At 40.7% G+C, this 131,394-nt stretch overlaps 9 protein-coding genes across 19 annotated transcripts; 4 read left to right on the plus strand and 5 right to left on the minus strand.

Annotated features, from left to right (window-relative positions):
• Positions 1-598: 598 nt before the first annotated feature.
• Positions 599-6,854, plus strand: cdk1 (cyclin dependent kinase 1). The gene is made up of 8 exons (XM_056394796.1): positions 599-680; positions 1,330-1,372; positions 1,588-1,744; positions 3,040-3,163; positions 3,839-4,009; positions 4,116-4,279; positions 5,646-5,787; positions 6,589-6,854. Exons 2-8 carry the CDS (start codon positions 1,336-1,338, stop codon positions 6,703-6,705), a joined length of 912 nt encoding a protein of 303 aa, XP_056250771.1. The 5' UTR covers positions 599-680; positions 1,330-1,335; the 3' UTR covers positions 6,706-6,854.
• A 2,696-nt stretch (positions 6,855-9,550) lies between these two features.
• On the plus strand, positions 9,551-25,924 carry LOC130181049 (uncharacterized). 5 transcript variants are annotated; one of them, XM_056394791.1, is made up of 9 exons: positions 9,551-9,667; positions 11,289-11,344; positions 11,459-11,557; positions 11,759-11,857; positions 21,346-21,444; positions 21,646-21,744; positions 23,029-23,047; positions 23,394-23,523; positions 23,613-25,924. In XM_056394791.1, the coding sequence occupies exons 2-9, from the start codon at positions 11,301-11,303 to the stop codon at positions 24,002-24,004; spliced, it is 981 nt and encodes a 326-aa protein (XP_056250766.1). In that variant the 5' UTR covers positions 9,551-9,667; positions 11,289-11,300; the 3' UTR covers positions 24,005-25,924. The 5 variants fall into 5 exon arrangements, with proteins under 5 accessions (XP_056250766.1, XP_056250768.1, XP_056250767.1 ...); XM_056394793.1 differs by lacking the exons at positions 9,551-9,667; positions 11,289-11,344; positions 11,459-11,557; positions 11,759-11,857 and adding exons at positions 17,994-18,076; positions 20,188-20,243; positions 20,358-20,438; positions 21,044-21,121; XM_056394792.1 differs by lacking the exons at positions 9,551-9,667; positions 11,289-11,344; positions 11,459-11,557; positions 11,759-11,857 and adding exons at positions 18,895-19,049; positions 20,188-20,243; positions 20,358-20,438; positions 21,044-21,121.
• A 1,518-nt stretch (positions 25,925-27,442) lies between these two features.
• On the minus strand, positions 27,443-39,883 carry ctu2 (cytosolic thiouridylase subunit 2 homolog (S. pombe)). The gene is made up of 16 exons (XM_056394788.1): positions 39,694-39,883; positions 38,983-39,057; positions 37,390-37,468; positions 37,189-37,248; positions 35,925-35,985; positions 35,695-35,804; positions 34,643-34,884; positions 33,693-33,828; positions 33,439-33,570; positions 32,613-32,704; positions 32,294-32,391; positions 30,771-30,869; positions 30,386-30,494; positions 29,501-29,567; positions 29,218-29,276; positions 27,443-28,114 (listed from the first exon to the last, which is right to left on the minus strand). Exons 1-16 carry the CDS (start codon positions 39,747-39,749, stop codon positions 28,054-28,056), a joined length of 1,536 nt encoding a protein of 511 aa, XP_056250763.1. The 5' UTR covers positions 39,750-39,883; the 3' UTR covers positions 27,443-28,053.
• A 1,074-nt stretch (positions 39,884-40,957) lies between these two features.
• LOC130181051 (E3 ubiquitin-protein ligase RNF166) lies at positions 40,958-57,366 on the plus strand. 3 transcript variants are annotated; one of them, XR_008829516.1, is made up of 7 exons: positions 40,969-43,167; positions 45,707-45,863; positions 46,112-46,224; positions 46,566-46,680; positions 47,938-48,045; positions 50,393-56,452; positions 56,509-57,366. XR_008829516.1 is itself a non-coding variant. In XM_056394799.1 (6 exons), exons 1-6 carry the CDS (start codon positions 42,971-42,973, stop codon positions 50,456-50,458), a joined length of 741 nt encoding a protein of 246 aa, XP_056250774.1. In that variant the 5' UTR covers positions 40,958-42,970; the 3' UTR covers positions 50,459-57,366. The 3 variants fall into 3 exon arrangements, 2 of the variants coding, with proteins under 2 accessions (XP_056250774.1, XP_056250772.1); XM_056394799.1 differs by having other exon boundaries at positions 40,958-43,167; positions 46,581-46,680; positions 50,393-57,366; XM_056394797.1 differs by having other exon boundaries at positions 50,393-57,366.
• A 6,410-nt stretch (positions 57,367-63,776) lies between these two features.
• On the minus strand, positions 63,777-71,783 carry LOC130181132 (protein snail homolog Sna-like). Its single transcript, XM_056394950.1, has 3 exons — positions 71,554-71,783; positions 66,900-67,574; positions 63,777-65,217 (listed from the first exon to the last, which is right to left on the minus strand). The coding sequence occupies exons 1-3, from the start codon at positions 71,630-71,632 to the stop codon at positions 65,039-65,041; spliced, it is 933 nt and encodes a 310-aa protein (XP_056250925.1). The 5' UTR covers positions 71,633-71,783; the 3' UTR covers positions 63,777-65,038.
• A 1,212-nt stretch (positions 71,784-72,995) lies between these two features.
• LOC130181130 (steroid 17-alpha-hydroxylase/17,20 lyase) lies at positions 72,996-81,968 on the minus strand. Its single transcript, XM_056394949.1, has 8 exons — positions 81,447-81,968; positions 81,207-81,345; positions 79,235-79,470; positions 78,224-78,310; positions 77,607-77,825; positions 76,303-76,472; positions 76,070-76,173; positions 72,996-75,412 (listed from the first exon to the last, which is right to left on the minus strand). Exons 1-8 carry the CDS (start codon positions 81,816-81,818, stop codon positions 75,132-75,134), a joined length of 1,608 nt encoding a protein of 535 aa, XP_056250924.1. The 5' UTR covers positions 81,819-81,968; the 3' UTR covers positions 72,996-75,131.
• A 1,183-nt stretch (positions 81,969-83,151) lies between these two features.
• Positions 83,152-84,997, plus strand: borcs7 (BLOC-1 related complex subunit 7). Its single transcript, XM_056394951.1, has 5 exons — positions 83,152-83,315; positions 83,882-83,944; positions 84,415-84,458; positions 84,558-84,578; positions 84,703-84,997. The coding sequence occupies exons 1-5, from the start codon at positions 83,184-83,186 to the stop codon at positions 84,752-84,754; spliced, it is 312 nt and encodes a 103-aa protein (XP_056250926.1). The 5' UTR covers positions 83,152-83,183; the 3' UTR covers positions 84,755-84,997.
• A 4,634-nt stretch (positions 84,998-89,631) lies between these two features.
• nt5c2a (5'-nucleotidase, cytosolic IIa) lies at positions 89,632-108,374 on the minus strand. 5 transcript variants are annotated; one of them, XR_008829528.1, is made up of 20 exons: positions 108,207-108,374; positions 107,549-107,670; positions 104,249-104,287; positions 102,866-102,939; positions 100,702-100,819; positions 100,494-100,589; positions 99,618-99,709; positions 98,356-98,413; positions 98,103-98,196; positions 97,962-98,015; positions 97,763-97,846; positions 97,563-97,604; positions 96,238-96,345; positions 96,023-96,089; positions 95,121-95,291; positions 94,678-94,729; positions 93,837-93,897; positions 93,162-93,338; positions 92,580-93,076; positions 89,632-90,858 (listed from the first exon to the last, which is right to left on the minus strand). XR_008829528.1 is itself a non-coding variant. In XM_056394945.1 (19 exons), exons 2-19 carry the CDS (start codon positions 107,647-107,649, stop codon positions 92,816-92,818), a joined length of 1,749 nt encoding a protein of 582 aa, XP_056250920.1. In that variant the 5' UTR covers positions 107,650-107,670; positions 108,207-108,374; the 3' UTR covers positions 89,632-92,815. The 5 variants fall into 5 exon arrangements, 4 of the variants coding, with proteins under 4 accessions (XP_056250920.1, XP_056250921.1, XP_056250922.1 ...); XM_056394945.1 differs by having other exon boundaries at positions 89,632-93,076; XM_056394946.1 differs by having other exon boundaries at positions 89,632-93,076; positions 108,068-108,207.
• Positions 108,375-111,337: 2,963 nt separating this feature from the next.
• Positions 111,338-119,436, minus strand: wbp1la (WW domain binding protein 1-like a). Its single transcript, XM_056396172.1, has 4 exons — positions 119,232-119,436; positions 117,480-117,582; positions 116,379-116,540; positions 111,338-114,050 (listed from the first exon to the last, which is right to left on the minus strand). Exons 1-4 carry the CDS (start codon positions 119,292-119,294, stop codon positions 113,572-113,574), a joined length of 807 nt encoding a protein of 268 aa, XP_056252147.1. The 5' UTR covers positions 119,295-119,436; the 3' UTR covers positions 111,338-113,571.
• Positions 119,437-131,394: the final 11,958 nt, after the last annotated feature.

Raw genomic sequence — 131,394 nt, forward strand, 5'->3', positions numbered from 1 at the left:
CTGGCTAATACTGCACTGGTGAGTAAAAGCAGCACTACATCAAGACAAAACAACTATTATTTTGTTGTAGCCATAAACAAAAACTTAGGTTACAAGTCTCTGCCATAGCCTCCTAGTGGCTGTAGTTCCCCCAAAATAATAAAGTTTTGATTTTACCTAAATCAATGAGGTGTCTCAGTTTTCTAGTAAAGTAGATATATGTGTATTTGGATATGAGGAAAGAAAAAACACTGTTATGGTGACAGAAGTTCAACCTCTGGGACAAGCCTAGGCATAGGCTAACCCTGGGTAAGGGCATCATTTTAATAAAGATAAATACACAACTGTAGATGTATACATACATCTGTGTCATGCCTGACATAATTATTTCTACAGTTACAACTATACTGACAGAATTAACGCACATAAAACGCACAATAGATTGGAGAGAGGAAGGTGGCCCCTGCCTGAAAGACGAAACTCTGGGCAGAAATGTAATCAATTTACGTCGGCGCGTTCTCTCCCGCTCAACTCATGTGACCGCGTCCTCTTCCCTGATTGGCGGTTTTGAAATACACAGATCGAGCTCATTGGGTAGTTTTGAACCGCTGCAGAACTGTGGTGAATTCAAAAGAGTGTGTGAACATTCCAGCGGCAGTCTGTACAGAGAGAGTACACACCGCAGCGAGCCAGGCAGTCAGGTAATTATTATTATATTTTACACTGGTCAAAACAGGAGCTGAACAATCTATCAGGATAGTTGAAGACGTGGACAGAAATTATGTGGACAGAAGTTGGTCACAACTTCGGCTAGAAAGTAAATGGAAGATAGGCTGGGCGATTTAGCATTAGCTAAGCTAACGTTGGTGACCTTATCTTGTTCAGCTAGCTTGAAGAAAACGGTAAACGTTAACCGTAACTTATTTATATCATGGCCGTCGCATCAGTAACATTACTTAACAAATAGCGAATACAAAAAAAAAAAAAAACATATATATAATAAAATATTATTCAGACAACATAACTCCAACGTTAATGTGCTAACAGTTTGAATAACTGACCGAGTCTTTGTATGGTAAAAAGTCTATGATTCTCTCCTGTAAATTGTTGGAATAACAGTTAACACAATGATGTGCCGGTTTCACGCTGTTGATAATGTTTCTGCAAATTACGTCAGCCTCTCTCAGCCTTGTTTCACGCAAAAGCTCATTTTACACTGCAAGTAAAACAGTCACCATAACCCAGTGTCAGTAAAATTCGAGTATGTTATGAGATGGTAAGTGTTGGCTGAACCTACTGGGAACTAATGATAGTTGCTGAAGTATGACAACAAGTTGTTTTTTCTTTCAGGCAATAATGGAGGACTACTTGAAAATAGAGAAAATTGGAGAAGGTTGGTCTAAATGTTTTTTTTTTTTTATTTGTCCAAATTATTCAAAGTGCTATAAATGTTGTGCTGCTGAAATTTACATTGACAAATGTTTTCAGCATTCTTCCATTACCCTTTTACATATTTTAATCAACAATGTCATGATTGTAAAGTTTATTCAGTGTCAGTTTTGCTCTGCTGCATTTGATCAGAATTACATTGGTAACTTGTTCTTGCAGGCACCTATGGCGTGGTGTATAAGGGCAGACACAAGGTCACAGGACAGGTTGTGGCCATGAAGAAGATCCGTCTGGAGAGTGAGGAGGAGGGTGTTCCCAGCACTGCTGTCAGGGAAGTCTGTCTGCTTCAAGAGCTGAAGCATCCCAACGTTGTACGGTATGCTCACTTTGTGTAGAGTAGATGGTGTATCTGCAAATTCTGTCAGGTTAAAAGAATTTAAAGATCAAATAAATTTTCCATTCTATGAAATGCCAGTGGTATCTGAAGACACTTGTAGAAAACAGCTGTGGCTGATTGTCTGCCACTGTTGTTGTTGTAACCTATGTTGGTTGTGAGTGGTATGTCACTGACAGTTGTTGGTATGCCGCTGCTGTTTTACTGTCTTATGTGCTAATAAATAGTATGTCACTCATGTTCCACTGTCAAATACCACTTCACACAGACCAGTGCAACTGCCACTAGAACAACAGTGGCAATCCCTCAACCCCATTTGGATCTGTGTTTCTCAAAATAATGCCACCATGTTGGTTACAAATCACAAAAACACCTCACCATGAGAAGCATCATGTATTGTCATCTGGTAAAATGTTACTATGTCAGCAAGGTGTTGACTCAACTCTTAGTATAAGTGGAGTTTAGGGCTGCCCCCTAAAAGTTGAAATGAGTGAAAGTTGACTCTCATTTCCAGTTCACTCATGGCACTATTTTTATTTTTATTTTTTTATTTTTTAGCTCCCTCACAGTACACAGCAATGCAGGATCAATAGTGTGGCAGGCTGTAAACTAAACAAACCAAGTCTCAATTACTTGACCACAAAACTAATTATGATAGAAGTAGAGACGGGTGATGAAAATGTAGAGTAGTACAATGCCTGACAGCGTGAGCCAGAGGAGCGGAATCATCTCTGTTGACTCCTCAGGTACTTTCAGCTGCAGCTAATAATTTAAAAATAAAAAAATTCAGTGAAAATGCACAAATGACTATTCCAACTGAAATTGCAATATCTGCCAAAATAACCCTTTATAATGATTTTTTAATATAATATTTTTATTTTTTCATTTTTTTGGCCTGTCGTGTAGCTCTAATAATAATTTTGAGTGAGTTTAAAAATGAAAAATATAAATAAGAAAAAGAATGAAGCAACAAGCCGCAAGACCCTGACCAATTAATACTAGTGCATCCTCTGTCTTGGCTGTGAAAATATAGAATATAGAATTATGCTATTCACGTGACAAAATAATTCACCCAGATTTTGTTGTTGGATATGTTTGATCACCCAGCACAGTGTGTTGCCAGATGATGATTTCATTCATGGCAGCTGCCTACAGTACATCCAGTCAAACCATTCACATACAGTATGTGAGCAAACACGAATAAGAGTCACAATTTATGGGAAAAAATTTTAATACAGTGAACTAAGCCAGAATATGTGTGTTTGTGTATATCCCAGACTCCTTGATGTCCTGATGCAGGAGTCTCGTCTCTACCTCATCTTTGAGTTCCTGTCCATGGACCTGAAGAAGTACCTGGACTCTATCCCCTCTGGCCAGTACATGGAACCTATGCTGGTCAAGGTAATTGTGTGTTTGTGATGAATAAACTGTCAGTGCAGTTCACCTGAGGGATCTTCAGACTATTTATGTGCAGCAGTAGTGGGACAGTTTTGTTATTGCAACATGGTGACCTAAAATGCTAACATCAGTCACGTGCTTTAAATTTCTGACCTCATTAATTGCTTTGTAACAGTTTTTCTCATTGCTGTCTAACTGGTTATATAGCCAAGCTGACTATAGTCAGTCATTTTAAAACCCATAGGGGCTTTACATTCAAGTTACAGGGGGGAAGTTCTCTGTTTTGCTAATAACGCTTGTCCAGATTTTCTTTTCATCTGGACGGAGGGAACAAACCATTAGCATCACAGTTAGAGAACGTTAAAGTGATAGTTCAGGTTATTTTACATGGTGTTGTGTGAAGTACTTGTCCATAGTAAGTGTATTACCTGCAGATGATTTGGGTTTGGAGAATCAAGAAAGAGCACCGGGAACAGAAGCTGAGTGATATGCTGCTGTGGACAGGGGGAACGGAAAATGTGTTTTAATCATTGGGGAACACTGCTCAGGGTTCAAACAGTTTGGGAACCACTGGTCTTCAAACAGATTAATGTATGATCTGTCCATTCAGTTTCATGGCTGTAAATATATGTCCATCTCCATGTTCTCTCTCCTCCCCTCACCCTCATCACCTTTTAGAGCTACCTTTACCAGATCTTGGAGGGCATTTATTTCTGTCACTGTCGTCGAGTCCTCCACCGGGACCTGAAACCCCAGAACCTCCTGATCGACAACAAGGGAGTTATCAAACTGGCAGACTTTGGCCTTGCTCGGGCCTTTGGTGTCCCTGTCAGGGTCTATACCCATGAGGTAATTATCTATTCACACACCGCTGCATAAGGGGATATTTGGTTAACAACATCAACAAACAGAAAGCCTCTAAAATGACACACACAACCCATGTGTGTGTTCTCAGGTTGTAACTCTTTGGTACCGGGCTCCAGAGGTCCTTCTGGGTTCACCCAGATATTCAACCCCTGTTGACGTGTGGAGCACTGGAACTATCTTTGCTGAACTTGCCACCAAGAAGCCTCTGTTCCATGGAGACTCTGAGATAGACCAGCTCTTCAGGATCTTCAGGTAGACCCACCAGACCACATCTATGTCTGTTTAGTAAAACCCTTATCAGCTGTTCAACACAGATGTGAATTCAAACATGTAATGTAGTTGCTGAAGTCAGCAGTAAGTCATTCATAGTATTATACTGTTTCTACATCTGCCACAATATTTACAGCCACTACATTTTCTTCTATTTGAGTGAAGCTGCTGCTGCCAGAGTTGAGTTTTTTATTTATGCATTTAAAGCAACATTATATGTTGTTATATGGATGTTCAGGTTGGGTAAACGTGGCTTACACAAGACACACACCTTTAGATTCACTATGTTAACAAACTAGGGCTCCCATGGGTCCTTGATATCCTTGAAAGTTTTTGAAAATTGACATAAATAGATGGTTCTATTCATGTCATTTAAGTTTTTTCTTTTTACCTAATGTTAGTAAATAGGATTAGTGTTGCCGTCTACATGTGTGCAAGAGACCACACAGTCTGCCATCACTGTAACATAAAAAGTGTTCACATTCAAGTGAGCTTCTGTAAACTGCTCGTTCTCATCATAAAAATTCTTAGGCCGGGAACATACTGAATGCGTGGAGGCTGCGGAATGTCTTGATTTTGATCTCGGCGTGCATGTTAACCGACATGCGTCTCACAACCTGTCAACCTCATATTGACATCATAACAGCAACATTACATAAAACTTACTCCGTCCACTATAGTTGTCTATGTCTAGACAGAAGCTGAATATGATCACACATGAAAAAGTATGAATATATTTTCTTTAACCATTTCAGCAGCTTCATGTGGAGAGAGACATTTTACTGATGTTTTCTGTCAAAAATAAATCAGAAATTAATGTACAGTGAAAAGAATTCCAACAACCTGCAAACTCCTATGTCAGCTGCAATGCAGGCAGTGTGTTCCCAGTGTTAGTTTTGTAACAAGAATTAAACTTGATCTGTCTATTAGCAGATAAATCTATGTTGTTCATTTTTTTGTTCTGTCACCTCGCTATCTCTCTATCTATATATCTATTCCTCACTCTTCTTTTCAACAAGTTGGGAAGCCGACAGCAGAGCCTAACTTTGTTTTTGAACTTCAATAAACATCAAGAAATGTCTGGCCATCATCCTAATATTAATAATAATGATATTATTTGAATGAAATGGTACATAAGTTGTATTTGCTGCAGCATTTGACTTATCATTAACATTAAGCCCTGCAAGCCCCTCCCTAAAAGTTCCTGAAGTAGAATAAAGTACTGTCGCTGGAGCAGGTACAGGTGGGTTTAGTACCTGGTTCCCCCAGTTAAACTTAGGTTTACTTCCTGAGGTTCTTGTAGCTGTCCTTCTCTATTTGAATACTTCTGTCTGTTTGTTCTTTCCAGGACTCTGGGAACCCCAAACAATGATGTGTGGCCTGAGGTAGAGAGTCTACCTGACTACAAAAACACTTTCCCCAAATGGAAGTCTGGGAACCTGTCATCAATGGTGAAAAACCTGGATAAGAATGGCCTGGACCTCCTGGCAGTAAGGACTACTTTGTGATGTCTTAAACGTCAGGCCTTTATTGTTTGTCTGCGCAGTAACAAACATGTAGTTACCTTGTGAGCTTAACACTGGTCCTCCAGGGTTTCTCCTCTTTCAACCAGCCCCATAGTCTCAAACCCCAAAACTTTAAGTGCAATCACCACATCGTTTGATACTGTGCAGCACACCACTACAGTTGTGTGGCTAGTCCATCACTCAGTCAAAACATTGAGTAAATAAGTAAGTAAATTAATTAATCAAAGAGTTCACCACTGACATCAAAATGAAATGTCTCTTTATCATTTCTTGATCAAATGTCTGCCACAGTTTTTCTCAGCATGCCCTGAGAGACTGTGGCACACTTTTAGATATCCAGTTTACTAAGAATGAAACAAATAAAATCATTAAATCAATAAATTTGAGACGCTGAAACCATAAAATATTTTTGGTAATTTTACTTGCAAAAACAACTAAAACATTCATTGATAATCAGAATAGTCACTGATTAGTTTCCTGTTTATAGACTAATTGATGATCGGACTAATGGTTTAAGCCCTGAAACTGTGAAATACAGGAATGTTCATTTTGTTAATTAGTTTTTTAAAGCACTTTGTTAATCAATACCTAACAACTATTGTTGGTCAAGTGAACTAGCAGGGGAGGTTGCAATTAAACAGCTAACCTTTCCTATATAATCATGAGACAAACACGTCAGTTTTTTTCAACATGTAGAGGCTGAGATCTTATTGGCCGTCCTCGCTGTGAAGACATTAAACTGACTCCTCTTCTTCTCTGCTGTAGAAAATGCTGATCTACAATCCCCCGAAGAGGATCTCAGCGCGGGAAGCCATGACTCACCCGTACTTTGATGACTTGGACAAATCCACCTTGCCCGCTGCCAGCATCAACAAGATCTGAAACGCATACTGACTTTACATACAAACACACCCATTGTGAATTATCATTCTGTAAATACTTGTGTGTGAAAATTGTTGTAGACCTTTAGTAATGTTTTGTCTTTCAACAACGTCTTTTCAATAAAACTGCACTTTCTGTGATTCTCAAAACTTTAATCTTCTCGCTTCATCTAAAAACTTTTTCTCAACATTACCCTGAAGCAGGAACAAGGTTTAAATGTCTCAGTTACTAAAATGGTTTACAGCTTAAAGAGTACATGACATGTCGGAGCATTTGAGTTCTTTATGATCCAGGATCTCATAGTGGTAGATCAGTCCATGGTACAAATGTAGACTGGATCCATTCAGTGTAGGTCGGAGACTCGGAAAATACAAACTCCACAAACATTTTCAGCTACAGGTTTGAAAAACTAAACATTTTAATATAGTCCACATGGATTTCCCTCCACTTCGATTTCACAGCCTTGATGACTGACTATAGATGCTATAAGTTTGTGACCTAAAACCTAGATACTCTCTCAGAGAGAAACCTGAGTCTGTTAATGAGCACAGCATCATAATGTCATATTTTACCTCATGAATGAATGAATGGGTTGAAAGTGATTATTTAATGCAGTTATGCTCGTTCAAAGAAGAGGACTCACCTCGGCTTTGAAGCAATAATAGCTGAGTTCAGGACAGTTGACACGAGTACAGATGTCATCAATCTTCCACATTTTTTTTTATTCTACTTCTAAATATCACTTTAAATAGCATTTCCCATGAGCCTCAGCATTTTATCCTCGCATACCAAATACTCCACTCCTTATCTATTCATGTTGACTGGCTTGTAATGAATAAAGTTGATTCTTCCATGTGAACATGTTCATAGCTGAAAGAGTAAACTGATCAGCTGACCAGGATCAGTGACGCTGACGATCCCAGGGAGAGTCTGACTGAACTGAAGTGGCTTCATGTTAAACTACCAATACAGTGTTAAACTACTTTAGTGCAAGTTAAAGCTCTATTCAAAATCTTACTGACAATTTTATTTCTTTCTGTTTTATTGAGAACCATAGACTGAATAAAAAACAAGGGCCACCATGTTGTCAGGAGGTGAAAAGAAAAGAAATCTAAGGAATAAAAAAAATGTTGTCATTAAACATGACAGATGTAATTTCATGTAAGTCTAATGTAAGCTTTTGTCTGGCCTGAATATTTTTTAGAACAACATATGTTTGGGTGAGTAAACCTGTTTTGTAAAACATAAAAACAACTGATCAACAAAAGGAGCCTTTGTTTTCGTATTTTTATTTAGTCAGTGAGTCTGGACGTGATAAACACAGCAAACATTTCAAACTAAATGAATCTTTCTTTTAAACCTTCAAACACAGACCTCAGATCAGACCTTGGTCTCTGCTGAAGAATCTTCTGCCTCATCTTTATCTAACATCTCCATGGTTAGGACACTGACAGGTTCACACATGACTGACAGTGGAGGAGTTGGCTGTGATTGGTTTTTCTCCTGTGGTGAACACAGTGTACAGTCTATCACATTTTCCAAAACAGAATAAAGTTCATTTAACTGACTAAAATGAGCACTATAGTTTTCCATAGTTTTCATTTCCAGCAGAAAGCTGTAAAACAGTTCAGATCAGAGTTTGTTACTGTAAAAGAAGTGATGTTCTTATTGGCCATATATGTCATTCTTTAGTTTTCTTGTCTTTTCCTCTCCTGACAGCATGGTGGGCCTTCTTTTGTATTCTCAAGTCTATGGTTCTCAATAAAACAGAAAATACAATCAGAAATAAAATTGTTTATAAGAGTTGCTCTTGTAGGTATTTCATGTGTGACTTTTCCCTCCACACACCTTAACCCATCACCCTCCATGTTTTCATAAAACATTTCTGAGATTTAATTTCATGTGTCAAAAGTCTAATGTAAACTTGTGTCTGGTCTGAACATTGTTTGGGGGAGTAAACAGTGTGAATAGAAGTAGCAAAATAGTCATGTTTGTCACATATAGTAACATATTCAGGGGAACTCTCATCATTTCTAAATTCGAGTTTAAATTACATTAAATTAAAGTTTGACACTCTGCCCCTGAAGTCACGGGCAGCTCATGTTGACCTCGAGCGTCTCCTCTATACAGAAGGTGACGCAATTTCATACCACTGGCACTGCCTGTTATTCGTCAGTGGTATGAAGCACAGACAGTTGAGTATGTATAAATAATGGTATATATGCAATTGTCTCTGGTTAAGTCGCGCTACGGGAAGAAGACTGTGTCCCACGTGACTGCAGTCCTTTAATACCCCCGCCCCTGAAGTCAGCGGTGTTGTGTAAAAAAGTGATTGTCAGCCAAAATGTGATTGCTGTCCGCGGAAGCGCGCACGGCCGCTTAAAGCTGTATCACACAGTTTGCATTTACAGTTTAAAGCTGCTTTTACCTCAATCAACAGTCGTGACGTTTAAATACACACAACTTTATGTATATGGCAATAGCAGACATGTCTTTGTGAATCTTTAATGTTTATTATTCATTAGTCGAAAGCAATTTTATTGCCTCTGTTGACAAATTAAAGTCACTTTTTCTCTTAGATGTAAAGACTTTGTCCATTTCATATGTCACTTTTTTTTTTTGTAGAAAGTGTTCAGAGTGTGATTAGATATGTTAGGCAAGAATGTGGCCATTTTATACTTGCCCCGATGAAGGCCTAATGGCGGAAACTTGTATGTTTTTATTGTTGTAATGAAGCCAGGAGAAAATAAAGGCTTTTTAAATCATGAAAAGTGTTCGCTTCCTCAAAATGATGGAGGTAAAAGCTGCTGCAGATGGATGTAAACTGTGCGATACAGCTTTAAGCGGCCGCGCGCTACCGCGCGCGCTACCGCGGACAGCATTCACATTTGGCAGAGTCACTTTCCAGGAACCCTGTAGCTCAGTCAGGCAAACGAGCTGCAGCAGGAAAACGACTGGAGAGGCAAGTGTTTGTTTCAGTGCAGTTGTCTTGTTAAATACAAAGAGCCACTATTTTTGAATCACTTTAAAGTAGAAATGTTTCTCTTTTCACTCAGTCGGCGTTGTCACATCCTGGACTGCAGTTGTTCTTGTATGACGCAGTAGCTACTGACCAACTTCCTCAAAGAAAGGGTCACTTCTCATGTTGAAAGATTTCTACTGACCTGTAGAATAAACAGCTGGTAGAATATCATAAGTCTGCAACTCCAACAAAAGGAGACGTTGTCATTTTTTTAAGGCAGTGATGGAGTTTGGTCGTGGTGAAAAATGAAAGGAATTTTTCTTTATTTCTAAAATTTCAAACCTGGACTTAAGATAAAGCTGTGGTGCTCGGGTGAATCCTCTGGCTCATCTTTATCTGACGTAGCTCTGTTTCAAGTAAACAGTACTTGTACTTGTACTTGTACTTGTACTTGTACTTGAAATGTAGTGGAGTCAAAAGTACAATAATTGTCTTTCAGTGTAGTGGAACAAAAGTCATAAGTTTCCAAAAAAGTGTATATTCAAGTGAAATACATATTCTCAAGCAATATGATTAAGTACATGAACTCAAGTAAATGTACTTCATCACTGTCCACCCCTGAATGTAACATGTAGGGCAGGCATGTCCAAAGTCCGGCCCGGGGGCCCGCCAGCACTGTTGACCACAGTATAAAATACACGCCTACAAAAAAAGCTATTTGACATTTCACCAGAAGGTGGCAGTAGACCTGTGGCCGCACTCTCGCCGCCGTGACCCTTGTGTGACCCTTTGAGCCCATTTCTGACATGGCGACTGTAACTAAAAAAAGAAAAGTTGACAGCGAGGGCCGCCAGCTCCCTCTTGTCGACTTCTATCTCCAGCTGGATGAAGGCAGGTTCCAAGAGATTCGAACATTTGCTAAGAAATTGCTGAGCTTGTTTGGCTCCACATATTTGTGCGAGGAGACATTCCCGGTTATGAACATTAAACAAGAGCCGCGTGAGGACGAGACTAAGTGACTCTCACCTGCGTGACGTCATGCGCATCAAAAACCACTGTTTTTGAGCCAGACCTGGACTAGGCCTACATACTGCAGTCCAGATCTCAGTATCACCCTTCACATTAGTGCAGGCAAGATATGTGTTTAGTCCTCTGAGGTGGATAAATTCTAAAATCTCTGTGATTTTTTTGTGATGATCAAAACCACAGTTTTGAATATGCATGAGCCACTGTTTTAAATTTAGAAGTTTACAGTGAGCATTTAATAGTGAATAATATGTAATGTTTCAAATGAACCTAGATATGTTTCAGCTTCCCAAAAGTTTTTTTTCCAGACAGACTTTTTCTTCACTTTATGTGGTCTTCAAATATGAAAGGCAGAGTGATTTTGGCAACAAAAAAAAATGAAGTATGCCATTTGCAATAAAAATTTCATAAAATAGTTAATTTGTATTTAATGTTAATGGTTCAAAGAATGTCAGGTTGAGTGGTCAGCCCCCACACATTTTCACCTGACCAAATCTGGCCCTCTTTGCAAAAGGTTTGGACACCCCTGATGTAGGCTAATTTGTCTGCAATGCCACATGTCTGTCTTTTTATCTCTTTTCATGGTTGTGAACAGTGAAAAGACAAGATGCAACCATTGCCAGGAAACAGGACGACCTTTCCCCATCCAAGGTCAGGCTGTAAAATGTTCTGACTGTCCTCAGCATTATACCTTTCTTGTTTCTGGATTTCATACTGTAGACTGCAGTTTCTGTTTCAAGTGATATGATGCCATATGCTCTGCAGGGAGAAATCTACTCACATGTTAGCTCCTCCCTCGGCTCCTGTTTGCCCTCTGCCGGACTCTGGCTACCAGAGCGACTTTGGCTCTGATAGCGGCCTGAGGTAATAAGACAGTAGAAGTAAAATGATCCTTCAGGTTCAACCACTGAATTCTCTTTCAAGAAAACAGTTGGAACATAGTTTATTTTACGTTGTCAAAGCTATTCTATTGTACTGTAGCAATAACTGATGACACATCAAAGGTTGATTATTCAAATGATTCAACTCCATATACTCAGTATTTTCTTTGTGTTTTTTTTGAAGTGATATTCGCTCCACATGTAGCTCCACTCAGACCATAACAGAGAGTGACAGGTCCCGGGATACACCTCCATTTTTTCAAGACAAACCCAGACGTGTAAGGTAAGCTGACAGCTAAGGAGGATACATTATTTGTATGTTATCATACTGTATGTTTATTTATTCTAGAAATGTGACATGTTCATTTGTTTGTTCACAGGCAGAACAATTGTAGTTAGTTGGTTACATTTCAGATCATTATTATTATGACAGCTATAATTTTCTTTCATTTAATTGTCATAATCTGAGTTCAGTGTTAAAAGTCAAATTCATTTACCAGTAAATATACATTAAATTAAGGGACAGACCATTTTTGAAGTTATCCAAAGAGTCTGAATTTAAGAGAAAGCATGTGACCACAACAGCAGTAATCAGGTGACGGTTCCCTGTGTTAGTCAGTATCTGCTGCTGCTTAGATAAACTGTTGAAGCGCTGTGCTACTAGAAAGTCAGAGAACTGCCACAGACAAGAGACAAAGACATGGAAAACTCTTTCAAGGTCACTGGTTAAAAAATAAAATAACAATGAAATCAACTTCCTGACTTTAAATATCATTTTCATAGATTTTTAACTTAAGACTGTATCACCTGACATTCCCATATGTCCATTAGAGATGATGTTATTTAAGGGAGACCCTCACAAGTTACTTGACAGTTGTTGAGACAGGATGCAAACAGTTGAACAGCTGAGCCAAACTCCCACATCATGGATGTTCAATGAGAACTTTGTGATTTGCAGTGTCAAAGGCAATTTATAGACAATATTGTATTGTATGTAATTCAATGGGGCCGACTCTGTCTGGGGTATAAGATACTGTAGGTTTGTTCAAATAAGGTCATTACTATTATTTACACTAAAGATATCACATATGTCAAAGTGGATAAAGATTTCTGTAGATAGAAGGTGGTTTCCAAACACCTTCAACACCTTCCATTATAAAAACTTTGAAATTGTATTTTGTAACTAAATTCCAATTTTTCTGTGTCATCTTTTTCTGTTTAGATCGAGAGGCAAAGACACGGTAAGAGTTTCCTCTGCAGCCAAGTGTTGCAGTAAGAAGCTTTATCTCAGAGCTCAGCTTTTCTTTTATCTAACGACTTCAATAAAACATACAGTATCTCACAAAAGTGAGTACACCCCCTCACATTTTTGCAAATATTTTATTATATCTTTTCATGGGACAATACTATAGAAATGAAACTTTGATATAACTTAAAGTAGTGAGTGTACAGCTTGTATAGCAGTATAGATTTACTGTCCTCTGAAAATAACTCAACACACAGCCATTAATGTCTAAACAGCTGGCAACACAAGTGAGTACACCTCACAGTGAACATGTCCAAACTGTGCCCAATTGTGTCGTTGTCCCTCCCTGGTGTCATGTGACTCGTTAGTGTTACAAAGTTACAGGTGTGAATGGGGAGCAGGGCTTTTAAATTTGGTGTTTTCTCTCTCATACTCTCATACTGGTCACTGGATATTCAACATGGCGCCTCATGGCAAAGAACTCTCTGAGGATCTGAAAAATGGAATTGTTGCTCTTCATAAAGATGGCCTAGGCTATAAGAAGATTCTTAACACCCTGAAACAGAGCTACAGCACGGTGGCCAAGATCATACAGCGGTTTTCCAGGACAGGTTCCACTCAGACCAGGCCTTGCTATGGTCGACCAAAGAAGTTGAGTCCACGTGTTTAGTGTCATATCCAGAGGTTGGCTTCAAAAAATAGACGAATGAGTGCTGCCTGCATTGCTGCAGAGGTTGTGGAAGTGGGGGGGTCAGCCTGTCAATGCTCAGACCATACGCCGCACACTGCATCAAATCGTTCTGCATGTCCGTCGTCCCAGAAGGAAGCCTCTTCTGAAGCTGATGCACAAGAAAGCCTGCAAAGAGTTTGCTGAAGACAAGCAGTCCAAGAGCAAGGATTACCGGAACCATGTCCTGTGGTCTGACGAGACCAAGATAAACTTGTTTGGCTCAGATGGTGTCAAGCGTGTGTGTGGCGGCACCCTGGCGAGGAGTACAAAGACAACTGTGTCTTGCCTACAGTCAAGCATGGTGGTGATAGCGTCATGGTCTGGGGCTCCATGAGTGCTGCCGGCACTGGGGAGCTGCAGTTCATTGAGGGAAACATGAATATCCAGTGACCAGTATGAGAGTATGAGAGAGAAAACACCAAATTTAAAAGCCCTGCTCCCCATTCACACCTGTAACTTTGTAACACTAACGAGTCACATGACACCAGGGAGGGACAACGACACAATTGGGCACAGTTTGGACATGTTCACTGTGAGGTGTACTCACTTGTGTTGCCAGCTGTTTAGACATTAATGGCTGTGTGTTGAGTTATTTTCAGAGGACAGTAAATCTATACTGCTATACAAGCTGTACACTCACTACTTTAAGTTATATCAAAGTTTCATTTCTTTAGTGTTGTCCCCTGAAAAGATATAATCAATTATTTGCAAAAATGTGAGGGGTGCACTCACTTTTGTTAGATACTGTACATTGTCTGCCACGGTCTAAAAATCTAATAGGATTGTTGAGAAATGCAAATCATGAAATAAAACAGATTATATTTCTGTGGATTTGATGGTAAAGGAAGGTAAAAAGTGCTGTTTCTTTTCCTTTTGATATTTCAAATGATGGATTAGTTAGACTTAATATACACTGTTGGCCACTTCAGATACTTTGCATCAATCACAAATTATACTTGTCAGTTTGTGTTGATCATGACATTCATCTTCATGTGTCCTCTCAGACTCTGCTTTCTAAAATAGAAAGCATTGTTGCAGATCTAATGAAATGTGAGGCTTCGCCAGTTGTCGTTGCAGTTTCCCTCGTTGTGACAGCAGTAGTTCTCTGTTTCGTCGGCAGTCTTTTTACCCGAGGTACTGCATTTTTCTGATCATTTCTCTAACGTATTACTGATAAACATTCTTAAATATTTGCTGATCAGGGAAATCATTTTATTTTTCAGAGAGGGGGGCGACTCCAGAGGTGAAAATTGTGCTGCCGGGCTATTCAGGAGAAGGGAAGAGCACAGCAGAAACGGATAAGATGCTGAAGCAAGTTATTGAAGAACTTAAAAAGGAAGTGGAAAGAAGGGTTCGATCAGAAATCCAAGCAAAGAAAGATACAAGCGAAGCTACAGAAAGTTCTGGATTCATCATGTCTATAATCAGTTTTTCTTTTCGATGGTTAATTGTTCTTTTTCTTTTTCTTTTTTTTTATATTTTGCAATTCTATATTTATTGGATAGTTGAGGACATTCCACCATTTACAGACATATAGCCCTGCTGTTACAGAGAGAGTAAGAGAGAAATCAGCAGTAAATAATCAGTATGGCTAAGAGCCCTTCCTTTCTCAACATCCTTTTTTTTTTTTTTAAACAACATGTATTCAGTAGAATTTCCTATAACTATTTTACAATTCTAAAAAGGGATGTAATTTAACCCATGTGTGCATTAATGTGTTGGGAGACAATCCAGTAAGTTATCTACATTTCAAGACAAAAAAATGACAAGAAATGAATATATACTGTAGCGGATGTACCTGTCCTGGCATCAGTCACAAGCCATTAAAGAAGTTAATTGTAAGGACATGCAGAGTTATGGACCCAAAATTGACACTTTCTTACTCTTCCCACCATCAATCTTTAAAATTGATAGGAAAAAGAGACAAAGGACCCTTCTCCCACAAACAGACCATGCTTTTAGCATGTCAGAGAGATACACAACCAGACCATGGGTCAAAGGGTCAGCTCCAGAGGATCAATGAATGGACACCAGGCAACTGGAGAATATAGGCAAAATCTCCCATTTGTAACAATAAGACTCTCTCTAATGATATTTGATTGTTTCTTTTTTAGGAAAAGTAATACCATAAGAACTGATTATCACTAAGCCACATTCCAATCTGAGGAAGAATATAGAATTAAATATCTAACTGTTCTGTAACTCATGAGATGTTTCTATGTAATAGCTCTCTTCTCCAAGTGGAAACACAGGAGGAGACGGGTGACGCCCAAGAAACGTGCGTCTGCCACCAGGGGAACAGTCGTGATCAATTCACACATTGCTCTGTAGCTATGTAGCTCCAAGCTCCAAGCTCCAAGCCCAGCTCTGAATCATCGGCTCTTAGCTTTAAGCTGCTAGCCACAAAAACTCATGGCTCTTAGCCACAGGCTTTTGTCTGCGTCTTTTATTCTTTCTTTGCTACATGCTACAAGTAACATTCTTTTTGTCTACACACGCTAACAGAACCAAAACAACAGAAGTGCTTAATAAGTCATTAATGAGAAGTGAATAATTTTGTTACTTTTGATTATTATCATGTTTTCCTTCTTGAAGATTTTTGACAGTTTTAAGTCATCTGGTCAACGCCAGTTTAATAAATTTCTTTATTTACACCCAGTTGTTGTCCTGTTGTGTTCTTTTGACGTAGAGGCCGGAGATCCATTGAATCGAGAAGTCATGGCTTCTGATATGAGATTGATTAATTCATGTTTTAATAAAACATTACTAAGATTTTAAGTCGAAAAACAAAAGTGCAAGGAGGGTGGTGATTTAAAAAGCCTTTATTTTCTCATGGCTTTATTATAACAATAATAACATGCCTATGCGTTTCAGCCATTACTGTAGGCCTTCATCTGGGCAAGTATAAAATGGCCACCGTTGGGCTCTTCCATTTATAAGGTAGCATTGATCAGAATGGACAGAGAAGTTTTAACATGATAGGTCCAGGCAGTCATATGGCAGACTCTTCAATTTGCAGGTTGGCAAACAATCACATGGTCAGCATGAACAGGTGTAGTCCATAACAATTAAAATCACAAAATCAACCATGTCAAACAGAGAGAACAAACAACAAATTGATATATATATACATAACATCCTAGAACATCTCAATATTTCAGTACACTTGAAGAAGGCATCAAATAGTACTTTCGAGAGTCTCTTTCTCTGGGGCCCAAGAAATGAGATTCCTCAGTCAACAAGATTTACAAAGAAGCAACTTTTACAAAAAAGGAGAGAAATCAAGTTCCACATTTAAACCTGGAAATCAAATAGCTTTCAAAGTATATATCCAGAACGATTCTCTTTGTAAGAGCCGTTTCAATCTCTCTCCACCCCGTATTGAATGTTTTATAATATAAAACATGCATATAAAATGTATATGTTCTATGCCAGAAATCTTTAGTGTGTGTAGTCCTTATAAAGTGCTTATGTTCAGCCCGTCTTGCTTTAAGTTTACACTTAGTTCTCCCAATATAAAAACAACCACAAGGACATTCAAGTCTGTAAACTACATATGATGTATTGCAATTAATAAATGACCTTATTTTATACTTATGACCTGATGTAATGTCAGTAAAGTAGTTGATGTTAGTAGTTACCTGCTCTAGTACTTCACCAGGTTTTCTGCTGCACAGGGGTAAAGCAGCTTTTCAGCTCTTCTAAAGCTGGAAAAAGCTTCTCTAAGTGAACTGTCACTTTTCAAAATATCCCACTTTCTTACAATGATTTGTGTATTTCTGTTTGATTCATTGCTGTAGTGTGTCACGAAGTACACCGGATTTGAATTTGGTTCTGTTGGCAGTCTTGTGTATTTTAGGAAGCATGTAAAAAGAAGGGATTCTTGGGCTGTTGCACAATAGAAAATCACATTCTTTTTGTGTAATCCACTCGCCTGTAGGAGCATTTCTCTCAATTCAGTTTTAATTTGCTCTGTTTGGCTAGACAATAAAGGTTCATAGTACTCACGGTTATCCAGCATGGCCTCTATGTACTTGTCTCTGCCCCACACCACTACTGCCCATCATTTATCAGCTCTTTTGATTATGATGTTTTCATTAGTTGAGAGCAATTTTATTGCCTCTGTTGACGAATTAAAGTCACTTTTTCTCTTAGATGTAAAGACTTTGTCCACTTCATATGTCACTTTTTTTTTGTAGAAAGTGTTCAGAGTGTGATTAGATATGTTAGGCAAGAATGTGGCCATTTTATACTTGCCCCGATGAAGGCCTAATGGCTGAAACTTGTATGTTTTTATTGTTGTAATGAAGCCAGGAGAAAATAAAGGCTTTTTAAATCATGAAAGGTGTTCTCTTCCTCAAAATGACTGAGGTAAAAGCTGCTGCAGATGGATGTAAACTGTGCGATACAGCTTTAAGCGGACGTGCACGCTACCGCGGACAGCATTCACATTTGGCAGAGTCACTTTCCAGGAACCCTGTAGCTCAGTCAGGCAAACGAGCTGCAGAAGGAAAACGACTGGAGAGGCAAATGTTTGTTTCAGTGCAGTTGTCTTGTTTAACAAAAACAAAGAGCCACTATTTTTGAATCACTTTAAAGTAGAAATGTTTCACCACCCTCTTGAGTGCCTCAGATTTTTGCCAAGAATCCATTTCTGAGATTTAATTTCATGTGTCAAAAGTCTAATGTAAACTTGTGTCTGGTCTGAACATTGTTTGGGGGAGTAAACAGTGTGAACAGATTTTGCAAAACAGTCATGTTTGTCACATATAGTAACATATTCAGGGAAACTCTCATCATTTCTAAATTTCAGTTTAAATTACATTAAATTAAAGTTTGACGCCCCCTGATGTGACCCTTATAAAGAAGGTGACGCATTACAGGCAGAATGCGTATGGAATTTCATACCACTGGCACTGCCTGTAATGAGTCAGTGGCATGAACCAGAGAAAGGTGACTTTATACTATTTATAGTATACTCAACACATAGGCTACGAAAACTTTATTTATATGGTAATAGCAGACATGTCTTTGTGAATCTTTAATGTTTATTGAAACGGAATAATCACAATTGTGGCCGTAGAAGAGTGCAATTTAAATGGCTTAATCAGGCCCGACATTAAGCCTCTACATGATCAACAGTATAGTATTGTTCCCAGTGTTTTTGTGTGTTTGGTATTTCTACCATCCTTTTTATACTTGGAAACAAGCCTGTTATTAACATGATTTATGGATAGGTTAGGCTGTATATAAAGGAATAAATGATCGGAAATGATCCTTATGATTTATGATTATTTTAGCTGCCCTGTGCGCCAGATTATAACCACTCAAGTCCATTTCAGCTGCTGTGATACCTTCTGCCAGAAAGTGATCACAGCATCTGCCTTCTTCTCAAGCGGCCATGCGGACAGCATTCACATTTGGCAGAGAGTCACTTTCTGACAGGAACCCTGTAGCAAAGTCAGGCAAACGAGCTGCAGCAGGAAAACGACTGGAGAGGCAAGTGTTTGTTTCAGTGCAGTTGTCTTGTTAAATACAAAGAGCCACTATTTTTGAATCACTTTAAAGTAGAAATGTTTCTCTTTTCACTCAGTCGGCGTTGTCACATCCTGGACTGCAGTTGTTCTTGTATGACGCAGTAGCTACTGACCAACTTCCTCAAAGAAAGGGTCACTTCTCATGTTGAAAGACCTATCGTTAGTGTTATAATGTAATGTAACCAGAGCTGGACAAAGTACACAAATGCATTAGTAGAGTCAGAATATGGATATTCAGAGTATAGATATACATCCTGGTCAAATATTCCTCCAATACAAGTGAAAGTTGTTTAGTTAGATTTTTACTTGAGTTAAAGTACTGGAGTACTACATTTTAAAATACCTCAGTATTCAAAAGTACATTCTATCAACATATTGTTGTATTGTTCCACATTTACTGAACCTAATGACTCTGAAACAACCTGCTGACGGACTGACTGACTGACTGACTGACTGACTGACTGACTGTAGAATCTGGAGAATAAAAGCTTGTAGAATATGATACAAAGACTTAAGACATGGACATAAAAACAACTGACTTCCTCAAAGAAAGGGTCACTTCTCATATTGAAAGATTTCTACTGACCTGTAGAATAAACAGCTGGTAGAATATGATAAGTCTGTGATAATGGCTATAAAAACACAACTCCAACAAAAGGAGACATTGTCATTTTTTTAAGGCAGTGATGGAGTTTGGTCGTGGTGAAAAATGAAAGGAATTCTTCTTTATTTCTAAAATTTCAAACCTGGACTTAAGATAAAGCTGTGGTGCTAGGGTGAATCCTCTGGCTCATCTTTATCTGACGTAGCTCTGTTTCAAGTAAACAGTACTTGTACTTGTACTTGTACTTGTACTTGTACTTGAAATGTAGTGGAGTCAAAAGTACAATAATTGTCTTTCAGTGTAGTGGAACAAAAGTCATAAGTTTCCAAAAAAGTGTATATTCAAGTGAAATACATATTCTCAAGAAATATGATTAAGTACATGAACTCAATTAAATGTACTTCATCACTGTCCACCCCTGAATGTAACATGTAGGCTAATTTGTCTGCAATGCCACATGTCTGTCTTTTTTATCTCCTTTCATGGTTGTGAACAGTGAAAAGACAAGATGCAACCATTGCCAGTAAACAGGACGACCTTTCCCCGTCAAAGGTCAGGCTGTTAAATGTTCTGACTGTCCTCAGCATTATACCTTTCTTGTTGCTGGATTTCATACTGTAGACTGCAGTTTCTGTTTCAAGTGATATGATGCCATATGCTCTGCAGGGAGAAATCTACTCGCAAGTATGTTGCCACTCTGCCGGACACTGGCTACCAGAGCGGCTATGGCACTGATAGCGGCCTGAGGTAATAAGATAGTAGAAGTAAAATGATCCTACTATTGTACTGTAGCAATAACTTTGTCAAAGTGGCAATATATTGATTTATAGCTGTAGAGTATCTGTGCTAAGGGATATAAATGTACTGTGCTAAGCAAAACTAAATATCTCATAATGTTAAGAGACAGTAGGAATTAGAAAATCGAATAAAGACTTCATTATGAGTGCACTTTGCCAGAGATACAAACATGTACCTGCCAGTCTCTATGGCTGCAGATGTAGGTGCAATAGAAATTTAACCTGATTGAAGAAGAAAGATATTTACAAGCTCTTTGATTTAAATGTGACGTGGCCATGATGGCTCGTGATTTTGCTGTGAAAAGCAGGTTTTTCTCACCAAAGGGGCACAATGCAGAAAAGAAAGGTTTCCACAGAAATGGCACTGAGACAGGAATGGCTGGTGTTTAGTATGTCTCTTTGTAAAGCTGCTAGTATGAGGAGGATAGAATGAACATTATGTCTATGAGGCATTTTCACATTAAAAATAAGAGAAATTCTGATGACACATCAAAGGTTGATAATTCAAATTATTCATCTCCATATACTCAGTATTTTCTTTGTGTTTTTATGTAGCTCCACTCAGACCATATCAGAGAGTGACAAGTCCCGGGATACACCTCCATTTTTTCAAGACAAACCCAGACGTGTACGGTAAGCTGACAGCTAAGGAGGATTCATTATTTGTATGTTATCATACTGTATGTTTATTTATTCTAGAAATGTGACATGTTCATTTGTTTGTTCAACTTTCCCCGTCCAAGGTCAGGCTGTAAAATGTTCTGACTGTCCTCAGCATTATACCTTTCTTGTTTCTGGATTTCATACTGTAGACTGCAGTTTCTGTTTCAAGTGATATGATGCCATATGCTCTGCAGGGAGAAATCTACTCACATGTTAGCTCCTCCCTCGGCTCCTGTTTGCCCTCTGCCGGACTATGGCTACCAGAGCGACTTTGGCTCTGATAGCGGCCTGAGGTAATAAGACAGTAGAAGTAAAATGATCCTTCAGGTTCAACCACTGAATTCTCTTTCAAGAAAACAGTTGGAACATAGTTTATTTTACGTTGTCAAAGCTATTCTATTGTACTGTAGCAATAACTGATGACACATCAAAGGTTGATTATTCAAATGATTCAACTCCATATACTCAGTATTTTCTTTGTGTTTTTTTTGAAGTGATATTCGCTCCACATGTAGCTCCACTCAGACCATAACAGAGAGTGACAGGTCCCGGGATACACCTCCATTTTTTCAAGACAAACCCAGACGTGTAAGGTAAGCTGACAGCTAAGGAGGATTCATTATTTGTATGTTATCATACTGTATGTTTATTTATTCTAGAAATGTGACATGTTCATTTGTTTGTTCACAAGCAGAACAATTGTAGTTAGTTGGTTACATTTCAGATCATTATTATTATGACAGCTATTATTTTCTTTCATTTAATTGTCCTAATCTGAGTTCAGTGTTAAAAGTCAAATTCATTTACCAGTAAATATACATTAAATTAAGGGACAGACCATTTGAGTTTTTTGAAGTTATCCAAAGAATCTGAATTTAAGAGAAAGCATGTGACCACAACAGCAGTAATCAGGTGACGGTTCCCTGTGTTAGTCAGTATCTGCTGCTGCTTAGATAAACTGTTGAAGCGCTGTGCTACTAGAAAGTCAGAGAACTGCCACAGACAAGAGACAAAGACATGGAAAACTCTTTCAAGGTCACTGGTTAAAAAATAAAATAACAATGAAACCTACTTCCTGACTTTAAGTATCATTTTCATAGATTTTTTACTTAAGACTGTATCACTTAGCGCTGCACGGTGGTGCAGTGGTTAGCGCTGTCGCCTCACAGCAAGAAGGTTCCGGGTTCGAGTCCCGGCTCGGACACAGGATCTTTCTGTGTGGAGTTTGCTTCCTCCCACTGTCCAAAGACATGCAAATGAGGACTAGGCTAATTGGATACTCTAAATTGACCATAGGTGTGGCTGTGAGTGTGAATGGTTGTCTGTCTCTATGTGTTTGCCCTGCGATGGACTGGCGACCTGTCAGCCTGAAAAGATGCTGGGATAGGCTCCAGCCCCCCTGTGACCCTACTAGAGGATAAGCAGAAGAAAATGGATGGATGTATCACCTGACATTCCCATATGTCATCCTGAGAGATCCATTAGGGATGATGTTATTTAAGGGAGACCCTCACAAGTTACTTGACAGTTGTTGAGACAGGATGCAAACAGCTGAACAGCTGAGCCAAACTCCCACATCATGGATGTTCAATGAGAACTTTGTGATTTGCAGTGTCAAAGGCAATTTATAGACAATATTGTATTGTATGTAATTCAATGGGGCCGACTCTGTCTGGGGTATAAGATACTGTAGGTTTGTTAAAATAAGGTCATTACTATCATTTGCACTAAAGATATCACATATGTCAAAGTGGATAAAGATTTCTGTAGATAGAAGGTGGTTTCCAAACACCTTCAACACCTTCCATTATAAAAAACTTTGAAATTGTATTTTGTGACTAAATTCCAATTTTTCTGTGTCATCTTTTTCTGTTTAGATCGAGAGGCAAAGACACGGTAAGAGTTTCCTCTGCAGCCAAGTGTTGCAGTAAGAAGCTTTATCTCAGAGCTCAGCTTTTCTTTTATCTAACGACTTCAATAAAACATACATTGTCTGCCACGGTCTAAAAATGTAATAGGATTGTTAAGAAATGCAAATCATGAAGTTGAACAGATTATGTTTCTGTGGATTTGATGGTAAAGGAAGGTAAAAAGTGCTGTTTCTTTTCCTTTTGATATTTCAAATGATGGATTAGTTAGACTTAATATACACTGTTGGCCACTTCAGATACTTTGCATCAATCACAAATTATACTTGTCAGTTTGTGTTGATCATGACATTCATCTTCATGTGTCCTCTCAGACTCTGCTTTCTAAAATAGAAAGCATTGTTGCAGATCTAATGAAATGTGAGGCTTCGCCAGTTGTCGTTGCAGTTTCCCTCGTTGTGACAGCAGCAGTTCTCTGTTTCGTCGGCAGTCTTTTTACCCGAGGTACTGCATTTTTCTGATCATTTCTCTAACGTATTACTGATAAACATACTTAAATATTTGCTGATCAGGGAAATCATTTTATTTTTCAGAGAGGGGGGCGACTCCAGAGGTGAAAATTGTGCTGCCGAGCTATTCAGGAGAAGGGAAGATCACAGCAGAAACGGATAAGATGCTGAAGCAAGTTATTGAAGAACTAAAAAAGGAAGTGGAAAGAAGGGTTCGATCAGAAATTCAAGCAAAGAAAGATACAAGCGAAGCTACAGAAGTGGAAAGAAGGGTTCGATCAGAAATCCAAGCAAAGAAAGATACAAGCGAAGCTACAGAAGTGGAAAGAAGGGTTCGATCAGAAATTCAAGCAAAGAAAGATACAAGAAAAGCTACAAAAGGTTGTGTTGTGTCTATAGTCAGGTTATTTATGATATGGCCAACGATTCTTTTTCTTTTTCTTTCTGGTTGCAATTATTTGATATTTAATAGATAGTTGAGGACATTCCACCATTTACAGACATATAGCCCTGTTATTACAGAGAGAGTAAGAGAGAAATCAGCAGTAAATAATCAGTATGGCTAAGAGCCCTTCCTTTCTCAACATCCTTTTTCTTTTTTTTTTTTTAAACAACATGTATTCAGTAGAATTCCCCATAACTATTTTAAAATCCTAAAAAGGGATGTATTTTAACCCATGTGTGCATTAATGTTTTGGGAGACAATCCAGTAAGTTATCTACATTTAAGTTATTAATGTTCAATTTATTTGTTAACTCCAAAAATGTGAAAACCCATTTTGACAATAACTTAGAAGATATATTAATTTGTAGGCGAAGTGAAAATCACATTCTTTACATTGTGTATACTTCATTAACTATCTCTGTCCATTCCTCTCTTGTGGGAGAGTCAGGAAGCAACCAATGCCAAGTAATAGTTTTTTTTAACCAGCTGATGTAAGTACACCAAACAAGTATTCATTGAAGTGGGCTGAATGAAATTTCATGCATTTCTGTCTAGAAATGTCTTATTACTGGATGTTCCCAAATGATATGGCAGTGATTGGCGTCCTGGCTCCCACATAGTCTCCAGCACTTGGGATCCTCTCCTGTTCAGTGTGCTTTCTGCTTTGGGGTAAAAAAACCAAACATTTTTTTAGACACTTTCATCTAAATTCTCTCCATGTGTGTGATAATAAATAAACAATAATAATTAGATTAGTCCACTTCCTTTGGCTGAGGTGTTGTATAGCCTGGTGGAAGTGGGAACAAAGGATCTCCTGAACCTCTCTGTTCTGCAGCGCAGTGAGATGAGACGTTTGCTGCAGCTGTAGCTGCTTCTCTGTCCTGCCACAATGTTGTGGAGAGGAGGGTTGGTATCGTCCAAGATGGCCTCCATCTTACATTGCATGCGTCTCTCCCCAACAGTCCTGAGTGAGTCCAGACTCCTGCCAAGCACAGACCCAGACTACACTGTCCACCTCTGACTGATAAAACGTGCAGCATTTCACTGCAGACGTCAAAGGACCTGAGCTTCCTGAGGAAAACGTTTTGGGCTTTTTTCCTTGCCAAATGAACCTACAACTAACTTTGTTGGGTTAATTGTTTTTGTGGTTCTTGGTTCTTGGTTCTCTTATGGATCCTATATCCTTGGCTTTGCACAAACCAGATAATTTTCTCTCACTATAGTGCCCCACTGGTTCTATTTCGGATATATATCGGATCCAGAGGTGATATTGCGTGTGTTGGTGATGATGCCTAAACCAAGTGTTTTAATGTTCAGTGTTGATCATTTGTATTTGTATCAAAAGGAGGGAATTGCAGTAGAAAATTTTAGTGTGATTGTTCTGTGTGACCAGTGGGCCCCAGCTCACATGTTGGGAACCACTGACCTACGTTAAATATACATTTAAAACAGGAATAACAGGTGGATTATTTATTTGATAAAAATCTTAACTTTCCACTGACACCATGTTTATGTGGTGTCATGACCTGGCTCAAAGGACGGACAAAATGTGGAGACCACACATGACTCTTTAAAGTAATGTGACAGCCCTCTCCACCTGTGTACCTGTTGCTTCCTGTGTGTGGCTGCTTCCTTTACAGGTACTCGAGGTGGGTGTGGCAAAGGGTTGTCAGTACCTGGGCTCATCAGCAGACCTGGCACACCTGGGCCCTGTGTGCTACAGCCACGTTGGAGATCAGTTCTGGTTCTCTCTCCTCCTTGAGGCTCCTGTTTGCTTTGGTTGGCATTTGGTTTGTGTTGTTTCTGTTGCTGCACCATACATTGCATTCACACACTTCTTCACTCGAACACTCACTGACACTGCTGATCTTAGATTACACAAGTTTAGGTTCTTCTTCTAGATTTATTGTGTGTGTTTGTTTTTTTTTTAAATAAAACATTTGTTAATTGCCTTGTCTGTGTGCATCTCCCTCTTTTGTCATGGCCATGCAGCCCGGTTTGTGACAGTAAAATTACATTTAAGAAAACTAAATGGAGTATGTCAGTTCATCAGTTATGTGTATAGTGTGAATGAGTGAACATGTATGAGTGAAGTGAACCAAACCAACTAACCTATAGGAACAGAAGGACTGTCGGCTCAGGCACCTATGTTTATAGGCGAGCACTCCCAGGTGTCAGCCATCACTCCCAATGAGCCACTCCCCAGATCCCAACAACCAGGTAATTGGTCTGGAGGCCCAGAGGCCGTCACAGTGGTGATACCTTGGCTGCGATCGAAAGGTCAAAATAATTTTTCTAACCACTTCTGCTCGACCTCCAGGGAAAATGTCATGAAGTCAAGGAAAGATGTGAAGGACAGTTCATAAGGACTTAGGAAAACAATCTGACTGCACTTACACTAGGATTTTTAAATCTAATTCCATTTGTAACACATGGACGATAAATGCTCCTTTGCTAACCACAGACATAAAACAAACAGGATTGACATGTTGTTATAAGAAAATATGAAAAATATACAAATAGAGAAAGTTGAGCCATTAAAATAATTAAATAAAAATAAGGAACGGAGCAAGAGGCCAGAATAAATTATATTCATGCATGAGTTTATAGATTCCTGTCATTCCTATACTCTTAAGACAATAAAATTCATTTTTAGGTGTTTACACAATGGGAGGAGATTTAGTGAAACAACATTTATATATAGACTGTAGTATTTTGTTATGATGATATTGTTAACTATAAATTAAATCTGCTTGTTCCTCATGACGACTCCTGACTGGATTTAAATCTATATTTATGGATTTGAGTTTCAGTGGATCAGACAAGGATTTCCATCAGTTCTGGATCGAGTCACAAACATAAAACAGCTGCTCTGTTGTTTCTACATTTATGTGGGTGTGCCAAGGTGAAACTACAATGGTGTGTCACTTTAAATGTTGCTGCAGCAAGGAATTGTGGGACAGCATTTCTCCTTTCCTTTCCTAAAGGAAGGTCCAGTGTTTCCTCTGCTAAAGGAGATAAGATAGGAAGCACTGAAGCTCCTTTCCTCCTCATGTAGAGAAGTGGAGCAGCTGTGATCATGGTGCTGCTCAGAGACTTCAGCTCATTTCATCAGTTTCGACCTTCATAAGAAAAAAGACTTTTCGACCACAGCCCATGTTTAAGTGAAGCACTGACTGTAGCTTCCTGAGAAGTACTGGGTCACAGGTCACATGACAGACAGCAGCAACAGCTGTGCAGCTAAACACAGCTTTAAACAAGAACAAACTGGTGGAATCCAGAACGTTAATCTGACATTTTTTAAGAAGGTGAACTCTGACAGCAGCTTCAGCACATACACTAGCCACGATGTGTTTTCTTATTTTTCTTTTGAGGCATGCAGCATCACTGTAGAAAATGAGCTCAGTGTTAAGCTAATGCTAATTGATTGTAATGAGTTAACAGCACAGATTACCAGCACAACATTTGAATGGCTTGAAAGCAGCTTTAAATAAAAACTTTATTTCTAGAAGAAATTACAAATACAAAATCTCAGCGTCAAACTGATCTGTGATCTGGTTCTGTTCCAGTTCTCCATTCTTCAAACGTCAGGTTTTCACCAGCCTCTGAACTCAATCCACATGACAGGATAATAATGAACGTATGAAAAAAAACTTTAGATGGAAAAAACAAATACTTTAATATCACTTTGTAACATGATCCTGCTCTTCATTTTGTGATTGTTGTTACAAAAGAAATAAAACAGTTGTTGCCATGGTAACTTTCTAGAGTTGTAAACTCCTGTCTGTAGTATTATAAGCCTGTGGGCTGTGTTTCAGTGTCTGATAAATCTCCAAACTCACGGATGTTTCTCAAACTGGACTTACAACCCCCCCCCAACACAGCCCCCTGTTGCTTAGCCATGTGCTGTATGAGCGACCACCTCTCACATGGGGCTTCTTTTGTAAAACTCAGTATATTTGGGAAGTATTTCTATTTTAAAGTTGTCCACTGGCTGCACGTTGGAATGAGCAGAGTGGTGATGTACGTTTTTCAGAGCGGACAGCTGGAGGTGAACATTTAGCTTCAGAGGCTCCTCCCTCTAACTGCCTTCATCACCATCATCCAGCAGGAACTCACTGATCTCCTCTCTCATCTGAGACCTGCACAACACAACACAACACAACACAACACAACACAACACAACACAACACAACACATCTTAGATCATTACATCTCATTGTGAAGTATTTTGGCTGGACCGCAACAGCAGGTCTAAAGACTGGGACTGATCAAGTTACACCATTGGTCGCTCAGCCAGGGATTGGAGTTTCCTCATTGGTCGTTATTATTTAGAAATGAATTGATGTGAACAAGCAGTGTTGCCAACTTTGTGCCTAGATGAACTGACTTTTCAGTGACTTGTTCTCAAAAACTCCCCTAGTGACAAATCTAGGGACTTTTTGTACAAACCTTGATTACTGTCCATAGAAGAAAGTCATGTGTGAGACGCAAAATAAGAAAGATAATTCTGATGCTTCTACCTTTCTCTCTAAGTGATGATCTAGCATGTAAATAAAACTGAAATCACAGCTCAGTCTGTCTTTCACTGACATGTATGGCTAAGTCGTGGTTAAAGAATCAGGATTTTAGCAGCAGCTTGAAGTGACTGCTGGTTAACATGTAGTCTTAATGGACCACGTTTTAGTCACTGTTTCAAACGTGTTCCATTGTCATGACAACAGAAACAAACAAAAAAAAAAGGTAAATGAGAACAGCTTTATTGTGAATTCAGCTGTATTAAAATACTGTATGTGAGCAGAGAAGCAAACAGGTAAAGAGCTGAAACCAGCTGACACTAGGTAGAATGCTTATATGACGTGACGTACAGATAGAGCTGGGTCTTGTTAAAAATCTTCGAAATCAGCATTGATACAGATGCCTTGACTTTGATAACGAATGAAACTTTTATCAATATCAATTTGATCAAATCTAATTACAATAGTACAATACAATACTCTGATTATTAAAGTGCTGTGATGGTGGAGGAACAGAAAACAATAAGAAAAAAAAATAATGTTATAATGTTGATATGGTCGGTTTGTTTGGCCGACAGTATCTTGGTATTCATACTGGGCTGACATGAAAATGACATTAAAAGAGCAGAAAAGCACTATTTATGCTTGGTGTGAACGGGATATGATTACATGTACATACACTCTAGAATGAAAATTGGTCTTTTAAATGAACCAAATATCCTCCTCACCTCCTCTGCCTCCTCTGAGCCTCTGACAGGATGTACTGAGGGAGACGCTCCAGTGACGACTAGAAGAAAACACAAAGGAGCTGAGAGAGGTCTGTATGTTCTTACTGCACAGCTTCTTTTAAAAAAAAAAAAAAAAAATATGTGAAAACACTCTGTATGAGACCAAACTAGTTGTCTCCAGTTCAACAATCATGATGAACAAACACAATGTTTAGATTGCAGTTGGAAATCATGACACACATTCAGGATGTTCCTGTGCACCTGTGCAGGTGTTTCCACTCACCATGTCTTTGATGGTCAGCTGACAGCTGTAACACAACAGGCTCTTCAGATCGGTTCTCTCTGGGTCCCTGGAACAGAACAACAGCACAGAGTCTGAAGATAACGACATTGGTCTGACATGAGGCAGATGGGGAGGATTTATCTGGGTCAATAAACCAGGGCAAGTTCGCTTGTTATTGCTACAACACTGTGTTTGCAGTAAAACTCCAAAGATACAATAATGTCTTAATTGAAACTCAATCTGCCCAAACCATATCTGGCTTTAGAAAGAAGGTAAAAACTGCCTCCTCTCCTCTGCCTTCACTGAATCTTTTAATCTTACGCTTTGATGACTATTTTATAATCCGTGCTTTAATACTGTTTTAATGCAGTTTTCTTTCATGCTTTTTACATCTAGTTTTCTGCTTCTGTTATTTCTCTTAAGATGCTTCTTTTATTTCTGTGAAGCACACTGGATGACCTCTGTGTATGATCATGTGCTATACAAACAAACTTGCCAAATAACATTGATGTAAAATGAAAAACATTAACGGCATTAATGTAAAATGAGATGGAATAATAATAAAATGATAACATAGAAATAATAATCAACTGTCTTGGTCTGAATCAGTTGTGTTCGAGGTTCAGAAACAGCAACTTTCCACAAGGCCTTCACAGAAAAAATAAAGCCCGGCGGTTCTGACACTCAGTGACGTCTGCAGTCTCACTTCATAAATGAGGTAATTATTTGACACAGGTCAGCTGAGAGCCTGAGTCCTGTTTAGAGCCACAAGTTTAGGATTAGCTTGTTTACAACATTTTTCCTGTTACGCCTCCTGTGTGAGTCCCTCATTACTACAGATCAATCACTGCCCAAATTAAGAGACACAAATCCCTGAACACTCACTTGGCAGAAGAACAGCAGCCTCCACCACCTCTCTCTGCTCTCCCACAATCCTCTCCTCCGGAGGAACAGCACTGTCCAGAGGGAGCAGTTGATTCTTGCTCCACTGGAGCTTAAATGGAAACAGAGGAAACAGATTGTACTAACAGCTGAGTGTAGAAACGTCCCCCTGCAGGATTCAGAAGACCACATCATGTGAGCCCAGCTGCAGAGGGTTTCTACCCAGTGCCGAATACCAACGTTAAAGCTGTGCCACTATTAACTATATGATTCAAATGAAAAAACATAAAAGACACTGTAATGCTAATAATCTGTATTCTGTTCTCTACTGAATGTTCTGGCTCCAGAAACACAGAAGGCATGACTGGAGGTGAAAGGTGCACTGTACCTGGGTTTGGTCTCGGGGTCTCAGTCCCTGTGGCTCCTGAAGGTTTATTCTGGGAGAGCTGCTCTGAGGTCAGTGTGGCCTGAAAGGCAGAAGCGTTCTCTGAAAGAAGAGAGGGAGACAAAGGAAGAGGGGAGGCAAGACGGAGGAAAAATTCGTGAATGACTTCGTGGGGTTAATGCTTCTATCTGCTCCAGCCAACCAGGTGCTCAGTGCGGAGGGCGTCTTCAGCTTGTTATGCATATCACCGTTTCCATGGAGATGTGTGCAGTGGTTTGTATTAGTTTTATTTTTCTGTATTGAGAATCTGTGACAGTCCTCTCTCTGCACACCGGTGATCCACATCTGTCTACACCTCAGTCTGTTGGCCGCATCAGTCGAAGGCTCACGCATGTTTTCTATATGTTCAGTGACCAGTGAGGTCATGACCTTTTGGAAAGCTTTGCAAAGTGAAAATCTTGCTGCGAGGTTGAGCGAGTGCTCTATAGGAGGTCCGATACTAATTCATTACCGTCCGTGATAACATGGCATATGGGAAATGGATCTTATGTTTACTGTACGTGAGTGGAGGCTGTCCACATGAAGAGGGCTGACAGCTCATTCTCATGACACTGAAAAAGATTATCTGAAGGTTGAACAAAAGTTACAGGCGTGTGTTCTTGTACTACAGCCATCATAACAGAGGAAAAACCAACCATTCGATTTTGAAGGCAGCTGGACTGAACTTACCTCTCAACACACATCAACATCAACACACGCTGTTCACACAGTCAACACACGTCTTTACTGTTTTTTTGAGGTGTTTTCTTTGCAGGGAATTACCGATCCCCTGTGAAACAAGTTCTCCTCTGACACTATTTTGCAGCGGCACTGTCGCTGCATCCTGAGCTCAGCGCCTCCTAAGACGACTTGTGATTGGTTTAAAGAAATGCAAACAAGCCAGGTCGTTTTGGCCAGCTATTTTTTTCTATAGCCAGACCAATATCCGGCCCTGACACAGAGCTGTGGAGATGGGTCTGACTATGCGGGACTCACCCTCACGACTCGCACAAGGACTCACAAGGACGGAAATCTTAAAGTTGGTGCATTAGACAACATTTATGTGGAATTTCAGTGGAATCTGTGGTCCAGTTTTACTCACGTCAGCTGTGAAAAGTGTGCTAACTATCTCTATCACAGTTTGGCTTGACAGTCTGTCTACTGCACAAACACATGCACTTGCAGCTAAAGTGTGAACAGTGAAACAGGGCTGACATCTGAACACAGGAGTGAACACTACATACCACACATTGCAAGTTTTGGAACTCCCAGGTAATGTTTTTAGCTTCTTTTAGAGCAATGGTATTTTGTGTATTTTAATGTTTTATTTATATGATAGTTTTATTATTAGTGTTAAAAGGCCTCCTGCCTGTCCTGACCCATGAGCTCACCAAGTGCAGCTCTTAACAATGCTTATTGGAATAAAGTTACCACAACTAGTTGTTACAGCAGTCATCGAGAGAGCAGCTGTTCCACACAACACTCACCAACAGCAGTGTCCAGCGCACACATACAGAGCAGACACCTGTCAGCCTGGTCAGCTGTGGAGGACTTCCTACACGCTGTCTGCAGCTTCTCGCTGGTCCTGCAGGACACACAGCAGGTTTGTGATGAGCGTACGGTTCCAAATGCTTCCCCAGCTGGTTACTTACTAATGGTCGGACAAAGCAGGCAGTGGTTCATCTACCGTTTCCAAAACGCCCAGTTTCCATTATCAAGCCATCATGAAAATGTCGAACCTTATGCTGAGTACTTCCTGTAGAATACACGCCTGTGCAGATGATGTGTGTGTGGTTTCTCACTGACCTGTAGATGGTGCTGACAGTGGAGGGGAAGTCGGCCTGCAGTTTGGTGACAAAGCTCTCTGTCAGACGCTGGATACTGGCTTTGTCTGTTGTCTGTGGGACACACACAAACATGTCTGACACACATGTTGACAAGTTTATTGACTCACAGTAAACCTGCGCATTTTATGTTGGTGTGAATGGACCGATGCAGTAACAGGGACGTATATACAGTGGTTTCAGAAAGTAACTGGATCAGACCAGCCGGGACGCCTGGTAACATGTCGACTTTACCACCCTTGAATACTATGTAGTCATGGTTGCAATGATGACACACACACACACGGACTCACAAGGTCACAGCTGTAAAAATCAAAAAGCGAAATCTCCCATTTCCAAAAGTATTCAGACCCTTTGCTCCAAACTGTGCTCAGGTGATTCCTGTTTGCTGTAGTTTTTCATAACTAATACATCCCACTCACCAACATACAACACTGGTGTCTCGGGATTGGAGGGGGTTCAGTGATCGTACAGAAAGCTTATGGCTCCAACACATTAATTGGCATAACAAGTTCTCACTGAGATACTGCTTCTTTTTTAAATTTATGTTCTGGCCATTTTTGGCTTTATTATGACAGGGACAGTGAGAGAGAGACAGGAACGTCAGGGAAGAGAGAGAGAGGATGCCATACAGCAAAGGGCCTCAGTCGCACTGGAAGCCAGGCTGCTGTGGTGAGGTAAATGGTATGTGCTCTACCAGGTGAACCACAGCGCTGTGCCAGGCAATGTTTTTTGTTTGTTTTCTGTCTGGTACTGTTACTGTCACATGTACTGCCAGCTGATCTTACCTTAGTGTCCCCGCCTGGTATAAAAACAGAGGGAACGCGGAACATGTGGTTGTAGTACGCGATTTCTTTGGCTGAGTAGTCCCTCATTGGTCTCACTAATATGATGTCACCATACCTGGAGTCAGAGAAACCCTGTTGAAACACACACACACACACACACACTGCAGTAAATGCAATTGTTGAGCCTCTCCAATTGTCTGTCATCTATGCACGCACGCACGGACACACACACAATCACACACACGCACACACACCGTGTCCTGAGCCAGCTGTGCTCCTCTGCCCAGTGAGATACTGGTGAGCAGTTTCACAGCCACTCTGGTGCAGTTGTCTCCCAGCATCAGTTTGCTGTATCCCTCAGTGCGAGCCGTGTGCACCAGCAGATGATGCCTGTGAAGAGAACACACAGTGGGGTCAGATTGGACTGAGAGAGAGCAAATCTTAAAATACTCTACTCTAGTTTCTCAACATGAGTTTGAACAGAATAATTCTAACAGGTGAGGAGAATAGCAAATATATACTAAATTTTCTCTGCACCTCTACCACCATTCTCTCTTGGCCTCTTTTGTATCCGACCATGTGGTATGATTGCAGGAGAGAAGAAAATAATGCTCCCATGAAAAACTACAATCACCTCCTGGTGGTTGTCTTCCTCCTCCACTCAGACTAGTTTCAGGTCACATCCCTGTTTATCCAGAGTCATAAGATATGAACCATTTGTGTGAAATCTTTGTCATAATGCTGTGTGAAGAAATTCCCTCAAGGCGTTAACTGAGACATCGTGTTCACAAGGCCAAAATCGTGTTTTATGAGGTTACCACAACCTTTACCTTTGACCTTTGAACACCAAAATCTAATCACTTCATCCTTGAGTCCTGGTGAAGGTTTGTGCCAAATTTGAAAAAGCTCCGTCAAGACGTTACTTTGACATCGTGTGCACGGGAATGGGATGGGCGGACAACATGAACACAACATGCCTCTGGCTCTGACTGTCATTCACACACCACTTGGATAATGGTCACTAGTGCTGCCAAAAGTACAGTAAGTCCAAAGTGTTTCCTCTTTCATTATACATGACAAAACAATGGAGGACAGAGTGGTGTGTTATCCTAGAGCAACATCTCTGGTTAAACTTGAAACTAAATACAGAAGCAGCATCAAGACGTCCTGTAAGGATCTGAGCCAGGAGCTCCCTCTGTCTGACCTTAGTGTGTTCAGCAGGTCCTGTCTGGCCGTCAGTGTCTGAGCTGAGCCGACCAGCTGCTGCAGGAGCTGTGTGTGGGACTCCTGAACCTCCGGCACCGACGTTTGCTCATGGTCCTGTGGAGTCGAACAGCTGCTGCTGTCGCTCTGAATGAAGTGATCCACCGCTGCTTTGTAGGCGCTGGCCGGCTGCTCCGAGGCAGCTGGAGCCGTCACCACAACTGAACTGGGAAGATCCAGAACCTGAGAGGACGTCGGAGGAGACATTAAAGAAACTGTTGGATCTGAGGAAAGAAAAATCTCTTTCTTTGTGCTGATGTCATCTTTTTGTTATTGTGACAGCATCAGATTGTCCATGTGACTTTTATGTATTTAGGTCACAAAGTTCATGTCACAGGAAAAGTAATAAAACATTTCCTGAATTTCATATTTTACCTTAAAGACCATAAAATAGGAATTGTAAAAAGAATTTATAAATGAACAATTAATCAATCAATCATTTTTTAATTTCCATTTCCTTTTTCCAGTTAGCTAATCCATTAGCTTAGTCATTTAGCTTCTCCTGTTAGCCTTTCTGTGACACTCTGGGCTTCAGTGCTGTAAAACCCACTGGTTAGCTCTCCAACCAATCAGAGAGCTGGTTACATCCCATGGCCAATTGGGATTGTTTAGCCTGGTTTTACCAGCACTGAAGCCCAGAGAGGAATAATAATTCATTTATAAATTCTTGAAAAGGGAATCTAGTTATTTATTCCCATTATTAAACTACCTTTTCAAGTAGTTTTTCAAATTCTATTATTTATTCATGAATTAACAAATGTATTTCTAAATAGTTTATTTAACGAGTTTTGTGCTGTTTTTGTAAATCAATTTTACATCTTATCAAGTATCTATTGATGCATCAATCTTTCATTTATAAATTCATGTTACAATTCTTGTTTTAAAGCCTATTAAAATATGAAATTTAAAAAAAATGCTTTATTACTTTTCCTGTGACACCCCTGCTCCTCCATGAGGAAGGGGCTTTGGACTGTGAATTGACTGAGCAGTCACCTGTTCCAGAGGCACCATGTGGAAGGGGAAACCAGTAGCTTTGAACACAGCCTGCAGCTCAGCCACCGTCCTCCGTCTTTCCTCCACAGACTGACCTACAGCTCCACCCTCTGGGAACAGTAACACACAAAGTCGGTGTAAAATGTTTAGGCCACAATTGATTCAGAGAGGACCAAAGTTATGAAACTGATAACACTCAGTTAAAGAGCAATACTGTTCATTTAATTTACCATCGATGTAAACGATGCCAGGTAAGAATCTCAACTTCTTATGAGCATTCTGACTCAGACCCTGAGAGGAAGACAAAGGTTTTCAGTTTAATGAATGACAATAACTAAAGGGTTATTAGAATCTAAATCAATGAGTAATAAACACCAGAATTTTAAGCTGCATTTCATCATCTATTAGATCATTTAATCATCATTTAGTGTTCATGAAACAGCATGGGTTTTAGTTGTTTGGTCCATTAGTGAAAATCATCCATGGAATGGACCAATCAATGAAAGCCTTTCGGGGTTTTGGGGTGTGAGAAGAAAGGTCATGGGGTCATTATGTCAAAAAGGAGATTTATCCTCTGGGGACCAAATATATCAGCAAAATGTCTCCTCAGAAAAACACATGGCCAAAGGTTTGTGGAAGAGCAAGCATTCCAGCCCTGTGTGACAGCTGAAGATGAGGTTGTGACCCCATGGTCATCGATGTGCTGCTCCAACAGCCTCCACTCCTCTGGTTTCAGTCTCTCCAGCGGATATTGAGGGATTTGTTCCCATTCAGAGCATCAGACGCTCGTGATGAGGCCTGACTCACAGGTGCTGGATGGGTTGAGGTCAGGGATCTGCGAGGGGCCAGTCAAGTTCCTCCAAACCAAAACACAATTAAAGCTACTCTCTCAAATGTCACTGTGTGCTGGGGAAATAAGATTTTCTTAATTGGAACTGAAGAACCCAAACCAGGAAACGGGTTTCAACAAACTTTGCATGGGGTACAAATTTGTGGGCATCAGGTGAGACGCGTTATGTTAAATCTAGAAATGGAAAATGAGACATCTTGTGTACGAAATAAATAGATTTTGCAGCCTGAGATTGGAGAAATGGTTAGAGGTAACTGAAAAGAATAGGACTCATCCTCTGGTAACCAAGCGTATGGATAATAAAACAGATTTACCAAAGAGTGAGCCACAAGGAGAAAGTCTGGCCTGATTGAATCACTACAAAAATGTATTGTAATCTGTCTCTTTGCTCTGAAGCCAAGAGTTTGACCCACACACCAACAGGCTGACCTCAGCTTCACATTTGTGCTGATAGTCAAGTGGTCTGCTCTCACTCAGCTTTGGCATCATTCAACAAGAAGCCTGAGCAGTGAATGTACGCAGCACCAGACCATAACATCTACAGAGCCACACAGATTATTGGGGTTTCTATGATCTTCTCACCAAACAGAACAATCTATCAAATCACTGGGATTATTTCTTTGATAGTAAGACAAACAGTAAACCTCTTGGACTTGACTGAGCATTGAAGAGGACGAAGAACCACCAGATACAGCCAGCAGCACCTGCAAGCAGAGAGGACGCTCACAGTTACAGAGCTGCTGCAAATATACACATCACACCTCTTCAGTTCTGTGTGTGTAACTCAGAAAATGAACTGCAGTGAAGTGAACTTCATGTCGTTGTGTCAGGAGAGAACTGTTTACCTTCTCTCCAGGGAAGATGATCCTGTTTTTGCCCAGCATGGCTCTGAACTTGTGGATGAAGTATTCCTTGAAACAGCCCCTGACACAGACGGAGGAATGATGGGAGCAAAGTCAGGGAAACGCTTCTCGAAGCATGTAAAATGATCTCCTCCAGCCACGCACCCCGGCTCTGACAACACAGCCGGAGATGACAAAAACAATCCTCCCACACACTGTGAACACTGTTGTTACTACATCAGATGTGGAGCAGGTTGAATACCTGCACAAGCCAAGACTAAAAGTTACATTTAGACTGTAAATTCTCCAATAGTGCCGGTTATTTACATCAACGGCAGAGAAACAGGCTTTTATTTTTAATTATATTTCCTGTCTGTTTTCTGATCTGTTCCTGTTTAGAATTACAGTTGTTTCTCCTCTCTTACACTAACACTGTTATTTCCAGTTACCTCCACTTTATAAGCCACTGTTGGTGCAACTTAAACCTTTCTGCACAGATGTTTCTTCACACTAAAAGCCTTCCAGCTGTTCAACGAGCATACTTTTTCTCTTTGCCAGTAGATGGTGAAACATTTGCAGGAGTAGTTGAGTTTAATTAGCAGTCACTCAGCAGCTGATATACATGTAAACTAGGGCTGCACAATTAGTTGAGATATAATCGAAATCGCAACATGGTCAAGTGCAATATCCAAATCACAGGAGCTGCTATTGTTGTGATGAAGGTAAAATGTGTCACATTGTTGTACATTGTTAGCACCGTTAGCGCTGTGGTGCTACAGAGACGCCATGGACTACAAATCATATTCTCCAGACGTAAAGGAACATGTTTGTTTAGTACAAGACCAACAAAAATCACATCGCCATCATTTTAAATTTTTTCAGTGAAAATTAAATGCAACAATGACCATTCCAACTGAAATCACAATATCTGCCAAAATAATCCCAATATGATTTTTTTTTTGCACATCATGCAGCCCTAATGTAAACGTACAGGCAACTGGCAATAATTAGTGAATGAGAACAATACTAGTTTTAAAAAGAGAAGCTGTTTTCAGCAGAGTGGTGAGTGGGACATGCTGTTGTACTGATGGAATTGGTGCTGTGTAAAATGGACATCATGCGGAATCCCTCCAGCTTGAGATAATGCTTTAAATGACCAGGCTTTTATTCGAGAACCGACAGACAGGCAGAACGCATGTGAAGCAGGATCTCAAATAAACTGACAGAACTACATGTGTTCGACAAATAGTGATCAACCGTCTTTTATAAATAGAATTTATTTGTACAGCCAAATCATATCTTTAATCATTATGCTTTTCTTTACCTACAAATCCTGAAAATGACACTTTAGTAAGACAACATTTATTTTGCATAATTTTTCACCAGGATTGTCTCAACATACTGCAAACAAATCCTAATGCCATCAGGACAATTAGAAAGGTGCATCAAAGGTAATCTACACAAATCTTGAAACTCAATTTTGGGCTTGTTTACGGTCAGTTCAAACATCAGATTTACTCTCCGTCTGTGGAATAACACGACCTGACAGTTGTACTGCAGATGGCAGTAAACATTGCTGAGTGCTGCATGTCTTACCTGCAGTATGTGTCTCCTGCTCTGATGACCACAGCTGCACTTGCCTCTTTGCATTTGACACATTTCTTGGACACACTGATGAATGGAGGAAGAACAGATGTGTTAAAAACACCATGCATTCATATTTTTGTGCTGACATTTACACTGTGCAGATAGAAAGCCACAGTGGCTCCACAACAAGTGATGGAGAGGAAACATTTCATCTGATGGTTTAAAATGTATTTGCATTTAATTTTACATATCTTTCTTTTTAGTCAGAGGCATATTGTCTTTGTTCTTGATTATATTAGATTTAGATTAGATTAACTTTATTAATCCCACAACTGGGAAATTCATTACCACCATGCAGAGACCAACCAGTACCACTTTATAGATAGATAGATAGATAGATAGATAGATAGATAGATAGATAGATAGATAGATAGACAGATAGATTATTTACCCCCTAGGGGAAATTCATGTAATATATATATGCATGTAAATGCAGTAGTGAGAGACAAAGTTGGTGCCCCTGGGTGTCTGGGTTTGTGGGGCAGTTGCCCACTCTGACTGCTGGGTGATCGAGCAGTCATGACTGACTCCACAGATCCAGGGGCAACTCTGACCCCCTCCCACACACTGCTGATAACACATGTGGAGGGGAGATAGCCTATAGAATGAACAGCTGATCAGACCCGGCTCGGTGCGCGGTGTCGCGACATGACGACCTACCTGGGCACCTCCGCGCGCTCCAGTCCATCATGGTAGTCTTCATCCACTTGGCACATTGTGAAGATGGCGGCCGAGCTGAGACCGTGGCCCGCTGTTTGTAGTTTACCAGAAAGCAACTGTTATAAAAGTCAGTTATTTCACGTTGTTCACTTTTAGCCACGAACACTCACGTCACATGTAGGAGCGTGGCTCTGTTTGATGACGTAGAGGAGCTTTTTCTTCTTGGCGACGGAAAAATAGCGTAGTGATGCTTTACTACCACCAAGTGGTCGGATCGAAAACCATCTTACTCTTTATTTTATTTTACACAAATGGACTAAAAAGACAGCACACATAGGCTACAACAATTCAAAATAATAATTGGACACTATACTGATTCATTACATGGACTAAAGAACAGTAAAGCAATAAAAACTGAAGAAACCTGTAAAGTCTTAAATATTTTCCTTTAATATCTTTGTTATGTTCCACGGTGCCCCTATGTATATAGGTTGGTTTAGTCCTTCTGAAATATTATTTTAATATTTTTTTCATACTATTTTTGGGTCATCATCCTTATTTATATGTTGCATTTAATTCCTTTTATTGCATTTATTTTATTTGTATGTAATCAATAATCGATTGATCAGAGCTGCTGTTCAGGTCAGTGCTTTAGACTAAATATGACTCTTCACAGTTATCAATACCGTGACTGTGGCTTCACCTTTTCCTCTTTGACCTTTGACCTAGTCTCTCTCTGGGCAGCAGTTCGGTTCAAGCTGTCTTCAAAGTTGAAAATCATTTCTTCATATTAATTCACGTGTACTGTCATAGAACTACTGCTCATAAACAAATCTTAATGCGGTATCAGAGCTGGGATCCCTCTACCCGACAGACTTTATTTTCGGTGACTGGAATATGACACCAGATGAATGGGAAGATAGATGGTCCTCAATGTGAAAGTTGTTGTTATAATCAAACAACTGGAGAATTTATTAGTAGAAGTTTTCTGTTAGATGTATGGAGAAGTTTAAATCCAGGGGAAAAACAATGCTCCTGGTATAAACCTAATGGTTCCTGTAAAGCCAGAATTGATTACTGCTGATTGTTGTATAATAGAAATACAATTAGATTCTGTCTAGAAAATGTTAAAGTAAACATCTGCATCTGTGCATGGGTATTGAAATAAATAAATATGTAAGTAACTTTTTTATGCAAGTAATTTCTTTTTAATATGAGATGGATGCCCTTTTTTTCCCACTTGAGCACCTGCCCCCCTTGTCTGTGCACAGCCCTGAGATGTTAGCTAATCCAGAAATGAACTCCTGAAAACTCACCACGGAGGAAACGATCTGACTGAATGTCAGCTGTTCCTGCCGTTCGAGACTGTCGTGTCTGATGATGTCATCTGTAAAGCTGGTTGTTAACATTAGTTTGGTGTAGAAATCGCTCATATCTCTCTGTGTAGTCAGATGACTCATTCTTCGTGCTCTTACATTTACTGTAAGATTTAAACATACAAGAGTGATATGATGATATGATATTGAAGGAGACGGAGCTCAGCTCTGCTTGATAATGACAGAAACTTTAGATACAACAGCTGGAAGTCAAGCTAGCTTTCAGAGACAATCCCCTGCTGCTAATCTGTCTTTTAATGGACGCACTAATTTCATTCATCAAACATTTTAACAGCGGTGAAAACAGGATGAGACAGATCCGAGACTGTCGGAGAGTTTCAGAGGATCATTGCTGACGTGAGAAAGATGCAGGAGAGAACAGACGCAGAGAAAAGGAGGAGCTGTTACTGGAGGAGTGGGACTAGGAGCAGCACTCGGACTTGGGATACTTGGGACCTGGAATCCAGTAGGAGGAGCAGTAGCAACTGGAGCTGGTGTTGTTGTTGATGTTACTGCAAATATATCAAAAAAGGTGACAGAAGATGGAAGTGCAAAGAGAATAGAAGAGCTAGGGAAAGAATTCATGAGGATTGTAGAACCAACGAAGAAGAACCTGGAAGAAATACACACGACGTGTAACGTGTTGGAGGAAAAATCAGCTGAAGCTCATGATTGAAAAACTTTGACAGAGATAATGGAGTTTGACATGATTTTGAGACGAGTGTTCGAACTGAGGGAAATGAGTAAAGGAGTTTTGGAGGTACTTGTAACTGTCTGTTGAATCTCATTGTGGCTGTCTTCAGAATCACTGCGACCCCTGAGCAGGATGAAAAGCCTCCATCATCCAGCCGGCTGATCTGTGTCAGAAGGTCACTGATGAGTTTAAAAAGACGAAGGAGACACTCAGAGACTTCACGGAGACAGTAAATCTAGGAAGTCAAACAGTTTCTTCATGTCGCAGTATCTTTAAACTTCTGTTTGTGACTGTCAGAGTTTGGGGGAAGCTTGGATCATACTCGGATATCTGAGTGAAGGTTCAACCTGAAGCTGGACTGTGACTGAACATGAAGAAGAAACAAGTTGAAATCTTTAAGTGAAGCAGATTTCAGCAGCAGGATAAATGTTGTTCATGATGTTAAATTTCTGTTGCTTGTCAGGACGTTTGCAGGTTGTCAAGTTTTCTCCTCTATTAAAATAATATGTGAGTTGGTTAACAACAAACCAATTCACATTAATTGATGACATTGATAAATATTAATTATCAATTACTTAATTTTATTCCAACTGGTGTGCGACACCTTTCTTTTTGTAAATACATCATCTACTGTTTCCTTGTCTGTTAATAAATGGTGATAACGCGGTTCGGTACTTTTGGCCCGTGTGGTTTACTGTACTCCTCTGAAGTGGGCTCTGGGATTGTAGTTCTGAAGACATATACAGTACAGAGCTCAACTCAATACTGGTACTACAACCTCCATAAAGCACAGGTCGTGGAGGGCTTTTGTTGTAGCCTCTTGTGTTGTTCGTGAGTGTCCACTGGCGTTTTTCCAAAAGCGCTAATCTGACAACCAAGTGGATGTAGCTTCAGCTGCTCTCCGTGAGTTTGTAGATTCGTGTTTTTTATCCAGGTCATCCTCGTAGCACCATGTTGACACTCGTCAACTAGCTCTGCTTCCAATGTTTACTTCTCCGGCATGTCTTCTCCAGCCAGGGGAAAGTAATGCTTTGTTTCGGTGAAGATAATTTCATAGCGAGTATATCGAAAAGCCACCATGTTTGTACGACATATATTCAAACTGCTGTACGGATAATGCGCCAGCTGCCAGCACTTTGAACAGTCGGACAGCTTCCTCTCTCGGGAAGCGAGCTGTTGTCGACAGTTGCAGATCCTCTCCGGCTCCATGATGGCGATGTTTCGGAGCTTTGTCTCGGCGAGCACCCAGCTCCGTCAGCAGCAGCAGCCGCAGCAGCAGCAGCAGCCCGGCAGCGGCGCAGGCTCCCCGGCAGCCCCGGCTGAGGGCATCGAGAGCCAGTTCTCCTGTCCTATCTGCCTGGAGGTCTACCACAAACCCGTCAGCATCGCCAGCTGTGCTCACACGTAAAGTATCTACTTCTTGTTTGGATGTGTGTTGCTGTGTGCGGGCGGACAGTAAGTTACGGTGACATGTCGCTTGTTCCTTCCAGGAGTGCTGTATGTGTGATGTTGTGTGGTTTATGTGTTGTTAGTCACAGCTGGACTGGGTTAGTTCATTTGGCCCATTGTTTTTCTAAAACATCTGGCAGCAGCTGCACCAGGCAGTGCTGTTGTCATTCACCTTTGACTGATGTTGACTCCATCACTACAGTTATTATCCTCACGTTGTAAACAGATCATGTTATCATCATATTTGGTAATATGAACAAACATCCTCTAATTCATTGCAATATTTTAGTGGTGGAATAAGGTGCAATATGGTTTTAATTGAGATGTTTAAATGAGATGCGCTAATATTTTTGCATCTTTCAAACAAAAATAAATAGAGCCTGACATATTGTCAGATAGACGCTTATCAAATATTATTATCTGTAGGCTTGGGCGATATCCAAATGTAATATTTCCATACAGTCGAAATGATGACATTATTGTATTACTGTATTTTATCCTTTAGGTGCTTTATTTTTATAATATATAATTATATTATTGGACTTTGTGTTTCAGGGTTTATGTTATCAAATATTGGCCTAAGCCTAGTTATCAGTGTAAATGTCAGCTGTTAAATAACACAAATTCACAGTACAGAAATGCCAAAGATTTCAGGTTGAAGGTGGTTTAGAAACAGAGTCTCAGTTTCATTGTTTCTCATCACAGTGGACCTGGTACCTCATGCCTGGTGATGTATTTCACCGAACAGTAGTGAAAAGCTCCTCACTGATGGTGACATCAAGTGGCATGGATGTCGTCCACAGAGAGAAAACAAGGCCACAGTTCTGTAAAGAAAAAACAAGCTGTCAGTCATTACACAGATGAAAACTCTCTGCATGTCAGCAGACCCAAGTGTAAGAGAAATAAGAGTTCTGATGACAGACATCAGGCTGCAACACCAAAAACATCTTTACCAGAGAAGTGGAAGCTTGTTCCTCTGCACTGAGAGCTGCATGTTGTGGTTTTCTGGTACTCTAACTTGCACATGTCATTAATTATTTCTGGATGAGGGCTTGTTGTGGGGGAAACAGGTATCTGAAGACTGAGGTCATCTTGGATCATTTGCAGTCAAGTTAATGTTGATGTGTTACTTGTGAAGACTTGTGTAACTGATGGGATAGTGATATTATCAACTCTTACTGTCTCAGAGAGGTGTATTTCCAATTGTTCTCAGCGTGGAGCTGAAGAGAACAATAGAGCAGATCAGACCTTAGGTAGCCTCAGTTCTATTTCTGGTTAAAGGGAAAATGCAGCTATTTTTACTTCTCTGCTGCTAATGGGGTTAGGTGAAACATGAGGTACTGACACTAATGTTTGCTTCTCACTGGCCCATCCATACTGTACACACACACACATACACACAACAGATCAGACTCAGCTCTATACTGTGTTTAAAACATATGTCTGACTCCCAGTTTCTCCAGTTAAAGCTTTCATCTGTCAAATCCTTGTAGAGTTAATTCATCTCTTCAGAACAGATCATTTTCACACAGGCACAGCCTAAGAGTGACTGTGTGTGTGTGTGTTTGTGTGTGTGTGTGTGTGTTGTGCTGTATATTGTGACTCTTAATTCAGCATTGGATTTTGAAGGAAAGACTCCTGAATATGGTAGAATTTAGGGCTGCAAAATTAATCGAATATAATTGAAATCGCAATATGGCCAAGTGCAAATATCCAAATCACAGGAGCTGCAATTGTTTTGATGAAGGTAAAATGTGTCACATTGTTGTTTGCATCATTAGCGTTGTGGTGCAAATCATTTTCTCCAGATGTAAAGGAACATGTTAGTTTGGTACAAGACCATCAAAAATCACATCATCATCATTTAAAGATTTTTTCAGTGAAAATGAAAATGCAAAAACGATCACTATAAGTGAAACATATTGCAATTGCAATATCTGTCAAAAATTATCACGCTATGATTTGTTTGAATGATTTGTGTTATGTGCAGCCCTAGTAGAATTCTAACTTCTTCCATAAAAAACCCAGCGCTCAGGGACAAAGTGAATACTGTTGTACATGACATCCATGAAATGAACCTATGTTATAATTTTATATCATTCTAATACCATTAAACCATTAGTCACCTGCAAGAAAACCAATGGAAAGTAAGTTATAACTGATTAAATGTTAAATAAACAGAAGGACCCAAACATTTCTCATTAAATCTCAGATGTGTTTTGTTTTTTTGTTTTTTGGGTTTATCGGTTTAGGCTAGCCATTAATAATATCATTATTATTATTGTTACTTAGTAGTTTATTGCAAATAAAAGCTCAATGTAAGGAATGTCAATATGGGGGGGGGGGGGGGTTCTCCTATCTAACCATCGGAATATACTGGTCCCTTAAAGGCTGGCGAACGTCTCCCTACACCTGCAGGGTGACTCTGGGTGGGGACAGGAAGGAGCAGTACCTGCCCTGCTCTAACTTCACCTTTTCTCCTCTGCTGTTCCAGGTTCTGTGGGGAGTGTCTGCAGCCGTGTCTTCAGGTGACCTCACCCCTCTGCCCTCTCTGTCGTGTGCCCTTTGACCCCAAGAAAGTGGAGCGCTCCTCCAGTGTGGAGAAGCAGCTGGCCTCATACAAAGCACCCTGCAGGGGCTGCAGCAAGAAGGTAGATACTGAGCGTCAGCACCAATGTCACAAAATCATGGGCGTAACTTTCCATACTCTGATTAGTGTCTGATTATTATTACTTGGTACATAAATAAATATCATCTTGTGACTGTAACTTTTGTCCAGAATATAAGATGTATGAAGATACAATTCATATTTTATTTTTGCAAGTATGCTAGTGAAGATGTTACTAATATTGATATATAATGTGTGTGTGTGTGTGTGTGTGTGTGTGTGTGTTCTCAGGTGGCTCTGGCGAAGATGAGGTCCCACATTGCTTCCTGTTCTAAAGTACAGGAGCAGATAGCCAACTGTCCCAAGTTTGTCCCTGTGGTCCCCACCTCCCAACCTATACCAAGGTACACACACTCTGAACATGACAGCGCTCAGCTGCAGAGACTATGTATGTTCACATTAGCAACTACATTTCCCATGAGTCCCAGCCATAGGTGCACTATCAAAGCTTCAGTGGAAGTTTACATTGTTGTATTTAAGTAGAGTACATTCCAGATACAATCTTACTCCACTGTCTCACAGTGAAATAAACCCATACACAGATCATAAACCATGTGATAAATTGTACATGACCACACTGTACATTCTGACTCATTACCTATAAAATTCCAAGGCTCCAGGATTGAATTAACTGCTACAGGCTTGTGATAATTCATGTCCTCACTTTGTGTCCTCTCTCATGTAGCAATATTCCAAACAGGTCAACATTTGTGTGTCCATTCTGTGGGGCCAGAAACCTGGACCAGCAGGAACTGGTGAAGCACTGTATGGACAACCACCGTAATGACCCCAATAAAGTGGTAAGAGACTACTCTCTAATATACCAGGTGATCTACACTAACTCAGCTGATCCTGAATCTCCAGACGTGCTCTCACTTGGTCCCAGAATCAGCTTTTTTAGATAGATAGATAGATAGATAGATAGATAGATAGATACTTTATTTATCCCCTCTGGGAAATTCATGTGTCCATTAGCTCATTGTTGTATAATAATAATAATAAAAACAGTTAATAATAAATAAAGATAGATTAGATAGATAGATTAGTCCACTTCCTGCTGAGGTGTTGTATAGCCTGATGGAAGTGGGAACAAAGGATCTCCTGAACCTCTCTGTTCTGCAGCGCAGTGATATGAGACGTTTGCTGCAGCTGTAGCTGCTTCTCTGTCCTGCCAGAATGTTGTGGAGAGGATGGTTGGTATCGTCCAAGATGGCCTCCATCTTACATTGCAAGCATCTCTCCACAACAGTCCTGAGTGAGTCCAGACTCCTGCCAAGCACAGACCCAGCCTTTTTGACCAGCTTGTCCATTCTCCTTGTGTTCATGTCAGACATGCTGCTGTTCCCAGCAGACTGCAGCATTAAAGAGTACACTGGCCACCACTGACTGATAAAACATGTGCAGCATTTCACTGCAGACGTCAAAGGACCTGAGCCTCCTGAGGAAAAAGAGCCACATGAACTTTTTTTAGAAACCCCAGAACAGTTTCAGGTTCTCAGGAACTTTATCCACATTTTGTCTACATGAACCTGGTTTTGGTTCCTGGTCTTTGCTCCTGCTCACCCCAAAGCATCATCGTTCCTGAGGTGTCAGGGTGGAGTAGCCCTACTGAACACACTAGAGACCTCCAGACTACAACTCCTTGTAATCTGATGTTATTGACATCTTCATGCTTCCAGTTTTGTGCGCATATTTCATGTTGTATTTTACATCACATTTGATTTATTTTTGAATGCTCTGGGTGTTTTGTTTCTAATGTCTTGTATGTGATTTATCTCACTTTTGGCATTTTTGTATTTTACACATTGTTCATGTCATTTAGTTTTATGTCCAGCCCTTTGACACATATTTTGAGCGATATTCTGCTGTAATAAACTCTGACTTGACTTCAGTTCAGTGTCTGATTACACATGCATGTGACTGTCTGAGTTGTGGCAGTAGCTTGACATAAACTGTGGTATGTGTGTGTGTGTTTGTGTTTGTGTTTGTGTGTATGCGTGTGCGTGCGTGTGTGTTTTTGTTTGTGTGTGTGTGTGTGTGTATCTCTGTCTCTCCAGGTGTGTCCGGTGTGTTCAGCCATGCCGTGGGGAGACCCCAGTTATAAGAGCTCCAACTTCCTCCAGCATCTTCTCCACAGACACAAGTTCTCCTATGACACCTTTGTTGTAAGTCCACTGCTGTTGATTTTAATGTTTAAAAATAACATTTTTAACTTTTACTGCAAGGAAATCATAGAATCATTTCAACAAAGCTAAAGGGAAACATATTCTTTCACCTCTCTTTGGCTGATATCGCTCTGTATAGATTTAGATTCATCTGTCACTGAGATTTCTGCCTCCATTCTAATACAATGGAGGGAATTCTTTCTGTGCTGCTTACAGTACTGAAAAACAGCAACATCATCGCTGAGAACAAACTTCCTCTGTAGATAGTAGTTCCAGTGGAAGCCAGGGAAGGTGGTCCTGCTTTATCCCCTGATCCTGAGAAGCTCCCATGAAGAGGGTCCAATAGAAAAACACCACACAGACAGGGAGGGGGGTTAATGCAGTCCAATAGCTGAATGTTTGCTGTGGTGCTCCCTGGCAGGGTGATGTGGCCATGGTGAAAGTTGTCTCCAACAAACCTTTTTTTGTCATCAGATCTGATGTCACACATTCTTACATGATATAACAAAAATATAAACGCAACACTTTTGTTTTTGCTCCCATTTTTCATTCATTGAAATTAAAGATCTAAGACTTTTTCTAAACACACAAAAGACGTCTACTACGAACTTCTGCTTTGCCAAGATCATCCATCCACCTGACAGGTGTGACATATCAAGATGCTGATCCCACAGCATGATTACTGCACCGGTGTGACTTGGGTTGGTCTCAATAAAAGGCCACTTTAAGATGCAGTTTTATGTTGAAAAAGGCAGAGGCTACAGATGGGCAGTTTTTTTATGGGGAGGGTCGTGGTCAGAAAACAAGAGAGTATCTGGTGTAACCACTGTTTGCCTCATGCAGTGCAACACACCTACTCAGAGAGTTGATCAGGTTGTTGGTTATTGCTCACTCCTGTTCAGTGGCTTTAATGGTTACTTCCTGAAGCCACTGTATATATAGACTTCCATATATTACACACCTCCATATATTTAACACATGTATACACACATAAAAAACATTTGACTATAAGTCACCACTGGTAAATTCATGTACTTAAAAGGCCTAATTTATTCCCAAAAGTAGTGAAGCAGGTTTCCAGCTGTAGAAGAATTGAATAACAAGTCACATGGGGGTTTATCTTCTATTGAACAACTTATTCTTTTAACCTTCAGTAATAATCACTTGCAGTTTTCAATGCTTATTGTTTTCTTGGTGTCTAACTCCCATGAGCACGTGGTTGCATAAGGAGATTTCTCCAGGTTGACAATTTCACTATAAAAATAACTCAGTATTTTATTTTTGTGTCCACCTGACTGAGCTGATATAACTGAATTTACAAATATCTGAAACATTGCTTTTGTTCTAGTCCACACACTCATCAATTTACTGTTCCATCATACAGATCTTTACAAAAGTAAAAGCATAATATACTAGCAAATAGCAAATCATTTTAATGTGTCTCAATGAAAGGTAAATCAGACAGCAAAAATAATTCACAACTGATTGTTTATGATGAGGAAGTGTTTCTTTAGTGTTTGTTTGATTCATGTAAGTGTAAGGTTTGGATCTATGTTGCACTGACTATTATAAAAAAATCCCCATCACATTATTTGTGGTCATTTGCACATATAGTCACACAAAAGGACATTGATTTTGTGCGAATACATACAAGTGGCATACAATGGATGGTCCATAGAATAATATTTATTTAAACTTTATTTGTACAGCACCTTTCATACAAGAAATGTATGAAATGAAATTTACAACAAAGAAATGAAATGCTTTACATGAAAAGACATAAAATGAAACGTTAAAAACACTGATGTAAAATGAGGTGGAATAATAATAAAATAATAAATAATAAATCATTAAAATAAAAAAATGATTACATAGAATGCATAAAATTGGTAAGACATCAATATTCATAACAGCATTTAAAATAAGTGCTGAGCAAAGTGCAAAATTTCAGAGCTGGTTAAAGGCTGAAGTAAAGAGATAAGTTTTTATCTTTCTTTTGAGAACACTCAGTGAGCTTCTTCTTCTGTGGTATCTACAGGTCATGTGTTCCACACATAGACTGTATATAAAGGGTTCCACAGCTTTGGGCTGTAACTGACAAAGGCTGCATCCCCAATTTTCCTACAGCTGTTACTGCTACTACTACCTCAGTGTTCTTGGAGGTCTATAGTTAATCAGGGAGTTCAGATGCAGCTTGGTCCTCGCCCGTTAAGGCATTTGTATATAAGGAGGAGGAGCTTAAAATCTATTCTAAATGTAACAGGAAGCCATAGAAGAGGTAGTTAGATGCAGGTTGTGTGGTGTGGTGTACGGTGACTCTCAGCTGTTGTTTCTTGCGTTTCATCAGGACTACAGCATTGATGAAGAGGCAGCACTGCAGGCAGCTCTGGCACTGTCACTGGCTGAAAACTGACGAGTCCCACCACCATCGTCCTCCTCACTGTTAGCACCAACTCCACCATAACTGCTGTCACCCTGGTCCCGCTGCACTGCTGCTGTTCCTCCCTGACTGAGAAGGTGTCATCCATCCAGCAGACACACCTGACCCTCACAGTGTGTGCAGAGATCCGACTCACTGAGACGTCCAGCCAGCTTTGGATTAGGTGATAAACTCTGTCTTTTCACACCAAGGATATTTGTATTCTGGTGTAATATTAGTGTAAGCGTTACAAAACAACAGGAGTTTGGATGTACTGGATCTTCACTGCTTCATTTGGACTTAATGATTTGAAGACAGAGGATCCTGTGGGTTTGGAGTGGATCCAGTGGTCCAGACCGCCCCTGAATGTGGTCTGAGTGATCGGATCTCAAATGTGTCCTCAATGCGTCTTGGGTGCGTTCACACCTGAACTTAGAGCTGATCACTGGTGATCAGATCACCTGAGACGGATGTTAACACCAGGATTGAACAGGGCCTTCACCCTTCACCAGTAGTTCAGGTCTCTGACAACTCAGCTCATCTCAGCTCAGTAGGACATGAAGAGCTTGTTGGCTGGAGCTGTTCGTAGTGCAGTAACATGGTAACACTTGAAGTGGTACTGTCCATGACATCCTCTAATGGTCATGGTCTGTAGGTTTGAGGACCACACAATAAGTTGGGAACATCCCCTCTCCCCCTCAAAGCCCAACCCCAACCATTTATACTTTCTACAACCGAGACTGAAAGTAAATTTCTTTCTCGAGGGTCTGTGTGATCCATCTCAGTTGGCAGTTTATTAGGAACACCTGGTTGAAACTAATGCAGTCTCAGAAAAACTCTCCAGTGACATATCGTCCTTCATGAAGCTCTGAATGTTCAGTTTTTGTTGAAACTGTTTCAGAGAGGTGTCGGTTTAACTGTGGGATCGTTTTGGAGGCTGCAGTTGGTTACTTTTTCACAGATGCTCCTAATAAACTGCCAGCTGAATACACACCTGTGCATGCAGACATCCAGTGGAGTACTAACAGAGGCAAATCAGCTGTCCACTTATGTTCTGGACCATATCAAGCCGACGGCTCTTTACACGCCGCCACCAAACACACACACAGTTTCCTCGGCTCATTGTCACCTCAGTGCTTTGTGTGGAGCCTCACTCACAGATGTAGACAAAGAAGCTTAAAATCAGCATTTAGAGTTGTGTTAACTTCACTTGGCACAGTAATGGCAGTGTGATCGGTCAGTCTTGATGTTAGATGCTAATGGCAGGTTAGACTTTTCCAATATGGAAGAATTATCAGGTTTCTAATCCATGACTCTGATCAAAGATTCAACATTCAACACACTTCAGTCTCTTTGGACAGAAGCAGTTGGCATCAGGAGCTGGGTCCTTTAACCAGATCCCAGAACAGCTGGACTCATTGGTAAATTCACCCAAAGAGCCAAGTGTTGAAGTGAGCAGAGTCAGACCGCCAGCTGACATCCGGACCTGTGGAACTGATCAGTGTCATGTTGAACTAGTTTGAAATGTTTCCATGATAAATTGGTATTTTGGCAGCACCAAACTGGCTGATACACATCCTGGAAGCTGAGCCGCAGCTCATCCGTTACTGTCCAATCCCAGCTTCACTGAAGGCAACAGCAGAGACATAAACCCAAGAGACGACAGACTTGCATCAACGAAGGAAGGGTCATTCACCGTGTCCCTAACAGCTCATACAACGGCGTCATTCATCCACAGTATGTTAACGTTTACAATAACAGACATTAGCAGCCCATTCACTGTCACACCCAAAAGCAAAGTTGAACAGTTCCTATTTTTTATCCGTGTGAATATTTGCACTTGTTAAAATTTTTTTCTACCAGATTGATCTGCAGATATTAGCTGTAAAAAATCAGACAGGTTGGAAGTGCTGGATTGAGGTCTGACCTCCGTGTTACTGTTACCTGCTTCAACTCTTGCTACAAGGAATATTTTTATGATGCATCTGCCAAGATAAATGAGTATAAAAAGATATATTTTTGGAAAATGTTTCCGTTTCAAAACCACCAGACTAATATCAGACATGGGTCACATATGTGTCTACAACCTTTCTGGGACACTGAAGTTGATTTACAAACTTGAATTGCTGTTCTCACACACACACACACAAGAAACTTGTACAGGACTAGAGAGGATGGGACTTGTTGAACAGAGGTGTTTTCTGTAGTTGCACCAATAGATGGCGTCCTTCTCCAGACATGCAGAGCCATACTGAAGCCCTCACACACACAAACACATGGAGACCATGTTTTCTATGGAGGCAGGATGTGGAGAAAATAGAAAGGCTAACTTTGGCTAATGTTTCCACAGAAAGATGCATCCATCATTTGCACTTTAATTCATTCAGTTTTTTTAATAATAGTTGGAATTCTTTTTGTATAATCTTAACTCTTGTTTAATGTTTTTTGCAATTAAATCTCAATGAAGATGAGTCTTTAGTTTAAAAAAAGATCTTGTAAATTGTAAAAGGCGTCAGATGTTAGTTTGTTTGATAGAAAATGTACCATTAGTTTTATTTGTATGACAAAAATCTCAAATATTTGTTGACTGAATACTTCATTTAAATGGGCAGCATGTGCCATGTGTTTCTTCCAATGATGTTTTTTGTGGTCAATATAAGTAGAAATGACTGGGGATCCGCTTTATGCAACAGCAGAGCTGACGTTGACCCACTGTAACCACAGGAGGAGTTCTGGCCTGTTGTCACCACAGATCAAAACATGGATCAGATCATATAGAACTGAAGTCTTCAGACTAAGCATGAAGCTTATTTTCTTTTGCATTACTGATGCAAATTGGACTGCTGATAACTATGGTGGCTCTGAGAGATCAACACACTGCTGCACAACTTAAGAAAAAATGCAAACAGACAAAACACAAACAGCTTCAGAAATCATCTTCATCAATTTGGCAACACATGAAGTGTTTCCAGGGGACACTAAACAGTGATGCAGGGGCACCCCGGTGCGTACTGTAAGGGCATAGTCCTAACCGCACTGACCCAGGTTCATGCACGACTTGTGGCTCTTTGCTGCATATCATCCTCTCTCTCTCTTTCTCTCTCTCTCTCTCTCTCTCTCTCTCTGTCTCTCTCTCTCTCTCTGTATCTCTCTCTCTCTGTCTCTCTCTCTCTCTGTTGCTATTGGAATTAAGGCAAAAAAACTTAACTTAAGTGATTAACTTGGCTAGGACAGACTTGAGTGGATGTATTATGAAACATCTATGTGCACTTGTTCAATACTTTTTAACTTCAAAAGTTGCAAAGTATTGAACAACAAGTTTGTTGTGAGTACTTGCAGCTCATGTGTTGTCAAACTGATGAAGATGTTTTCTGAATTTATTTGTTTTGTCTATGTGCATTTCTTAAATTGCGGTGTGTTGAGCTCTCAGGGACACCGTAGATAATGGACTGTGCAGACATCAGCTGTCTGATGTCAGAATTCACCGGGATTCAGTTCAATAACTTCCTATTATTTTCCAATGCAGTCCTCTCAGTTTCTCTGTTCGTGCATGAATCATAAAACATTGGGATGAGCCCAAATCTCTTGCTCTTGTTGATACAGTTTTTTCACTGTAATCTGAGCTTCCAAACATATTGACCAAAATATTAGAGCCCGACCGATATTGGATTTTTGGGGTTGATACCGATATTAGGGAGTAAAAAATTCAGATATTGATATATCGGCCGATATTGTCCAAAATTACATCATTGCACTGAAGTGGTAAATTTAACTGGCAATTAAATAACTATCGAAATAAATAACTATAAATAAAAAACATAAGAACAAATACAGTATTTTTATATATCATATATATATATATATTTAACTTAAATGAAAACAAAGGATCAAATATACATAAAATGCTGCCTATATAACTTGACTTTAACCAAGCATTTCCACTGCATTATTGCTTCCTAATAAAAGTATTCATATCCGTGCATATCGGAGGATATATGCACCGATACCGATAATCTGTGATAGGCCGATTAAAATATATCCACATTAGGAGGTGCTGCAGCACTTTAAAAATTAACCTCACGTTCAGTCTGAACACAGCTTTTAAAATTTTAATGAAAAAAGTCACAGCTCCATCAATGAGTTTTTTTTTTCCTCCAGAAAAACTGATGACTGACACTTTTAGCGTATGCACCATGAAAAGATTCATCTGTCTTCTCTCTGGTGTCAGTATTCTTCTTCAGTAAAGTGCATATCATGCTCATAATATAAAAACTTTAAATCTTTCACGTAAATGAAAGCTGTTTTTAATATTTGAGTGGATTTCAAAGCCCTCAAACAAACACAACTATTTCTTCTGTTTTTTATATTCATGTTATAATAGCAATCTTTTCTAAATGCTTGTTACCTTATGCTTGTTCACAGCACTCTTACCTCTGTAGCAGAACTCTTAGAGTCTTATTTTGTTACGGTTTGTGTACTCCATGTTTATCAGTGTCTTTCTGAACTATTTAGTTAAACACATTTTCCTCAAGACATGTAAATAATCTGTTTTTGTGCTGTTGCATTTAAAATGTTATGAAAAGAGCAGGAGCTAAGTGTGTTAGACTGTGGAGGCTTTGGAGGATTTTCTTAACAATGTGTAGTGCAAACATGGATGTGCATGAACACTGTCTGGCTTGTTAGGATTAAAGGAGTGGTTCAGATTTTTATCGCAAAACAATTCTCACTTGCCATGTGTAGTCGCTGTAATCTGTAGTAGCAATCAGCTACATGGTGGACATGTATTTTAAATTCAGTTGAAGTTAATAGTCTGAGTGACCCAAATCAAGTGGGCAGCTTTGTTCTTGTTATTCATATGGTGGCTTGTTGTTGGTGTTTCCACAGGAAGGAAATACCACCTGTGGTAACAGGAAGAGCAAGTTTCATTCTCAAAAGTCTGTAACTTAAGGTGACCAGATTTTTTAAAAATGAAAACCGGGGTCATCTCCAGTTCGACGGTCAATATATATCAGTAAAAATATCCAATGTTTTTATGTATTTTGTCTACGGTAACTGTACTGTAATAAACTGTGGTGAATGCCAACTGATAAAATTAGTGAGGTTGCCAACTGTCCCACAAAATAGCCTTACGGAAACATCCCCTAATTGGAAACAAAAAGATGTTTTCCGTATTGAACTGATACTGCTAGTTGTCCTGTATTTTTGAGACTCAATTCAGTGTAATTCTATGGAAGATAAATATTACAGGTTAGACTATTAAAACAATTTGTCTGATTTCTAACCAATGAGTGAGCCAAATAACCTTTTCTCTGCCTAGAAACAACAAAAAAGGAAAAAAATTTGATTTGATAACTCTTATTTTGATGGTTTTAGCTTCATTGCTGCAGCTGCTAAAGCTAGCAGCCAGCTCGCTCTGTTGGCCAAAACAAGCACAACGCTAGACATGTGCCTGTCTGCTCTGCTGCTCCGGTCTGTCTTTAATTCAGTTAAAAACGCTGGCATTTGCGCACACAGGCCATGGACAACAGGGATGTCTGGTCAGCCTACTGTAACTTTTGAGTTAGCTAACTCAGACTGTCCACACCTCCATTAGCTTTACGATGCAAAGAACGAAGGGAATGCTACATGGCTAGCATGGAAGGAGGTTTACAGTGATTACAGCGACCACATGTGAGTATTGATTTGTGATAAACAGGAAAAATCCAAACCTATCCTATAAGTATTGCTAACTAGCCAACAGACTCATTTAGCACCAACATGCTAATGCTACCTTCTACTAGCACAGCAGATACTGTATTTAGCCTGCTAATTACATTATCTAAACCATTCTAGCACCTCCAACATAACTAATAGAACTGTAGCCTGCTTTAACCAAGACCCCAGATGGCTAACAGGGTGTCAGGGACTGACTGGACCCCAGTGAAGTGGATTAATGGTAAAATAAGAGCTGAGGTGACAGTCGGGGCACTTCACAGATTGTACACAGAGGTCAGTTTAGTTGTCATGTCCTAATCAACAGCTGTTAGTAAACAGCTGTTGATTAGGACATGACAACTAAACTGTCTACTTCAGAAAATATTACTCTCATGATGTTATAGCGATGTCATCAGGGTTAGCTCAGCTTGGACTCACAGACAACAAACTTGAAAACTGTTACAAACTGAAGGCATGACATTTGAAAATTGTGGGTGTTTACCAGACAAGAGTCTAAGAGAAGAGATGCTGTCCAGTTGAATTATGGGAAATGTAGGATCCAGTGTATGTGGAGCTGTCACAGCCGCAGCTGTTGATATATTTTTTAACACTTTCTCTCTTGAGTTCCTCACTAAACCCCTGGAGCGCCCCTGTAAAACATAAAACCACAACACCACTAAAAATCTGTCAGATGTCATGGGAAGTAAAACTGAAACAAACTTTAACCCCAAAACACTGGAGTAAAAGGGAAAAGAGTAGGTGGGTGCCATTTTCAAATAAATTACACAAAAATAAAGATTTAATGTATTAAAAGAATCGGCCATCACATTGGCAAAATGTTCACAAGTAGGCGATATAATGTAGATTCAAAACAACACATTGTCTTGAGACTAAACTGATTAACTTCTTACTCTGAGGTGAGTTTCACTGAGGTCATGTTTGAGTGGAAAGACGTTTGAAGACGAGTGCAGACGAGTAAATCTGAAGTCTGCCTTCAGTGTGATATAATATGCATTCTTTATAAACATAGTAATAATACCAATAAGAAGTGCTTGCAGTGCCAGTGCTGCTGGAGATGATGATGATGTCTGGATTTTCCAGTTGTTGCACTGCTTGGGATTTTATCAAAACAATATAAAGATTTTTTTTGTTTGTTTTTTTTTTAGCATTTTTTTTTGTTTTCCCCTCAAATAAAATGGAAAAACACAAGAATATGTAGTAGTTGTGTTTTTATTATATGGTCTTAAATATGCAACAACATGCTTTGTTGAGACTGTCCTGTTTCCAAGTCATGTGTGCAGCAGGTTATAATGACCCATAGTTCGGTTTTGTTGCTAGGTTAGTGGTCATAGTAATGATGACAGCAGTTTATGTTGTTTCTATTATCCATGACTGTTCAACAAAGTTAACTACGTTGTCATTATTGTAACCATGACAACAAAGATCGTCTGTTTAAGAAGTACTTATTTCAACTTAAATCACAAGCTTTTCCTTAACCTGACCGTTATTATAGTAACCACAGCGACGAAGGCAGGTACTCTGCTCTAGGTACAGGTTGTATGTTTATTATTGTAACCATGACCACCGAGGTCTGGTATGCCTGCTGCTGCAGGGGCAGTATTTCAGGAGACATTGCTATGGGCTGTATCGGAGGGTTGAAAGAAACGACCTGTGTGGTTGTTCAGGTTGGAGGAGTTGAAATAGAAGTCAGTACATTAATGCTCTGTCATAGGCTACTAACTCAGTCTGTATAAGGTCAAATATAAGATCATACACACTGTGCCTGAATCACTATGTCTCAGGTGGTTTTGTCAAAATTGTGGTTGTGGGGTAAATACATAAAACCATGAGAGAGATTAAGTTTTCATCTCCCTGCAGTGGTATCTACTCTATGCAGATAGTAAGCACCACACATGAAATTCCATTCACCTCCATCATATTGATGTGGAGGCAGACGTCTCAGACAGATAAAACCAAAGCTTTCTAGACAGGAAGTGAGAAAATACAGATACTGTGTATATCGGGTGAACTGACGCTTTAATAGATGAAGTAAAGAGCACGAAGGGTTCACAATATGTGGCCAGAGATGAGTGCAAAGACACACACATACACACTCTTGTGGTCGTGGTGGAAAAAGAGGCGGGGGTGTAATGGCTTGGTTTGGCATAGTTGGAAATGTTAGCACGCAGCACCTGTTGCAACCTCACTGAGCTGCACAGATATACCCAGCTCCATCTCTCCTGTCTGTCTCTACACCACCACAACAACCTGCCCCCCAACCCCACAGATTCACTCTTCTTTTCTCACTTCACCTATAGAAACACGACCACACACACTCATGATGGCAAATACTGTTAATTTTACATTCTTAGTTGTATCGTGTTTTTCCAGCAACAAAGTGAGATGTCTTAAGACAAATGGCTGCCACGACAGCATCATTGTTGCATACTCTCTGTGGACCTGGAAGAATCAAATGTATACCTATACTTTCTAAATCCAGATTAACAGGAGCACACTGCATGTTAGAAATGTGTGAGGACAATCTGCAAACTATCAATTATTGAACCACTATTAAGATTTAGTTTTGAAATTATTATAATTTATATTAGAGGGATCCTTGCAAAGGAATCCCTGCACACTGAAGGTTGTAAAATTTTAGATGTATAACTGCACACTGTCTTATTGAGGATGCACCAGAGCACATGGACAAGCAGGTTAAAGGAAGTTCACTGGTTTCAACCATGATTCTGGTGGCTGCATTGTTTGCCACCTCCATCATTCACCGTCATATAAAACTGATTTTCAATGGCAGATATGATTTGAAACACCGTAACCACTGGGATTACATGTTTTATGATCACAACAAGGTAAGTTCAGTGTGAAAAGTTGCAAAATGTTCATATTGAATGTACCTGCACTGACATTATGTTTCATATTTTTTTCCTAAAATATCTGCTTTTAGCAACAAAAGCATGTTTAGGCAACACCAAACATGTGTTTAATGGTAGGGAAAGATCTTTCTAGGTTAAATTTTTAAAAAGTCATGTTTACTTTTTCAATATTTCACCAAAACCACCATCAAGTAGTGTTTCATCAGCCCAAACCTAAACCTCCCTACAACTTCTGTGTGGTACAAGAACACAGCACTTCAATAAGCAACAATTTTATTTTTATATTATTATTATTTTTAAGTTTTTAAATATTTCTATTTAGTAGCTTATAAACCTGATTTTCAGGGGGCAGACTTGTGCTGTCTTGTAAATTTGCATCTGGAAATCATATCTTTATAACAGGAAGGCTGACTTACAAGGGGAGCATGAGCTTTGAAAGATGTTTACCAGCAAGGGAGGGTCTAACCACAACATGCTTTTGGTTGCATTATGGGAAATGTAGGATCCAGTGTTTTTGGAGCTCTATCCATATAAGGGACCAGAATCCTATCTTCTGCTGCTTTGATTTTGCGATAATATTTTTATTTCAATTTTTAACACCATGAAGCACAGCCAGTTATTCAATATACTGTATTATTCAGCATAATTGCTGCATTGACACAAAACCAACAACAGAAAACCTCAAAACAAGAATGCTCCTCCTGTTTCAACAAATGTCTTTAGAGGAAATATAAATAATAATAATAATTTCTGGGAAACTTGGAAACTACAATGTCCACAGAAACATAATAAATGAAGGGCTTCCATATTTTCTCAAATATATGCTATTTAACCTTTAATATGTAAGTTATCCTTTCTAATGGAAGGTTTTATCCACTGAGTAGTGCTTGGTCTATCAGTGTTTTTCCATAAACATGTGAAATATATCTTTCAGTGCAAAGCAAGTTGAGGTCTATAAATGCTTATTTACTTTTACTGTAATTGTGTTTTTATGGAAATAAGCCCAACAGAGAAAGTTTAGGGTCCAGTACAATTTGTTCTGAAGTAATTTTCTCAGTCATATCTCTTACATCTTCCCAAAACATCTGAACGCAATGAAACAATGTCCCTCTAGTTTCTGTACATTTGATACACATATCTGGTATGTTTTTATTATATTGATTTAATTCCGCTGCTTTGATTTCTATTCTATCTCTACTGATATTCTCTGTATTACTTCCCGTTATGTCTCGCACAACAAGAAGTGTGTGTATCAAAGCCTGTTATATCTTATTCCCCTGTTGTCCATAAACACGTCAGTGACCATGAACACACACTGTAGCTTATTTTGATTTAGTCCCACACACACCATCCTGCAGCCTCATATACTCAGCACTAGAAAGAAGTGTCAGGCAGGACTTGCACAGCCACACACCTTATCGTCTCTGTATTGAGATGTTTGACTGTCATTTTCACTCATGAAGCTTTACATGCGACCTCAAATATTCATTCTGCCTCTCCTCATCTGACCACAGCATCTGACCTTCTCCATCCTTCAACCCTAATTAGCACACACACACACACACACACACACACACAACACACACACACACACACACACACACACACACACACACACACCCTAGTCCTCACTGAGGCAGATGTCTTGGTAACAAGTGCAACACAGTGTCATTTGCAGGGTATCAGAGGCCTGTGGTGAGGGACTGGAAACAGCCACAGACTCACTGTGGAAAATACCGACATAATCTGCCGCCCATTGTTGTCTATTGCTTCCCCCACCCAACACACACATATCCACACTCACACACGTGTTTTTTACTGTATCCGCTGGCCTAATATCGTAGCCTAATAATAGGTCTCATGTCTTGACAGCAGCTAAATCCGGCAGCGCTGTCTTATATTCCTGACACACTGTGAGATGGAGAGCTGCCCTCACGCCTAATATAACAGTTTTCCATGTATTTATAGGCCTGCAGGGAGTCAGAATAGCATCTGTGTGTACTGAAAATGAACCGAGCCGACTGGTTGGGAATATTTAGACCTTGTTCCACGGTTACTATTCATAGCATTCCATTACATCACAACAGAGCCATTCTGGGCAAACAACAGGTGCTCAGACTCATACTACAGGTGCAGGGCAGGGCAAGTGTGTAGCATTGTGACAGCAAGTCAAACATCTCTGCTGCTGCTGCTGCTGCTGCTGCTGCTGCTGCTGCTGGTGGAAAAACTTGGATCATCTTTTTATTAAACTGCACATTGTCACCCAGGACAATCTACAATATATGCCCAGACTGTGCTGACTGATAATTCAACTATACAGGCAGCAATCTTTCACTGCATGACTTTAGCTCTGTCATGATTGAGTTAGCCTTCCACTAACTTCTACAATGTTCTACAGTGCAATGTCTCATTCAGCTTTTCTTTAATCTGTATCTCTGAAAACACATTTTTAGCAGCAGCTATTAGATCATTTAAACCTTTGTGATTTTAAATTAGATTTTTAAATTGATTGTAATCTCCGCTGTGTTACGTTTGCGGCGTTGTCTCTTCTCTGTCCTGCTGATATAACAGACTCACCTCTTCAGTTGCAGGCTGTGTTCGGAGTTATTAGTGTTGTTGAAAATGTCAGTGGGATTGTGAATGAGGTTTTCCCACTTCTGCAACAGAACCGAGAAGCTCTGTTGTGGATTAAATCTTCATCGTTCTGTGGATGATATGCAGCTGTATGTCTACTGAACCCCCACCAAGCATTTACTTTGATTTGAGCTGGATTTTAATGTCTTAAACTTGGAAACACCAGTGAGACAAAATAATAATAAATAAGCCTCAGTCCACAGAGAAATGCACACAGCCTGGATTCAGAAACTGAGCCTTAAAACCAGCCGTCAGGACTTCTGGAACTTTGTGATGTCACATCAAAGCAGTCACTTCAAATAAAACACAGGAGAAGAGGAAAATATAGATCTTAATTTATTTAATTTTCTGTGCTTCATAGATCATCTCCTGGATGTCTCCTGGATGACACTGAAATAACAGCTGACAGCAGCAGAGAGAGGAAGAGCTTTAAATTTTGACAGCAGTAAAGTCATTGGCTCACAGAGACAGAATCTGATTGGTTGAACTGAAAGAGTGACAGCCCTCAGTCAGATGATGGAGTTGGATAACGTAAATAAACAGAGAAGCATGAAGATAAAACTTCCTGAGCTTCATTCACAGTATCACAGCTCACAGGAAACTATGATTCTTTAAGTGTTTAAAATGTGTGATTTGTTATATTGGGCCGTATGAATTATTCTGACCTTTACCTTTTAAAATCTTCAGTATGTAAACTGACAATATTACATATGAAATATGATGCAGGAGTGGAGTCTGTGTTTCATCCCTGTGGGGTGTTTTATACGAAATGCATTTTAAATGTTTGATAGTCGAGGAGGCACATGATGAATTCTGCTGAGAAATAATGTGAAACTATTTGTTTATAGTGAAATGAAGTTTGGATTTATCAGTTCTTGTAGAGATGACTTCCTGTCTATGAGCTTCCTAACAGCAGCTCCATCTGTTCCCTCGTGTCACCACACAAATACATAAAAAGGTCCAGACATTATTTCTCATAAAGTCAACAAGCATTTATTTTTAATACAAAAATATACACAACAATCCAGTGTTTTCACTGAACAGTGTTTCATCACAACTAAACTTTTATTCACTCACTTTAAAATAATTTCAAACAGAAACAAACCAACTTCATGACATCTATCACAAGCTTGATGTGATTTAATACTAGCTTCATGTAAGTGAACACTCAGTATGCTACTTTCTACTGCAGCTGATCAGAGAGAGAGAGAGAGAGGGCCTCGCCTGTTGTGATTAGATGTAACACGCCCACCACTCAGGTTTGGTGTTCATCCAGTTTCTTTTAACACTTGTTCCTCATTTACCTTTGATCATCAGGTCTGTCTAAGCTCATGATGCAGGATGCTCATGCAGGCAATAGAAACATTGCTTCAGTTGTTTGTTAGGGTGACTTTAAGATGTCGCCCACACAGTAACATAATACTCTTCTGAGCTCAGTGATCTCTGTTACTACACTACTTTTTTCCTTCATTCTCCAGAGAGAAAAACAACCATATACACTCTGAGTGCAGCCAATGCCGTTGTCTAGTTAGAACCAGGTGTTCACTAGATGTTGTTTTCTCGAAGGACGCCACATTTCCTGCCGTCATTTTCATCTCCGTTTGGCTTTAGCTCATTTTGTACGGTGGCCCTGAGAGCTCAACGCGCTGCAACTTCAGAAAACACATACAAATAGACAAAAGACAAACAAATTCAGAAAACATCTTCATCAACTTGAGAACACATTTGTTGCAAATACTCACAACCAACACAACCAAATATACAAACGCACTGCAAATAGCACAAACAACAAAGGAAGTGTTTCCAGGGGACACTAAAAAGTGATGAACCCGGAACACACTTTGTGACTTTGGAAATTAAAACATTGAACAAGTGTGCATGGAGCTAATACATGTATTACAATACAGCCATGTTAGTGCGTCCAACCGGGTTCATCAGTTTATAGTGTCCCATGGAAACACTTCTGTTGTGTTGAGTATTTGCAGCTCATGCGTCGTCAAACAGATGAGGATGTTTTCTGAAGTTGTTTGTGTTTTGTTTGTTTACATGTGTCTTAGGTTGCAGTGTGCTGCGCTCTCAGGGACACCGTACATTTGACTGCTCACCTTACAAGATTTATAACTGTGTTATGACACAGTAGTGGAGCTTGTGCAGTGTGCAAATACCCTGTGTATAAGCTGCACAGTGCCTCATGTGCATCTTCACTAAGCTAGACAGAGAGATACCACGAGGGGCTGTTTGAGCCAAGATTGTTGAGAGTGGGAACGACATGAAGCAAGTTGAAGAACGACATCTTGACACTGATCACCATCCTGTATCACAGCAGTTACTGTGAGGGCTATGCTTAAAGCACGACACAGCCTGAGAACACATTATTGGTATGAATACTGTAGTGGTGATACCTAGCTATAATCAAAACCTATAGTGGAGACGCAGGACCGTCAGTCCACCTCCAAACACTGAGCCTGTTTGATAAGCAGGGGGTCTCAGATGAGGTCAGGAGCATGGGATGAAGATCCCATCACAGCAGGGGGGGCCACAAGACTCCATTGTTCGCCCAACATTGTAAACACAAACACTTGGATCACAGGAAATTACAGATGTTAAAACAAAATTATGTTGAGTTCCTTCTGGAAAATAAAATCAAAGTATTATTACATTACATCTTTTTATACGACAGCCAGGCCTGGACGCGTTATGTTATTGGGTTGTCCGTCCGTCCGTCCAATTCCCGTGAATGTGATCTCTCAGTAATGCTTTGAGGGAATTTTTCAAATTTGGTACAAATACTAACTTGGACTCAAGAATGAACTGATTAGATTTTGGTGGTCAAAGGTCAAAGGTCAAGGTAACAGTGACCTCACAAAACATTTTTTTCGCCTTGTGAATGTGATATCTCAGTAACTCCTCAAGGGAATCCCTGAAAATTTGGCACAAATGCCCAATTGAACTGAATCAACTTTGAAGGCAAAGGTCAAAGTTCAAGGTCACTGTGACCTCACAAACACGTTTTCAGCCTACTGAATGTGGTATCTCAAGACCACGTTAGGGGATTTCTTCAGACATTCACTTAGACTCAAAGATGAACTGATAATAAATTTCATGGTCAAAGATCAAAGGTCAAAGGTCAGGAAGGAGAGATTGTGACCATATTTCCTGCACCTTGGCGGAGGCATACAACCATGAGGCGGTAATTCTAGTTTTCTCCACTGCTCAGGGATGGGGTTTTTGTGATCCACAAAAATTATGCAAAGACTAGCAGGACTTTGGAGACCACTCCAAAGCCGCTGTTGTTCAGCCAGCAGTGAGGTTATACAGAAAGTGTGTATTGGAGCAGGGCGGAGTTTACAGGCTGTCAGGACACAGGGCAGCCGGCCTCTTGGTGCTTGGCTAACAGCGAGATCCTGGAGAAGGTCTTGAAGCAGCTCGCACACTGGTACTTCTTCACCTCAGAGTGGGTTTGGAGGTGAGCTCGCAGGTTGGATCGGTCGGCAAACGCTCGGCTGCAGTGGAGGCAGGAGAACGGTTTCTCTCCTACAGAAGGAACACAGACTCCATATCAGTCATAATAACAGCAGCTTGTATATCTGTGTTTCTGTTAACTCAGCGAACTCTGACAATCTCAACCACATTCCAAGGAGGGATGTCGTGATATACCAGTATTACGATAACTGTGATATTTAAGAAATGAAATATTGATATTGTGCCAATATTACACATATGTTTGGCCTTGTGGATCTTTTGTTTATCAGTTCATCTGGTTGACTTTTCACTCTACAGTAAGTGTAATTGGTCTTTTTGTAAAGTCATGGTCACAGACTCTCTCTCTACCTCCCTACGCTCGTATCTGAGTCTCATTCATTTGCCAAAAAGATACAAAACACATAATAAACAAAGTTAAAGATGAATTTGACTGACAGTATTTGATCTAGTGTCTAACAGATGTAGTAGGATCTTCTATTTGGTTTCTAATTAGAGTATAATTTGGTTTAATAGTGTCTAAGTATTGCTTACTTTATCTAATACAGAGCTACTGTATATGTGGTACAGCATATATTGAGTGTATGGTGTCTAATTAGGGTAAAACTATGTTTGTTTACTGTCTAGTAAAGAACACATTATTACTAGTTTTGTCAAAACTGATTCAAAGTAGAGCTTGTTACGTCTTATTAGTGTACTGTAAAATAAAGTGCAACTGTTTTGTCTCTCCTTGCATTTTTTTTTCATCTGTTTTTTTCTCTTTATGGTAATTTTTCTCATTTTGTGTCTGTTCATGTTAATTTTATGTCTATAGTCATTTTACGTCTCTTTTTGTTTATTTTGTGTTCTTTTTTTCCGTCTATGACTTTTAATCAAGAAATAATTACAGTCATTAATACAGAGGCTCTGGGGCACCCTGACCCCTAGGGCCCCTGGGCTTGTGCCTGGGGGGCCCGTTCAGTGATGAATCCATGTTGATGAATATATAGTATTTTTGAATTATGGCTGCATCAGACATTTTCTGTAACTCTTTGGAAAAGACACAATCATATATATCATATGGACCTGTGCGTCCTGGAACTTTATTTAAAATCCACTGTAAAAATCTGGGTGTGATAATGAATTTTGAATTGGACAAACTCAGTTTCAGGGATTAAATCAGCTTTTCCAGCTGAGGCTCTTCAAGGTCAAGTCCTTTAATCTTTTAGTGATTTTGACAGGGTTATACAGAATGCTGCAGCTCGCCTCTCAACAGGAACAAATAAGCTAGAGCACATTTCTCCTGTACTGAGGATTCGATGTTATCGTTTGCCTACAAATCATTAATTGGGCTAACTTCAAACAACTGCACCTCTCTGACCTTTTCCCACCACACGTCCAATCAAGCTCACTCAGGTCCACTGACCAGTAGCTTCTGGTTCTCCCAAGACCAAGGGTGAAGCCCAGGGGAGACGCTGCATGTTAGGCTGACCTCTACACTGCCTGTTCTTAAATCCTGTCTTAAAACACATGGTTATTTCTTGGTTTTTATTTTATTTGGGTTTATTATTATTTTATTGTCTTTGTGTTTATATTGTGTTGTTTGTGTTCTTTTGCTATTGGTCAATTGTTGTCATTTTTTTTAATTTGCTTTATATATAAATTGGACTTGACTGTCTAATGAGCTGAAGAATCTTTAACAGTGTGAGTGTGTTCGTGTGTGTGTGTGTGTGTGTGTGTGTGTGTGTGTCACTGACCTGTGTGTGTGCGTATATGTCCCTGCAGAAGCCAGGGTCTGGAGAATGCCTTGCCACAGAGTTTACACACACAGGGCAGTGTGTGTGTCCTGATGTGCATCTTGAGTGCTCCCAGGCTGATGTACTCCTTCTCACAGTACTTACAGCTGAAGTACTTCTTACTGCTCCACTCACACTGGAGCTGCTTGTGTTTGGTCCGGCCTGAGAAGCTCAAGTACTCTTTATGACAGTCCAAACACTCAAAGCTCTCCTGGCTGCTGCCGCCCGGGAGGATGGCTGGAAAGAGGGCCAGGAGAGGGAGGGACTGAGGGTGGAGGCTTGGTCTCCTCCTGTGGTCTCCTGTGACACACTGGATCTCTAAGTTCACTTTGGTGCAGGACTCTGCTGGTTTATAGGCTTCTACCGGGCTCCCACTGTATGCCTCCGAAGAGGGGCCTAAAAAGGAGAGAGGGGAGGTGTCGGGAGAGGATGGAAGATGCAGTTGGGGTTCTCTGAGAGGAAGAGCACAGGAGGAGGAGGAGGAAGAGGAGGAGGAGGAGGAGGAAGAGGAGGAGGAGGAAGAGGAGGAGAGAGACTGGGCTCTCTGCTGTAGCCGTGGGCTGGGGTCTTGATGATGAAGGTGAGGGGGGATGTCACTGTGCAGCAGAGAGTCTTCATGGGTGCTGGAGGGGACCTCTGTGAAACACACACACACACACACATGTTTAGACTTCTATCTTTGTGAGGACTCTCACTGACATAATGCATTCACGACCCTCTACCATCACACTTCAGTGCCGAACCCTAAACCGTCTTAACAAACAGCCTTTTGAAGGTGTTTCACAAAGAGAGAACCAAAATGTCTTCACTTCCAAAACTGTCCTCAGTTGTTGCGAACTTCAGATTCTGTGTGTGCTCTGTGAAATGTGACGCAAAGCAACAAAATCTAAATATCTTGATGCATGAAAAAGAAGGTTTGCCTGTGGCATTCATTCAGTTCTCCCTTTCATTTTTGCAGATACATACAATGTTTGCTTTAACCTAGCAAGCATCCTCATTCCTCGTGTGGTGCTCGTACACAGTGGTTTTTATATATTATGCTTTTAAATTTAAAGCTGAGGTTTCCTGTTAAGAGTTTTACAGGTGTCTAGGTTTGCATATGGTGAAAATGCTTTTTGGGCCATAGGGGATTTTCAGATGCAATACCATGAGAGGCAACTGGGAAAAACTGGCTGCAGGGCTGATTTTAGCGCATTTTAGCACTTTATAATCAATATTTAATTTAGATCAAATGAATGATGTTCTATAAAGTATGTGAACTATTTTCAGTCTCAACTAAATTTTTCCAGTTTTATTTTGGCCAGAAAGGTTACAAACACTTTCCCATGAAAGATTAAAGGAATGTCTATAAAAAAAAAAAAAAAAAAATTGAGAATTTTGAGAAATATAAATAAATAAAATAATTTTATATATATAATAAATAAAACTACATTGTGCATTTCACGATATTCATTTGTTGCCTTGCTTGTTCCACTGTTTTGATACGTCTCCAATGTGCAGAATAATGTGCTGCTGGCTTTCATCACTGATGCCAGGAACAAACTTACACAGCACAGAGAAAAAACAACAGCTGTGTACATTCGTAACATAATCATGCTCTCTCACTGTCAGCTCTATACACAAGTCCTAATCTTAAGTGACAGCATCTCTATAAAATAACAGCAAATATGAATTCAGCTTCACTCACTTTCACCTTAACCCTACATTAGATTTAATCAACCCGTCTCCTCTGGCAGCTTCTTGCTTTGAGTGATGGATCCCACATGAACACACTTTTCTGGACAAAGTTACACAGAAGAGATTTCTGTATTTGCTCATGTTGTCAGGCAACCGTCAGTCAAATCTGATCACACCACACCCTCACAGTCCTGCTGAAGCAGCTGAGTCCGTGTCTGTTAAACTCTGAGTAAATGTTAAGAGAGCTATTTGTAAGTTTTGCTGTCGCTACATATGCTAACGTTAGCATTAACAGCTGTTTACTTAGGCCAGCCAGTCTTCAGCCATCGTTGCGTTTACAAGAGGTTATTATACTTCTTCAGAGCAGACTGTGGAAAGGAAAGAAGTGCTAGAAATGGCAGGAATGACGGGCTGGAAGTTGGAGCGGTGTAAGTAAATAAGGCAAAATGCACAACGCAGCTTGGAGGATGAAGATATCGTCGACGAGAGAGGACACTCAACTTCAGTAGTTTGGAGATATTTTGGCTATTTACAGTCTGACATAAAACAGAGCAATGTGCACTGCAAACTGTGCTGGAGACACGTTCCATCAAAGACAGGCAACACCACAAACCTGTTTCCTCATTTGAAACAATATCACCCGTTAGAACACACAGAAAGTAAGAAATTACAGGCCCAAACGAGAGTTAGCGGACCCTCAACGAGCGCCAGGCCAGCACCCAGTGCAGATCTTCTTTGTCTATTTTTTTTATTTTGCAGTCTGATCATGTTACATGTGCGCTGTATCACACTGCACAACTTCATTTTCTATTTACTTTGTTGAGTAAAAAGGACTTAAAAAGGACTTTAATTTTAATCATGCATATTTTATCATATTTTGAATGTTTGTACCTCAGAGTTTTTAAATGTTCTGCTGTTTGGCAAGTGTTTGTCATGTTCTGACTAAACAGAACAGTTTGAAACCACATTTGACTGTCTGGTTTCTTCAATTTTCACTTAGGAGCAAAAATCAGCCTTTAAACCTGAAAGAAATAACGATGTGGCATTTATCGTGATAAATATTGATATCGACTAATATGGATTTTCTTTTATCGTGATAACAGCTTTGGCCATATCACCCGGCCCTATTATAAAGTGACTGCATCATTAATAAGCTTCCTCGAAATACATTTTAATTATGACTAAATTATTTACCAAACAACAGGCATTTTTTTTCAAAATTATCTTCTGTTAATTACTTAATCACTCGCATGTGAAAGCACCAGTGGGGTGATAGGCGCAAACACACAACAGCAGCAGAGAAGCAAAGAATGCAGCACTAACAAGAGTCCTCATATGCCAGAATGTGGTCTAACGTGATCCGGATCGATCCTGTTCATGTCATTATCTATTCTCAAAACAAGACTCAGTAGGTAATGTTGACTTTCAGGTATCAGTCTGCCTACTATCAAGTTATGGTTTAATTCCCATTCAATAAATCCAGAATTCAAAGAGTTTTCCCACACACACACACACACACACACACACACACACACACACACACACACACACACACACACACACACACAGTTGAAGTCTGAACAGCTCACGCCAGTGTATAGTTTCCTTTAAACAGAAGATGATTTCAGTCTTATTTCCAGCTCTTTTTTCTTGGCCCCATTCTGATGGTAACGTAAGTACATCAATACAGTGGGATGGGGGGGCATGGGGGGGGTGGGGGGTTGGGGGTGGCGGCGGCTCAAGCTTGCTTTAAAGGTTGTATTGGAACAAATACAAAGGTTGAAGGAGGGATTTGTTGGTAGGAGCCTGGAAGGCCGCTACATAGGCTCTTGAGGCTGCTTAATGGGGCCCTCATGGTCTCTTGAGGACCCGGGGACAATGCTATAACTCTTTCAGGATGGATTTTGCACCTGCTAAACACAAAACTACATTTTTGTTTGTGGGCAGACAAATCTATCATTTCCCTTCATACAGAATTACTTTCATTATATAATTAAAGCAAACGACAAAAACGAAGAGAGGAAATTCTGTGCTGGTTTTATGGGTGAATATGTGACTGTTCCAAAGTCTAAAGTGGACGTCTTTCATCACCATGAAATCATCATCTGTGAGACACAGAACACCTAGGACAGCAAACGTGCTGCTCTTCATAAGATCTATATTAGGATAAAACATTATTTTTAACATTATGATTAAAAAAGAGGGGAAACACTGAAATACTCTGTTCTAGACATGTTAAATAAAAGATTTTAAGTAGTAAAATTTACTTCGATATCAAAATAAATGGATCATTCAGAGGCTTGGAGTTCAGTTACTGATGGATTCATTAGTGAACAGTATCTGTATGTAGCAGGGGTAATGTATTGTTTTGTACATACAACAGCAATGTGTCATTTTCTATGTTAGCTAATGTAACTGTGGGTTAATGACGCTGACGTCAGCTTCAGTAAAGGGGAAAGTTAAGGGAAATTTAAGGGAAACTTGCTGAGCGACCAGTCCTCCGTTTATCGCAACTCATAGACCACTGTTAGGAACATGTGTCAAACACTTCAGGTACAACTGGAACTGTCTGACCCCTTAATTCTGTTTGTGAAAATGCAAAAAAGGAACATTTAACAGTTTTTTCTGTCTCTAGACACATTAGACCAGGTCCAGATCAAATCCCACTACACTTGTCAGATCTGGACTAGATCATAAAGAGGCTAAAGACTTTTTAAAACACAGTTTCTGATTTGTCAAACCTTTATTCTATTTGTAAAAATGCAAAAAGGTGCGTTTTCTTTTTGATGTGAACTCTTCTAAAAACAGCAAATCTAAAGCTGTGAAACAACTTTAGGCTATTTGAATATTTCTATTTTCAAATAACAGTCCAAACAGAAGTAGTGAGTGAAGTGTGAATGCCTCCGCTCACAGAGCTGAGGCCGGTTCACGGTCTTACCCTCAGTCTGGGTCTTCGGTCCTCCATAGTGAGGTTTCCTGCTGCTCTGATGCGTCTTCACGAGGAAAGACCGCGGCATGTTGTCGCCCTCTTCCCGGGAGTCGGCGTGTGTGTGTGTGGGGGGGGGGGGGGACGGTGGTCTACAGCGGCCAGTAAACGGAAGCAACTTTCGGCGGTGGTGTGAGTGTGTGTGACCGATTGAGGCCTCGGGCTCGTGCGGACTGGGAGACTGTCAGGTGTGTTAGCCGGGGGGTCGCGCGGGGGAATTTCCATACACACCAGTGTCGAACCAATTATAATGAAAGGACAAGTGCAGGGGGCGGGCTCTGTGTGTCAATCAGCACACCCCAACAAAACAGGTGTATGAATGGTGACTATAGAGGCACGGAAACACTTCACACTGCTTCACATTGCTGGAGCTGGAGTTTCACACACACACACACACACACACACACACACACACACACACACACACACACACTGGCAGTTTCCCCTCATGGAACAGAACACACACACACACACACACACACACACACACACACACACACACACACACACACACACACACACACACAGCTTTTGTCTTTATAATCTATGAAAACACTTTAGTCTGCACAGACCAGCACAGCAGCTGATGAGCCTGGTCAATCTCTCACCCAAAGACATAACAGACTCAGACGCATCAGAAAGAGACAAAGATACAAAACTACAGCTCAGAGCACCGATCACATGAGAGAATATCAGGAGACATTTGATTTGATTTGACAGATTTGATAAAAGCAGTGACAGGCCTCTGGTTTTCTGATCTGCTGTTAATGCAAACTCAACATCTCCTTTATGTTGTCTTGATAACTTCAACATAATGTACATTTTCACAGAATTAATTCCAGATACTGGTAAATATCAGTCAGTTAAGTTTTCCTATGAGTAAAAGGCTGCAGGTAATGTTCAGGTTGTATGAATGACAGAAGAGCAAAGTAAAAGCAACTGGAATCAGGGCAGCAGAGTCTGCTCCTCTACTGATGGATCAGTGCTGTGTGAATGGACATTGCTGAAAGTACCATGTGAGCTGTTACACAGTGGTGAAAGGTAACACACTGTTCATGATTTAAATGAAGTAGTTCTCAGCCAATTAAGGACCAGTGTGTAGTTTGGGCCCTTTGTGTCAGATGTCTCTGAGTTGTCAGCAGCTCCACCAAAGACATCCCCCGTCTGCTGATGCATGTACTGATATTAGTAACTACCCTTTCCATGACAGCTACACAGTATCTGTCTATATGTATGTATTACCTTTGCTCTATGATCAGGACACTCATCAGCCTGTAGAAGCACATGTTCTCAGAGAGGACGCAGTGAAAATACTGTCAAAGTAAAAGTCCATCACTTCCATCATCACAAAATCAGTCTTTAATTGTGATTTGTTCAGTACTGTTGAAGTTTGTCACTCAAGAATGTAAAGTGAGCACATATGAGGGAATAAAGCAATGTTAATTCTGTTCTTAATTCATTTTTTTCTCTTCCAAAATAACAAAAAGTACAAATGAGAGAACCGTTAAAAAATCAGATCGATAAGCAGTATGGATAAAATACCATTAAAATCTTAATGATACCTAATACCTATCCCTAAACGTAGGAGTGCATCATCTGTAGCAGTTTGCCAGCTCAGAGACTTTCTACATACAGTCAGGTGAGATCGCGCCCTCTGCTGTCCCACACTCAGATATCTGTAACTTATATTGTGTACAACTGGAAAAACTACAGCAACACACTTTTTGTTTTGAAATCAGTTTTATTTTCAGTTTTTTCAAAAGTTCAATAAATGTGTGGTGTTTCTTAGGTAAGTGTATAATTGTGTTAAACAATCGTGATTTCGATATTGATGAAAATAATCGTGATTATGATTTTTGCCCGAATCAAGCAGGCCTATCTTACTGTGTTTAAAACTAGCTGCACCTTTTACGTCTTACAGATATTGTATCAGTCTCAGGCTGCAGTTTTCTGAGGAAAGAGGACTGATTGATATTTCTGTTCTTTCTGTTGTTTGACTGCAGTGAATTTCGAATGCAAGACTTTAGCTTGTAATGGAATTTTTTAAATTGTGGCAATGTGAGTACTTCTTCCACCACTACTAAGTACAGCTAATTCCACCCTCCTCAGTGTTTCTACCCAGTCTTTATTAGAAACAAGCCTGTGTTTGTTAATGCTGGATCAACCATTTAAATTGGGCATTTACTTCAACTCACCGGAAGAACCTTTACTTGAGACAAGACTTTTATTTCCTATTCCCCATTTCATCTGTATATTTCATTATATTTCAGTGCCATGTTAAATCTCCTGTTACCACAAACTCACCAAACACTGCCCATGTGATGTCATTACAATTTTTAATGTTATATTATTGGTGAGTAATCATAAGTATTTACATGCATTCAGAATTGAATTCCACACTGACAAAAATAAATAATCTTGACTTCGGTTTTCATTTGCAGAAAACACTGTCACTGCAGAGTTTTTATTAGGGCTATTGGTCAATATGCTTGTAGGAAATATAAATGATTCCTGACCTTAGTCTTAAATTGAAACTGTGAACATTGATGCACAGCTGTGGTTAGAGGTCAGGTGATAACTTAAAGATCTTCACAGCTGATCTTAGGTCAATATGAGCGTCATCAACACACTGACGATGGATCCATTCAAAGTTTCTTGTAACTTTACGAGCAAAAAAACGCATCTAGCTTTCTAAGTACGTTAAGAGATGGACAAATGCGATTTGACGTTACAGGAACTGAAACTATTTAAAAAGGAAAGCAGAACCTGACACTTCACCAACAGGTTTCTTTAAAATAGCTGAATGTGGGCGCCCCGGCGGCTCGCCTGGTGGAGCGCATACTACAGAGGCTCAGTCCTAACTGCAGTGGCCCAGGTTCCAATCCGACCTGTGGCCCTTGATTGCATGTCATCCTCTCTCTCTCTCTCCCTGACTTTCCTGTCTCTCTCTCTCATTACAACTGTCAGAATAAAGGCAAAAAATAACTTAAAAAAAATAGTTGAATCTATGAGTCACTTTCTGTCACCTCCATCTATTGTAGTGATGAGATTCCTCTCCGAGAGCATGTGTATCATATAAGCTTAGCGCGTCCTGATCACAGGGCAAAGGTTATAAATATATTCTAAAAATAGGTACAGATATCCTGCGTGGCTGTCACGGATGGTGGAGTTACTAATGTCAGTATATTATATGTTAATGTGGCTGTTCAGTACAGACACCTGTTAAATGACTCTTTCCTGCAGAATCAATAGATTTAATCTTTGCCTCAAAGATGCTCGCAGATTCATGAATTACAAGTCTGTGGACAGAGACGAGTGTCTCCTAATCTATGAACTATTTGCTGTTGGTTTGTTGGCCCTGGTCTGGCCCTTTTCATGTATTTTATGGCAGCAGATAGAACTAAATACAATGTATTCTCATACATAATGTTGGGAACTGATGGTTAAGGAATAATAATGTGCAAACATATGTCCAGTTCACCGCTGTGTGCTTGATCTCTGCCTGCCTGTCGAGACCATGGGGAACAGTCTCAACACTCCTGGCACTTGTTCCTCTCCCAGCCCGGTCTGGGCGTAGCGTTCACTTTGTACTTGGCCGGCTGGAGGACCACGCCAAACTTGCCGTCGAGGCTGGGCAGAGTGTGGCCCGGTGGGACTGAGAGGGTGAAGTGCTGTAAGATCCAGGACAGGAAGAGGAAGAGCTCCATCTTGGCCAAGGCCTCGCCCAGACACACCCTGACCCCCACACCAAACGGCAGGTAGCTGGACGACGGGATGACCAGACCCGTGCCGTCACTGTTCAAGAACCGACCTGCAGAGGATGAAGATAAGGATCTGAATCAACACACACAAGATAAAGTATAAACCTCATATGCAGAGTTCAACTGATTTCTCTCATTTGAGAAACACTTCAAATCTGAAATTTTTAAGAAACAAAAATATAGGAACTCTGAGTTCCCCTGTGTAAGGGTCAAGCAACAGTGCTCTAATTTAAAGGTCCATATAGTATACAGGTCTCTGTCCATGTGTTGTTTGATTATAGATCAGGTCTAGGTTCTATATTAATACTGTGAAAGTATCAAAGCCTCAGTCCACAGAGAAATGCACACAGCCTGTATTCAGAAACTGAGCCTTAAAACCAGCCGTCAGGACTTCTGGAACTTTGTGATGTCACAACAAAGCGGTCGCCGCTCTCAGCCATGCCCCAAGCCCCGCCCACCTGGACCCATCATCCAACCTTTCAGGATTTGGTTTCTCTGAGTGGTTGTTCTGTATTTGTTTTTGTGAAACGGTCTTATAAGCAACATTAAGACTGACCCAACACCACAGACCAGTCTGAAATCTCTCTGTGAAACCAGCCCGGAATAGCAACTGGCTCAAAAAGCCTATTGGTTCCATAAATGACTCCACACCTCAGTGGATCCTTTTGCAGGAGATAACATGGCACAGTGCTGAAGTTTCCTCTCACCGGGGTCAAAGAGCTCAGGGTTTTTCCATTCCTTCTCGTCATGGTGCAGAGACCACATGTTGATGATGACTCGAGTCCCTTTCCTCACAGTGAAGTCCCCGATGCTACAGAGCAGCACAGAGACACAGAGGAGCTTATAGGGAGTCATGGGTCAGCCCTGTGTATTCAGCCCAACGTGACTGTTACTGTACTGATCGATTATTTAACGGCTGCACTGTCTCCATCCTGTGTACCTGGTGTCAGTGAGGGCCACATGGGGGATGAGCAGAGGGGCCACAGGGCGGATCCGTAACACCTCCCTGATGGTGGCCTCCAGGTAGGGAAGACTCCCTCTGTCGCTGAGCTGGGGGGACCGCCCTGCCCCCACCTTACTGTCCAGCTCGTCCTGGATACGTTTCTGCACCTAAACACACACACACACACACACACACACACACACACACACACACACACACACACACACACATTGCAAAGGTTCATGTTGACAGTTCAGTTATGTGGTATGCACATTAACAATACAGCTATTTAGGGCGCCCTGTATGAAATTCACACTTCATACACACAAACGTCTCTGATATAATCTCCATAGTTTGTATAAGTTTTATACCAGTTAGTTCCATGAGATACAACCACCGCAGACATTTTGTGGGAACATGTCTGAGGATGTAGCATCTGTGACACACCAACAGGTTTGGTCTGAAGTCTGGATACTCTGTACACCATGACTTTGAGTGTGACTGGCTGAGATAGGGTTAGGGTTAACCCTCAGAAAATGTACCGCTCCTTATCATCTCTTAAATCTCTTGTATTATTTACAAAACCAAGACTACTCAGAGCATCACAAAATGACTTTCCCCTTTGATTTTCTATAGAGTCAGAGCAGCATCTAGTGGACTCCAGAGGAACTGGAGCTTCAGGCACTTCAGAACAAGCATCAACCTCTGAGGCTGAAAAATGGAGGCAACATAGAAGTACCAAGTATTGCACTTGTTTGAATGGCTGCTTGAGTCTGGCTCCAACACTGAGTCAGTCCCCATAGACTCCCATGTTAAAATGTCCAACTTTACAGCAGAAATAAACATGTTTACAGCCTGGTACAAAAACAGTTTTGGTCTCTAGAGCTAATTTCCTCCTTCATGACACCTGTTTATATAACTCACCCGTTTACATTTTATTAAGGCTGAAAGTTATGTAGAATTGAGGGCGTGGCCTCTTCGAGTGACAGGTGGGTGAGCGTATGCTTGCCACAAACCGACATGCACCGAAGTCGCCTTTATTTACAGTCTATGCTTGAGATTCACTTCTCCATGTTTGTAAAGTCAAAAATGCTAAAAACTGAAAACCTAAATCTGAGCAGCTGAGAACATTAAACCATCGAGACAGAGTGTGAAGTCTGTGGGTGATGAGACAGAGGAGTACAGCAGAAGTCTGTCACAGGTGTCTATTCAGTCATAAATTGTGGCTGGATCGCTGAATGTAATCATCATAACCCTTTACACCCAAGGTAGACCACCCTGCCTGTCGTGCACCGCCTCACCTGTGGGTGATGAATGAGGTAGATGACGGCCCACTTCAGCACAGTGGTGGTGGTTTCCACTCCGGCTCCGAAGATGTCTCCCACAGTCATGAGGAGGTGGTCTTCGCTGAGCCCTACGGACTCCGCGCTGACCTCTGCTGTGTTGTTGTTCTCGGCGCTGCGCTTGGCTCTCAGCAGAGCGTCCAGCAGGTCTCTCTGCACGTGGTCGCTGTAATCTGCCTGGGAGGGGGGGGGGCCATGTCAGTGTACGGTTCACACACTCAGACACTCACATCAACTCTGAAGTGTGTCAGTATGTATCACTATAACGATGATTTGGAGCAAGCACAGGGACAGTAGAGGAACCGTATGTTGAGACAGATTAACTGACTGGATTATGAACCGTGATGGCCGGTGTTGGATGTAAGCTTTATGTCTACATGAGGGAAAAAAATCTTGTACTACAAAGTCATTTGAATTAACAGAACACTGTCTCCAGTTGCCCCGTCGTCACTGATCAATTATAAACCAGTAGTCATTTGCCAGCTGTAGTATCTAAATCCTCGACTCTTGACCATCTCTGCTTCCTTGATTACAGCACAGGACGTTACAGTAGTATCAGGAAGAGGAGAGTGTACCTTATGTTCATCATATTTCTTCTGTAGGAGTTCGTCTCTGGTTGAAACACACTGCTTTAGAAGACGCAGGTCTGCATTGGGAAATATCTGTGACAGACAAATGGACAAACACTGATTAGGTTTTTACTTTACAGACAGTATGATAAGGTATATAATTAGCGTATATATGGCCTGCTGTATTTTTCTGTAGACATTTTTAAAATGAATATGCTTCCTAATCTTTTCCACCTCATGGCCCACTTGAAAATGTCAAAAATGTTGGTGGTGCTCATCTGAACCCATAACAACATGGAGGCCAAATAAAACGTTTCATTCTAACGATGATGATCAAACATTCAGGACTGAACTGAAAGCAGGGAAACATGCAGGAAGCTCAGTTTGTCTTTTCTGTCTGATGGGGAGAGATCACTTGTCGATTCACCGTCTGTCTCTTTACTCTTCCATTTGAACTCTTCCTGTTGCTCACCGCCAATCCATTCGCTACTCCAGTTTTTGCCATGGATTTCATCTTTTAGTGAACAATCAGACTGACTGTACCGTTTTGCTAATTATTTTACAGCCAATACCTTCGCAGCCCACCAGTGGGCCATGGCTGACAGGTGCTTTTTCAACATGAACAAATAACTAAATTCATTTGGAATCAGTAAAACTGCTGTGAAGAAACAAGACACTTCATTTTACACTGCTGTGCACTCACTAGTCCACAATGACACAATGCCCCTCGCCTGTGGAACTTACTTTGGAAAGAAATCTAAAGACCTATGTTTTTAGCTTAGCTTTCACTGAGACCTATTTATTTATCTGTTTATTCTGTCCTTTGTCAATGATTTTACTGCTTCAACCATGTTTTTTGTTCATGTTTCTGTTAAGCACTTTGTATTGCAGTCTTTGTAGGAAAGGTGATATATAAATAAAGCTTGATTTTGATTTGATTTGATTGTTGTTTAGTGCCTCATTTCCCACATTCACACTGTGCTCTACTAGTTTCCCCTCAGTGTTCGTGTGGTCTACCTGCAACCAGGGGAAGATGTCCACCAGGCTGTCCTTTGCCACAGTGTCCACGATGCCCTGGCTGTAGCTTAGCATGGCCTCAAACTCAGGGTCTCCACGGCGGTAGGAGGAGTTGAAGCAGAGCGCGCAGATGACGTTGGTGACAGCCCGAGTCAGCTCAGGGGACAGATCCAGGGAGAGGCCAGCAGCCGCTGCCTCAGACAGGATGGAGCACAGGGACTGGGCCTCTGCACAGACTGAGCAGGACACAAGAGACAGACCGTCATCACTCTCTGACAAGTTTACAGTATGTCTTGATATTCAGTCATTCTTACTGCGAGTGTCAGATCCTGATATCTTATTCCTCTGAGACACAGAGCTGCATTGTTGCCAAAAAACAATTAAAACACAGCAGTGAACCACACTGTTGCACTGGGTGACGTTAATCCACTGCTGGTAGTCGTCACCAAATGCACTGTTTCCTCATGTTTGGTTGTTGTTTTAGGAAATGCCTGAACTCTCGTTTTCAAAGATTTATGTCTTCAGTAGGAACCAATGAGCTTGGAGCTGAGAGGAGGGTGGTCAGAAAACAGTGAGTGAAGCACGTTTGAGACACGGACATTAATGAAAATTAATCACATCACATTCAAAGCATTAAACAACCTCGCTCCAAATTATATCAAGGACTTATTATCGCCTATGTTCCTGCGTCTGCTTAGATCGGTGGAGGGAGCTCTGCTGGTTATTCCTGCAGCCTCCTTCCAATGCTATACACAATGGTAGAAGAAGTACTCAGATCTTTACCTCAAAGTAAAAAGACTCCATTACAAGTCAGTGTCCTGTAAATGCCAAGTCAAAGGACAGAAGTCTGTGCAGCAAAATGTACTCAACATCAAAAGTAAGAGTGCACCTGTCAGTGTGATGTTATGTGACTGGATTATTACAGATGCTTTTGACGTTGCAGCTGGTAACAGTAATTTTAATGACTTCATATACTGTTGGGCAGTTTAATGTACAGTATAACAAAGCATCATATTTTATGAACTGATCATTATTTTGTTGTAAAACGAATCTAAAGTAAACTGTAACTGCTGTCAAAGAAATGTTCATGTAAAAAGTTAAATATTTGTCTCTGATACATTGTGGTGTAGAAGTATAAAGTAATAGAAAATAAAAGTACTTAAGTAAAGTACAAGTATCTTCAAATTGTACTTGACAGTACTTGAGTATTTGTACTTAGTTACTTTCCATTACTGGCTATCAAATGGATGTAAGGAGGTGGAGGGACTTTCATGGGTTTTATGGACATCTGCACCATCAACACGTGCTTCACCTAATGAAACACTTTTTGTGGCATGTGAGCTCTGATAAATAAAGAAAACAACATAAGAACAACTCAACTGATATGGATGGAGTTTACACTGGTACAAACTGTCTCCAGGAGATAACCATGTCCTCCTTCTCCGAAATCAAACACTGATAAAAAAAAAAGCTTTCACCGTCATCCGCCTGCTCAGCTTTTAGGTGTCACCAGACTAACTGTCAGACATTCAAGTGAAAGCATTACAACCTTAAACAGTGTTACAGTGATATTCCAGATATGCTCCTCATGTGTTCCCACATTTCAATCTGATCTTTGTGGAGGAATCTCGCTCTTTCTGCTTCACAGCTCCAGGCTCATGTTGGGTTCTTCCTGTCACACTTTCATACTTTGGTTTTTGGAAAGAAATCTTAGAACCTGATCAAATAAAACTAAAACTATCTGCATGGAGAGAGAAGAGAGAACATCTGTTCTGCAATTTGGTTGAACTGACCCTTTATTACCTGATCAGCTGAGAATCTGATTTAGACAGAACTTCCAATATTCATCATAAATAGAGTTTATAAAGTCTGTTTACCAAAGCAGTCTCAAGTAAGACATGTCAGGGAGCAGCCTAAACAGAATTTACAGTTTGAGGAATGATTTTGGAGGAGTGTAGTGACGTGTACTCACTGATCTTCTCGATGGAGGCTGAGCCCTCTCCAAACATGCACAGAGCTCCGTGGACTATTTTCCTGTGGAACCTCCAAGTCGCACTGTAGTCTCCGAATGCAATGTCTTTCCCATCTCTGGTCAGAATGTCTGTGGTCACCTTCATCACACAGGACAGGGATTGAAAAGGAGAAAACATAAATGACGACTGCTGCTGCTGAGAAGAAGAAGAAGAAGACATTGGAGAAGAGGTATACCCACAGTTCTGGGTCTTCCTGCGAATGTCTTTCCCTTCTTAAGCAGCACTTCTTTGGCGTCTTTGTGCTGGTTGACGATGATGACAGTGTGGGAGCCCATCATCAAAGAGTACGTCTGCCCATACTTCCTCTGCAGTTCTTTGAAAAGCACATGAGGAGGGTGTGGACTTCGCAAACTCAGCAGACTGCCGATCAGGGGTAGTGCTGGGAGGCGGGGGGGCTCCTGGAGGCCACACAGAGAGACTCTGAGCTTTAACTGCTGCACCGCTAACAAGGCCAGAGTCACCACCAAAAACGCACACAGACACAGAAGCCAAGCCATATCTGCAGCAGAGGGCCCAGACAGAGCGGCGTGGTTCAGCAGGAGGCCAAGCATCACAGAGAGGAGCTGTGCAGGACGGTCCTCAGCTGCTGCAGGGAAATGCTTTTATGCTGCTCCTTCAATGCCACGGCCTTGACTCTGATAATGTAAGGCGGTGCTAATTTAAACAAGATAAGACGACACATGATTTATTGAATCCTTGGAACAAAAACATAACAAAACACATCTACATTACACTGTGGATAGTAACTAATTACATTGCTGTGTTGTAGTACAAGTTTGAGCTACTTGTTCTTTACTGGAGTATTCAGTTTTCTGGAACATAACATTTCTGCTCCAGCTACATTTAACTGGCAGCAGTGGTTAATGCTTTCTATGAAAATTTCATAGAAAGCACATAATCACTTCAGAAAATATGATACACTGATATAATTTCTTCAGCTACCCAACAGTTGCACAAGAGTAATGCAGACAACATGACATGTTTTGCTGTATTATATAATATTTTACAGTATTACTACTTTTACTTAAAGTGCAGCATCAAGTGAACTGTTGAATTCAAAAATTTTACTTGTAGTAGAGTATTTGCTACACTGTGGTTCTTGCTGTACAGTTCAGTTAAAGGTCCATATAGTCTAACGGTCTCTGTCCATGTGTTGTTTGATTATAAAGCAGGTCTAGGTTTTATATAAATACTGTGAAAGTATCAAAGCCTCAGTCCACAGAGAAATGCACACAGCCTGTATTCACAAACTGAGCCTTAAAACCAGCCGTCAGGACTTCTGTAACTTTGTGATGTAACACTGAAACAGTCACTACCCGCAGCCATGCCCCTGCACAGCCGACCTGGACCCAGCGTCCAACCTTGCAGGATTTGGTTTCTCTAAGTGTAATGGTTTTACTTGAAATCTGCTACATTTTTATCAGGTCAGCTAAGTTCCAGAAAGAAGCCCAAAATAGTAAATGCAGAACAATATTAAGATAGTATGGCGGTAAACCACCAGAGAAGTCAAAATATGGGACCTTTAACTATCATTATTGTTCTGTTGTGTGTCGTTCTTTTGTTCTCTAGAGCATCACATTATTTGCAAAAATACTGTGTGTAGTTTACATAGACATAGTTCATTCTTTGACAGTTTTCTGGTCGTAAGTAAAACAGATGATTTATAACTGTCATCAGTGAGGTGAATCAAACAAATTTATGGACAAGGAACTTTAAACTAACAATTTACAGTTGCCTGTTTACATGTTATATGCCTGTGATAATGACATACAACCGAAAGTAGATTCGTTGTTTTTAGTTTTACACAATTATAAATTGTTTTGCAGTGAAACGAAATATTTTAGTGCCAGTTTATCGGACTCGTTGCTGTTTATTTTTGACCCTGCCCGCGCACCGTCGCTAAACCAAAACAGAAAATGGCGTCAGCTGAGTCCCAGCCGCGGTTCGGCCAGTCTGTCAAAGGTTTATTATCCGACAAGGTGGGCTCCTGTAGCGGGGATGTGATCGCGCTGACCCGCCAGGTTCTGAAAGGATCCCGCAGTCAGGAGGTAAAACGACACGAGTGGGTTTTATCACGACAGCTTCCTCACGAGGACAGATACACGGAGAGAACAAACACCAGAGCAGCTGTCTTCAAAATAAAAGCATCGATAACACACTTTGCACAGACTCCAGTGGCGATTTAATTTTGAAAGTGGAGCTTCATGGTTTATTTTCGTTGACTTACAGGCTAACAGGATTCTGTTACTGCACTGTTAATGTAGCTAAACGATTAAACATTTAGTTACGTTATTAAAGTGAAGATGAACGTTAGCGTTGGTGTAATGCAAACCAAACACCAGTGCTGAAGATGGAGTGGCATCTGCCTAACACAAGTGCTTCATAGCTCTCCAGTCAAACTGTTGGTTTCAACTGTTATTCTTTTATTTGTTTGAAGCTTTTCAAGCAAACATCGCGAGATTTCCTGTGCCAGCCTCTCACTGAGAGGGTCTTCATGTGAAGAGCTTTGAGTTTGGAACTGTTTGATAAAACCAAACAAGAAAATCATTCAGTCAGATTGATAATGTAAAAAAATCATTAATTGCAGCCACATTGTTACTAATGTCTCTTTCAGCTTCTTGGTCAAGCAGCAAGAAACATGGTCATCCAGGAGGACGCCATCCTGCACTCTGAGGATGTGAGTATGGAAATGTGCATCAGTGAAGCAGTGAGTCACTATTCAGTGCAGAGGAGGAAGACAACAGTACCACACAAGTTAAATCACCAGGTTTCTAAGGCAAATGGTCTTTTCTAGTCTTATTGTCCACTCGTGCACTATTCACCCAATTACCCACACCACGCTCTTCCCTACACATATAGCACTTTCGTACCATACACACAGTCACACACTGCTGATACACTGGGGGCAGTTTGTGTCAGTATCTTGCTCAAGGACATTTCCGAAAGCAGACTGGCGGAGCTGGGAATCGAACTGCTGACCTTCCTATTTGTAACCCAAACCTGAACAGTTCCACAAAGGTGAAATTATACTCCTCAGTCTCTGCTCACTGAGCGCTTGTGACAGTTCAGGCAAGTAGAAGTAAATTGATCCGTCTCTTGTTTGTCTAATCCAGTAGAAATTCAACATCATTATCTTCTGTCTTCCAGAGTCTGAGAAAAATGTCCATAATCACCACGCATTTACAGTACCAGTGAGTATCAGTCAGCTGATTATCACTACACATGTGAAACTCATTGGCTTTTGTTCAAACTGAATATTTACTCTGTCTGTCTGTCTGTCCGTCACTAAGGCAGGAGGCCATTCAGAAGAAGTAAGTCTAAACACTTCCCTGCTTTAGTGGAAAGAGCTGACAGTACTGTCTCCTCTGTGAGCCATAACACACACACTAATGACGTGCACTGCCTCTCCTGTGTACGCTTGTTTCTGTCCTCCAGTGTGGAGCATTCTAAAAACCTGCAGGACCAGCTGAGGCACCTGCTGAAGTGATGGTGACCCGCCGCCAAACCTCCGGAGGATCCATCCCAACGCTGCCTGAGCAGCACTGAAGCTTCCAGAGGCTTTAATACCATATTTCTGCTTTATAACACGTGGCTGGCTGGTACAGCTGGGACTGGACGAACACGGAGCCTGTGTGCCTGGGTTGCTCTGCAAAGCAGCAGCCATGGAGCATGTGTTCTTTATGTTATGTAAAATGTTTTGATCAGTTGTATTAAATGAATTTATTTAATATTCATCTGTGTCATCTTTGCTTCTCATGATGCCACAAACAGCGTCTCACTGCATGAGCGGTAAAATGGCACAGAATCAAATACACACCTGTAAGAAATGAGTCAGAGAGCTTCATGGAGACTCTGTCTGGCTGTCTCCCGGCTGCATTTAAAGCTTTGATGGTACAAGTAGTTGATATGAAATGATAACCATACTCATGACCTTTCACATCTAGAATATACACACACAAGGATGTGTGAGGAATGAATGAATGTGATTGAGTGAATCCGATGAGAGCCAGAGGCCGGTTGCCTTAAGTTAAGATGTGCCTTAAACTCTGATTTAAGGTTTCCTTAAAATAAAAAACAGTCGCACAAAACACCCTTAAGTCCTCTCCTTAACGTTTACTTAAAACATTCACTTTAGTATTTAAGGTTTTCTTCTTATTAGACTTATACCTAAGGAATAACTTAAAATCAGTTCAACAGTTTCCAAGGAAAACTTCTTTTTCATAGCTGCAAATGCCTTAACTTTTTTCCTTAACTAAGGAAACCTTTTAAGAGATTCTGTATTACCATAAAGTAACTCCCTCAGCTAAGGATAAACTAAAACTTGAGTGGTATACTTAGGTAGAAAACTTAAGGTGTTTTGTGCAACTGGCCGCAGATTGTTGCAGCCAGATGTTGCTGAAGCTTCTCTGAAGCAGGGAGGCTGGTGGAGGGCTCCCGGTCAGCAGCAGTGAGGACATACTGACAGTGAGGGACAAACAGTACAAATAGTACATTGCACAGACAGAGTCCACAGATCCTGGGGTTCAAGGATGGAGCAGATCCTGGCAGTGAGCGTCACCATCCAGACTACAAACCTGTTTAACCACCTGCTTCAGAACTGCTGGGTGGCCTCAGCTTCCTGGGTCTCCTCAGGTCAGCGTGCTTCTGGTTTGCTTCAGAGTTGCACCAGCTGCTTTGACTCAAATGTACCTACTTTTTTAAGTCTAGTTTAATTTTCATTTTAAATGATGCATCAAAGAGATTGCTGCTAACATTTACCAACATTTACAGTTTCAGTTTTCTGAGTAAATGTCACAGTAAGAACCAAAGTGTGAAACAAGGCCCTTTCTACAGAGCAGCAAGAGCTCTTATTTTGAAATGTTGCATATATCACTGGATTATAATTTTATATGAAGACTAATTGCTCCAATGGCACACTCAGACTCCAATACAGCCGTACAATGACAAGAGTATTTCTACAAGATTTTATTTCTAAAAGTCTCTCATTGGATGCATCATCAGCTCAGACTCATGATAAGGAGCGAAGGGACAAACTTATCAGCAGCCTGGAGGCCAAACAGCTGCTTGACCCTGACAGTGTCCCTGAGGCCGAGCTGCTGAGTCTTGTTACTTAATGCTGCACGTGTTCCACGCCGCTACATGCAGAGTCTGCTGCTGATGAGCGGGGCTGAAGGCTCCGGGGGGTTGTCCTTCGGTGGTGACCAGCGGACTCCATGCATGCCGACACGTACAGGATCATAGAGATGAAAAGCACGCTGATGTTTTCAGAGGGAAGGCAGAGTGTTTCTGAGGGGAACAAGCACAGAGACGAGTCCTTCGTCAACTGCAGTTAGCAGGTCGTTTGTCTCCGTGCTATCATGCATCTCGATCCAGACTGAAAATCCTCTAATAAACAATCGTTCTGTTCTAAGTCACACGACTGATTGACAACTGTTTTCTCAAAGACGTAGAGGAGGGGAAGGCTGGAGGTCTGTAGTTGGCTAACACACCTGGATCAAGAGCATTTTAGGAAGAGGTTTAATTACAGCTATTGTAGGGTTGGTAACACTGAACCTCACATTGCTCCTCATGGTTGGCCCCTGGTGTGTAAGAGTGTGTGGGAGTGGATGAATGATAAGCGAACTGTTATGTGCTTTTCTATGAAGGTAGAAAGGTGCTCAGGAAGTAGAGCGGGTCGTGTGAAGCTCGGTGGTTTGATTCCTGTCTCCTCTAGTCCACATGTTGAAGTGAACTTTGGACAAGATACTGAACCCCAAATTTTCCCCAGATGTTACATCAGTGTGTGAGTGTATGTTTGTGGTAGAAAAGCACTGCATGTGTAGAAGAAAGCGCCGAATGAACGTGTGTGTGAATGGGTGAATGTGGCTTGTTGTGTAAAGCACCTTTCATGGTTGATAAGACTAGAAAAGCTCTGTATAAGTTCAGTCCATCTACCATAAATGCAAATGTATAAAAACAGCCTCACTACCTCTGATGTCAGGTGACAGGTCACAGCTGCTGGAATGACTAATAAGAAATTAAGAATTTGAAATCTTTCACTGCTTTTGAACATTTGGAAACATTCAACATTTTTGATACTGTCGACACTACTGAATTGTTTATTTTGTCTATCATGTGTGTAAATGTGTGTTTGTCTGCAGTCAGACCTTTAAACCTTTAAAACTCCAAACAGAGTTCAGCTGACATCTGACCTTTGACCTGTGTCACTGACACAGACTGTCTTCTTGTCAGCTGAAGGACTTTGAAGGTATTGTTTTGGTCAGTATTCGCCTTCAGCCTGTATTTCACCCCTCCAGGCACAGAGCTGCCCCCCTCAGGGGGTTTAAGGTCTTATGTGGAGCCAGGTCTTTTTCATCTCCCCTCTTAAACCTTGAGTTTAAATAATGTTCTTTCTCCTCTTATCAGAGCCCAGAGGAAGCCAGGATACAGGTCCAGGGCCAGAGACTGATCAGGCGACACCCCAGAGGTTGACTCACTCATGGCTTCAACACTAAACTTTGTGTTTGGCAAAGAGTCAAACATGTTTCACTTACAGTTTTCTTAGAAGAAACTCTGAAACAGCTGTGTCCAAAGTAAGTTCATACATGCTGATTCTGCCCCTTATCCACTGAGACAGCTTAATGAAAATTGTCCACTACAGACAGGTGACAACTAAAACGAAAACACAGAATAAAGTGTGTTAAGAAACCAGAACAGTTTAGGTGCTTCCTTCTAAAACACACTCCCTGACTGGACGATGGCGGTGGATAGCAGAGGAAAATCCATGCATTGCCATATTATTGGCTGCAAACAGAAATTCCAGAGACATGATTTACATCCTGGATGAACACTAAAAGTATCTGCATTTGGCATGGAGAGACACCAGAAGAAATTTGGGTGATCTGAGCCTTTAAAGCTCCATATTTTCCTCTTCTTCTGTGTTTTATTTGAAGTGTTGATCCGTAAGAAGATATATTTGTGGTTTTAAGAACCAAAAACCATCTCAGTGTAGTTTTACATCTCCTCTCTCAGGCTTCTCTCTGGAGCTCTAAGAACAGGTCAGTGAGCCAATCAGAAGAGAGAAAGTTCTGAGCCTCTCTTCTGATTGGCTGACTGTTTTCTGAGATCCAATAAAAATATAGCAGATTTCAGGTAGACACTCACTCACTCGGAGAAACCAAATCCTGCAAGGTTGGATGGTGGGTCCAGGTGAGATGGCTGAGAGCAGTGACATCACAAAGTTCCAGAAGTCCTGACGGCTGGTTTTAAGGCTCAGTGTCTGAATACAGGCTGTGTGCATTTCTCTGTGGACTGAGGCTTTGATACTTTCACAGTATTAATATAGAACCTAGACCTGATCTATAATCAAACAACACATAGACAGAGACCTTTAGATTATAAGGAACTTTAAATCCACATTCCTTAAGCTCTGAGTCCAAAGTGCTGAACACAAAATAAACACTTCTGAAACACAACAGTTTTATACATCACATCAAAGGAAACAGAAAATGTGCAATCACCACTTGTAATCAAAGGTTCTGTGACAGCACTGTACCAGTTTATCACAGCAGTTTCAGCTCCCTCTCATGTGGTGTGTGCAGATGTTTCTGTCTTCATTGCTGAAGTTAGGACAGCTCTCTCATGCACTTTAAATATATAGATTCTTCTGCACCTCACAGTCCCGTCAGTGAGGCGTCTGATCAGCACCAGGTTCATCCTGCAGCAGGACAATGAGCCCAAACACACAGCCAGACACATTAAGACCTTTCTTCAAGCCAAGAAGAACGAGAAGTCCTGCAGCATATGGTCTGTTACCCACAGAGCTCTGATCTCAACGTCATGGAGTCCGTCCTGGATTACGTGAAGCAACAGGGACACTGAGACACTAAATCCACAGAAGGAATGAGGCAGGTCCAAGATGCTAGAACAATCTACTGTACCTGCCAAGTGCTTTGGAAAACAGGTGTTGTTTTGGGGGATCAGAGCTAAAAACTATTCATGGTATTATATTTGCAAATATCCTGACTTTACTTTTAGTGCCTAAAATGTTTGCACAGCTCTGTATGAGTATATACTACATGTGTGTATATCATTATTTCCTTTAACTTTCTTTTCTCATATATATTTTGTTTGTAATATCAGTTATTGTTAGTGTGTGTAAATGAGGATAAAGCCATGAAAGAATAATGAAACAGAACAGACAAGAAAACCTTTGGTCAGGTGTTTGGAGGAGGGAACCCCACATTAGTATTTGGTGTTTGATGTGACTCTGTACACAATAACAATACAACACTCGCAACAATCACCCACGGATATATAAGGCATGACACAACACTGGAGTTTTATGAGTAACTTTGACTGAACAATCAAAACTCAGCTGCCATATTGGATCAGAAAATTTATTACAAACATCAGTCATGACTCAAACCGTCTCAACGTTTCAACTCTCTTCAAATTAAAATGCAACTTCAACACATGCATCAACTGTTGCAGGTAAAAATACATTCATTTGGTTCACTTTACACTTGACTCTGTCTGAAGCTGAAGCGCGTTTTCAAAGCAGCTGACAGTGACCGCTGTCATTAACACAGGCATGCAAAACGGTTCTGAAATGACGAGTAAGAAAACTAACCATTGTAAATCCTTGTTGCTGCTCACTCTGGGGGTGTCCTGACCTTTATTCTTCAACAGCAGCAGTGTAACAAATTGCTCCCATACTCAAATAACCGGATAAACATCTCAACGTGCAACCGGACAGAAATAAGTCAATCAATTGTCCATTTGAGCGCAGACCTAACAGACAGCAGGACATTTAAACTTTGACCCACAACAAGGAGAGAAAAGATCCAGCTGATCAGTCCAGACAGGACGAGGCAGCTCCAACATATTCAATCAGAAACTTTCTGTGTGAGGCTGTAACACACAAACAGCACAATCACACAGCCTTTAAAACAAGGAGTATTTCACTGTTCACCTCATCAAGGATCAATACTGTGCATCAGTCCAGCAGACAAGGTCCTCCTGTTAAATCACAGCTCCTTTAAACTCAGGGCAGGAGGTTAAAAACATGATGGTAATCAAAGAAACAAACAACCGAATGAACTCTAAAGCTTACTAAAAGACACTATTGCATTCACTGGCAGTATCTGTGATGACATTAGTGCACACAGAGACAGGCCCACAGTGACACACATCAGCAGCTCAGTCCACCTCTCCCATTACAGTAACAGCATGTATACAGCAGACAGACCTGATCAGCTGATAAACTTCAAACTACAGTTAGAGAAACACAGTAGTTTCACCTCCCTATGGAGGACCATTACTGCCAGGAAAAATTAATACAGTCTAAACTTGGACTTGAGACAGGACTCATGAAATCAATTCACCATTAATGTTTAAAATATAGTCTTTAACAATCGAACTCATTCATTCTCACTGTATCAGCTCAAAGTGAGATGAATAAGGTAATAACTGTTTCACAATCCATTGCAAACACTGTGCAGGGAGTCATATCTACATTACTTCTGCAGTAATTTAAAAAACACATAATGCAGCCAGAGCATAGGACAGAGGGACTTCAGGATGAGTCTTGGCCCCAAAGTCTTTCTGATTCTGTGGAATATAAGAAATGTGGTATTATTTTACAACTCTGAGAGAAAGAACTGGGTATTAAAAACAGTGAAGCTGGCTGTTGACTTCACATCACTCCAGCAGGCATCACAAAATGAAAGAGAAAATACTCCTCTGGAGTTTAACCGTTTTATGACTGACTCGTTTCAGCAGCTGTGTTGCACACACACTACAGTTCAGTTTCCCCATGCCCCAGAATTCTTTTCAAGAAATTCAAAATGGGATAAAAAAAAAAAAAAAAGAAAAATTCACAATCAGATGAAAGTTTGTGCTTTTCAACACGGAGGACAGCTGCATTGCTTTGTGCTCTGTTGAGAGACATGCGTCTCACACCACCAGACATTCACTATGAATGTTTTAAAGGAGCTATTTATAAGTTTTGCCATCGCTAATGAGCTAACATTAGCATTAACAGCTGTTAACTTAACAGTCTAGAAGAAACGTTGCGAGTTAGACATCAAACTTCATTTGTTTACTCGCCAAGAGTAAAGCTGGTGGAAGGCAACCCTGTTGTTTTGCTTCTACATCTGTCGCCTCTTCTCTTGTACTGCAGTTAGCATGCTAGCCAGCTAGCTCCGGCACAGTCAAACTGTCTGGTCACTTTCCAATACTGAGTCACCGCAGTGTCCAGTCTGCCCTGAGGAAGTAACACTGTTCAGAGAGCGTATCATGACCTCTTGTAATATACGATGGCTGAAGCTCTTGGCAAGACAGATAAGTAAACAGCTGTTAATGCCAACATTGGCAATGTAGTAATAGCAAAACTTACAAATGGCTCTTTTAGGGTAAGTTAGCTAAATAATTTCTTTTGTTGAATTCTACTTGTGCTAAAATACTTCAACATATCATCACATCTCTACATTTGACCAGGTCTCTTTGGAAGTGGAAGAGAAATTACACAAAAAGTAATATGGTCCCAAAAATATAAAGTATAACTGCGTTTCCACCGCAGGAACTTTCCCCAGGAACCAGGAACCTTTTGAAGAACTATGCACGTTTCGACTACAGGAACCAGGGTCTAAGGTGAGAAGGTAAAAAAAAAAAACTGAAACAGGACTACAAAAAAATAAAAGACCACAACAGCCGGAGTGGCTAGGGTTGCCACCCGTCACGTATAATACGGGATTGTCCCGTATTTGAAAATAAAATGCTGCGTCCTGCATTGAATCCATACGGGACGCAATGTGTCCTGTACACTGGACTGAAAGGGTGTAGTGCATTTACCTGCTCTTCCATACATCATCGGCCTGATTTGCATAGTCTCCTGGGTCTTATGGCCGCAGTGGAAACGGAGACAACAATGGGCCTCATGAACCTTTTAGTTCCTGAACGTGACTTATGTGACAAACGTGGCTGTGCCAACTGTTACAGAGTCTTAGGGCGGACTGCTCCTTTAAGACGGGTTAAGGTTAATCTCTTCACCTCAGTGTTACACATGTTTTGAGGTTGGAGGTACGGTGCAGAATTAAGCAGTAAGGCAGTAAACTGTTTACAGTACAGAAGAAACATAGACTGGACTCCAACAAAAGCAGGAAATTAAACAAACCCAACAGAACCAGGAGGATCAAACAACGAACAGCTGCTCTACGAGTATGGCAGTTATTCTCTCTTCAACACCTCACTGCCTGCATCTTATACTACTAACAGACAGGAATCTAAACTCACTTTCGAATTCTGATTTACTCGTGGACAGGTACACTTACCAGGGACGTAGCAAGACCACTTGAATCTACAGTAGTCCCTGTCTTGTACAAGATCAGGTCCAGACCGGTTGACACAGTGAACCTGTTTTTCTAAATGTAAAAGTGGCTCTGACAGTCAGAATCAGCTGCTGCAGCCCTGTGGTTATCAACAAAAGAAAAGATCAACTTCAAACATTAAAACTGGACGAACTGGATGTGAGAGAAAGACTCAGACTCCTCTGCTCTTCTCCCTCCATCTACTCTTCTTCTTCTTCTTCCTCCTCTTCCTCCTCCTCTTCCTCCTCCTCGTCATCATCCTCATCGTGGCAGTGAGTGATCTCCTGAGGAGCCTGGGGGAAGAAGTGAGGGGGCTGGATCTCGCTGATGGATCGGGTCAGTTGGTGCCGTTTGCACTCCATCTCCTTGAAGTCGACGTCGTGACGGTTTCGCGTGGCCAGCGGAGACTCTGTGTCGATAATGCTGACGTGGGTGTGCTCCACCGTTGACTCATGAGGCATCTAGGAGGAAAAAAAATACATGAAGCGCAGACGGATACACACACACTGGAGTCTGTACAGAGTGTCAGCAGTGAGTGACTCTCACCAGCACGTGTGCCGCTCTGAAAAGATAACTGAAGGGGTAGTAGAGCAGGTTGATGAAGGAGGCGGCGTACAGGTCGGCGTAGCGCATCACTTGGGAGGCGAACAGCGTTTGACGGGAGCCACTGCGAAACAGACTTCCCATCATGCCGTAGCACATGTCCATGTCATGGGTCACTTTCTGGAGACATGAGAGACACAGAGACACAGAGACATGCATGACATTTCATTCACTGACATTTTTCCCGGCAGCCATGATTGACACGACAAATTAGGAAAAATCTTTTATTTCTAACAGATATTGTTCATTCAAAAAACTCCATTCCTTGTACATTCGACTGTCCTCACAGGGATAAATCATGTTGTATTGAACAGAATTGTGATCACAGCTTCAAACAAGCTTTGACGGTGCTCTGCAGTCCTGCCGCTCCTACAGGAACTCTTGTGTTCAACAGTCAGAGCTGAAACAAGGCTCAGGAACATTTACTTGGTTGTAACCAAGGATACAGAGATCTGTCATTGTCATGTTGAACAGCAGTAGTGATGGAAATAATGACAACTTTCATTTTTACACAGTTATCCTTCAAAATCTCACACTGGTCGACTTTTGTGTCTAGTGGAGCTGTTTCTAGGTGAAAGACAGGAGGAAGAAACATGTGAGCGTCAGAGGAAGTTGTACCTTAATCCTTCTTTGCAGGGAGCTGATGTCAGGTCTCTCATTGCTGCTGCTGTCCAGATGCCTGAAGACCAAGCACAAGTTTACTTTTACTTTAAAATGTAGTTTCCACATCAGTTGGTCACTTCACAAGATCTGTCAGGCAAGATTAAATGACCTGCTGTGAGTTTCTACACACTCTGTAAACAAAGGCCCCGCACAGCCCAGGTTTGTTTCATACAGTGAAGAAACACTGACACTTAATATAGTAAAGATTGGCACAGGGAGAGATTCATTCAAATGAGACTTTGGTCTGAGACACTGTGCTGACACCAGATGTTGCAGAACCACATGTGTTGGTAATCTCTATGTATCAGACTATCAGTAAGTTCAGTACCTGGACATTATTTCTAACCATGTTGCCATAACAACAGGGATAAATAACTGCTGCAAAACACAGTGTGCATAGGTAATACTACCACACTGGAGGAGAAACTAAATAATTATCACCTTTCAGGCAATTAACAGAGGCTTCAGAAAGTTTTCAAACCCCTTCATTTTATTGTGTTTCACATTGAGAAAACTGACATATTTGCTCATCAGTCTAAACTCAGTAACCCATAAAGACTAAGTGAATGTGTGAACATGTTTCCAGACATTTTTATACATTTCTTAATATTCAAAAACTGAAATCTCTCATATGTGTGAGTGTTGACTACAACATTTATGCCTGGAGCCAATTTCTATAAATTCTTCTTGTATTAACATATTTTTTTTTATCTTTCTTCACCTCAAATGTCTGAAAGGTGCATTAAGAACCTTTGCGTTTCTGCAAGATACAACAAACAGCTGAGAAGGAGCTCACTTGTAAAGCTCTGCCAGGAAGCAGTCCAGAGACTGAAGTTCCTCAAATATGGCTGAAAAACAAAGACTGGCATTAGAACATCACACCGCATCCCTGAAGACAGTCAGAAAACATGACAACATTTTTTACTAGTGAGCCTGGCAATGATCTGAGTTTCAGTGAATGATTTCATGGCGACAGGGTTACAGTTGGTTACACTGTGTGAACTGCAGACCACTAAAGATCAACAGAAAACTGAATCCCATTCACATTTCTGTCATGCATGGTAATGTAGGAGGATTTTTTACTTCCCAATTGTCTAATGAACAACTTGATTTCTAATCAAGCCAAATCATAACAGCTTTTAATTTAAACCGCTGAACAACACTGTTTAATTCTATTCAAACGGTGGGGTTATATAGCTGTATGTGCATATATATGTGTGTGTATGTGTTTGGTCTCACAACTCTTGTCGGTCCACACGTGCAGCTCCTGAGCCAGCTCCGGTATCACCAGGAAAGTCCTCCAGCCCTGACGCTTCTTGGATTTGAGAATGTCACCAAAAATGTGGTCTCCAATGTAGATGATGTCCTTTCCTTTAGCACCCAGCAAGTCACACACGATGTCTGAGGAACCTGGGAGTAGAAAAGAAAAATAACCATTTTGGCCACTTTCATCGTCTCACAGCAACAACTTGTGATGGTTTTATATGAAGTTGCTGTTCTAGACATCAGGTGTTTGCTTGCTAATGCTTGAGGTAATCCTTCCAGCAGCAGCAGCAGGGAGGTGTTTGGGTCAAAGAGTAGGAGAGTGAGCATGAGCACCACCACCCACCATGACTGAAGACATGGAGGAGGAGATCTTAGCACAGACAGCCTCAGGCTAGGGGCTGTGTGGGACTACTGTCAGATATGATGGTGCTGTTCTCCATGCACAGCCTGCAGTGTTCTTTCACATATGAGGATACAGGGTGTTACAATACATTGGTGGCTCTAATGCTGTCCACACTTCAAACTAACAAGTGCTTATACGACTCAGCACATATTCCATATTCTATTCCTGTGTTACACAACAAATCTTTTTCAGTTTCTCAACTGATTAGAACTACAAATGTAACACAGTCCTGTTTTACATTCCTGCTGTAAACACACCTTTAATTCTTGTCTAGCATTAGTGTGTGTACAACCACTTGAATTGGGTTTAAAATCAAATACATCTACATTACATAGAGTGAGAAATGATCAGATTCATGAGAAATAAGCAAATACCACTGCCAGACACATTGAGTCACACTTTGATGGTTGTTACACCAAATTAAATCATAAGAAACAATCAACATGCTGTGTTCAGGTGGTTTCCTATTTACCTCCAGAGTAAACAATACCATGCTGGAGAGGTCCGGTGTATGTGCCGATCTTCAGCCGACCTGTGGTCTGAAAGAAACCAAGACTCGGTCACAGCAATTTTTTCACAGCAGTCTTTACACAGCAAAAATGTAGTTGACCCACATTACTGCTCTCAAATGTACAGTAAGCAGAGTATGGTATTGTGTCCATGCAGGCTTCTGTAGTGAACACTCACAGTGTCGACCTGCCGCAGAACTGTTCCCTCTCCAAAGAACACGGGCTTCCGGGCGTCGACCAGGATCAGGTCAAAGTAGGACTGCCAGGGCCGGTGGGGTGTGCCCGGCTGTAATGAACACACACACACACACACACACGCACACGCACGTACATCATCATACAGCTGTACAGCATCATGGCATAAAAAAATAAAAATAAGAAAATAAATAAATGAATAAAAAATCAGGACGACTTTACAATAAGGATTTATAAATAGTTTAAAATTAGGCTATTAATTTGGTTGTTAACACTTTATAAATCATAATCACATAATGAGTTATTGTAAAGTGTGAAACACATCATCATATATTAATGAGCTACTATTATTTTTAACTGGTAACTCATTAATAAATGTTGATGGGTTTTACACTTTACAATAAGGCTTCTTTTACCAGTTATAAATGTAACATGGTTAATTACTAGTAAATTAACATTACGGTCATGAAGCAGCAGGTACAAACACTGATGATGGAGTAAGTATTGAGATATGAGGCTTAACAGAACAGATTATTGTGGGCTCACTATTTGACAAGCAACAGTTCGCTGTTGCCCTTCTTATTTCATGTGTTATAACAGCTTATAAATTATTTATAGTGTTAACAAGCTCATTAATAAACTAGTTATAAACCATTCATGGACTCTGATTGTAAAGTAGTACCAAAAAATCGAATTCCAGGTTCTCAAGTGGTTGGTGAAATATAAAAGCTGCTTTATAAATGTGAGCTAATACAATAAAAAAACCCACATCAACGTGTGTCAGCAGGCTTAGCTTGTTCAGGTATTCTGACACACAATGAACCCCGTGTGTCGTCCTTGTTCAGGTGCATGGAGTTACACTCGAGCTAGTTGAGGAAGCATTAAATGCTTTAACCACTAAGGACAAAATCCTTAAGTCACAACACGGTGTGACCTACATTTCATAAGCACTTACACATCAAAAGATGTGTTTCAAAATACAATTATATTGTATTAGCCCATATTTATTATATCTTATTACATTTTTCTCTTCAAATTATATCCGGTTTACACCACCAGTGGCTATGGGGAGATAAGAAAAGTTCCTGTATGAATTATTTTTCTTCATTTCAAAGGTTTTTAATTAAAGCCTGTTTGTACGGTTGCACAGCACCCTGTCTACAGAGACTTCATCTCATTCATATCAAATGACATCTGCCATTTCTCATTTTTCTCTCTTGAACACAAGCAAGGTAGTTCAAGTCAAATCCATTCAGATCCCTGACGATACACATTATCTGAGAATCTTTATTTGATCAAGAGTGTTACCTTTGGGCCGTGAGGGAAGTCAAACAGGTAGGTCATAATTTTCTGTAAGACAGGGGAGGGTTTGTTTTTACATTGTGGTCCAGAACAAAAGAAGACAGAACTCATTAACATCACCTGACAGAAGATAAAACAAGACAAGACAGCAGGTTCTGCTTTGCTTTCAGCATTCATTAACATGTTTGACTGAACTTTCATCTCACCTCTGTGTATTTGTAATCACTGTTGGTGGCCAGAAATACTTTGGCTACTTCATTCATGCGACTGAGGAGGAGAGGAAGCTTCGGCTTTGAGGAGGAACACAACAAACATTAACAACGATGCAGACAGACTGAACGGCAAAAAATGAGACACAGTATTTGTCACCCAAACTATAAACTAATAGCTGCTGTATATACTTACATCCTTTACTACGTACTTCTCCAGATTCTCAACTGTTTTTTCTTTTAAGGACCCCTTTGAAAAGAAAGAGAAGTGGACTGAGAGCTGGGGATGAAACGAGCACAGACTGCAGGAGCAACTGACAGCTGTAATTATTTTTACCTTGAAATGAACCCAGTCCACAGCGTCTCGGACGTCCTGGAACATGCTCTTGTAGGACATGAAGAGGTCGCCATCTTTGAAGCCAGTCTCACAACTACAGAGACCATTACAATTAATGGAGTTAATGCAGTCAGTGTTTCTGAGAGAGCAGGATAATGAAATTCTACTGAACATTATTAAATCATTAAACAGGCTCTTATTCCGAACCAGCTTCACTTCCCACAGACAGACAGTACTCTGTGTGCAACAGTACCTGGAGTATCTGGAGCAGTTACTGAAGAAATCAACCAGACAAGCAAACAGGTAGGTTTCTGAGGAAGAAGACAGTGAGATGACTGTGAAGCTGAATATCAACATATATCCAACATGACAAATTAACGTTGTGAAGAAACCAGTGGAATCAGATTCATCGTCAAAACCAGTTCAAGTTGAACCAAAATTGAACATCCTTATACTTTTTGAGTAAGAATATATAAAATGTGACACTATGATACCACAGCTAGTTGCATATTTATTTTTTTACATTTTTCTAACTGTTTTAGGACAAAGCAGTGTAAAAGATGTCAAAGCTTCAAGCAGCTGAGAGGGCAGCAGATGACTGATCATCATGTGGCGCACTGTCAACTTACATCTTACTGAAGATCATACTTACAAATGGCCTACAAATGGTCATACGAGCTACATACAATTCTCTCTTATTCACTACAGCCACAGAGAAGAGGCTGATGAAGTGTTCACATTACATGGGATGCATGATGGGAAAGATTCCCATGTTATATTTTTTTATATATATATATATATATATATATATATATATATATATGTTATATTTTAGTTATAAAAATTATGATGATAATTTTAATATCACATAAATGGAAGTAGTTAAATCCAGTTTCTTTGAGCTTCGTACCATCTCGAAAATACAACCTTTCCTCCATCCATGCTCTCATATCCTCCATGCTTGACTACTGTAACTGCCTGTATTCTGGACTCTGCCAGTCATCCTTGTCTCGCCTGCAACTGCAACGCTGCGGCTTGGGTTCTGACTGGTTCCAGGAAAAGGGATCACATTCCCCGCATCCTGGCCTCTCTCCATTGGCTCTTGGTTTTTTAAAGCGCCCAATGGAATAACACCCCCCCCCCCCCCCCCCAATCTATTTTTAGTGTGTGTTCACACAGACACTAAACCAATCAAATTAGAGCACAAACAATCAAAACCAACAATCACACCCACTGGAGAACACCAATATAGGTGACGCAGCAGAAAAGTAAAATGTTTTTTTTTTTTTTAATCTATTATCATTAAAGCTAAATGATTATTCAAATAAATTATCATAAATCTGATCAAAAATGTACCTGAAGCCTCATGGTAAAATGTCCGCTCTGATTGTGCCCTGCTGATTGCCCTTAAAATCCTACATTTTGGATTTTATTATGTTTTAATAGTCCCTCTCCATCTTTTACTCTGAGATTGTATAAAAGTTGTAGAGAAGTTGTGTTGACGTCTTTTCTTACCAGGCAGGTTGAAGAGTGTGTTGAGGATGTAAAAGCGGTCTGTATCTCCACGTTGAATAAATTTGTTTGGGTACATCTCTCTGATGTCAGGTCTGTGCAGAGTGAGTTCAGATACATACATACATTCTTACAGGAAGTCAAACCAGGAAACAGAGTTATACTATACTGTACACATGTTGTACATTAGATTACATTTCTAACAGCTCCTTCTCCTGTAGTCAGAAATGTCCATCTTCCACCTCTGTGCTTGTTACATGCATGTGTGTTCTGTGTGTGTGCTCTCAGAACATGAGATACCACCAACACCAACACAGATCTGCACATGAAGACGCTGCTTCACAGTAACAAGAGCATCAGGGGTTGTGTGGATATCAGAAGTGTTCCTGTTGGAATCTTTCTCCTTCATAAACTATTGGATGGATTGTCATGAAACTCTTTACATTTATGGTCCTCAGAGGATGAATCTTTTTGGACTTTGGTGATTCCCTAGCATTTCCTGTAGCATCAACAGCAGGTGAAATATGTCACCTTTTGATAATTGCTTTTCTTCATTCCACATGAGGTTGACATTTGTGGTTCTGAGGGAAATGAGTGAGTCTCAACATCTACTGGATGTGTAACTCAGTCACGTTCCACTCAGGATTAACTTTGACTTTTCATCCAGCACCATCATCAGGTCAATATGTCCAATACTTTGGTTGAATACCAAATACCTGTCAAACTAACCACATTCCCATCAGCCTGGATGATGCTCAGTGCTGCTGGCTTGGCTGTAGATAGTACTGTTATTGGAGGGCTGAATGAGGGGCTCACGATGTGGAAAACTGCCTAGTTCTTTAGAGATGTGGTGGAGTATGTGGGACTAGTGAACCTCACCCCCTTAGGAAGTTGAACCCGTGCACACACACCAGGATGTTCCCATAGGCGTCCACTTTGAGCAGGTTGCCATACATCGTGTCAAACACCAGACCTCTGAGAAAGACAGGAAGCAGAAGGCAAACCTGAGAGTGAGAACTTGTTGCAATTTAATTTAATTTAAAATATGAAGTCAGAATTAAAAAGAGGCAGGGCTTCGTGAACTGACCTGGTGGGGAAGGAGGGGTCATAGACAAAGTTGAGCAGTTCTTGTGGATATCCAATGGACACCAGACGCTCGACTGTCAAGTCAAAGCCCAGCGACTCATACTCAGGAGATTTATACACTACAGACAGACAGGGAGAGGCTCATGTTCACAACACACAAATCACCCTGATGAAGGCACAGCACCAAAAACACTGAAGAATACTGCACAGAGAGTTTGTCATGTGTGACTGACTGATTGACATGTTGTGACCTGCACCTGCAGCACAGGGGTCTAGAAGCACATAACAAATGACTAACAGATGATGACTATTGCAAGTAAACATCTAGATAAATCTTTACTTATACAGCACTTTTAAAATCAGGGTTATAAAGTGCATCTTGAGGTGCATTAAAAACATACAATGACAAAAGCATATAAATACCTAATTCAATCAAAGACAAAAATTATTAAAAGAATAAAAAAATGAAACAAATCAGGGCAGGGGGGGTCAATAAAATGCGTCTGAGAAAATGAAATGCTGGTTTGAGATGAGATTTAAAATACTCAGAGGTTTCTATCCTGACCCCCAGAAGGGGATTGTTCCCTAACCTGAGGGTCAGGACAGTAAACGTTGGTCACTACGGGTCCTGAACTTTGAGCATGGCACAATCAGAAGCTCTGATGACCTTAGAGGCCTGGTGGATGTTTACGTGGTCAGTAATTCACTGATATATGGTGAAGACAAGTTGTTTATAGTTTAGTTCTAAATTTAACAGCACTGCACTGGATTTATTCTCACTGGTACAAGTTGCCTTAGATTTTTAATGAATTATACAAAAAATGAAAGCAAAAATTATTGCAGTTCATATTTTTTCCTGCAGTTTCATTGCAAAAAACAAAAAACATCTAAAAACATTAATCGCAACTTTTAAGAAAAGTTTCCGCGAAATCATGTATTTTAGCCACAGTCTCAAAATCCTGGAGCGACTGATATTATACAAACAATTTATAATACAATGATAAATAAGAAGAGAACCTTTCCACTGGTGTACCAGTTATCCCTCCCCACTTCCTCAGCCAATCGAAGTGTTAAAAGTTAAAGTAAATGGGGAAAACAACCAGAGATGGAATAGTTGATAACTACTTCACAGAGGGGGGGTTATAATGTCAGCTAACTCATTCTGAGAGATAGGGAGGAAGCCTAATGAAGGAGCCTGATGGTGTGATAGAGGCTCTGATTAATCTGAGTCATTTTTTCAACAAAAGGATAGGAATTTTTCAGTCATTACCAGTGGGTGATAAATTTTACCCCCCCCCCCCCCCATCATGGTGTGGGATTACAGTCTGACTGCCTTGAGGCCAGGAATACCTCAACACACAGTTGAGCGGCAGCAGCTTGGGTTACAGTGGGTGCTCCAGTGAACTGGGCCAAGGACCAACTGACCCCAAGAACCAACAACTTTGATGTTCAGATCATCCAGATTTGAAATTTTGAGACACTGACTCATTTGGTCATGAACCGTGAAAATGTGCTGCCCCGTTTTTGATCCCTTTACATTGTATTTTATTGTATTTACTTTATTAACTTATCTTATTTTATCAGCTACTTTTATACATTTTTTCTGTTGATAAAAAAAGAAAAAAATCATTAGTATAACACATACATAAGAAGTTTGAGACCCCTCCTTAGTTATTCCAAATGGTTCCTACAGTGATATGTAGTGCTGCTGGCAAAAACAGTTTTACCTATTAAATCTAAACTGCTGGGTGTTGGTTTGAGATAGCGGCTCAGTCTCTTATAAAACTGGTTATTACTTTTGATTTATTTTTAAATGGTAAGAACAAAATTGGCGCACTATTCCAAAAAAAAAAAAAAAAAAAAAATGTTCTCACAAAAATGTTTGGGTTGTAAATACATTGCAACTTATAGAAAATATTGCCAATAATTTTTAGAATTTAGCTTTAACTCACAAATTCCAGGAGGGAGTGAGCAAATGCAAAAACATGAACTCAGTAGGACTCAAAGAAGGGTCAAGTAGGACTGGAAAGGCCTGTATGGACTCACTTTTTTCATCAGATCCCACTTTACTGAATCTACCATGCAGATGGTGTAGACTCTGGCCACGGCAGCTAAACCTTCATGTGTTATCCAGGCTAATACCAAAAGGCTCAAACTGCACTTACCTGCCAGAGTGTAATCCATATCAAAACCAAAACACTTGATCTTCTCCATGGCCAAGCTTCTGTTGACAAACACTCTGGAAGGGGAGAACAGTGTACGGTCAGTGAATGCATGGCAGCTGGCTGTTCAAACTGAATGCTGCACAGCTTAAACACTGTATTACACTGCACATCAGCTGTTTGACAGCAAGATTGAGCAGTGAAAATATTCAAATTATAAATGTATGCTTAAACTGATTTAGATTTTTTAAATGGCTAAAATGCATTTTTTTTCCCTGCTGACCCCGTCCACAGCAGGAAAGTACTCAGCTTCTGTGCCGGTGCTCCTGCCTGATTCTCCAAACTGGAAGCGTGCTGATTCAAGTCTACTGTGGTTGATACACTGACTATGGATAAGTACCACAATCACTTGAACACAATCTGAACATCTGAACCCTCATTACAGGACTACTGAATGAGCTTGCATTCATTTTATCATAGAGAGAGAGAGAGAATTGAATTAAACAACAACGCAACTAAAAATGTGAGCAAGCATTTGATTTCAGATTTTGGTACTTGAAAAGGGCTACAACTAATGACTACTTTACTACATTATCAATTTATCTGCTGATTTTTTATTTTTTTTTGTCTGATCAACATTATTAGTTATTCAGTTTAACATAAATAAGATATAAAATGAGAGAAGCGGAAAATCCACAGTACAGAAACAGGAATCAGAGAATGTTAAAGTTCGGTTCTCAAAAAAACAAAACAAAGAGGTTTCCTATCCATGCTCAGCCCCCTGACCTCAACTATCATTTATACATTCTAAGCCTGTTAGAGAACCTGCAATAGCAAAAGGAGGACCCCGCTGGTATCCATTTAAATTGCTCATTTTAATCTTCATCAGTTCTACATTTTCAGACAATTTTTGCCCTGCAGTGACTCACATCAAGTCTCACTTTGAGCACAGCTAATAATAAAAAAAAACACATTTACATAAATGTTTGGCACCTTCTTGCTTCTCTTACATGACTGACTATTTCTATGCAGAAATACAGATTATACAGTGTAAACATATAATCTGTGACTCTGCTCAGACTGCACACTGGCCTCCAGTCTCTATTCAGATGGTGTGAGAGATGACATCAGTTTGACAGCAACAGATGGGGATTAAAGAAAAGATGCAGGAACAGGGGAAATGCAAGAGGAGGAGCTCACACCAAGAAATCACAATGACCACCAACTGATGCCTGCACAGGGAGAAACCCGACTCACAATCAGTGTCAGTATGGATGGAGTTCCATGAGAGTTGGATGGAGAATCAATTCACATCATGGACATCAAAACAAATAAGTCATTTAGTCAGTAGTCCCAGTCTGGTTCAACAACAAAAGGATGGCATACCTCATTGCAGGATGGTTTTGAGCCAGATCCCTTGGAAAGCTTTGTAATAGAGAATACATGTAGTATTACCACTGAACTCATGGCTGCTGGTCTTACCACTCATGTCACACTACACAGCTCTGGTTCACCGTCTTTGTCAGTGAATAATCTGTATTCTATTGAAACTCAGAACTCGTTACAGCCCAAAAACAGTAATAACATCTGCCTCAGCCACCTGCTATCAATTTTACATTAGTCTCAGTCTCACACATTTCAAAACATTTCAAAACAGTGTTTTCAATACATTTCATGGGACCAGGCTCCATTATATTAATGCAGTATAACTGATCCAGGTTAATATGCTCTTACAGCACAGTGGATCCTCTTAAGATCTTAGCTGATCCGCTTCTTTGATCAGAAACTGAGGTTTGGTCAATCTTGGGAAACTAAGCTTCAATAAATGTGATTTTATTTTGAAATAAAGGGAGCGCGGAGAAGAACCTACTATACTCTGTCCATTTGAATTTAAACTTCACCATTGAGAATTTATTCTTGACCTGGGAAACAGTAGTGATCAAAACAATCTCGACTCAAGATCAACTAACTCACTTGTTCTGGAGCTTTCAACCACATCACACAGTCTTCAATAAAGTGTCACGCTTTTACGCAAACATGTGGTCCTAAAAATGCTCCTAAATATGGAAAGTCTGAACAATTACGGTTCCGTGATAAACAAACAAAGTTCATGACTGTGTGATGTTCCTGAAAGTTCCAGAGTGAGCAAGTAATGCCATGTACTGTTCACACTACAGAACGTTTTGTCTTGTAATGTGGAATCATGAAATACTGGACTCATAAATTACAAGTTCTTTCAATAGAATGAATCCAGACGATTCTGTCTGGTCTCCAAACTACGTTTTGTCCCGAAAACAAACGTGAGAAGTGACACGGAAAATGACGCCATGCGCGAAACAGGATTTTTTTTCTTTTAAAATAATTGTTTACAAGAAACGAGCGATACAAGTTGTTTGTGCGCTGATTTACGGCAAAAAAACAAGGAAGAAAAAGAAAACAGAATGGACTGGGATACACGGGCAGCAAGGATGGATGTTGCACAACTCCTCCGCCAGCTTTCCCCTCATCTTGTGTCTTGTACTCTCATCAGCTATAGCTCGTCACCAAAGTCACTGCCAGTCACTACGGTAACACTTCTCACATTACTTGATTTAGACTTCCCAGTCCAGATATTTAGAATGCTAGATATGTTTATGGCATCTGCAATGCATCAGTGAATCTTTCAGATCATCTTTGAACAGTTCACAAATAGCAATCAAGTCCCTATTTGCTGGCACCTACCGACTGCTGATTTGCTTCTGATCTGGGGCTTTTATCTGCGATCTCCAAAACTGTTGGGGAGTAGAAAACCATGGCTCAAATCATGTAGTGTGAACTTAGCATTAAATGGACCCTGAGATTGTTTTGTCAACTTCACTAAGAGGTGTTTTTGAAATTTAAAATTGTATCCTGTGGATTTTTTGACTACAAGTGATGCTATGGAGCAATGTTCTGCTGAACAAGTCCTTGTTTTGCTTGTATGTAGAGGAACACACAAGGTCGCGTGCCGACAATTTCACCCCAGAGCCCCTGTAACACCCTACGTGGGGAACCCATGAAGCCACCCAGCATGAAATGACAAAGCCCAAGTAAACAAGTAACTGGTGAACAAACTGGAGCATCCTTTATGAAAGGCTGAGTATTGTTCAAAAAAGTTTTAATACTAGAGTTGAAACCATACCGAGGTTGAGTTTCAAAATGCCAGAAAACATCAAGAGACATGGCAAATGTTGATGTGAATCTGACATGTGATGTCAGCCTTTAGTACCTCAGTTGTAGTTTTTGATATTTGGTGCTGTGGACACACTGCAGTCAGTGCTAAACATGATCGAGGCTCCAGGCCCAGCCCTACCGGCATGCTCAGATATGCTCGACCAAACTACAGCTTATAAGCCAACAAGTATAATAATCATCAGCAATAGCATTATCTCAGTAATGTTTTCATCTGCTATTGTTATGACTTTAAAATAATTATTTCCAGTTACTTGACGGAATACAGTAATCTATGAAAAAAACAGCTGTGGCAGTACTGCTTTATAGGTTTCTGTCAGGCACTGACTTCCAGTTCTGTTTCCTGTTGCAGTGCCATGAATCCTTCCGCTATTGGTAAACTGTTGACTGCAGTGAAAGCCTAAAAATAAATCCGCTAAACACTGCATGTTGTCATGTCAGAGCCCTTCTTCCTGAGGAGATTGTTAATACCTGAAAGCATCCAAACCAGTTTCTTCATTGAAGAGGGGGCTGGTTAAAGTTTGTTTACATCAGTTAGCTGCAATTGCTACACTGTGCTCACAGAGATCTGTGTTTTCTTTCATTGTTGTAGCTGTTGTAGTGAGGACGAATTAATGTTATTAATGTACAAGGACTGATTTGTGGATTTTGTGACTAGTCAGATGTAGAGGATGGTAATATCCTTGCATTATGTTTTTCTAAAGATCAAATGAAATGATTTCTGGCTCCCTGGGTCAGACCACAACCAGCAACTATTAGTTCAATTGATCTCTTTTGCTTTAGCTCACAGTGGAATTTAATTTGGACTGGTACTTATTAATGCAACACAGCAAATATACGACATTATGAGACATAACAGACAGCAACATAAAAGAAACAGAACATGAAATTATAACTGAGTTGAAATGGGCAGAATAATCACTTACAAAACATGAAATTGTGTTTGCATGGATGGATCATTAAAGAAGCGCGCCACTATCTCATCCTCCTATGGTCTTTTGTGCAACTATCAATTCAAATCCATACTGCTTATTGACATCATACAGAGCAGAGCAATGTACAATGAAATTAGCATTGTCATCAAGGCAGTACAGTACAAAAAGTGCATTACCTTAATAACACTGCTCATTTTTTAACTGACTTTAAGTGATCCCTGACGTTTAAGACTAAAATATGGAGAAAAAGCTTTAAATACTTAAATTGTTAAAGAAACCTTGAGGAGAAAACTTAAGGGTGATTTATGCAACTGCTATTTTAAGGAAAACACTCAGACTTTAAGGAAAATCTTAACTCAAGGTGTTTTGTTCAACTGGCCCCTGATACTGAGAAAAATTCAAAACACACACACACACACATGAGAAATGGAAAACAGACTATATCACTGGTGAAACCATAAGTTGTGTGTCAGGAACTGAAGGACTGGTCCATGTTCAGGAAGTTGGCAGCACTTTTGCTGCAGTCTGACCCAACACGTACCTGTGGTGAGCTTCACGCCGATACTTCTTCATGGCCACACCGTCCATGTTGGCAGGTAAGTCGGCATAGTTCTGCAGACGGTCGCTCCATGAAGTCGTCATCTTGAACCGTTAAATCAATTTCTGGGAAGAAAACAGCTGCTCAGGGTCACAATGAAATAACTTCCGGCAAACGTTTACATACAACTGTATGCTATCAACATTGGTAACATTAACAATAGTAACCACTGTCAGTCATATAAACAAAGGTTATGGTATGAGTTGGGTGTCCTGTGTCACATAGCACCCGTTAGTGAACAGTCTGGCCTAACGGTAATGCAGCAAGAAAATGGAGGCTAAGCTAAAGTTAGTTCGGTGTCCTGTAAACCTGTAAAGGCAGTGACGGCTAACATTAGCAGCTCGTCAGGGGGCTGTGTCCAATAAGAAATAATAATATTCAGATAATAATAAAGCCCTACAGTAGGACGTCTGTCGGACAGCTGGACGTCAACTCCAGAAACCGCTCGCTGACTTCACATACCTGCATCAAACAGCAAATGAAGCGCTAACTGAGCCGCCACAGCTGAGGCTAGTTCTCCGCTGCGGTGGGCGTCTCACAGCAGTCCCACACAATAATAACACACTGTCAGCGACGACACGGCGACAACAACAACTCTTACCGACTGTGCCGCGGTCTGTAGTTAATGTGTGGAGCATGCGCACATCTCTGCAACTTCTTCTCCATCCTTTGCTCGATTATGTTTTACTTTACTGCCGTCTGTTGGACGTACTGACCTCCTCCAGCGTCTCCGTCTCTTCCTCCTCCATCCTTCATTTTGCATTGTATTGTTATACTGTCATCTGCCAGTGGTAGTGACTTCCGCTAACGTCTCATCCTCAGGTCTCAGTTATCCTGGTTGATGTTTCATCACTGCCTCCTTTTACATTTATTCTATTTCTTTTGAAGTAATAAATCCATATGTACGACGGAGTATTAGGGCTACAATGAAAAAAACAACAACTGACATTTCGAGAATATAGTCATATTACGAAAATAAAGTCGTAATTCTGAGAACACAATCAGAATATTTCAAGAAAAAAAATGTCATAATTTTACGAGGAAATAGTCATAATATTATGACAATAAAGTCGCAATTTTACAAGAATAAAATCATAATATTTCAAGAATAAAGTCATAATATTATGAGAATTAAGAGGTAATCTTAGGTTAGGTGTTGTTTTAGAGAGGAAACATCACAAGCTTTAAAATGAGGAATGTGGAGCATCCTGTGAAGTTGTATTTTAGCAGAGGTTTCATAAATAAGGAGATACTTCATCTTATGGCTCATCATCATCATCATCATCAGCCTCAGGACACTGAAGAGATTGTGAAGTGTGTCTATTCTTTTTTTTTGGACAAACAGAAGCAGCTCAGACTGCCACTGACTTTCCTTTCACTTGTTTGATTGATTGCTGTAATATTCCTAAAGTTTTTTTTCTCAAAATTTTACATTTTTAAATCTCGTAATATGACTTTTTTTCTTGTAGAAAAAAAAGCCTATTACTAGGCTAGGCATCATCCCCATACTTTTGTTTCTGTTGGTTTATTTTCCTTCAATATCAATGAACTTCTGACTGCTTTTTAATTTCCAGGTAGCCTGAATGTGCTGGCTCCAACATGAATGTGATGTTTCTATTGTTGAAATGGTGTAAACACTTGTGAGTGTGAAGTATTTTGGTTGATCTCATCTGTTCAGCTCATTTTTAACACCAACAGCACTGCAAATAGTCTGACAATGTATATGATAGGGCCATAGAGTTAAAGCTGATTTGACATACTTTAAAAATAAGTTGCTATTCTGTAAAAAAAATAAATAAAAAGAGTGAGCTGAACATGGTAGTGGCTTCACTGTGAGGATGTTAACCACTAACTGAAGAACGCAACTCTCCCACAGGTGGTCTCGTGCCCGAATACAAACGCTTAAAATTTAAAGGGGTGGGGTTGGGGTCCTGTAAAAATGTAAAATATACATAGATATGAAATAACACATTTAAAGAGCAAAGTAACACACATTAAATGAGTGGGTAATATATGCCAGGCACAACTAATCTGACATTCATTTACTAATTTCCACCTGGTAACTGGGAATCAGACCCTGTTTGTGAAATTAGTCCATGTATTTACAGTCTGTAAAACTTAAGTGTTCACAAGCAGTGGTTTTGTTACTGTGCTTAGTATTGAATGGTTCAGGATTGACATATGAATTTTCTTATTAGTTTGGCAAAATTCTTTATCATTCACTGCCTCTCTTGGCATATGATCCCTTGTCCAACCAAAACCTGTTATTTATGTCTTTCCTTCTCCCAACATGTCTGCAATACCTTTTTTTGGATGATGACTGTATCTTCTGGCCCCTTTATATACTGTATATTTGTTTTTATCGTTAATTCAGTGGGATGATATTCTGCAAAAACATACAGAATTATCAGTCTTCTAAAAGTTCATTTTATTTGTGTGATTTTTTTAACATGGTAAATGAACAACTATCTAATGTATTTCTTATATATGAATGTATAAATAGGGATGCTGAGATGTTCTGCTGTTGGTGGATGGGGTACGTCAGAGAAATCAGGTAATAAGAGAATTTACTTCCACACTGACAACTGCAGACAATGAAGATGTTTAGATAGTGCTTATTATTCTTCTTATTTTTTTGCAGCCTGATTAATGATAGTCTTGTAACATCCTATCAAATGTCCAAATGCAAATAATCAACTAAAACTATTGGTCTTAATGATGAATTTGATTCTAAAGTTTGTGAGTAAAACTGAAATCTTTTTACTTTGATCTTTCACTTGAGTCTAAAGTTTGACTCCTATCAGTTTACATGAATACATACATACTATGACTCACTGATGAAATTATATACAAGTCCTTGCATTTCATAGTTTTATGAACTGTGTGGTTGAAAAACAAACCTGCAATTACGATTGGCCAAAGATAACGAGACAGAGATCTTGGAGATTGCTACTTCTGCTAAAAGTGAAAATAGCAGTTTAACAGAACGGCAAACTAGTTTGTCAAGCCTCTGTCCGTTCAGTGCTGAGCCTTTACTCACGTCAAAGTTTAGTTTCAATCACACAGTATCCACTGAGCACTGCGTAATATTTAAGATGTATGAGTTTATTGCCTTGTTTGAAATACCGAAGATCAGTAGTATAGTGTTTTCAATTTGTATTCATTGTTGTCATGAAGTCCTGATGCAGCTATACATCAAAGATTCTCTGCTGTGTACGTGCTGCAAAAAAACTGATATGGACTAGGAGGACGATTTACCAGGAGAGCACAGGTTTTACAGAGGGGCTCGTCTTTGGACGTAAGATACGGGGCCCTCACGTAGTACGTCAGGATGAGAGGAAGGGAATAAACAGCCCTTCACACATAACATTTACAGGGCTGGTTAGCTGTCAAAACAGAGGCCGACAGAAACATGGCTGAGAAAACTAACTGCAGAAAAACAAACCAAACATGACAAGTTGTTAGAAGTGTGGTATACTTATATACCAGTTAAAATGGTGACAACTTGGACATTTGGGCCCCTGCAGCTGGTGAGATAGAGGACATGAAGCAAGTCACAGCTGTGTATTCAATGATCAGCTAAAGATATTCATCTCCTCTGCACTGCTCCTGTAACAGTTTTCTAGATGTCTGTACAGCATGCATGCACACAGTGTAGAGTGTAAATTTGAGTGTTGAATCGTCTTATTTACTTGGTTTAAATCTCACAAAAAAAAAAAATTTAGCCACATGTTCTCACATAATTTTTAATAACCATCTTTTATACAAAAAGCAACAGAAAAATATACTTTAACTCAGCAGATAATAAAGAGCGTATGTACAGAGTGTAGCACCAGGTGCTGCATATGTGGAAAAGTGCTCGACTGACTCAACTGGAGCGAAGTCCCCTCAGTGCACTGTAAGGTTTGGGTTTCACTGTCAGCTCCCCGACAGCCTGACACATTTATACATGGAGTGTCATCCAATTTCACCATGGTCATTCCCTTTGTATACACACACTTACGGTTTGCAACCAACACCCTCCAACACAACTTTTGTGTGCTTTCAGAGTAACCATACTGGTGGTGATATTTCAGATATTCTTATTTAAATATCTAAACATTTTGGCTTAACTACAGGGAAACACAACTGTAACATTGATTAAATGATGATGAATCTGTTATTCAGTACACTTATGGGTTACTCAATAATAATAAAGAGACTCCAGAGCTTTGATTAAGTTCACCTAAATATTTTCTATTCAAAGGCTACATAAGGCTACACATTATGGCACTATGGCATCAGAACCTTTAATTAACATCAGTGTAACAGGCAACTGGAGACTCACAGAAGGGTTAGCAAACAAAATGAAGCGATCCTGTGTGAAGTGAAAAGGTGCAGTGTGTACACACACACACACACACACACACACACAGGGGATCGATCAACAGTATGCTGCTGGTGCTTGACAGACCTTCACAACAATCTTTAAACACTTTTATAACCAACCTTTCACTACAATTGGACTTTTTCTGTACGGACTTCTGAATGATATGGATATGGATATATTGTTAGAAAAAGTATGCCTGCTAACTCATTTCTCAGTCTCAGTGATTGATATGATTTAAAGGTCCCATATTGTATGAAGGTAGACATCCATGTCTTTTTGATTATAAAGTATTATAAAGCTTTTATTTTGTGATATAGTTTTTATATTAAGTTTTTATTTGATTATAAAAGTATCAAAGTATAAAGTATCAAAGCGCTCAGTCCACAGAGGAATGCACACAGCCTGTATTCAGAAACTGAACCTCCAGCAGTCAGGACTTCCTGTAACTCAGAGCCTCCTCTCTTCTGATTGGCTCACCGACCTATTCTTACTAGAGCTCCAGAGAGAAGCCTGAGAGAGATGTAAAACTACACTAAGATGGTTTTTGGTTCTTAAAACCACAAAAATATCTTCTTATGGATCAACACTTCAAATAAAACACTGGAAAAGAATACAATATGGGACCTTTAAAAGACTTTTGATCGGAACAGATGCAGAATATCTTTGTGCATCTAAAATCAAATGATCAAACCTGGACATGCCTGGGCTGCAGCTCTGTCATCAGCTCAGCTGACTTTAAACTAAACCGGGACAAGTCACATGATCCTATGAACCTGAATGCTGTCATTATAGTGGTGATACTCATGTGTTTAACGTATGAATCAGCTTTAAATATTGTGTAATTAAAGTTGACAGGTGAGTTTAATGATCCATATAAACAAGAATGAACAGGAATTGTCAATACAAAAATGTCAGAGGTATATTTGATGTGGTTTAGAAGCAGTGTCCCAATTGTCTACCAGAGAGCACTGACACGTTTATTTTACACTATAAAATATCCTGGTCATACATATGTTGGTTATAATTATTTCATAATCCAATTTAAGGGATGTATATAAAACGTTTTAATGTTACAAAATTATGTAAAAAGAAAGTATTACTATCAGTAATAAAATCAGTATTGGTCCAGCTCTAGCTACCATGGTAGAGGGGGTCAGATCACTGAACCCAAGCAGCTGTGCTGGTCTAATGCTACAGTCAGTGACAGAGCGACAGCTCCTATAGTTACACTGCGCACTGTGACTTAGAGAAGCTTTCAACAAAGCTTAAAGAACCGTGTAAGTGAACATGAGCCTCAGTGCTGCCTCCTGACAGGAAACATTTCAAAGCAGACAGCTCTTCAACACGATTAGTGACTGTCAAGTGTTCAACTTGAACTTGAGGAGGAGAAAAACTAGAGTAACACGTACTGCACCTTCAAGAAACTGTTAAAAATATTTAGTCCTATCTGTAATTTGTCTCCAGGCCTGTCACAGTGGTGTTAGTCAAACATACACATGTACTAAAAGACCAAACCCCTGAGCACCAACGGTAATAACATTGCATCAGTGACTGCTGCAGAGTTTTGTCTCTGCAGATATTAAGTCAACAGTCTGGATTACCTAAGAGACTGTGGCTCCGTGTGTCCATCTGTGCTTTCATGAATGACTGCATCACTACTGTGGCTGTGTTCAAGAATCCCAGGATCACAGTGATCACATGGGTCTTCCACAGGCCCCGCCCCCTGTTCCTCGGTCTCTTCCTCTCTTTCTAAAAAGCCGTGCTGATCCCACAGCTCCTGACCATCGCAAACTTCAATCCCAGAATCCCCTGTGAAGCGCCGGTACCTGCCCGGCGTCGAGTCCTTGTTGGGGTTGGCGGCGCTGTGAAGGAGGGTCTGCGTGGCCTCTGGAGTAGCAGGGAGCTCCGCATCAGCATCACTGGGGACGGAGATAGCTGAGTGGGGGCACGGACATTCCTCTGTGGGTGGATCTGTGGATGGGGGTGCTGGCTGGAGAGGGGTGTAAGGAGGAGGGGGTGTGGCTGGGCGGCCAACTACCTCTTCATAGGCTGGCAGCAGATAGGTGGGCAAGAATCCTGCAGAATAACACAATGCATACAAGTATGAAAGAGGACAAACATGACAGTATCTCACTCATTCCCAGTCAATGACAGCAGTTAGCTTTATTCTACTCAACACGCTTATAGAGTTTAAAGCTGCACCAATCAATGTTTTTAAATTAATGGCGGATCAACTGACATGTAAAGTGAAAAGGCGTTGCTTGCCGCAGTAAAACCCAGAGAAAAAATGCAACTCTGCACTAAACTGTGCACAACCTGCCCAGCAGCAATCAGCAGACAGACACAGTTACAGACCAGGGAGTGAAACTTCATGGACACCAACACCACCCCAAAGTTATGTTCCTTTGTAACTGCTGGATGAGGAAATAAGAAACATAATAAAAAGATGATGGCTTTTAAACTTATTCTACTGACCTCAACTATCCAGCAGAAAATCACTTATATATGTGCAGTAGGAACCAATGGACTTGGAGCTGAGAACCAAGGACAGAGTAGGGAAGTCAAAAACAATCCCTTCGTCATAAGATTGTTTACAACAAGCTCAGTACAGAATTATAGCTAGGATGTAAATTTTAAGCAATTTCCTTAATTAATTTCATTTTTTTTCACCACTAATGTGACCTATGTTCGCCCCAAAATACCCGAGGCTCCAGATGTTTGTTTCACAGAACCATCTGGGGAGGTTTCCTCAGACCCTGTTTGGAAAAGGGCAGGCGCTTTCAAAAAAATACTGCAGGTAATTGGATGAACCATCCATCTATCATATGATGTAGCAGGAGAGCACCACAGTGAAAACACAACACAACAACAAGCCACAGTCTGAGGAGCTTTGAAATCTAGTTCGCTTATTGCCATCTCTTAAAGGAAAATGTGTGAATAAAAGGCAAATACCAAAACAGTGACTTCTGATTCTGATCAGATGCTGATTGGTCCAGAACGCTGTGGTTCTGCCACAACTGAATAAATCCAGCTGTCTCACAAGGTTAGGAATTCAAAAAAACAGATTAAGAAAGAACCAAGTTACTTGAATTCTAAATTTAACAATGTAAAATAATGACTTCATCTAGAGCAACTGGCCTGACAAAAAGTACCAGAGCAAACAATGCCAAACAACCTCCAGGCTTCACTGGGGAACATCCATTAGACCAGACTGAATGTGTTAGTTTCTTCTTGATTAACTAAAAGCAAAATTAAGTTATACCATTACACCACCATCTGCGATGCCGCCCACACAGATTCTTCAGCATAAAAACATTTCACCAAACCTTTTTGATGATGATATAAACACATGCCACCTGTTTAGCAGAGAGACAGCAGTGATGTAATCGACAATTATGTGATCTTGAGTGGACAATGAAGACTTGGTATTTGACCAGTAGTTTAATGGAAATAGTTATTGGCTGCTGTAATTATTCCTTCTGTTCATACTAACCACAAAGAGTTGCTTAGAAAAGTAATTTCAATGACAGAGGACAAATACACAGTCCTTTGTGCAAAACTACTTAAAGATAGATAATATGAGGCTTCAAAGGTTTGATGTAGATATTTTCCAAACTTAAGCCCCTTTTCCACTGGTTAAAAAAACCCGCTAAGACCCGCTAATATCAGGCTTTTGTCGGCAATGGAAAAGGGAACAATCAGCAATCACACCTGGGTCAAAGTAATACAAAGAGTATTTATCGGTCTGGCACCGATCAGCAGTGATATAAACACAACACCTGGGCATGGGATGACATTGGTCCCTGAAGTTGTATATGTCCTCCCTGGTAAACTTATCTGACGGTGTATAAGGAGTCAATCGCCTTTTTCAGCGAGTTAACTGGTGTTTAAAAAACTGCTTATACCTGCTAATTCTGGTGTAAAAGGGGTATAACTGTATTTTTAGTACATAAAAATCAGTGTTTCCATGTAGAGCCTTGGCAAAGGGTTAGTAACACGAAGCCCTTTGTACTAAAAAAGACTTTAACTTTGGAGGATACCTACTTGATTTGTCATACTCAAAAAGCTTGCGCTGAACTTCAGAATGTATTTTTTACACAGATCAAAGACTTTGATCGACAAACAGCTACAGGGACCAATAAGGCTTTCGTTGTACACACGGGCATTTGAGCATTATATTAAGATAGACTTGGAAAAATGTGAACACTTTAAATGCATGTTCAGTCTTATGTGTTGGATATGGACTTTTTGAATGAAAGTTATATCATGAGATTCTATTGGTTGAGATCTACTTCTTAATTCTATTTACAAACATATATGATGTGCAGCTGGTGATGTGTCTGGGTGATGGAGACTATGTGTGGAATGTGTAGAGGCAGCAGCAGGCCACACACAGCTACTTACTGAGATAGAGGGGTAGCTGAGAGTTGTTGTGGGCCTCTCTATAGGCAATGAGGTTGATCTCGTTCTGCCGGCGCTGCTGCTGGAAACGCTGCTTGGAACGCCAGTGCTGACACACACAGCAGCATGTCAGGATAATGATCAGAGTCCACACCAACCAGAACCCTGCAGGGAGCCCACAGCGTAACACCTGTAGTGTATATCCTGACAAATGCTACCAAGTCTTTTTATATAACAGTTTAAATACAAACAAAATGATACTGTTTGACACCTTAGTTTGCTGAGTGTCAACAAGTTTTTATTTACAAGTTTTCTTTTATAAAATAAACTTCTCAGATAGATACAGTAGATAGATGGAGAGATGGATAGATAGATGGATAGATAGATACATACATACATACTTTTTTTATCCCCTTGGGGAAATTCATGACTGCATCACTCTTTAAAATTTTTGTAACGCAAAAATCAAAAAAATAATGTTACCTGTAGAAGATTAAGTTTAACCGTTCTGTGGCTGTTTTCAACACTTGTTTAGTTCAGTGGCAGTAGTGAGATCTGACACCGTGTCATAGTTTCTATTAACAGCCTGTTAATTCCTGTCATGATTTTAAGGTTTGGTTTGGATGTTCTTTGTGTCAAAAAACTTGAGTCACAAAGAGCACCCTTAAATTAAAGGAATACCGATAAGTGCACTGACAGGCTGGGAGTTCTTGTTAGATGGCACACGGGTGTGTCTGCAACATGAGAGACAACCAGGCAGCCAAGCAGCAGTTCAAATGGTAAACAAGTAGAGATTTTGAGCGACAAATGAGACTCAGGGCCGAGCTCCACTCACCTAACTGGTACCACTCCTGACCTTTATCAAACATCTGCTCCTCATTCTGCTTCCTCCCCTTTTTGCAATTGAGACTTCCTTTACTTCACAGCGTAATGTTTGTTGGAATAAAACTATAACAAATGTGCATCGTGTGAGCTAGTGCAGTATGGATTTATGGACATATTTCTATGCTTTCATTTTAATGTATTCTTGTTGCATATCATTTGTGTCATGAAGAGGGAACATTCAAACACTAAGAAAGACTAAAGCAGAGATGGGTAACTTACACCACAGTTCATAGTAGTAGCTGCAGCACTGTGTCTCTCCACAGCAGTGACCTGACTCACAGATGTAGCTCTGGTTGTTTACTCCCTGGCACACCAGGTTGGCCTGTAAATACACAAATATATGTGTCACAATCTGAATTGAGGAAGCTACTAAAACAACAAAACAGTGTTAACAAAAGCCGGGCATTTTTTTGTAACATTAAGGACCATACCTTTTTCTGGCATCTCAAGCACATTATAAAACATAAATTTTTTTTTGTTTAAGTTTTTTGTTAACCTATGACTATGACTTTAGTTTACCATATTTGCATTCATGACATGGTAGCTACACATTATTTAACACGCTATTTAAGTATAGTATTCTTATTATTTATTTAATAATTAGTACCATACACTTAAGTTTTGTTATAAACACATTATATGCCACATAAATAAGGTTAGTGTACGATGTCCCTCATCACTGTATTAGCTGACTAATTTTCTGTGGATCAACTAATTAATGGACTAATCTGACCACCTCAAGTTCTAGCTCTAACCATAGTGTCTTTGTGTTGCATGTTGTTGCTCCTGTGGCTGAAGAAAAAAAGAGCTCAGTAGCCCAGAATCTGCCTGGATCCAACTGAGCAGAGCCAGTGGAATCAAATGTCAAATGTTTCCCAAATGAACACTGCTGCATCTCTCCGATCTTACTGGAACTATGTACTGCAGGCAGCCACTGCTGCAGACGTGCTGACACACTGTCCTACCACTGCTATCTATGGCAGAGTGTAATGCAGAGTGTAATGCTGTGCAAGGCAAAGACTAATTCCACAGATTCCTGTCCTCTCTGATAAGTAACACAGATAACCACCCGGTATAATTAGATTCCAACATGTCACTTACATTCATCATTGTTGTCCTGGTTTGTACATAGTGCTTACAGACCTACGTGTCCCATTTAACAGTCTGAACCATCAGAATGGGTTTGACCCCACCAAACCATGAGTAATGATAGATGGATAATTCATTGATACCGTAAATCCTTATCTTTTTACAGCATATTGTGTGACCTGATTGGGAATGTCAGCTATATTTAGTTATCTGTGGCTGAACATGTTTAGGTAGGAAGAGAGCAGATCCAGTGATCAGTATTGCACACTGTGGGTCTGTCTCTTTGGCCCAAACAGCTGAACCGTCAATACGTCGGTGACGCATCAGTCTTTTCCCACAGGAGCAATCACCAGTAACAATAGCAGCCACCACTGCAGTAAAGCGTCAATATCATTTGATTTATTCATTTAAAAGATCTTAATAGGTTTATTCGCTGCTGAGCATTGTGTCAACACGGGTCCCACGCAACAAGCCGTTTTAAAACTGTCTTTCTAATATCTCAGTAACCACTTTCAGTTATATTCATAACCTTGGTTAGGTCATACAGTTTCTGAAAGCCCTAGCTGGCTCAGGAACTAGCTAACTAAAACTTGTGCTAGTGCCCATCCCTGCTAACGTTACCTGCGTTAGCTTAGTCTTACTTGCTAGTGCTAACTTTATTACCCGTGTTAGCAGCTGTTGGAGCGAATACGAAAACAGGCCTGCAAGGAAGACAGCATTTAAAGCTCAACCCACAAGCCTGCAGCAAGCACCCATAGAATGAAAGGTTATTTGTCCAGTCAAAATCTGGCTGATACGTTTTAGCAAGCAGGCTAGCTAAGTTACTGTAGCTAGCAATCTTGAATGCCACCGTCTTTATAAAGAGCGTCGGCCAGCTGCTACCTCTGCCACTGGGGCCGCCGTCGCCGAATTTTCTTGTCCAACGATGATCATCGGTGACACCATTGCCAAAAAGAAGTTAGAAACTAATATTTTTTAACAAATAAACTAATAATTAACCATTGCATTGTTAGTAAAACGTCGGCCTCGCTGGCTAACCAAAACAAAACAAGTCCAAGTAAATTTCAACAATTGTTGCCGAGGTCGCTCTACCTCTCCGCCATTGGTCCGTTCCGGAATGTGGGCGTTTCTCAGACAGTGATTGGCTGTTTCTGCTGCACGTCAATTTCATTTTTTTCAGTTCAGTAAGCTTTATTGGCATAAGTGTCAGTTGAACAATATTGCTAGCAAAAATGAAAAATGTGATGAGAAAAAAGAGAATATAATTCACTGAGGAAAATAAATAAAAAAAAAAAAAAGAGGAACGCTAGAATTGCAAAAACAGTAAACACGTGTGTGTGTGTGTGTGTGTGTGTGTGTGTGTGTGTGTGTGTGTGTGTGTGCGTGTGTGTGTGTGTGTGTGTGTGACAGACAGACAGTAGGTGTATCTTCCATATGCATAACAGGCTATGTAAGGATAATTATTTGTCACATTCAGTGATGTTGTTTTGGCCATGGGCAACACCGATATGTTCATGCAGGCCTGGGTAGTTTAAACTCACCTTATCACTCAGATGTATTTCAGTCAGTCAGTTTTGTATTGCAACATATTGCGGTCAATTGATACAACTCCACTGAACACGTGGGATCAAATTGTGATTGATAGCTATTACATTACATTGCCTGATTATTGATTGTCAGGTCAGAACTAATTTGTTTGAAGTTTTGTTTTTCTCAGCAATTCTTTGTCATTTAAACTGTGATTTTTATTTTCTCTTTTGTATCAATGATGAGAAATTCAAAAAGAGGAGCGCTCAGGAAAAGGATGATAAAGTATTGGTCTTTTTTAAAGTAAGGTTTTATCACTGTTCAAACACCGAGCAGCCTTTAATGCAGCTACAGTTCATGTTTCTGTCGCTAGATGCCGCCGGAGCCTGCTACCTGATGACGTCACCACTGTGAAACCCCAACACCTCTATGAATGAAGCATCTATCGCCGGGCGCGGTGGCGCACGCCTGTAATCCAAGTCACCGGGAGGCTGAGGCTGGCGGAGCGTTTGAGCTCAGGAGCTCTGAGCTGCAGTGGACTGTGCCGATCGGGTGTCCGCGCTAAGTTCGGTAGCGATATGGTGCTCCTGGGGGAGCCCGGACCACCAGGTCGTCTAAGGAGGGGTGCACCGGCCCAGGTCGGACACGGAGCAGGTCAAATCCCCCGTGCCGCTCAGTAGCGGGATCGCGCCCGTGAATAGACGCTGTAGTTCAGCCTGAGTGATATAGCGGGACCCAGTCTTTATACTCATCAACTAAACGTGGACAACACACACGCTCAAACATCATGTCACTGTGTGCTCCAACAGCTCCATCATTCTTTCTTTATCTTCTTATTTCCATGGAAAACCTGCATAAACCAGTGGTGTTTGTTGGTGCTACAGCGCCTCCACCTGGAGGAGAGGAGCAATGACCATCATCACACCTGTCGATGCAACACACAGCAAACAGTGGCTCCCATTGCTTCTCCTACTGGTATCACACAGAAAACATGGTTTGTAAGATATCTAACACAAATACAGATTTATCTTGGGGGCCACAAGAAGTTCTGTCATATGGTCAAAGTCCTGTCTCTGTCAAATCTGTTTCTGTTCACATTCACAGAGAATAAGCACAGAGGTTGAATAACTGCTGACTCTATAATCAGTATAGTCACATGTGAAGGACCACAGCAGGTTGGTTAACTGGCATTTGTCAAAAGACAGGAGCAAAGAGAGTAAATACAGATGTGCTGTAGATAATGTAGAGGTAAATGTAAGGCTGTGCATAATGTTGGTTGGGAAAATCTATAGAGAGATTAAAGTTGTCGATCTATGACCGGTGCTCATACCAACTATGATATGGAGAAGTTAACAGACTGCAGAACATATTTTCAGTGTTGGTGTTTTCTCTCAAATGTTGAGATGCCTTCTGTTCATAAAAATGCATCAAAACAAGAGAAGAACTGTCAAACAGCTGGCCCAGATGTTATACAGCTGTATAGGACCAGGTCAGTGTCCACATCCAGACACCCATGTGTCATTATGTTCATGCAGGCCTGGATATTTTAAACTCACCTTATCACTCAGATGTATTTCAGTCAGTCAGTCAGTCAGTCAGTCAGTCAGTCAGTCCACTGGCTCCCACAGAGGACTGAAAGCCCTGATTGCCTGATTATTGATTGTCAGGTCAGAACTAACTTGTTTGAAGTTTTGTTTTTCTCACCAATTCTTTGTAATTTAAACTGTGATTTTTATTTTCTCTTTTGTATCAATGATGAGAAATTCAAAAAGAGGAGCGCTCAGGAAAAGGATGATAAAGTATTGGTCTTTTTTAAAGTAAGGTTTTATCACTGTTCAAACACTGAGCAGCCTTTAATGCATCTACAGTTCATGTTCATGTCGCTAGATGCCGCCGGAGCCTGCTACTTGATGACGTCACCACTGTGAAACCCCAAAACCTCTATGAATGAAGCATCTATCGCCGGGCGCGGTGGCGCGCGCCTGTAATCCAAGTCACCGGGAGGCTGAGGCTGGCGGAGCGTTTGAGCTCAGGAGCTCTGAGCTGCAGTGGACTGTGCCGATCGGGTGTCCGCGCTAAGTTCGGTAGCGATATGGTGCTCCTGGGGGAGCCCGGGACCACCAGGTCGTCTAAGGAGGGGTGCACCGGCCCAGGTCGGACACGGAGCAGGTCAAATCCCCCGTGCCGCTCAGTAGTGGGATCGCGCCCGTGAATAGACGCTGTAGTTCAGCCTGAGTGATATAGCGGGACCCAGTCTTTATACTCATCAACTAAACGTGGACAACACACACGCTCAAACATCATGTCACTGTGTGCTCCAACAGCTCCATCATTCTTTCTTTATCTTCTTATTTCCATGCAAAACCTGCACAAACCAGTGATGTTTGTTGGTGCTACAGCGCCTCCATCTGGAGGAGAAGAGCAATGACCATCATCACACCTGTCGATGCAACACACAGCAAACTCAGCTTTTTCTCTACATTACTGAATGATCCTGATGGAGAGATAAGTAGCCGACTGTAGCCTGCACCGGACCTTTGGGGCTTTCAGTCCTCTGTGGGAGCCAGTGGACTGACTGACTGACTGACTGACTGACTGACTGACTGACTGAAATACATCTGAGTGATAAGGTGAGTTTAAAATATCCAGGCCTGCATGAACATAATGACACATGGGTGTCTGGATGTGGACACTGACCTGGTCCTATACAGCTGTATAACATCTGGGCCAGCTGTTTGACAGTTCTTCTCTTGTTTTGATGCATTTTTATGAACAGAAGGCATCTCAACATTTGAGAGAAAACACCAACACTGAAAATATGTTCTGCAGTCTGTTAACTTCTCCATATCATAGTTGGTATGAGCACCGGTCATAGATGGACAACTTTAATCTCTCTATAGATTTTCCCAACCAACATTATGCACAGCCTTACATTTACCTCTACATTATCTACAGCACATCTGTATTTACTCTCTTTGCTCCTGTCTTTTGACAAATGCCAGTTAACCAACCTGCTGTGGTCCTTCACATGTGACTATACTGATTATAGAGTCAGCAGTTAATAAACCTCTGTGCTTATTCTCTGTGAATGTGAACAGAAACAGATTTGACAGAGACAGGACTTTGACCATATGACAGAACTTCTTGTGGCCCCCAAGATAAATCTGTACTTGTGTTAGATATCTTACAAACCATGTTTTCTGTGTGATACAAGTAGGAGAAGCAATGGGAGCCACTGTTTGCTGTGTGTTGCATCGACAGGTGTGATGATGGTCATTGCTCCTCTCCTCCAGGTGGAGGCGCTGTAGCACCAACAAACACCACTGGTTTGTGCAGGTTTTCCATGGAAATAAGAAGATAAAGAAAGAATGATGGAGCTGTTGGAGCACACAGTGACATGATGTTTGAGCGTGTGTGTTGTCCACGTTTAGTTGATGAGTATAAAGACTGGGTCCCGCTATATCACTCAGGCTGAACTACAGCGTCTATTCACGGGCGCGATCCCGCTACTGAGCGGCACGGGGGATTTGACCTGCTCCGTGTCCGACCTGGGCCGGTGCACCCCTCCTTAGACGACCTGGTGGTCCCGGGCTCCCCCAGGAGCACCATATCGCTACCGAACTTAGCGCGGACACCCGATCGGCACAGTCCACTGCAGCTCAGAGCTCCTGAGCTCAAACGCTCCGCCAGCCTCAGCCTCCCGGTGACTTGGATTACAGGCGCGCGCCACCGCGCCCGGCGATAGATGCTTCATTCATAGAGGTGTTGGGGTTTCACAGTGGTGACGTCATCAAGTAGCAGGCTCCGGCGGCATCTAGCGACACGAACTGTAGCTGCATTAAAGGCTGCTCAGTGTTTGAACAGTGATAAAACCTTATTTTAAAAAAGACCAATACTTTATCATCCTTTTCCTGAGCGCTCCTCTTTTTGAATTTCTCATCATTGATACAAAAGAGAAAATAAAAATCACAGTTTAAATGACAAAGAATTGGTGAGAAAAACAAAACTTCAAACAAGTTAGTTCTGACCTGACAATCAATAATCAGGCAATGTAATGTAATAGCTATTAATCACAATTTGATCCCACGTGTTCAGTGGAGTTGTATCAATTGACCGCAATATGTTGCAATACAAAACTATGACAATATACACTGTGGAGCTGAAACCGTAATATTAATACAACTGATCAGTTATGACTCCCAAAAGGTGCAGATATCTGTTCATATACATTACACACCAGAGTGACATGTCCTCCATTAACTGTGAACTGTTTGCAGTGTGAAGTGTGATCTGACATATTAGGCTACAGATTCAAACATGTCCCTGTTCTACTCAGGAAATGTAAAACCAATGTGTGAGAGGAAGATGATTAAAGTGGGTTTTATGGCCAACTGAGGTGTTTTCTCCGGTCATGTTCACACATTTGTTCTTTAGCTTCATGAAACATTCCTACGCAGACTTTTTCATTTTCACTTTGGTTGTATGTAGATCCACATTTACTTGATAAAGAAAAGGACACTTTATTCAAGAGATTTTATCATTTACATGATGTAGGCTGCTGTATCATCAAACTGCATGGAGCCGACTGTAGCCTGCACCCGACCTTTGGGGCTTTCAGTCCTCTGTGGGAGCCAGTGGACTGACTGACTGACTGACTGACTGACTGACTGACTGAAATACATCTGAGTGATAAGGTGAGTTTAAAATATCCAGGCCTGCATGAACATAATGACACATGGGTGTCTGGATGTGGACACTGACCTGGTCCTATACAGCTGTATAACATCTGGGCCAGCTGTTTGACAGTTCCTCTCTTGGTTTGCTGCATTTTTATGAACAGAAGGCATCTCAACATTTGAGAGAAAACACCAACACTGAAAATATGTTCTGCAGTCTGTTAACTTCTCCATATCATAGTTGGTATGAGCACCGGTCATAGATGGACAACTTTAATCTCTCTATAGATTTTCCCAACCAACATTATGCACAGACTTACATTTACCTCTACATTATCTACAGCACATCTGTATTTACTCTCTCTGCTCCTGTATTTTGACAAATGCCAGTTAACCAACCTGCTGTGGTCCTTCACATGTGACTATACTGATTATAGAGTCAGCAGTTATTCAACCTCTGTGCTTATTCTCTGTGAATGTGAACAGAAACAGATTTGACAGAGACAGGACTTTGACCATATGACAGAACTTCTTGTGGCCCCCAAGATAAATCCCAGGCCCCTAGACGGAGGGGCCCCAGATGCCATCTGATGCTCCTTTAAAGGTTTCTGTACGGCCCTGGACTGTAGACTGTTGTTTCCTCCCTACTGTTCATACTTTATGCTGATATCACTCACTCAACAACAAGCTTACAACAAGGTAGAATAACAGCAGTGTTAACGACACTGATGTACTTAATGTGGGAACAGTTATTTTATTGGAGAAATAAAACAGAAATGTGTAGACAGTGCTCTGAGGTTTCTTTTCTCTCCATCAGGATCATTCAGTAATGTAGAGAAAAAGCTGAGTTTGCTGTGTGTTGCATCGACAGGTGTGATGATGGTCATTGCTCCTCTCCTCCAGGTGGAGGCGCTGTAGCACCAACAAACACCACTGGTTTCTGCAGGTTTTCCAAGGAAATAAGAAGATAAAGAAAGAATGATGGAGCTGTTGGAGCACACGGTGACATGATGTTTGAGCGTGTGTGTTGTCCACGTTTAGTTGATGAGTATAAAGACTGGGTCCCGCTATATCACTCAGGCTGAACTACAGCGTCTATTCACGGGCGCGATCCCGCTACTGAGCGGCACGGGGGATTTGACCTGCTCCGTGTCCGACCTGGGCCGGTGCACCCCTCCTTAGACGACCTGGTGGTCCCGGGCTCCCCCAGGAGCACCATATCGCTACCGAACTTAGCGCGGACACCCGATCGGCACAGTCCACTGCAGCTCAGAGCTCCTGAGCTCAAACGCTCCGCCAGCCTCAGCCTCCCGGTGACTTGGATTACAGGCGCGCGCCACCGCGCCCGGCGATAGATGCTTCATTCATAGAGGTGTTGGGGTTTCACGGTGGTGACGTCATCAGGTAGCAGGCTCCGGCGGCATCTAGCGACATGAACTGTAGCTGCATTAAAGGCTGCTCAGTGTTTGAACAGTGATAAAACCTTATTTTAAAAAAGACCAATACTTTATCATCCTTTTCCTGAGCGCTCCTCTTTTTGAATTTCTCATCATTGATACAAAAGAGAAAATAAAAATCACAGTTTAAATGATGAAGAATTGCTGAGAAAAACAAAACTGTATCATCACCTTTGGACCTTTGGGGCTTTCAGTCCTCTGTGGGAGCCAGTGGACTGACTGACTGACTGACTGACTGACTGACTGACTGACTGAAATACATCTGAGTGATAAGGGGAGTTTAAACTATCCAGGCCTGCATGAACATATCGGTGTTGCCCATGGCCATGGAGGCATATGTAGGATTCCTCTTTTGTCTCCTTGGCAGGAAGTGGTGGTTATGGCTTTTGGACTGTCATCTCACCTTGGAGCAACTGGTACAATATTGAAGGCTTTGGTGGAGGTGGTGTCAATGGTGGAAAGTTTCCTGCGGCGTGTCCTCCTTGGACTGGAACTGCGTGTCCTGAGGCAGTTGATTGCTTTCCCACCTGATTCCTGGGCCTTCTGCCACAACTTATTTTCGACTTTATGACTATTTCAACTACACCACGGTTGGTCCCACTTTCTTTTTAACACCTTAACGTAAACCCCTCCCTGCAATCACAAATAGTGCCACAACTGGACTGGTTCTGGACTGTTGCTAAGCAACACATAAACATGTTCCTGACTTGCACTGTACTTTGATTACACATTGCCTCAGGCCAGCTACTTTGTATATAAATGTATCTGTATGTTTCTATTTATTGTGCAACCAGTGAAATAAGAGTCTGGTGACACTGGCTTTGGTGGTATTTGTGATTCTGATGGGTTAACAGCTGGACTGACTGACTGACTGACTGACTGACTGGCTGACTGACTGACTGACTGACTGACTGAAATACATCTGAGTGATAAGGTGAGTTTAAAATATCCAGGCCTGCATGAACATAATGACACATGGGTGTCTGGATGTGGACACTGACCTGGTCCTATACAGCTGTATGACATCTGGGCCAGCTGTTTGACAGTTCTTCTCTTGTTTTGATGCATTTTTATGAACAGAAGGCATCTCAACATTTGAGAGAAAACACCAACACTGAAAATATGTTCTGCAGTCTGTTAACTTCTCCATATCATAGTTGGTATGAGCACCGGTCATAGATGGACAACTTTAATCTCTCTATAGATTTTCCCAACCAACATTATGCACAGCCTTACATTTACCTCTACATTATCTACAGCACATCTGTATTTACTCTCTTTGCTCCTGTCTTTTGAAAAATGCCAGTTAACCAACCTGCTGTGGTCCTTCACATGTGACTATACTGATTATAGAGTCAGCAGTTAATAAACCTCTGTGCTTATTCTCTGTGAATGTGAACAGAAACAGATTTGACAGAGACAGGACTTTGACCATATGACAGAACTTCTTGTGGCCCCCAAGATAAATCTGTATTTGTGTTAGATATCTTACAAACCATGTTTTCTGTGTGATACAAGTAGGAGAAGCAATGGGAGCCACTGTTTGCTGTGTGTTGCATCGACAGGTGTGATGATGGTCATTGCTCCTCTCCTCCAGGTGGAGGCGCTGTAGCACCAACAAACACCACTGGTTTGTGCAGGTTTTCCATGGAAATAAGAAGATAAAGAAAGAATGATGGAGCTGTTGGAGCACACAGTGACATGATGTTTGAGCGTGTGTGTTGTCCACGTTTAGTTGATGAGTATAAAGACTGGGTCCCGCTATATCACTCAGGCTGAACTACAGCGTCTATTCACGGGCGCGATCCCGCTACTGAGCGGCACGGGGGATTTGACCTGCTCCGTGTCCGACCTGGGCCGGTGCACCCCTCCTTAGACGACCTGGTGGTCCCGGGCTCCCCCAGGAGCACCATATCGCTACCGAACTTAGCGCGGACACCCGATCGGCACAGTCCACTGCAGCTCAGAGCTCCTGAGCTCAAACGCTCCGCCAGCCTCAGCCTCCCGGTGACTTGGATTACAGGCGCGCGCCACCGCGCCCGGCGATAGATGCTTCATTCATAGAGGTTTTGGGGTTTCACAGTGGTGACGTCATCAGGTAGCAGGCTCCGGCGGCATCTAGCGACATGAACTGTAGCTGCATTAAAGGCTGCTCGGTGTTTGAACAGTGATAAAACCTTATTTTAAAAAAGACCAATACTTTATCATCCTTTTCCTGAGCGCTCCTCTTTTTGAATTTCTCATCATTGATACAAAAGAGAAAATAAAAATCACAGTTTAAATGACAAAGCATCGAACTCCCCCTTTTCCCTTAATCTACCCCTACCCCTTTCTCCCCCATCCTTTACCTACTCCCTAAACCAAACCTAAAAACAAACTTGAATCAACTTTGTTCATTGATCTAGAAAAACCTCCAGGTAGACGATTCAGTGTTGCTGTTCTTTCTGTGGTTTTCAGTAATTTACTGGTCTATTTAAGCCATCAAACTTAAGTTTATCCTCTGCTGCTGATGGAGGTTTACTGCAAAACTTGTCACCATAGCAGCATCCACCTGAGGCTTTGTAGGGAGCATCACCAAGCCTTTATTATCAACACAGATGTTCAGATTCAAAATGTGAATAGCTGAATGAAATATCAGTTATATTAGAATCACTGACTGTGGTTGTTTTGTGTCTGTTTGTGGTTGTTTTGTGTCTGTTTGTGGTTGTTTTGTGTCTCTCTGTGGTTGTTTTGTGTCTCTCTGGTTGTTTTGTGTCTCTCTGTTGTTGTTTTGTGTCTCTCTGTGGTTGTTTTGTGTCTGTTTGTGGTTGTTTTGTGTCTCTCTGTGGTTGTTTTGTGTCTCTCTGTGGTTGTTTTGTGTCTCTTTGTGGTTGTTTTGTGTCTCTTAGGGATCATTTTTCACATGTGGTCATTTTGTATCTTTTACCTGAATGGGGCAATTGGCCTGTGACGAAGAGGCCAATTCAGAAATCCACCCTTGCTTACAGCGCAGGTGCCCCATTTGGAGTAAATGATCTGATCTGATCTGATCTGATCTGATCCTTTCTGCATGATTTTTTATATTCATGAAGTAAGAGTGTCATCGGCAGGACTGGACTATACTGTGCTGAGTTTACTGATTTATTGAGACTGAGCCCCCCCCCCCCACCCCCACCCCGCTGGTGGTAGGATGGCAAGAAAAGAATAAGAAGCTAACTGAAAGTTAAGGCATAAAAGTACGTTTTAAGTTTACATTTGAAAGTCTGAATGGAGTCAGACAGATATCAGCAGGGAGGTTGTTCCAGAGCAGAGGGGCCCCGATAGGAAAAGGCTCTGCAGCCAGCAGACGTCTTTTCAACTCTGGGAACAGACAGGAGCCTTAAATTCTGGGAATAGAGAGCACGAGATGGAGTATAAGGTTTTAAGCAGATCAAAGAAGATCAAACAAGTACTAGAATTTTGTCAGGAGGATACAAAAAAGTTAATTCATGTTACTGATGAGACATGGTTAATCACATCTAAAATACCAATAATAAATGTATGTGTTTTTATAACATAATTTTTCTCACAATATATATAAGAGGATAATATAATTCTGTTGAAAAAATTGTGGATAGATGTTTTCCAAACCCAAATGTCACAACCCTAACCCTAAACCGGAAGAACGATACAAGAACTACAATTTATACAGCAGGGCAACACACAGTAGGACGCTGTGCCATATGTTTTGTAGTTCTGATGTGTTTTCTCTTTTATGTCAGGTTGTGACCAGGACCCTTGCAAGCTTATGGTTGCCTGAATCACACCTGTTGTCAGATTTTATCTTTCTAATTGGTAAGAGGGTGAAATCATATATTTTTCATGTTTTTGTCTTTTTTGGGGTCACGTCCGATAACTTTCCCCATCCTCCCCAGAGAAGCCAGGGAGGTGGGTCGTGGGGGCGGCAGGAACCAAGAAAAAAGAGGCCTCGCCATTATTTAATAGGCTTTTGTATATAGTTATGTTGTTGTGTGGGCTTATGTAATATTTCAAAATAATAGACGTAATAGTATAAGTAAATAGTAAAAGTTAAACTTTTTTTTTTCTTCTCCCATTTGCGGCGCCCCCTATGTATGACGGCGCCCCTAGCATTCGCCTATACTGCCACAGGCCGGCGCTGCCTGTAAGCCTTCAAACCTGTCTTAGGGTCAAAGTTCAAAGGTCACCCCTGAGGAGCAGGAACTGCCTACAATTTTCACACTGACATATATTACTCTCTAGGTCAAGACCTTTCCAATGATGTCTTAATTGTTACCCTATTACAAAGTTTAATTTTCATATTGCTCCAAGCCAGGGCTCTCTCAGGTGTATTTTACTGTTTTTATGACCAAGCTGAATAGAATCAGTCAAACATATTCTGAGGGGTATTTAGTCGGCAAATGTGTTCAAGATATTAATGTTTGACTTATACACAGTCAGAGTTTTTTGAACTTGGACCAGTATACACCAAATATTCTCCAAATACAGTATTTCATAAAATATTTTCCCATATACTGAATATGGCCATTTATAGCCAGTGTATCTCCTTCCCCAGGCTGACAAGATTGTCCTAAATGATCAAGACTGTAGTATATTGTTGGGCCAATACATCTCTGTGTACAGCTTAAGTTTTGCACACATATCTTTAGAAATTAACATGATATGACTCAAAAAAGTTGGTGGGTCTGTGCCATACAATATGCTGCTACGTTGACTTCATATGACTTTTACTTTGGCCCCTCCCCCAATCCTCCATAACAGTGCTTTACGATCAGGTTTGTATCATATGATAGTACCAATAACCCTGTGTGTACAGTGTCAGTTTTACACGTCCATGTCTGAAGATGACTGTGATATGACAGTTGAAGCAGTTTTTAAGAAATGACTGAATCTCAATGGGCGATAACACGGCAGTGTTTTGTTACAAACATATTCCAACCAGCAAATCTTTCCTTAAAAATAAGATAGTGTAAGGCAACCTTTTTTATGTATTAGGAAAATAAGTGTTGAATGAAATTCTTCATTTAACACATACTAGAAAGTGAACTATACACTGGAGAGCATTAGTGTATTAAATGTACTGTATATTCTTTCAATACACTGGCATGCGTAATTTCCACTGGGGGTGATCAGTGCTGATATTTGTATTTACTTCTCTGTAGGAAGTCATTTACAAACCTGAATGAAGTGTACAGCTGCTCTGGATGTCAGTTTATTGAATACAAGAATAAAAAACAGTATTACAGTAGAATAATGTACAGTAGTAATTGTTTCAGGTCAGATCGTCCTGTTTTATCCACGAATCTCACCACATGGAAAACAGGTAAATGAATTGCTTCCGTATCAAGACATCATAAATCACTTTTCCATGGATAGACACATGCACTA

This window comes from Seriola aureovittata, chromosome 14 (genome assembly GCF_021018895.1).
Source record: "Seriola aureovittata isolate HTS-2021-v1 ecotype China chromosome 14, ASM2101889v1, whole genome shotgun sequence".
In the NCBI taxonomy this organism is placed as follows: domain Eukaryota; kingdom Metazoa; phylum Chordata; class Actinopteri; order Carangiformes; family Carangidae; genus Seriola; species Seriola aureovittata.

What these genes read in the sequence shown, in the direction of transcription:
- cdk1 (XM_056394796.1), top strand. Translation starts at nt 1,336, where the DNA reads ATGGAGGACTACTTGAAAATAGAGAAAATTGGAGAAG. An exon ending in AATAGAGAAAATTGGAGAAG is followed by an intron (nt 1,373 to 1,587) that starts GTTGGTCTAAAT and finishes TTGTTCTTGCAG; the next exon opens with GCACCTATGGCGTGGTGTAT. An exon ending in ATGGCCTGGACCTCCTGGCA is followed by an intron (nt 5,788 to 6,588) that starts GTAAGGACTACT and finishes TCTCTGCTGTAG; the next exon opens with AAAATGCTGATCTACAATCC.
- LOC130181049 (XM_056394791.1), top strand. Translation starts at nt 11,301, where the DNA reads ATGCAACCATTGCCAGGAAACAGGACGACCTTTCCCCATCCAAG. An exon ending in ACGACCTTTCCCCATCCAAG is followed by an intron (nt 11,345 to 11,458) that starts GTCAGGCTGTAA and finishes TATGCTCTGCAG; the next exon opens with GGAGAAATCTACTCACATGT. An exon ending in GACAAACCCAGACGTGTAAG is followed by an intron (nt 11,858 to 21,345) that starts GTAAGCTGACAG and finishes TATGCTCTGCAG; the next exon opens with GGAGAAATCTACTCACATGT.
- ctu2 (XM_056394788.1), bottom strand. Translation starts at nt 39,749, where the DNA reads ATGTGCCAAGTGGATGAAGACTACCATGATGGACTGGAGCGCGCGGAG. An exon ending in ACTGTCAGCACCATCTACAG is followed by an intron (nt 32,392 to 32,612) that starts GTCAGTGAGAAA and finishes TGTGTCCTGCAG; the next exon opens with GACCAGCGAGAAGCTGCAGA. An exon ending in GCTCAGAGGAGGCAGAGGAG is followed by an intron (nt 28,115 to 29,217) that starts GTGAGGAGGATA and finishes TGTGTTGTGCAG; the next exon opens with GTCTCAGATGAGAGAGGAGA.
- LOC130181051 (XM_056394797.1), top strand. Translation starts at nt 42,971, where the DNA reads ATGATGGCGATGTTTCGGAGCTTTGTCTCGGCGAGCACCCAGCTCCGT. An exon ending in ACCTCCCAACCTATACCAAG is followed by an intron (nt 46,225 to 46,565) that starts GTACACACACTC and finishes TCTCTCATGTAG; the next exon opens with CAATATTCCAAACAGGTCAA. An exon ending in TCTCCTATGACACCTTTGTT is followed by an intron (nt 48,046 to 50,392) that starts GTAAGTCCACTG and finishes GCGTTTCATCAG; the next exon opens with GACTACAGCATTGATGAAGA.
- LOC130181132 (XM_056394950.1), bottom strand. Translation starts at nt 71,632, where the DNA reads ATGCCGCGGTCTTTCCTCGTGAAGACGCATCAGAGCAGCAGGAAACCT. An exon ending in ACCGAAGACCCAGACTGAGG is followed by an intron (nt 67,575 to 71,553) that starts GTAAGACCGTGA and finishes TGTGTTTCACAG; the next exon opens with AGGTCCCCTCCAGCACCCAT. An exon ending in ACATATACGCACACACACAG is followed by an intron (nt 65,218 to 66,899) that starts GTCAGTGACACA and finishes TTCCTTCTGTAG; the next exon opens with GAGAGAAACCGTTCTCCTGC.
- LOC130181130 (XM_056394949.1), bottom strand. Translation starts at nt 81,818, where the DNA reads ATGCTTGGCCTCCTGCTGAACCACGCCGCTCTGTCTGGGCCCTCTGCT. An exon ending in ACATCTTCCCCTGGTTGCAG is followed by an intron (nt 78,311 to 79,234) that starts GTAGACCACACG and finishes TGTCTGTCACAG; the next exon opens with ATATTTCCCAATGCAGACCT. An exon ending in ACCTCATTCATCACCCACAG is followed by an intron (nt 76,473 to 77,606) that starts GTGAGGCGGTGC and finishes GTGTGTGTTTAG; the next exon opens with GTGCAGAAACGTATCCAGGA.
- borcs7 (XM_056394951.1), top strand. Translation starts at nt 83,184, where the DNA reads ATGGCGTCAGCTGAGTCCCAGCCGCGGTTCGGCCAGTCTGTCAAAGGT. An exon ending in AAGGATCCCGCAGTCAGGAG is followed by an intron (nt 83,316 to 83,881) that starts GTAAAACGACAC and finishes TGTCTCTTTCAG; the next exon opens with CTTCTTGGTCAAGCAGCAAG. An exon ending in CCATCCTGCACTCTGAGGAT is followed by an intron (nt 83,945 to 84,414) that starts GTGAGTATGGAA and finishes TCTGTCTTCCAG; the next exon opens with AGTCTGAGAAAAATGTCCAT.
- nt5c2a (XM_056394945.1), bottom strand. Translation starts at nt 107,649, where the DNA reads ATGACGACTTCATGGAGCGACCGTCTGCAGAACTATGCCGACTTACCT. An exon ending in TTCCTGGCAGAGCTTTACAA is followed by an intron (nt 93,898 to 94,677) that starts GTGAGCTCCTTC and finishes CTTGGTCTTCAG; the next exon opens with GCATCTGGACAGCAGCAGCA. An exon ending in TCAGAGCGGCACACGTGCTG is followed by an intron (nt 93,077 to 93,161) that starts GTGAGAGTCACT and finishes TTTTCCTCCTAG; the next exon opens with ATGCCTCATGAGTCAACGGT.
- wbp1la (XM_056396172.1), bottom strand. Translation starts at nt 119,294, where the DNA reads ATGGTGTCACCGATGATCATCGTTGGACAAGAAAATTCGGCGACGGCG. An exon ending in CTACTACTATGAACTGTGGT is followed by an intron (nt 116,541 to 117,479) that starts GTAAGTTACCCA and finishes GGCTCCCTGCAG; the next exon opens with GGTTCTGGTTGGTGTGGACT. An exon ending in TCAGCTACCCCTCTATCTCA is followed by an intron (nt 114,051 to 116,378) that starts GTAAGTAGCTGT and finishes GTTATTCTGCAG; the next exon opens with GATTCTTGCCCACCTATCTG.